Genomic DNA, 144179 nt, shown 5'->3' with positions numbered 1-144179 from the left:
TCAGCGCACTCTGGACTCCCCAAGCCCGACACAGAGAAACGGGCCGAGGCCGGCTGACATGGCCTGCCCCAGCCAGACCCGTGAGCCGGACCTGCGAGCCGGGCCTGCCCACATCTGGAGTTGGGGTTTCTGCCTCCAGCACGTGAGAGAAGAAACGCCGGATGCTTTAAGGCCCCTGGTGTGTGGCTTTGCTGCCTGATTGGGTTTCCCTTCAGGTGGGTGTACCCCAGACTTCGTCATGGGGATTGGGGGGGGGGAGCTTCTCTGTCCCCGTAGGGATCCACAAAACATGTCCAAGCAAGAAAAGCTCCAGAAAGTCCACCACCCGAGAGCAACTCAACACCGCCCAGCGCTATTGCCCGGCAGAACACAGCGTCCACCAAACACACGGGAGACCCCTCTCAGAGCACCTGCTCCCAGCTCAATGGAGAACACACGGGCATCTTAAATGTAAGCATTACTAATGGTTCAGCAGAACTTTGCTGTGCCCATGTCCCCGGAAGCCCAGGGTGGTGGGTGATTATGGCAGGAATTTAACTGGACGAGGTGAGGGAGGCCGGTGGGTAGGTGCATCCCAGTGGAGGGAAGGGGTGGCAGGAGTAGGGGCCTCGGAGGTGGGAGTCTGCAGGGATCGCCACTGCGGGAGTGGGGGGGCTTTCCTGCAGATTTGCTGGGCAGATGCTAGAGCCCAGAGCTGCGTTTGCTGTCAGGGCTGTGCTCAGAGAGGCCTGGGCGCTGCCCTGGAGACCAGCGTGAGGGCACCTGGAGGGCGGGGTGAGCAGGCCACGTGGGTCTGATGTCTGGAGTCCTGGGTGGCCGGGAGGACTTGGGGACCGTCTCTCATGAGCATGCTGGAGCAGGGGGCAGGGAGAAGCAGCAGTGACGTCGGGGCACGCAGTGAGCTGGCAAGTGCTGGGAAGGGGGCAGCTGTTCCACCAAGGGGTCCCTGCGCCCTGGGCTCTGACCCCAGCCGGGGCCTCTGCAGGGGGTGGGAGCAGGTCCAGCAAAGATGCGGAGGCCCGCACCGAGGTCAGGGTGCCCGCTGTCCCTGAGGCCCCAGGAGGCCAGCTTGGGTGCTGGACCCCTCACTCTACCTCAGGCCCCAGATTCACCACCTGCAAAGGGACATGTGGGTGCCCGTGAGGATGGACTGGAATGTGGATGACAAAATGCACGGGCCGTGCCCGTTCTGGTAGGCAGTTCATTCTGCCAAGAGCCTCAGGCTGCTCCGTTCCCCGGGCCCTGAATTAGGGAGGGGGCTATGCCTTAGCACACCTGAGGAAGGCCACCTGCGGGCACCGGCCCAGCGTGGCCGGCCAGCAGGGCCCAGGGGCTCCAGCCGAGACCAAGTCGCACTCAGCCCCATGGCCAAGGACCCTCATTTCCTCTCAGATGGAAAACAGAAGCGCCCAGAGTGAACTATTTATTCCTAATTTACTGCTTCTCTGTTGTTCTTTTCAAGCCCGTGCCTGAGTTTTTATAGCCTGTGTCTCTCGTTCAAAGGGTCACTTTGGAGCCACTAGGTGCCAAAGCTCCATCTCCGTGAGGACATGCCCGCTCCCCACGGTGTGCTGGGGACCGGCCAGCACTTCTGTTACTTTTCACAAGTTAGAAATTGGATTTTGCCTGACCTGAGCAGGGGGTGCCTTAAAGTCACAGCTGGGTTTTCGAGAGTGGAGGAGCTGGCGGTGATGCTGTCACACGAGAGTGGCAGGGCCTGTCACCCGGGCAGCCCAGGGCAGCATGACAGGAAGAGCGCACAGGCCCCATCTGGCTCCCGCCGTCTCCTGCGGACGTCCCCCTGCTGACTGCTAGCCATGTGTCCGGGCACTCAAGCCCGTGACACACACATTTCCTCTGAACACAGTTGGGCTCATGATTGAGAGTTGATCAAAACTCTCAGATCAGAAAGTATATTGTAAAAAATCGGATCTCCTCCTATATTTTCTTTTTTGTGGAATTTAAAAATTATCTTGTAATTTGGCATCATGGTAAGATATTAAGTTAAGGATAAAGGCACAATTGCCAAAGGGTGCAGTGAAGGCACCTCGTGTGTCTGGCTCCAGCCCCCTAGCACCTGTGAGCTATTTGAATCCTTACACCTTCACCTGCCTGATGAACTCTAAAACACCAGAGTGGCCTTTTTCTCTAAAATACTGAGAGGCTGGAGTAGAAAAAGGGTAAAGGAAGCAAAATGAAATGTAAAGGTTTTCAAGGGAGTAAAGGGTAAGAGGAGAAAATAAAGCTTCCTAAAAGTAAAGGTTAGAATTCCAAGGATATTAGGTGAGTAAACATAAACACACTGTTTGAAATTTGGGCTTGGTAGGAAAGAAGGGACATTTTGTGTGCTCAGAGTCAAAGGCAGTTTGCATGCAATTCCTTGAGCTCATTCATTCCACAGTACTTTTGATTATAATGAAATAAAAATGTTACATTTTATCTGTCTGACTTTTCATGAACTCTGACAAGCTTCCCTAATTAATGAAATTTTATTTTATTTTTTCACAACAGAGCATAAAGAAACTTCACTGTCAATGGGTGAATGATAAAAGTAATCATATACTTATTTCTAGATCGATGAAAGATTGTTCTCCAATGCAAATGATCAAACTCCAGGTTTCCAAAGGTTTCCCGCTTTGCCAAGGGGCTCAGTCTTTCAAGCAGAGAGTTTTAAGGAATTTGTTGCCCAGAGAGACATCTGATGACTTGCTCATTATTTTGGCATAAAGGTCAAGAATCAAAATAGATGTCCATTTGCATTACAAGTCTTACAGCCTGGGAAACATTTTTGAGAGAGAGAGAGGAGTCATTATTTTAAATGCAATGATGCAAAGAAGTGACAAAATCTCATTTTAAAAATGTAATTGAGGCTGTGCCACAGAGGCAGGGACCACGCCGTAATTGGAACACCCACTGAGGCATCCCTACACTCCCACGTGCTCCTCCTGGCCCAACCAAGTCAAAAGTGAACACACAGCAATGGTCCCATTTTACAGACATGGAAACGGAGCGACTGAGAGCCCCTGGCGGTGCCCTGCCTGAGCTGGGTGGGGCAGTTCCACACTTCCCCCAGGAGGCCCGTGGAGCAGAGAACCCACGCAGGGGCCTCTGTGGCGGGAAAACCCGGGTCCTGGCTCTCAGAGCCCCAGGCAGCTCCACCCATCGCACCCGGTGCTAAGCTAGGCGTGGCGAGGCTGAGTCCCAGTCTGTGAGCTGGACGGCAAATGCCAGAGATCAATCTGAGTCTCATCTGTATGCAGCATCGGTCTCTTGAACGTCTTTATGGGAACTGATTTTCCACTAACCCTCACATGCTAAGTGTTCCTACTTCTGCTAAGAGATCGCCCGTGACCTGCAGATGAGCTAGGCGAGGGCAGGGAGTTGGCATTCAGGACTGCTCCCCGATGCTAATAAAGATGCAATGCCTCGTGTTAGGCAGAGATTTACTCGTATTGATGCAGATTTACTGCTGGGGAGAAAAAAGAAGCCTTACTGTATGATCAAAGCTAACAAAAAATAGAAAACAAATGACACTGTAGCCTGAAAGAATGAACGTACTGTTTAATGAACACTTATTGACCAGCAACCTGCAACTAATGTCGCTATGGATTTTTACTTTGTCTATTCAAGGCTCTGTGAAGCTATCAGTGGGCTCTCCTCTGGCGGGAGGATGAGCTGATAGTTAACAAAGCTGCGTTTTATTTAGTGCTAAACAAAGCAGTCAATTTAAATGTGAGGTGCATGGGAAAACCATCTCTTGGGTTGATGTAAGCTGGAATCACTTGAGCATGGATGCTTGTGGATAGTTCCGTATGCGATACAGATGGTTTATTGTGTGAGGCAGCCTCCCATCCATTTACAAAAAGTGATGGGAGGATTAGTCAGTGTCCAACATCCCCAGGTGGGGATTGAAAACCAATATCCCTCTTGCGGAATGATTTTTAATGTAAAATCTGTCAAACTTTTGGTTGACTCTTCTATATGTAAACTTTACAGAGTTGTTTTTAACTTATTACACATAAAAGTACAATTAAACGAATGAATTATGTTGTTGAACGTTCAATTAAAAAAAAAACAAAACCCATACCGTCTGAATTAGATAACTGGAACTTCACAGCCACTGGAACAGCAATGACCAGAGTTTAAGGGGTGCCTTGGGGAAAATCTGCTCATCCCCCACCATGTCTCTGAAGGAAAGCGATCTGTTGGTGCTTTTCCAGTGAACATACAACCTCACTGGGGGTACCTTTGAGAAGACCTCCCTTTTTCGATGTCTTCTTCTTGGGTCCACCATCAGGTCTGCCTGCTCTAGCTCACCCCGGCTCTCCATGCAACCCCCCAGAGATGGCAGTTGCAGACTTTCTGAGCCTTCTCCTCACCATGTTACCTTCTGGTTTTCCTCCACCGTACTGTAGATGCTGTGTCTTCAGCCTGGCCCCACCAGGCAGGGATGACCTCATTTCATCATCTTAACCTCTGAGGCTATCCCGGGCTTTGATTTCTGCACACCCTGGAAGAAACTCAACCCCAGAGAAGTTACAGCATTGGCTCAGCCCCCCACAGTGAGGGGGCCAGTCTGGGATTGAAATCCAGGTACGTGACCACACCATGCCTGGGCTTGAAACATCTGGCACCTGTGTTCTTCCAGACAGATTTCGGCGTGTTTTCTAACTGGTCCATGTTCTCAGAGTCCACAGCCCAGAACCAACCAGGGAGATGACCAGCAAAGAGCAGTAAGACCATTTTCCTCCCTCAACGACACACCATGCTTTGCTGATACTCATGTTTTACTCTTTTACAGTGTTGGCTCACCTTGGGTGCTTCTCTGTTCACCATCTTGGAGGGCATAGGGAGGAAATGGCTTTTTAAATTGTTTTAGCATCTGCCACAGGATGGGGGCTGTGCTTGGCCCCTGTCTTGGTAAGTTGCTCCACAACCTTGCATTACAGAAGGGGAAACCGAGGCTTGGTGAGGCTGTCTGTCCTTGCAAGAAACAGCTCCAGATGTTTCCACTGTTCTGCTAGCATTTGCTCAGGTGGGGAGCAGAGAACGTGAGCAGCGGGTGACTTAGAAAACCTCGGTCCTGACCATGGCAACAGCACGGGCCACTAACTCTTTCTGCTCCACGGAAATAAAACAGACCCTGCCTTGTCCACCCACGGCTCCCTCTCCCTCACTGCGCAAAAGCTGGAGGAGCTTGTGTGAGGCAGAAAATAGCTTTTTCTTCAGTAATGTGCCCGCAGCGCAGACGACCTGGCAGGCTCCCGCTGTCATTTTGGTTCCCAGGCAGGCGCACGTCTGCTTGTGCAGTGCTGCCAACGCGCCATGAGCAGGAGCGACCTTCCTCAACCGGGCCCTGCGCGCCTCCTGGCAGTGCTGCGCGTCACAGTCAGGCAAGGTTTGCTCAAAGTCAACCGGCAGCAGCGTCCCCGGGTCTAGTTCTAACGCTCGCCGCGAGGTGCTCGGCCACACAGTCAGGGACGCCTGGAGACGAGCGACCAGGAGGGGTTATGTCATCGCCTGCTCATCGGGGACACCCCCCCCCCCCCCCGTGGTTCCAGAACTCGGGTCTTCCCTGCTGGGAAGACGCCAGAGTGACAGCGGGGGGAGCTGGGAAGAGAGAGCGAGGCTGTGGGAAGAGCAAAACCTCAACACCTGGGAACTAAAAATAAGCAAACTCGGGAGGAAAGCAAGATGTTAACTCTGGCGTAGGCTTGGGTCCCTGCAAACTGAGCTCTGAGCTCTGGCATTATTTTGAGAAAAAAACCAAACTGACTTTACGTGCTTTAAGGTATAAGTGATGGGTTTCAGGTGACCCTTTTCATTTTCTTTTAAAACTTCAAGCTAGAAAATGATCCTTTGTGTTTGCCACGATGGTTCAGAATTCCAACTCAGGAGCAGTCCTGCCTGGGTTTGGTGCCACCTGCAGCTTTTTAAGCGGAGAGCCCTGGGGTGCGTTAGTGACTCATCTCTCTTGGTGACCGCCTCAGGGGCCTGTCCACATTCGGCAGCACCAAGGCAGCAGCTTGAAATCAGCCTGAGCAAGAAAAGTTACACCACAGACATAGGCGAACATGATGAATCGGAGCATTTGCCTCGGGACAGCCGATGTTAAACACACAGCAGCGCGCGGCCAGCTCCAAGCTCCAGTTTGCTTCTCTGTGCTCTGTCACTGAGCAGCATGGCAGTCGGACAAGGCCACACACGTGAAGGGCTCGATGTGCCACAGGCCCGGCCGCACACAGGGTGCAGGTTGTTCATCCACGGTCTCCCGTGGGCTGAGCTCCTGGCTTTGCTCCCCCCGGTTAGCAGCCGAGAAAGCCGGGAGCAGGGCGGGGAAAGGGCCACAAGCAGCTCGACTGCGCTCAACGGCAGATGTCGCTTCCAAGAAAAACTTCACCTCGGTTCACGTTCAAGGTGAATTCTGTGTGACTTGCAGAGGAAAAAAAATGCAACCCAGCGAGAAGTGGCAGTGATTGAGCAGAGAAAACCAAAATGAGTCCCGGGCACTGTGGGCTGCAGGCTCCCGCCGACTTCTCCGGGAGACTCTGTGGAGCAGGTGTGGGCAAGGCCCCCTCCCCGCCGGCCTTCTGCAGCTCCCCAAGACCAGGCGTGGACACCTCCTAAGCATGTGTCCTTTCTGCTGGCACACAGCGGATGCGAACTGATGTGGACACGGCAGGGAAGCAAGGGGAGGCAAATGTCTAAACCTTATGGTGAACTCGAGTTTCCAAAAGGGTCGCATTCTTGTTCAACAAGCACATCAACTCCCCATTTGCTGGGGATTTATGGTGGGGCCGGGGGCGCGAGCACCTCCGCTCCCACCTGCTAGCAGCTTTCACTGGGCCGGCCCTGTGGCCGAGGATGTGTCATTTCTTCCCTGCCGCAGTGTCTGCAATTTGTAGTTTCCCCACAACTACAAAGTCTGTGGAATTTCTCAGTCTACTTTTGCAGTACTCGGCTTGTTTTTCTGATTCTGACTCTGTTTTAAGTAAATAGCCAAAACAGTTCAGTCCCAAAGCTCAGCCCTCCCCTCTCAGCATGGGAGGTGGTGAATCAAGTGTGTTTCTAGGCGCAGGAAAGTCAAAGGAGAACCCCCACCACCACCACAATCCTTCCTGATTCCCTAAGCCTTCTTTCAGCTTGTCTGAGGATTGCCTGGATTCACTCATCTCCCAACATGTGAGCTCTTTGTTTTCCTTCTCCGTGGTAAGAAGGCGGGGTCAGACTTATGTCTCACCTCCAGTCGAATGGGTCCCCTTGACCCAAAGCAGGTGATGGGGTGCTTTTTGCATTGCACCAGTCTGCTGTTACTTCCACCCGGTAAATGTCACATGTCAGCAAACCCACGAAAACCAAGTCACCCCAAGCTCCCATCCCAGCTATTTGCTCCACTGCTTTTAGGTCCCTCTGTTTGGGGTAATGCTAGAGAATGGCGTTTCCAGGAGGCCAGAAGCAGGGCCCTGGCCTCTGGGGCTTCCTGTGGTTGACCTTGAGGCTGAAAACACATGCCAGTGTCCAGAACAGAGAGGATAACTTAGCAGACCCATGAAGGTCTGCTGACACCCTGTCATGAAGCTCCATGTTGGTTAGCTCATGGCCTGGTACCAAGATGCATGGAAGGGAACTGCTAGGGCCCTGCAATATGACGTGGGCGAGGCTCAACCAGCAAGAAATGGAAGCACCACCCTTTGCTTGTCTGGAGTTGCCACTCCAATAAAAGCATTTGTGCACCAACAGAATCCAAATAGTGTTCCTGCCACACCATTGTCCGACTTTTCCCTGTTGGTGGCTCTCCGAGCCAACCAGCTCTCCATCTGCTCCCAGGCACACCTGTTGATGCCAAATGCTTCCCACCTAGGGCTGCTCCCAATGCCTCCTGCTCCGGAGCGGCAGTTTCTCCTTCGCCAAGAGTCAGCTGGGACTGTCTCTGGACCCATTTATCCCTGGTATTAAATTAAACAGTTCAATTAAATACTGAGTAAACAACTCCTATCACAGTAAGTATAAGACTATGCTAATATATGTAAGTGTGAAGAGACATTTCTTTCTATGAATACTAAGTTGAATGTTTTGGAAGGTCAACAGAGGTGCCATTTAAGCATTCTGCCAGACAATTCAAAAGGATTGAAAAAATTCAAAAAGGTTGCTGCTCTCAGAGGGCTTTGCAAATAGCTCAACGGCCGCAAGACTTTATGGAAACTAACTAACCAGAAATTGTAGATGGTGATTCCCTCTAATGTGGAAACTTTTCTAGTGAAAAGGTGTTGGTGATTGGATGAACACTCATATTTTTATAAGATTAAAGCGTATTTGCATCTTTCATAATTGATTTATTTTTACTAGTCATCCCAAGCGGGTGGAATGAGAGGCTGGTGTTGGACCTGGAGGACCTTCGTCGACAGGTTTCTTGATTTTACCCCCATGCAGAGCGTCTCCTAAGCGGCATCCACGCACTCCTGACCTATTACATCACTGTCATTTTCCTGCTAATTAAATTGCATTCTTCACCACGAAAGGTTAGAAGACATCAAGAGCCTCGTGGAGGCGTCGCCGACAGGGTCTGGTGGAGAAGCCCATGTATACACGAAACAGGCAAATCCCCGTGTTCTCAGGCAACACGAGGATGACAGGTGCAGAGAACAAATGTTAAAGGGAACTATTTTCCAATATTGTTTGAAAAGTACTTATCTAATTAGAGATGAATCTGGTTCAATTCAACATGAAACATAAGCTGATGAAAGAAAGAAAAAACTAGGTCAATTTGAGCGTTGTGTAAGTTTGATCTCTAATGGGACAATTGTTAAAAATAATTTCAATTATTCACGTTTGAGTGACTTTTATATAGAGCTTTTTAAACAACATAAAATCTGCTGCATAAAGCCAAAATTAAAGAATGGCCGATGTACTCTCTGACATATACGAGGTTGTACATTGTACGAAGAGCACCATGGAATGTTAAATTTCACATAAGATATTCTGATTTCCTCTGGTTTATCTCAAGCTATGGTGCCATTTATGATTACATTTTATGAGAAGATAATTACAAGCAGAACTGCCTTTCTGAGCTTACAAAAGGAAATCCAAACACTGAGGTGAATGCATTTTGGAACATTAAGAAAGTCAACATTCTCCTACTTGGCAGATTTGTACCTCTCAGCTGTGTGATGAGGGTGTGAAGTAGTTTTCCTGCACAGTGACCCATTGCAATCCACAGAATCCCCACCTGCTGGAGAGAGCGCTTAGCTTAGGTTCATTGTGGCATAAAATCCCATGCTCTGTAAGGAGTAGGAAGAACACATATTGGGCCATGTGAAGAATGAAGGGCTTTGCAACCCCTGCGTTTGTGAAAACTTGTATCCTGAACAGGCATTTATTTTTTTTTTTTTTTTTTTTTTTTTTTTTTTGCGTAGACAGGCACTGGGAATCGAACCTGAGTCTCCAGCATGGCAGGCGAGAACTCTACCACTGAGCCACCATGGCCCGCCCTCAAGGGGTATTTCTTTTGCTGTGATCACCAGTGCTGATCGAAGGTGCTGAGCCTTCCATTGGGTCCCCACATTCCACTAATCATTGCCCACAGTTTGCTCACTTCCCAATGTCAGTGGGCCCCCCCCCCCCGTGTGCACAAGATGTGGCAGGAGTTTTTGTGGACATGAGGGTGGGGTGTGCACCTCACAGTGTGGCTCTTGGAGATGACCAGATTCTACTCTTCCTGAATTCCAAGTTAACACAGGGATCTTTACCCATGAGAAAAATGGACAATGGTTATATCGTTCCAGATTGCAACAATGCCTCTATTAGGCAAGGTGATTACTAAGTTCATTTTCAACACTCATTCTCTCAACCATGACTACAAATAAAACCTAGTTGAATATTAGATAATTCTGGTCAATAATTTTCAAATGGCATAGGCTATTTATAAGAAGAAAAGGAATGGGAGAAAAGGGAGGCTGTCATTTGAATGTCAGTAATTCCTTGGAAGGAACTGAGTGCTTGCAGGTTGAGTCCCATATTGCAGACACAGTTACTTCTTGATCAGCTATACCCTTCAGACCTTGTTCTTTTACATTTTTTTCCTGGTTGTTTTTCCTTTTTTGTGCTTGTGTTTTATTGTGAAATATAATGTATATGCCAAAAAGCAATAAATTTCAAAGTGCATTGTGACAAGTAGTTTTAGAACAGATTTCAGACATTCCACACTCTATGGGTTACAGTTTCACAACTTTAGTCTTTCCTTCTAACTGCTCCAAGAAATATCAATATAATGATTCAGCAGTCATTCTCATCTGTTAAATCCTATCTTCTCCTTATAATTCCTCATTCCCCATTGATCCTTCTCCCAGTCTTCAGGGGGTATTTGGACAATGCCTATTCTAACTTTTTTATGTTGGAAAGGGGTGTTGATAATATGGGATAGGGGGATGGAGCTAGTTGATGTTCTAGAGAGGCTGGCTCCTCTGGGTTTCAGGACTTCTCTGGCCTAGGAGCCCATCTGGAGGTGGTTGGTTTCTAGAAATTAATCTTAGTGCATGGAATCTTTGTAGAATCTCAGATAGAGCCCTAGGTGTCTGTAGGGCTGGCAGGAAGGTGTTGGTTGGGGTTTGGCAAACCATGGTAAATGGGTGATACCATTAATGGTATAAAGCTTGTATAAAAATAACCTCCAGAATAGCCTCTTGACTCTATTTGAAGATAGCTTATTTTGTTACAATAAATTTCCCCCATTTGGTCTCGCAGGCATTATCAATCCCACAGTGCCAAGACCAAGTTCATCCCTCGATTCATATCCCATGCCACCAGGGAGACTTTCACCCCTGGACGTTCTGCCCCACGTTGTGGGGAGGGTAATGATTTCACTTGCAGAGCTGGGTTTACTGAGAGAGAGAGACAACACCCGAGCCACAAAAGAGGTCCTCTGGAAGCAACTCTTAGGCATAACTATAGGTAGACTTAGCTTTTCTGTGGCACAAAAATGCTTCACAAGAGCAAGCCTCGAGATCAAGGGCTTGGCCTACTGACTTGGGAAGCCCTAGTGTTTGAGACAGAGTCAAGGGTTTCCCTGGAGTTAAGCTTAATAATTTCGTATTTTTCTCCTGTTCCTCAGGGACTTTGCAATACTTTTTAATTATCTGCTAAACATACTCTGGGAGGTATCCAAGCATTGAATTAAGTTATATAGAATTACAAGCCCTCATTCCCATTCTGGGCTCTTTGTGTTGAAATGAGCTATTCAGACAGGTTGTGTTGGATTATGTGCTACAGAAAACTTAGGTTTTGCACAAAGTAAACCTTCCTTCCTTTGATCTCATTGGGTAGGTGAAGTTCTCAAATACAGACAATACCCTCGTTACTCCTGTATTCTGATTCACCTTAGTCCTGACAGGATCAACTTCATTCTTATCTCTAATTGAAGCCTGATCTCTTTTTCAGTTTCTTTAGCAGTTGCTGTATGTGGCAATGCTGACTTTCAGAGTTGCAGAACTCCTACTCTGAGTCTCAGGTGTTACACAGGCACTCAGAGTTCCAAGGAAATACCAATATATATATATATACACTATGCATGTATATATATATTATACACCTCTCAAAATCTAGAAATGACAATTACAGCCCCAGACTAAATGTGACTGCTATATGAGCCCATAATCCAGGCCCCAATTTCCTTATAATTATTTTCAAAGAGACCATACAATATTTTGTCTTTTCTTTTTGGCTTATTTTGCATCACCTAATGTCCCCCAGGTTCTTCCCATCTTTGTATGCCTCACTCCTTTGTTCCTTTCTGTAGCAGCAAAATATCTGACCATATGTGTACACCATAATTCGTCACTCTACTTCTCAGTCAGCGTATCCTGTAGCCACCTCCATTCATTGAGCATCATGGATAATCTCCAAAGTCAACAGTCCATGTCTCACATTATCCTCACTTAGTTGCACTGTCATCAAAATTCTCCATTTTGGACAATTTTTATTGTTTCCAAGAGAAAAATAACTCATAAACACACCCTCGTCAAATAGAAAATTCAAACCTCCCCTTAAGTCTTGCGCTGCCTCTCCCCAATTATTCACCCCTGGTGTTGCTATGGCCCCCCTGCTGATGCCTTCCCGTTAAACACAGGGAATAGCATGCAATAGTAGCTTCCCCCTATACAGATATTATTTTCTGTTTGTACCAGAATCATACCTTTCAAGTAGTTCATGCAAGGACTTACTTATATTTGTAGTGTCAATCAGTGGGAAACGTGGCTCTATACAACCCCTTTCAAACACGTTCACCTTCAATATGGCAATATTACTTACAACCCGCTAATGAGCTGTGTTCACTTCCATCCATTCCCTTACATTTCCTCTCAACTTTATAAGCTAACTGTCCACCCACATATAGCTTCATTGTATCTCTATGTCTCCTATATTCTATATTATAAACCTCTGAGTTTACCTTTACCAAGGTCATAAAAGTGAAAACACACAGTATCTATCCTTTTGGGTCTGGCTTATTTCACTCAGCATTAGGTCCTCAAGGTTCAACCATGTTGTCATGTGCTTCAGGATGTCATTTCTTCTTACTGCTACATAATATTCCATCGTATGTATATACCACATTTTGTTTATCCACAAGTCTGTTGATGTGCACTTGGATTGTTTCCATCTTTTGGTGACTGTGGATGATGCTGCATTGAACATGGTGTGCAAATATCTGTTTGTGTCACTGCCTTCAGTTCTTCTGAGTATATACCGAGTAGTGGTATTGCTGGGTCATAGGGCAAGTCGATAATTAATTTTCTGAGAAACTGCCAAACTGTCTTCCATAGTAGCTGCACCATTATACATTTCCACCAGCAGTGCTTAAGTGTCCCAATTTCTCCACATCTTCTCCAACATTTGTAGTTTCCTGTTTGTTTAACAGCAGCCATTCCTATAGGTGTACAGTAATATATTATAGTTTTGATTTGCATTTCCCTTATAGCTAATGAAAATGAACATCTCTTCATGTGCTTTTTAGCCATCTGTATTTACTCTTTGGAAAAATGTCTATTCATATCTTTAGCTCATTTTATAATTGGTTTGTTTATTCTTCTGTCATTGAATTGTATGATTTCTTTATGTATACAGGATATCAAACCTTTATCAGATATGTAATTTCCAAATATTTTCTCCCATTGAGTTGGCTGCCTCTTCACCATTTTGACTAAGTCTTTTGAGGCACAGAAGCACTTGATTTTGAGGAGTTCCCACATTTATTTTTTTCTTTCATTGCTTGTGCTTTGAGTGTAAAGTTTAAGAAGCTAACCTTATATTTCTAGGTCTTGGAGATGTTTCCCTATATTTTCTTCTAGGAGTTTTAAGGTACTGACTCTTATATTTAGGTCTTTGATCCACTTTGAGTTAATTTTTGCATAGGGTTTAATTAAGGGTCCTCTTTTATTCTTTTGGTTATTGATATCCAGTTCTCCCATGCCCATTTATTGAAAAGTTATTTTGTCCCAGCTCAGTATATTTGGGCACTTTATTGACGATCAGTTGAACGATATATTTGCTGGACTATTTCTGTATCTTGATTTGATTCCATTGGTCAATCCTTCTATTTTTGCATCAATTCCATGCTGTTTTGACCCCAGTGGCTTTAAAATAAGATTTAAAATCAGGAACTCTCAATCCTCCCACTTTGGTACTCCTTGTAAGGGTGTTTTTAGTTATTTGAGTTCTCTTTCCCTTTCAAATGAATTTGATAACTAGTTTTTCCAAGTATCCAAAGTGGGTTGTTGGAATTTTTATTGATATTGCAGTGAATCTATAGATCAGTTTAGTTAGAATTGACATCTTAACTACATTTAATCTTCTTTCTACCTATTCAGATCTTCTCTGATTTCTTTTAGTAATGTTATCAAGTTTTCTGTGTACACATCCCTGGTTAAGTTTATTCCTAGATACTTGATTCTTTTAGTTGCTATTTTGAATGGAATTTTTTCCTTAATTGTCTCCTCAGTTAGGTCACTGTCTATGCATAGAGACAATACTAATTTTTGCCTATTAATCTTATATCCCTCCACTTTTCTGAATTTATTTATTAGCTCAAGAATCTGTGTCATAGATTTCTCAGGATTTTCCGAGTATAGTATCACATCATCTGAAAATAATGAAAGTTTTCTTCATCCTTTCTGATTTGGGTGCCTTTTATTTCTTTGTCCTGCCTAAGTGCTCTAGCTAGGACTTCTAGCATAATGTTGAGTAACAGTGCTGACAGAGGGCATCCTTGTCTCATTCCCAATCTTAGGAGGAAGGTTTTCAGTCTCTCTTCATTGAATTCGATGTTGGCTATGGATTTTTCATATATGCCCTTTATCATATTAAGGCAATTTCCTTCGATTCCTATCTTTTGAAGTATTTTTTACCAGAAAAGGATGCTGAATTTTGTCAAATGCTTTTTCAGCATCAGTCAACATGTTCATGTGATTTTTCCCAGATTTGTTAATCTACTATATTACATTGATTGATTGTCTTGTGTTGAACCATCCTTGCATTCCTGGCATAAATCCCACTTTGTCACAGTGTGTAATTCTTTTAATGTGTCATTAGGTTTGATTTGCTAGTATTTTATTGATAATTTTGCATTTGTATTCATTAGGGAGATTTACCTGTAGTTTTCCTTTCTTATAATATCTTTACCCAGTTTTGATATTAGAGTGATACTAGCTTCATAAAATGAGTTAGGTTGTGTTCCTCTGTCTTGACTTTCTTGGAAGAGTTTGAGCAGGATTGGTGGGAATTCTTATTGGAATGTTTGATAAAATTCCACTGTGAAGCCATCTGGCCCTGGGCTTTTCTTTGGAGGAAGACTTTTGATGACTGATTGAATCTTTTTACCTGTGATTGATTTGTTGAGATCTTCTATTTCTTCTTAAATCATAGCTTATTTGTATATTTCTAGGAATTTATCCATTTCATCTAAGTTGCTTTGTTTGTTGGTGTATGGTTGCTCATAGTATCCTCTTACGATTGTTTTTTGTTTTCATATATTTTTTTCTTTTTGGTCTGGAAATCGAACCCGGGTCTCCTGCATGGAAGGCGAGCATTCTACCACTGAACCACTAGTGCACCCTTATGATTGTTTTTATTTCTTCAGGGTCCATAGTAACAACTCCCTCTCATTTCTGATTTTGTTTATCTGTATCCTCTCTTTTTCTTTGTTGGCTTAGCTGAGGTTCTATTGATTTTATTTTTATTTTTTCAAAGAGTCAACTTTTGGATTTATTGATTCTTCCCATTGTTCTCCCATTCATTTAACTCTGCTTTAATCTTTATTATTTCTCTTCTTTTATTTGCTTTGGAGTTAGTTTGTGGTTCTTTCTCTAGTTACTCCAGGTGAGCTGTTAAGTCTTCAATGTTTGCTCTTTCTTCTTTTATAACATAGGCATTTAGTGCAATATATTTCCCTCTCTGTACTGCCTTTGCTGCATCTTGTAAATTCTGATATGTGGTATTCTCATTTTCCTTCACTTTCAGATATTTACTGATTTCTCTAGAAATTTCTTCTTTGACCCATCTGCTTAAGAGTGCATTATTTAGTCTCCATATATTTGTGAATGCTCTGGTTCTTTGGTAGTCATTGATTTCCAGCTTCATTTCCTTGTGATCAAAGAAAATGTTTGGAATAATTTCAGTCTTTTAAATTTGTAAAGACCTGTTTCGTGCCCCAGCATATGAACTATCCTGGAGAATGTTCCATGAGCATCATAGAAGAATGTATATCCTGGTGTTTTGGGGTGTAAAGATCAATATATGTCTGTTATGTCTAATTCATTTATCAGATTGTTTAATTTATCTATTTCCTTGTAGATCTTCTGTCTGGTTGTTTGTCTTTAGAGGAGAATGGTATATTGAAGTCTCCTACTACTATTGTTGAAACATCTATTTCTCCCTTCAGTTTTGCCAATGTCTGTATCATACACTTTAGAGCTCCTTGATTGGGAGTATAAACATTAATGATTGTTATTTCTTCTTGATTACATTGTCCCTTTTATTAATATGTAGTGTCTTGCCTTGTGTCTTATGATGTCTTTATATTTAAAGTTTATTTTGTCAGATATTAGTATAGTTACTCCTGTTTTCTTTTGGTTCTAACTTGTATTGAACATCTTTTTCCATCCTTTCATTTTCAATCTATTTGTACTTTGTGTCTAAGATGAGTCTCTTGTAAGTATAATATAGATAGGTCATATTTCTTGATCCATTCTGTCAATTTGTGTCTTTTAATTAGTGAGTTTATTCTGTTAGCATTCAAAGTTATTACTGTAAAAGCAGTTTTTGACTCTACCTTCTTATCCTTCTGTTATTATTTGTCAGATCTTTATATTCTTTTCCTTCTTCCTCCTTTTATCTCTTAAGTTACCCTTACTGGTACTCTTCAAATTCCATGCCCTCTTCCAGATGTCCCTCTCATGTCTTTTTTTTTTTTCCAGCTGTCATAACTCCCTTCAGAATTTCTTTTTAGGGCCAATCTCAACAAATTCTCTCAGGCTTTGTCTGTCTGTGAAAATTTTAATCTCTCCCTCACATTTGAAGAACCATTTTTCTGGATAGAGAATTCTTGGCTGGAAGTCTTTCTCTTTCAGGATCTTAAATATATCATACCACTTCCTTCTTGTCTCCATGGTGCCTGTTGAGTAGTGAGAAATCAGCCTTATGTGATTTCCTTCATAGGTGATAAGGTGCTTTTCTCTTGATGCTTTCAGGATTTTCTACTTCTCTTCAACATTTGGCAAACTGCTTAGTATATGTCTTGGAGTCGTCCTATTTGGATGTATTCTCTTTAGGTTAATTTGGCTTCTTAAATTTGCATATTTATGTCTTTTATAAGGGTTGGGGAGTTTTCCCTGTTATCTCCTCCACTAATCTTCCTTGCTGTTTACTCTTTTCTTCTCCTCCTGGGGCAAGGATGACTCTTATATTTGTGAGCTTCATGTTGTTCGTGATTTCCCTGAGATCCAATTCCAATTTTTCCATCTTTTTGTCACTTGTTCTTTTGTGTGAATTCAATTGTCCTGTTGTCTAGTTCACTTGTTCTTTCGTCTGCCCCTTCAAATCTGCTGTTGTGTGTCTCTAGTAGATTTTTTATCTGGTCTACAGTATCTCATTATTTTTCTACTTTTTCTTTCAAACTCTTCTTTGTGCTTTTCTAGTGTCATTTTGATCTCCTTTATGTCATTAGTCAACCCATTGTATTTATTTAGTGGAGTTGTTTGAATATCTTTGATTAGTTGTTCCAAAGTCTTTGTTTCCTCTGGTGTTTCAATTTTGTCATTAGGCTGGGCTGTATCTGTCTGCATCTCCGTATGCTTTGTGATTTTTCTGATGACTTCAAGGCATCTAATTATCTTGGTAGGGTTTCTTTGGAACTGCCTTTCCCTCAGTCATTAATGTTCTGGATTTGTTGGAGAGGCGTGGGGCAGGATGCAGGGCTTGGGTAGGGCACAGTGGCACAGTGCCATGGTGCAGTGCAGGGTTAGGCATGGGTTGGGGTGCTATGTTGGTGTCTGGGGCATGGATTGTGGGGTGTGGAGTCAAGGGAGGAGATGTAGGTAGGGCAGGGGTGTGGTGCAACTTGGACAGGCTTCAAGTGCAGGAGACACAGAGGTAGGGCACAGTGAAAGACTGGGCATGTGGGCTGTGCAGGTTTGCTGGGCATGGGGCATTGGGGCTCAGATGTATGTGTGTACAAGGCTTGGCATGGTGGTGGCAGAGGGTGGGGCTCAGGAGCACATGTGCGTGAGGCGCTGGGGTGGTGGGCTGTAGGTTAGCGCATGCACGGGCCATGTGTGTCAGAGTGTGGGTTGTGGTTGGGGTGGCACATGTAGGCATCTGGGCGTTTGGAGGTTAAGGGGCGCAGCATGGCTTGCCTCCCCGTCTGTGCACTCCTAGGACTCAGGCCTCCCTTTGGAAAGGGGAGCTGCAGGCTCTGTGCACTAGCTGGGTGGGTCTCTATGAGCAGGGAAAGCAAGGTTACTGGCTTCTTGGAAAAGGCAGGTCAGGTTGCAGGGCTGAGGGGCAGATGTCCCAGCTCGCTGCAGGGCAGGCACTTTCCTGGGCACAGCTTCTTGTAACTGGTGGAGTCCCAAAGGGGCCCGTTCTCTGCACCCCAGTTTCTCAGCTTTTTCATCCGGGTCCTCCCTATGTGGTGTAGAAGACCCTCTCTGGTCACTTGCCCCTGGAACCGCTGCCTTGGTTGTCTTCTGTAACTTCTCTCATTGCTCCTTGGAGCAGGAGTGGACTCTGCCTATCCTATTCAGCCCTGTGCTTCTTTTTAAAAGTGATTTATCTCTATACATATTGTGTCTGCTGGCCTGTGCTGAGCTGCGTTTCACTCAGGGAATACTTTTGCTGCTGTTGTTTGCTGAAATCATTTAAACGTCTCCACCTGTCTTTAAGCTATTCTATTTCATTTCAGATCATCTACATAATTAATTAAAGCATTCCCATTCTTTAGTCCAAATCGCTGGTGAAAATCCTGAAGAGAATGGTCTGCAAGTTTTCCGCTGCGTTTTCCCAGTTGGTGGCATCGTGTTCAGACCTTTGTGATCAGAGAACTGCCCTTTTAGCTTACGGACAGCAGTGAGTGAGGGTCTTGCTTCGCGGTTTCTCAGGCAGAAGGGATGGTTGCTGGATGAGACCCTAGCCCTGTGCCTCTGTCCATCCCATGCAGTGCATCTGCTCCGATTGGGGTCCTGCGGGGCCCCCCATGGGCTCCTCGTCCTTCTCTAGGTCCTGGGGTTCAGGGGTGAGTTGAGATGCATGTGGCTGGGAATTGGAGGTGGTGACGCAATACTGGCAGTAATTAGATCGTCACACAAGTACCCGTAAAACTGCAGCCTCGCCAAAGGAAGGAAGGGAGTTCCCAGGATAAAAGCGTTGACCAAGTCGGGGGGCCAGGGGACGCTTTCCTGACCAAGTGAACTGAGCTGACGTTTAAAGGAGCTCTCTCTGCAGAGGGGAAATGGAGCCCCCCAGGCAGAAGGAGCAGCATGTACAAAGGTCCTGTGGAAAGAAGGGCCGCGGTGGGGATCGGGGGTGAGGGCACAGACAGAACGAGCGAGAGAGTGTGAGATGAGCCTGGAGAGGGCTGCAGGGATCGGGCGGAGAAAGCTATCCTGGTCATGGCACAAATCTTGCCTTCTCTCAAGCACTTTGGGAAACCGTCCAAGGTGAGGGAGGGAGGGGCTGTGCCGGAGGGGTGGACATGGGTTTCAAAGAGAGCGTCTCATGCAGCATGGAAGTTGGGCTCTCGGCAGAGGCGGAGTAGATGAGGGTGGAACAGTGAGGAGGCCAGGAGACTTCAGGGCAGTTTGAATGGGGTGGGGCGGGTGGGATATAGAGGAGAAGGCCCTGGCGGGTCTTGGCGAGAGGACCAAGGGGGGTGCTGCAGGGGGACGTGAGAGGATGGCATCTCCAGGGTTTCCAGCTGGCACAGCCGGGTGCACCCCAGTGCTGCTCAAGGGGTTGCAACTCTAGGGGAGCAGCAGTTCTGGGGAGGGGAATCACCAGCTGGGGCTTGGAATGTGGAGCTTGACATTTCTTTGAGTTACCAAGAAAGCCTGTGGGGTTGACAAGAGGATGGAGACAAGTCCAGGCAGCAGATAAAAATGTGCAAGCCATCAGTGAAGACAGAAAGCTTCTCTCCAGTTGGGATATAGGAGCATTTAGAAGGAGCTGAGGCGGGATGCCCAGAAAGGTGGAAGGAGATCATAAGGGCATCACCACAGCCCAAGAAGAGAGGATGAGTCAGGAAGAAAGAGAAAGTCAGCCACCTGGATACCAAGAGCTACTGAGAGGCCAGGTGAGGTGACGAAACCTCTTTTGTATCTTCGTCCATGTGGAAGCCACCAAGACCTCAGACCTTTGTGGAAGCCACTGCCTTGGGGACTGGTGGAGCCAGATGTGGGTTAGAGGGTGGGAGAGGAAGAATGGAGTCTGAAGAGAAGGCAATGAGCGTAGGTGAGTCTCGAGAGATTTAGCTCCAAAGGCTAAGAGAAAAGGAGGTAGAAAGAGTCTAGAGAGTTTTTGTTTTCTCCTTAAAGTAAGATCTGATGCTGTTCTAAGGTAGCAGAAGGGGGCAGTGTAGGAGGGGAAGGAAGGACATCTCTAGGGCAGGAGTCCCTGGAAGGTGAAAAGCAGTGGGAGGGTTGGCTTGGCCAGGAGCCCTACTCCCCTCCTGACTATGAACAAGGAGGCTGGGAGGCACGTGGCTTGGGCAGGTTTAAGTCTGGCACTGGGCGGAGGAAGGGGCACCTTTCCAGTGGCCTCTGTCTCCCCTGAGCAAGGGCAGGCAAGGTCACCTGGTAAATAGGATGGAGGCAGGAGAGAGGTTCGCAGAGGTGGGAGGTGATGGAGACCATCTCTGTGTGAGGGACAGTGTTTATTTGGGCAATGGAGGAGGCACAGGTGTGCTGGGGCACTGCTGGGTGGGACTGTCCAGTGGCTTATCCTTGCTTGGTTGCAGGAGGGCAGAAAGGACAGCCCCTTCCTGTGGCTGTTAGCTTGTCTTCTCTAGATCTCCAGGGGTTGCTAAAAGCTCACAAATTGTTCGAGATGATTTTCCAGTGATTACTGTTGAGTTGAGAAGGGCCAGTGAACACTTTACACCGCTGCCAAGCAGCCTGATGAAGACATTACAAGGAAAGGAAACACTTTTCCCTGGGACCAGCCAAGGTCAGCAAATCTGAGCCTGTCCACCAGCCTCACCTATTTCTTAGAAAGGATATGCAAGAATGGCTTTAGGCAGTGGAGTAGGGATGCTGAAAGCTCTGTCCAAAGGGCAGGAGAGCACTGTCCTCCAGGGAGCAGCTCACCATAGTGTGGAGAATGCAGCATTGTTCAACAGGGTCACCACACAAAGGCAGCTGCAGGAGGCATATGGCTTCTTCTAGGTGGCACAAGGTCCACCTGATGGGTTGTGGCCATCCCAGCCCACCCAAGGCTGTCTTGGAAGCAGGCTCCTTGTGGCTTCTAAGGATGCTAACGCCAAGAGTTCATGAGGTGCAGATGCGGGACAGTAAAAAAATGTCCATTCCTCCTCTGATGGCATTTTGGACATGTTCTAAGTAGGGGTCAGGTGGACGGCAGCCTCGATTAGCTTTTAGGCCCATGATTTGTGGTGGCATGTTCCCACCCCAACGTGGTATTCACCGTGGAGACAGCTTCCCCATCACGTCCTTGTGCTGGCTTCCATGGCCAGGGCGGTCAGCCTCGGCCAGGTGGTCAGGGGTCTGTGGGCTGCATCTTCCTGGAAAAGCACTGCCTGGGAGCCCATTATCAAATACAGAAAGCAGTGCATGCCACTCAGCTTCCTGAAGGAGAGATGCCCACACGCCGGAGGGCGGCCTTCCATGAAGTGCACATTTCTGAACCACTTAGAAGCTCAGTTGAAAAGCTACTCTCGGGTTCCATTCTTCACGGAAATGTGGTTCCCATGGTAACATGTACCAACAAAAAGAAGAGGATAACAGGAGCCCTGGGTAAGTTCAAGACAAATATTTTTCTGGAGCCCAGAATGCCAAGGCTCTTAGGGGAGGAAGAATAGGATTCATCTTGTGGGAGAAGACACTGCTCTCAAATGTTGGTGTCCCCCACATCTCTTCCTTTCTTGATGTTTCCTGTCTCAACTTAGCACCCTCCTCCTTACCTCCCAGCATGTACCACCAATCCTGCTTCCAAATGTTTTCCATATTTACCCATGGCTCCTCACTCCCATGGCTACCACCCAACTGTGGGCCTCACCTTTGCCCACTTAGTGGAAGGCATCACCCTCCCAGCTGGTCTTCTCCCTAGATTCCTCCTGGCACAGAGCTTCCTACCTCTTCACAGACAGATTTCCTGCCCCACCTTCCCAAAAGGCGCTTGAAGGTGACCAAGCAGCCCGGCCCCCTGTTGATGTGCTGGGACGGCCTTCTTCTGAAGAGTCTCACCCTCTTCTCTTTCCTTGACTCTCAAGCTCCTGATTGCAGGGTGCCCAGCACGGACTGGCATTGGTTACTGTGGAATTGCATGCCAGTTTCCTGCTGGGTCCTTGCTGGAGTGGGTGGGGCCACAGCAAACTTGGGGTCCTTTCCACGAAGAGGAGCTGCCTAAGGAGGGGGCTGAGCCTGCATGCAGATTTCGGAAGTAGCAGAAAGCACTTGGAAACAGCCCCAGACCCCTCCGCGTACTGCAAACCACGCCTGCTCTTGAGACATCTCTTCTTAGCCTGGGGTGTGGAGAGACACACCTGGGCCATCTAGGAAGGATGCAAGTGGTGGCACTTACATTTCCCTGTGAAGGATGTGGACATTTAGCTGGTGTCTTAGTGTCCTGTGACGGTGGTAATAAAGCACCCCACTTAAAGCGACAGAAATATGTTCTCTCACAGTTTTGGAGGCCCAAAGTCCAAAATCAAGGGGCTGGCAGGACATGCATGCTTTCAAGAGTCTGTTGAGGAGAATCTGTTCCACATCTTCTTGCTGGTGGCAGTGACTTTCTCTGCCTCGGTCATCCCATGACCTCCCCTCTGTCCATCTGTACACTGACCCCTGATTAAAAGAATCCCAGTCTTATTGGCTCAGGGCTACCCTACTCCAGTTTGGCTTCATTTTAACTAATAATATCTTTAAGATTTTACCTCCAAAAAAGCTCCTGTTCATGAGCTTAACTGGGGTTAAGACCTCAATGTGTCTTTTATTTTTGGGGGAGAGTCACAGTTCAACCTATAATAGGTGGGAAAGAAGCTAATGAGCTTGGCACCTGCCCACCCACTGGAGGGGAAGGAAAGATTCCAGAGTGCTTCTCATTTCTGGCTGGCTGCTGAGTGGGGACTCACGCCTTCAACTGAAATGGAAGCCCAGGGGGAAGGCACATTTCAAGGGAAGTCCATGCTTTGGTTTGGGGCACACTGAGTTTGAAGTGGCGAAGGCAAGGTCCCGGGTCTGTTCAGTGTGCACGCCTGAGCTTGAATGGGGGCAAGGCCACCAGTGTATATCTGGGGACGGGGGGAAGGAAGAGGGTGAGGCCCCCACGGCGTGTATACCACATGTGTGCGATCCACCTTCAGTCTAGACTTTATGCATCTCTGTCTTTAGGGGAAGTATTTACTTTGTTATGACAAGTATGGAATGTTAGATAAGTCGTGAAGTAAGAACACGATAAGAGGATCAGATAAGAAGTTCTGGTTTGCTAATTAATAATTGTGTCTCCAAGAAGCTATAATTGTCATGTATTCTGCCTACACAAAATGCAGTTAGATATCCCATTGACTGAAAAATAGAAAGGATTATGGAAATCAGCTACTTATTATCACTCTACATGGTGAGAAGTAAAGCCTGGCTGTTCTTATAAACTCATGGAGAAGAACTGGATGGGAAAACTCTTGTTCTTCTCTCCAAAAGCGACTTTCCAATGTTCTCTTGTTTGGTCCAGTCCATGTCTGAGCTCCTCAGAGAAGTCACGCGTTGGGTTTGAGCTGCTCACCTTGTCGCATGTGGGGTGAAGAGCCCAGCCTGACATCGGGCCATCCTCACTTGACCTGAGGGGAAGCTCTCCCTGTCCCTCGCTTTGCTGTTGCCAAGCTGAGGACCAGCTCCTGTAGCACTGGATCGTGCCCTTTATTCCATGAGTTTGCAGTTGCTTTTGGAGCTGAACTTTAGGTAGCCTGCACCTACGGCTTCTGACATACTTAAGATAGATTTATTTGGCCCCACTGCCTCAGGCTGCCCCTGTTAGAAGTGGTGTTTGCCTGTACAAGAGTCTGTGATCAATGGCCTCTCAGGTTTAAATAGCTTAATTTTCCAGTGTAGAGGGTTTCTCTTTTCTTAATTTCTTCCTTCCTCTGTCCCTCCCTCCCTTCCTTCCTTTCTTCCTTTCCTTCTTTCTTTCTTCCTTTCTCTCTCTCTCCCTCTCTCTCTTTTGCACACTCTCTTTATTAAATCTCAAGTATGTTAACAGTAGAGGCAAGGCATTGCTTGAGGTGCGGGGGTGGGGGAGCTTCGGCTCTGAGCCTCTACTCCGAGCCTCTACTCCTCATAAACCCCTGACTCTCCTGTGGGCAATTGGGCAATTGTTTTTTTTTTTTTTTCTCAGAACCATGCAAAGCGCTGGGCACCATGCAAGCCCCGCAGCCCTGGGCCTCCTCTAAGCATCCTGGACCCACTTATCCAGGAACTGCATTTCCTCCTTGACCACAGGTGACTCTGTTGAGAAAGCACTGGGTGTTGCACTTAAACATGTTAAGGATGTTCGAGAGCATTAAGAAATTTTTCAGTTTACTTTGTCATGTCGTTTCCTAAGGTAGTGCATCAAGCCTGTGGAAAGCAAGCTGTGTGTTTGGGTCAGGATGAGAACTATTTATTTTGAATTCCTCTGTCTCCCTGCGTGCCTGGTGGGGAGGGCTCCCAGACACATCCTGGGAGACGAGCACTCACACGTAGCAGTTATGCAGGGCGGTTCCTGGGGCGAGGGAAGGGGGACAGGCAAGGGGCAGAGGCCAGGCCAGCTAGTAGGCCGGACAGAGCCCCAGCCCCAGCTGTCCCACGGGTGCTCTGGCCTCCAGCTCAGGCTCCACGTGTGCCTCGACCCCGCAGACCAGCCTCCCTGCTGTACCCAGGCAGCCCTGCAGAAGGGCTCACGTGTCCGGGCACGGCCGGCCTTGCCCGGGGGAGGACGGGGCAGCTGGAGCAGAGCCTCAGAGGCTGGGGACGGCCCGTCCGGAAATGCACCTGGCAACGCCAATACCTAGTGACGCTGGTGGAATGAGCGGCTGGGCAAGTGGGCGGGGGGCCATTTGGAGCCTAATTGGTATTTCACTCAGCGTGAGTTCCGCAAATCTTCTGCAGCTTTAAGTTTATAAAACTCATTTCATTGATGACAAAGGTATCAATGCAGGAAAGCCATTAATTTATATTGCTGATAAATCTTGGTTGATAAATGGACATTCCTCCAGCTATAGAAAATGTTTTGTGATTCTGCTAAGAAGATGATAAATGTTTCTTTGAAACTTTTAAAAATGAGCTTGACTCTATCATACTCATAAATAAATATAATTTGTGCTTCTTTGAACATAAAATTGCATATGGAGAAGCACAATAGTGTTAAAAAAAACTGGTTAATATACTGCACTGGTTTTTTTAGTATATCCCAACTCAGTATAAATTTGAAACTGTATTGAAATAGCTGCCTCAGAATAAATGGTTTTAGCTTATACCAGTTGTTTTTAGAATCCAGGGGAGATTGTAGCAACAGAAATGATGGTGCCAATCACAAGGCAAGAATTGGCTCATAGAATGAACTATGGACCGCTGATTTCGAGACACTGCATGCTAGTGAGCTGGTCATACCACGAAGGTCTGGGGAAGAGGATGAGGAAATGTGGATTAGCCAGATGGAGACGTCCCAGAAAAGCCAGCTGATGAGATGGTATCTGCAGAAGACCCCTGCTTGACCTGTTCTTTGACTGATTTCTTTTAATACCTCTTCTTTCTTTCAGTCTCAGAAGAAATTAAAACTCATTCCAACATTTAAAAAGGAAAACAATTGCTTTAAAATCCCATAACTGTCTTAAATATTCTTTTGTCTTTCAACCTTTGTCCAGTGGAATACATGTTAGAAATACTCCTCCTGATGTTCCCTGAAATTATACTCATAACAGCAGATTTGGTCCCTCATGCTTCTAGAGGAAACTCTGATATTCAAATTTTAAATCCATTTTTTTTTATGAGACTGTAATTAGTTGCCTTAAATTCTTGTATGGAAAAAAAGTGAGGTCAAAATAAATGAACACACACGTGCGTGCGTAAATGAACACTTTGGGGCCGTTTGTTCTTAGAATCTGCATTTCTGGCACTTTGCGAGGGGCCCGGCGCCTGGCAGCCTTCGCCGCCTCTGCTCCTTCAACTTGGCTATCTCGGTGACGCCCCAGATTTAATCCTCATCATCTCAAGGCGGCAGATACGGCCTCACAAATCGTGCAGGTGCCAGCAGCAGGCTGGATGAGCGATTTCACAGAACACCTGTGCGGGGACACCAAGGCGCCAAGACCTGGCGTCCTGACAGCGTGTCTTCCAGCTGCCAATCGGCACAGGAGATGTTCTAAAATGCGGCCTCATTCACAGCCTCTTCTAGAGGTCCACGGTGGGGAAGGACGTTTCCAGGCATTGGAAACACTCAAAAGCCTGGGCAGTGTCCATTTGCAGGCTAAACCTGAGCTTAAAGCAGTAAAGTGGGGTAAGACACACACTTGTGGGCTGAGATTGGGGGATGCTTAAAGAGAGATCTCAGTGCAGCAAAAATGACTGGCCAGCGCCAGTGCTGGGGACCTCGATCTGAGAGCCAGGCAGCCAAGTCCCAAGCTTGGACAAGGCACTGAGCACTCTCTGCCTTGGTTTCCCCAGCGTCGTAGGGCTAGTGACGGGCCTTCCCTCACGGGACTGCTTCCAGGTCGTGTGTTGGTCGTGCTAGAAAGGGGCTGCTCTTTGGCAGATAGGTGGCTGCTGCCCATCAGCTGTGCTGAAACCCTAACGCAGAGAGATTTGACCTCATTTTAGTGTCATCAGCCAGTGCCCATCTAGGAGCCTCTTTGAATCTCTGCCCTGTCATGAGCCGCTTGAGGCTCAGAGCCTCACGCTTGCAGTTCTGTAAAATGGAGACAGTGATGAGGGTTTGAGGCTCCCAGTGAAGGTCAGAGGAGAGGACTCAACCACTCCCCACTTAGCCAGTGCTTAGAAAACAGCAGAATAAATCCTGACACACCTGCCATTTCATTATTGTGTGTGACAGGTATAAGAAAGAAAACAAAAAGAGAAGAAAAGAGGAACGGGTGATCAGAAATAATCCCCAGAGACAAATGTTCTAGTATTTCTTGAATCCATCCGAAATGAAACCGCTAGGAATGCAGGCCTGTGGCACTGGCCCCACACCGCAGCTGCCCGGCCTGGCTGGGCCTGTCCTGTCTGCATTGCACACTCGTGTGAGTGTGCACAGATGGATGGAACATGGGTGGAGGCAGCAAATGACACCCCACATCTCTTTAGCTGGATATGAAAGCTGCAAGGAGGTATGAGGGGAAGCTGTCAGCCTGAACAGACACGTCAAGCAAAATAGGGACCCAATCTGTCCATTGTTGTTTCAGAAAAACCAAGGATGAGCAGTCACAGGGAGATAAGTCTAACACAGCAGTTTAGAAAAGATCTCCTTTCTTTTCCACGCGCAGGGCTCCCCGACATGGGAGGTGCGATGCTCTGACGGAGATGTCCTGCCACATCATCCCCAAGGGGTTGCTGTGACACATCCAGTGCAACCCAGAGAAGCCCCTGTGTCAGGCCCAGTGGCCCCTTTCCTTTGGCTGCATCCACGAGGGTGCTTAGTGGGTCAGCTGTGGACTCTAGGCACCACGCGGCATGGTGACTCGAGCAGCACTGCACGAGGTCCTACAACAGGTCTTTGACATTGAACCCCGCTACTTTGGTCTGGATAATCCAAGCCATTTCCTGCTCTTTCAGGCCACAAGACCCGGGAGCCAGGGTCACGCGGCTGCCGTGTAATGAGCAGCTGTTTCACAACTTGTCTGATGACTTGCTTCACATGCACACAAGTAAACAAACACAGTAAACTTGGTGTACTTAGAAGTAGTTTATGCCAAAAATGTATAACAGGACTTGGCATTTGCGATGAGCCTGAACTGTAACAGTTCTTCTTTTGTTGTTAATGAAGATGGAAAAATTCATGCAAATTTACCCTTGCTTCTTAGTCGGTTGGACATCATGTAAATAATACATGAAAATACATGAAACGTAAAACATGTCATGGTATCCAATCTCAAGTATGGAAAGTGTTTATAATCTTTTCCGGTGCCTGTACTGTTTTGGCAATAGAATAAAATATTGGGTTCACAGAAGTAATGCTCTGGATGCTGCACTAAGGAGAACCACTGCTGACTTCTAATAAATATTCACCATGATGTTGGGTGAAATTCAGGCTAACTGAGATTAAATCATGGCATGGGTGCTGAGCGCCCTGCGACCTCGTCCTTCACATATTGGTTTTCTCGGCCGTGACCCCAAGCTCATGCTGCCACGTGAGAGCTCAGGTAAGTCACCTGCGACCATTCTCCACCTGCTCGCCCCTACCTGTTGACTCTTAGAGGTCATATCAAGAACTCAGACAAGCTATGTGTAAGGGCTCTTTGGAGTGGTTTCATCTCCTCCTCAAGTATTTTATCAAACTTCCACTCTGAGGCAGGCAGTGTTCTGGGTCGGTGGGGTCACACCCCTGGACAGAAGCACCTGCCCTGGCTGAGCTCCTGAAAGCTCAGCTGTCACCTCATCAGCCGCCTGATAGGCTAGGAAAATGCTTCTACTTACCCTGGTCAATTCTCAATGATAGCTGTCTTTTATTTTTAAGGTCCATCACTAGTTTCCAACGATGAGATAGAGGAACTGTGTTGGTTTGGATCTGTGGTGTACCCCAGAAAAACCATGTTCTTTTAATCCGTTCCTGTGGGTGCAGACCTGTTCTGGATGAGACCTTTTGATTAGGTTGTTTCCATAGAGATGGGGCCCAACCCATTCAAGGTGGGTCTTAATCTTTCCTGGCCTTTTTGCTGAGGTAAAAATCAGGTAAAGTGGGAGAGCATCGAGAGAAATACCCGGACATTTGGAGACAGTCACTGAGACTAGAACCAGGAGAGAAGACCAGCAGATATCACCATGTGCCTTCCCATATGACAGAGGAACCCCAGATGCCAGCAGCCCTTCCTTAGAGCAGGTATCTTCCTCTTGATGCCTGAATTTGGACATTTTCATGGCCTTAAAACTGTAAATCTGTAACCTAAAAAATCCACACTGAAAAAGCCAACCCAATTCTGGTGTGTTGTTCTGTGGCAGCTTTAGCAAACCAAAGCGACCATTTCTTAAAATTGTCAGTGTAGAGAGTACCTAGGATGAGAATGACTTGTTCCTGTTTTTTCACTCTCCCAACTCCTGGTTCTGGATATTGTATTTTAAAATCTGTTAATATTATTGAATTGTTGCATTTTTAACATTTTACGTACACTTGCGTATATTGCTTTTCTGGATTGCCTTTGGATGTTCATTGTCTTGATTATGTGTCAGAATTATTAGACCATAATGTCTCCCACCAGATTCGTTGCCAAGAGCCTATTCTTTTACAGACCCCCTCCTCTTTTTGGAGTTTCTGTCACCATTGGTTTTCTTTCCTGGATTTGAGGCCTCTCCCCAGAGTATACCTGGGGTGGCACCTGAGTGTCCTGCCATCTGACTCCTTGCACATCTGAGAGTGCGTTTTGTTTCCCAGCAACCTGAACTGTGTTTGGATAGGAATAGAGTCCGGGGACAATTGTGTGAGCCCCCAGGTTAGAAACTTTGCTACATTTTACTCTGGCATTCATGTTTCAAACAAGTAGTCTGAGGCTGAGGTCATTTTTGCCCTTCAGAACGGGACAGTGTGCAATTTTGTCCTGGCTGGAGAGAATGCAGCAGTTTCACTGTATGCTTAATATTTAAAAAAGGTCAGCAGGACATGGCCCGATGTGGGCCCTGTTCGCAGACTGCCTTGACCCTGGAATGTTCTCGTGGGCTGCAAACTCTGGTCTTCAGCCTAGAAAAGTTCTCTTTGATGGCTTCCTTGGCAGCTGTTTTTTCTGTCCATCCTCTTCTCTCTCCTCTGGTGGGTGCTGGTTGGGAATACGTGGCTGTAACTCACTGTAAGCGTGGCTGGAGCCAACAGGGCACACACAGAGGCTTTCTGGACTCCGGCTCCATGGGAGGAGAAGACACGGCTCGGAACCCTTCTCCTGGGGTCTTCCCCAGGAGTGAACAGCAGAGCCATGCACCCACACGTGGAACGACACATCCCTGCTCAGGAAGCTCTGAACCCCTTCCGTGGCAGATGCTGGCCTCTCCATAGGCCCTTCCCCTTGAGAGCTGGCCACACTGGTGTGTGCACCCATGAACCAAAGGGTCTCTGAAGGATGATGATCCCTGGAGGGGTGTCTTGGTCTCAGAAGTGCCGCCAGGACACTCAGACACGTGTGCAAGGCAGAGCTGGGGTGGGGAGAGAGGTGGTCTCTCCACCAAGTAAGGGTGGCAGGCGGTGGCCAGCTGCCACAGGCCCCGATGCGGGGTTCTGACCTTCACCCTGATCTTCCCTTAAGCTGCGAAAACCAGCAGGTCCGGGTGGAAGGATGGAACCATTTGTTTACCAGCTGCATTGTCTTGATGGAAAACTTCTACCTCCTTGGACACATGGCATGTGGGGCAGTGTGATCTAGGACAAGCTTGTGCCAGCTGGAGGGCTGACCACTGCCTTCTCAGGCACTTTGTGATCCAGCCATTGACCTTTTGAGCCTGTGATTGACCATGGCAGGAGTATGGATGCCCTGAAAGGGGGGAGGCACTGGAAATGTGGTTCTTGGGCCCATGCGAGAGCCTCTGCGGGCCCCTTGTTCCAGCTGCCTGTGCGAGGGCTTCTTCCTTCCTCTGTGCCATGGCACGGCCAGCTGCAACATCGTCCAGCTCCACACTCCCAACAGGAAGATGGAGTGAAGCAGAGGCCTGTCAACCTCAGCAAAGGTCCCCACGTCCCCCATTGACCCCAGTTCTGTGTCACTGGCTGGAACCACGTGGCATGGCTGCAGCGAACTCTAAAATCAAACCTTTGCCTTCAGCCTCCCTGGGGACAGGAGGTTAGGATTGTAGAGAAAGGGCTGACCCACAGGCTGTGTCAGCCAGAGTTCCTGCTGTTCAGACCTTCTGGGCCAGGCCTGGGTGCCCAAGCCGAGCTTGTCTGGGCTCCCGTAAAATGTGGCTCTGGACTGCCGGCCATCCCCAGGCACTGCACGTTGGGAGCTGTTGGAGAGGTAGAGGTAGAGCTCAGAGGTAGGCAAACAGAGGCAGCACCCAGGCTGAGCAGAGAGAAGGAACCCTGGCTCCGCAGGGGTGGCCAACAGCCCCACTACCTCAGTTTCCCCAGGTTCCCACTTCCTGCTTCTGGTTTTGTAGTTAAAATACCCACTTCATGCTGGATCGTGATAACCATTGCACTTTGTAGCTTAATATAGTTCAATTTGGTTTCTGCTACCAGCAAATTAAAATTATTTCAGTCAATTTTTTTTAATTTAGTTATGTCTTGGTTGTCCTTTTATAGTATACATTGACTCTTGCAAACACTTGGTATCCATTTAAACATTCTTATTGGATTAAAAATGATATTTGCTCTATGTAAAAAGAAAGAAGCATGAAAAAGAATAACCAAAATAACCCAAGATGTCTCCCAGTATCACAAAAGTAAAATGGGGATTTTCTACCTTAGAGGGAAAAAATCTATTCCCCAAAACTTTTAGGGGCATCTCAGAAATAGTTTCTGTTAGGAACATCAGTGTGCTGGAAATCTAGAGGAGAACTATACATTTTCCATATTTAAAACCAAGACTGGGGAGAAAATTGAGAGAACACCTTACCTGCCCCTGGGCAAGGCTGTCCTGGATTCTGAAATGTGCGGCTTGACAGTTATCATTAGCTCCGTGTTCCCCAGCCTCTCCTGCAGCTACAAGTCACAGCTTCCATATTTAGGAAAACGTACATCTTGTCTGGGTTTGCAGTGACTTATCCCTACTTAATTCCGTGACAGTTCAGCTGCCTGAAGTTCCCGTGGCACACACTCTTCAATCATTATAAACTGGAATTAGCGGGTGCCTTTTGGAGGGCCATTGGGCAGCTCTTCGGGCTCTGATGGGCTCTCTGTGGAGGTGGGGCCTGGCCCTTGGTTCTGCAGTGGGCTGAGCACAGCCTTGAAGGCGGGACACCTGGCCGTCACCCTGTCTGATTCTCCCTTCAGGTGTCAGAAGCGGGGGAGCCCGCCCGCCCCTCCCCCAGGCATGGAACAATCCTGCAGCATAAGACCTCAGCCCGGCCTGCAGCCTGGCTCTCACACAGCTAGGACTTCCCTCCTCCACCCTCCACCATCCCGAGGGGAGACTTGCATTGTTTAGGGGACAGTGAGTCATCACCCTCAGGCCCGGCACTCAGCGAGGCAGGAGGACAGAGGGGGAGGATTCTGATTGCCTGTGTCTGGGCCAAGTTCCCACAGGAAAGGACCCTATGATTTGGGTCTTGGGCCCCGGGGCTTAGTAATCTAAGAAATAAGATCCTCTTGGAAGGCAAAAAAGAGGAGAGAGCTTTGATTGGCGGTACAAACCTAATACGGGTGGACCATTGAATTAAGAAACTGTGTGAGTTGGCATATTTCTACAAGTCAATCTCTAGGGCAGGCACCCCCAAAGAATGCTGTGTTGGGGGGGCAGCAGATGGTCACGCCAGACTGTTGAGAATGCTATTGTGCTATCGAACGGTAGACAGGTAACGTGGATACAGGGAGATAACTACCCGCCAACGACATGGAAACAAATAGAGGAAAAATAAAATGAATGGAAGGGATCCCCAATAGTCTAATCAAAATTAATTTCTAAAAACACTGCTGCATTTCCTTAGGTGAGCAATTCCCTCTACCCCATTGTGAGACAAGCTTTTGTTTTTGGTCCAAGCTCAGAACTACTCCTAGCAGTTGCTTAACTACAAGCACAGATAGAGGAGGGGCTGGAGAGTGCCGGGTACCATGGTTTAATCCCACGTGGGATTTTGTGCTTCATTTCAGCTCAGCTGCAGAGATGTTGTTTCGTCTTGTTTATGAAACAAAGAGGGATAGATACGTGTGTGTCAGGGGTGGGTGGTGTTAAATTCACTGGGGTGGAAGTTTAGTGTGGGGGGAAGAACTTCCAGGGCAGCAGGCTTTCCGAAGAACGCCCATCAGCAGAGAGAGTGTAATGACATCATTGTGCAATCTCAGCACTGTGATTTTAGAGAGGAAACCAGGTGCGCAAAGCCTTTTTATGTGAAACAGTGTGTGATGAGGCAGAAGACAAATGTGTACATCACAGCATTGATGTTTGCAAACTATGCTTGCTCACTGGAGACGAATGCAAAGTAGGTGGATTGGCTTGGCCGGATTTCATAATTTGCTCCTCACTGCAGCGGCTCAGAGATGGCCGCGCCTCTCTGCCCTGTCACCCATTGAAAGGTGGGTCCAGTCTCCTTCACCCCTTGATAATGGCCTGGCCTTCATGACAGCTTTGACCAATAGAATGTGCCAAAGTTACCAGACCATGCTTTAAGAAACTGGCAGCTCCCCTTTCTGTCTTGGACAGTGCTCCCTGGCAGTCGTGGACCACCCGGGAAGGAGCCTGAATGTCCTGAGACAGGTGTACACCACACAGCTGAGGCTCAGCAGAGGCCGGCTTTCCAGCTTCCTTTTAAAATACAAAATAGGTAAAGGAAGCTGTCTTGGGCTCTCCAGGTCAGGGATTTGCCAGCTGAATATCAGCAAGTGACCTCAGTCAAGATCACATGAAACAAAATAAAAGCCTAGCTGAACCCCTGCCCAAATTCCCTACTGCCCTGATTGTGTGATTTAATAAATTGGTTGTTCTAAGCTGTTAAGTTTGGGGCAGTTTTTTATGCAGCAGTGGCTGACTGAGATACACAATAGCCTACTTTCAGGGTTATCATGGATTCTGTGGGTTTTGGGTGACATTTATTAGATTCTACTTTATAAATTTAAACATGATGAATCAGGATCCTTAGAACACAGAATTCACTGTCATTTAGATGATATGCAAAGTCAATCTAGAAATTACATAGCACGGCTTGTATGATGTGGCAGCAACTTTGAAATCTTCAGCAATACTTTTAAAGCCTTCTTTCTAGTGTATTCATCTGGAGGGATGATGTGGGACAATGTTTTACAAATGCTTGGCGTCTTACACAGTCAAATGCATTGGTAACAAAATATTATAGAAAGTGTATTCGGGGGGCTTGTTCTCTAATGTGAATGGTACTCTTACTTTTACCTTAATGCCCATAATATTTTAAGTTTAATAGTTTGGGTTTTTATATTACTTCCTTTCCTAGTGGCCATTTATATACTTTTCTAAAGGCTTTATGTTAAAATTAATATGGACTTTGAAATCAACTAGGACCACATAATAATGCATAGAGGAAAAATTTCTATTCCAAATTATTTGTTTCAAAATTCTTCGACTCAAGTATATTTGGCAATGAGAAACACGATTATCACGATGTGATCATTTAGAAGACTCTAGTATTATTGCTGCAATCTTAAAATCTTGAAAAACCTTATAAAGTTGTGAAAAAAATAAGTTCTGAATTTCATGTTTTGCAGTTTTCTTCCTTCATCTTCTTTGTTTTAAAAATACACATACAGAGCCTGGGTTCAAGCAAAATGTAACAGAAAGAAGGTTTGAGCTATAAGCAATGCAAGACATATTTAGTTTGAAATTGTTATTTTCACTGTGAGAGACTGGAGGCTCGGAAAGGCCGAATTGTGGGTCTTTCCAAGGGTGGAACCGTGAACCACACAAAATTTATAGAGGAGGAAGAAGAAGCAGTGAAGAAGATTTAAGAAGGAACTGTGGGAAAAAAGAAGAGAAAAGCTGTATCTGAAAGGCTGAGGAAGGGAGAATTTCTGGAAACAGCGATAGGCAACCGCGGCGGCCAAGGTAAAGGAAGATGAGGGAACGTGGCGTGTCTGCCGACCTGGCCAGAGGAGCAGAAGATGGCTGCCTTGGTGGGGAGAGCAGCTGGACAATGTCAGAGAGAAATGCACTCCAGGAAGTGGAGGCCAACGGTGGGTCTTTTCTCAATGTTGACAGAGAAGGGAAGGAGGGAAGTAGATGCCTTTACTCGGTTGAGAGCGGACTTGTCTTTTAAGATCAGAAAGGCTGTGATGTTTGACCCAGAGTAAAGGACCAGGGGGTATAGTGTGGGTGGAGGGGGGTGATGGAGAGCTTGGCCCCTTTGGGATAGGTGGAGATGAGATCCCGCCCAGGCAGAGGAGACGCTGGCCTTCCATCCCCAGCCTCATCCACATTGGAAGGAGAGAAGCACAATGGGTGGGAATGCAGATAAAATGGGAAACGAGGGGGGCGGGGATTCAAGGAAGGGTCCACCTTGTGTTTCAGGTCAGGGAGCCCCAGATGCAGGAGGGACGGTGAGGCGCACGGGCCAGCACGGCACAGCACCGATGGAGAGTACCAGGGCCTCCCGCGTGCATCTCTGTCCTGGCTCGTCTCCCAGCCGAGGTTTCCCCAGCAAGGCGGTGCCTGTCCGTTGACCTCAGGGTCCACTCCCTGGCCTCCCCCAAATCTTCCTCCTTGAGCAGGGATTTCAACCTCTCTCCCTGTTTGAAGAGAGTTACACAAATACGGTGGCTGTGAAGTGACTGGTGTGGCAGAAGCTGGCCCAATAGAAGCTCATCTTCCTCAAGATGCCACCTTCTCACCCCGTGAGACTGACCAAGCCCTTTAAGACAAGCAGGTGGCCGGGGGCTGGCTGACTCCATGCCTTTCATGGGAAGGAAAAGTTGGAAACAGGCGTGTGATGTCTCACCGATTTATTTCTTCTTTCTCCAGAGACCTGTGCTAAAAAGTGAAGTTCACATGAAGTGAGGAGGTGCCATGGTCCCTTTCCTCCATGATTTGTTCACTCTGGTGGGAAAAATGCACTTCTGTGTGTTTGGCGTTGGGCAGGAAACAGAGCGTGTGCCACTAAGGTCCGTGGAGAGGGAGCGAGGGCACGAGCTGGAGAATTTCGGAAGAAACTATTCTGGACTATTCTGGGGGTAAAACTAACCTGGACCAGGTGGGCTTGGGTGGTGGAACGGGAGGCAGTCCCTAGACTCATGTCAGGCACTGCAGTTCCGGGCCCTTCTCTGCCCGTCACTCGCCCCACATCCAGGGGCCACGGGGTGCCCCCGGCTCTTCTTTTTCCTCCCTGCAGAGCCACTTGCTGTCGCCATGACTGTTTCTGCTCGGGAATTCTGTAAAGCCCACTGACTTTGGTAGGCAATTAGTGATCGAGCTCCACACCCAAATCAACACTGCATCAGTTTCTACGGTTTGATTTTGGAGATTTTTAAATGCCCAAGCCACATGTTACTGGCACTGTCACTGGATGTCATCTGTCGTGGCCACACGCTTGGGGCGTTTTACATGCATTGGCTGACTTCACCCTGAAGACAAGTTCCGAAGGGAGGCCAGCTCCAGGATTTAGTGAGGACATGCCTAAATCACTGCCCAGGGCCACACAGCGTACCTGTGGGGCTGCACGCAGGAATCTCTATTGCTGAGCCCAGCAGGTTTCACTCCATGATTTTATCCTTTCTCAAAAATCCTGGAGTTGATTCTTAAACTGAAAAATACCTCTCATAATTATAGGCTAATTGAAATGCATCATCATTTTTTATTTTAGGCAGTTGCAGGTTAGTGATGCTAGAAAGTTCTCTTTCTGAGAACAACTTGAGAATTTACTATGGGGAATCTCTCTCTAACCATGCTTACAGACCAGCAGCATCTCCTGACATTTCTTCCCAAGTCAGAGTTCCCAGGAGGTGGCACATTCATGTCAGTTTTGGTTTTCAAATGCAGAGTTTTTATTTCTAAATTTGGAATGCTTGTAACGATCAGGCACAAGTCCAATTCTCTTAAAATTACCTTTTCTGAAAACAAGCACCCATAAAGACAGAATGGGAGGTTTTCCTTCCATCCTGACTGTCCATTCTGCATTTGGAAATGAACGGTGAGAAATTAAAGTTGTCTTAATTAGCAGCAGAGCTCAAGTGTGATGCTGAAGGCTCTTTGCTGTGCGGATGGCACCTCCCAACCTGGAACAGTTAGCTGCTGGCTTTCGTCACTCTGTCTCAGTGCAAATCATAATTGCTTTAGAGCCTTCAGATTCCAATTTTGGATTCAAGTTTCTAAAAAATAATCAGATTTCTTGGATACCTGCTGAGCTGGTTGCTATCCCTGCCTTGTGCTGTCTGCAAGCTGCAGTCCACACTGATACAAGCTATGCCTGGGGGGCGAGATGGACAGATGGGGGGGGTCCATCTGTATTAAGAGATCCATCTGCATTTTTGAAAGCCCCCTTTTTACAAATTTTTATTTTGATAAAAAAAAAAGCCAGAGTTATCACTTTCAAAGAAAAAGAGGTGGACTCTAGCCATGTGACCCTAGCCTCCCTTTGTCCCTGCCCGAGACCTGGGTACTGAGCGGAGCCCTCCCCAGAGCCTGAGAGCTCACCCAGGGCTCCGGGGGGCAGGGGCTGCGGGCGGCACTGCCCTGCTCGAATGGCCGCCAGGCAACTCTCGCTCAAGGAAAAGTCAAGGCGAAGAAGCGCCTCCAGCCGATGGGTGTGCCTTGCACGTGTGTGCTACCAAAACCCATGCCTTGAGCTCTATGGTCCCCAGGCAGGGCAAGGCAGGGCGAGGCAGGGCACGGGTGGCTGAGATGAGCAAGGGGCAGTCTCCACCTGCCCAGCTGGAAGTGCCCCCCCCCAGCGGGCATGGCCAAGGGTCAGGGGCAGAAGAGAGCCTTGAGGAGGGGCGTGTGGGCCTGGACGTGGCGCTGGGCCCTTCCCTCACTTTCTCACCCCCGCCACGCCCACTGCCTGGCCTACCCTCCGGCTAGCTGGCTGCCTCTGAGGAGGGGAGATAGGGGAAAGGCATGATCTGGAGAAGGAGGGGTCCACTTGTGAAGTCTGCACCCCAAAGAAGGTGGGGACATGGGAAAGACGATCCCGTATCCTCCTTCAGGAATTACATGGTCAAGAAACGCCAGATCCCCTGGCGGCCTTCCCCGCCACTGCTCGGGGCGCCTGCCCAGGGGCCTCAGTGTGACAGGGCTGCTGCTCGGCCTCAGGGACGGCCGCCTGCGCGCAGGAAGGGTCCGAGACGGGGCGCGGGCAGCAGCGTGTCGGGCTGTGGGCACTCCGTGGGACAGCAGCTCCTTAGTCTGAGGGATGAGGTTAGAAATGAGCCCTCCTGGGGCCGTGAGCGGGCTGGGATGCACAGAGTGGCTAAGACGTTTCAGAGGTGGCCCCTTTGCATCTGCAGCTTCCAGGGACCCAGCAGTCCTGGCTGGACTTGGGAAGGCCGCTGGGCCCTGGGTGCTGGGGAGTCTCGATTGCCCCTGCACTGGGGGCTCTGCTGGCCTTCTGGGGTGGCAACTTCCCGCTTGGTGCAGGATGGTCCTACTTTACATGCTGTCTTGCTGCCGTCGTTGTGCTTGCTTCACTCTGAGAGTGTCGGGACTTGGCGGACGCAGTCCTGTCCCACTCGGCTGGGGCGCCCGAACAGACCATACAGGCTGGACACCCTCCCCCAAGGGGGGCTACACGCGTGCCCACGCATCCCATCACTAGCCTAACTGATGCTGGCAGGTGCTTTCATTAGAAACACCTAACGAGGTTAGGGAGTGAGCTCGCCGGCGCCCTCCCCCGCCTGCAGCCCCTGCCTTAGTGCAGCTGCAAGGACGCATTTCATGCGGTCACTCCGAAATCAGCTTGGATTGCTTGTGATTTTCAGGACCTGAGAAGACTCAGCTCAGGATTTCTGCTATCTTTCCCCCATCGGGGAAGCCCGTGATGATTTGACTGTACAGTGCCCTGAACTGACCTCGCAGGATAAGCTGCAGCTTCCCAGTTGGCTGTGGGAAGGGCAAGTGGCTGGCAGTGGAGTGGCTGTGGGAGGATTTTCCTGTGGAAACCCTGGCTCTGCACCCATTTCTCTCCACTTCGGAGCCTCTGGTGGTGTGGCCTTGCCTAGACCGGTGTTTCCCAGCGTGGGGTCAGAAGCTCCCTGTGCCGATAAACAGGGCTTCCTAAAGTGCAGATCTGCTGAGTGAGGGTGGGGGGCTGCCTCCGGTGTGGCCCCACCGGCCCCATCTTCTGCTGGTTGTACTCTCTGGGACGCCCCGCCCCCTCCTTGTCCCGGGTCCGTCTGTGTGTCCAGTGCACAGTACAGACAGAATATTGCTTCCGTGACCAGGTCACAGGCGACGCTGTGGCTTCTGCATGGTTCTTTGGGTCACCCCCCTTGCGCAGCTGGCCGCTGTGTTGTGAGGACACTCGGAGGCCCCATGGAGGGGCCTGAGCCGTGAGGAACCGAGACGCCCAGCCTCCAGCTGTGGGAGTGGCCACCTGGAAGCAGCTCCTGGGCCCAGGTCAGAGGGTGGCCACGCTGAGGGGCCGCAGCTCCAGTGGACAGTGGGACCCCAGTTTTGTGAGGAACCCGGCTCAGAACTAAGTGGCTAAGCCATTCCTGAATTCCTAGAAACTATAAAATTCCGCATGCTTGTTATCCTAAGCTGGTAATTTGGGGTTAATCTGTCACACAGGAGTAGGGGACCCATGGTGGGGCAGAGGGAGACCTGTGTTTTTGTCAGCAGGTGAGTCTCATGTACCCTAGAAGCCGAGGCCCCTCACCTGCAACTGCACATCCCGGCCCTGAGGTGAATGGAGGGGACACCACCACACCTTCCACCTGGGCCACTCTCAGTGCCTCCTGACTGCCTCTGAGTCCACACGGCCCCTTTGGGGTCTGCTCGCCCCTTGTCATGCAGAGCGCGCTGTGAGCCAGTCCTGCCCCTCCGTGCCAGCAGCCTCCAGGGCTCCTGTCTCACTTGTGCCCATTTTGTGGCCCAATCCATGGCCGAACGGCCCTTCAGGGTCCAACCTGACCGTCTGACTCTGCTCCTCTCTCCCTGCTCCAGCTGCCCTGGGCCTGGGGACTTTGGTCCTGCTGCTTGTGCCCCTGTCCCTGCACCCCGACAGTTTCTAGGGCCCCATCCCATAACAGGTCCTCCATGCCCTTCACCCACCAGGGCCAGTTCCCTTCAGCCCCCTCCCTGGCCTGCCCCACTGGGAGGCCAGCACCATGAGGGCCGGGACCCGTCTACACTGCCCCCTGCCATCCTCCTGCTGCCTGACCCAGAGTCCCGTCTCCAGCAACATTTGTCAGACGAGTGGAGGGAAATTCATGCCTGGTGCACGCCTTTCAAAACCACCTGTGGGTCGTCACCACTCTTACCTGCGGTCACTGGGTTTCTCAGATGGTGCCATGTCAACAGGTCAATTAGCCAAAATAAAAAATGACAGCATGCATTGTATTTTAATTAAAATACTTAAATTAAAACTCAGCAGGGGCTCCCCTGGCCCTGGTGCCTTTGGTCTTCCCTCAGGGTCTGATCTTTCCCAGAGGGTTATCTCCCGGGACATGTCCACGCATCTCCCTTGCCGATCCTGCAGCCGGGGAGAGTTTTGTCTCCTGCACAGGCTCAGCTGGTGTCATTCACCAACCCTGTGTGGCCTGTGACCTGTTGTCGTGCACCTTCCACCTGTGTAGATGCACCTGCCCCCTGGGTAGATGCAACCACCCACTGTGTAGATGCACCCGCCACTTGTTGTAGATGCACCCACCCCCTGTGTAGAGGCACCCGCCCTCTGTGTAGATGCACCCGCCACTTGTTATAGATGCACCTGCCCCCTTTGTAGATGCACCTGCCCCCTATGTAGATGCACCCGCCACCTGTTGTAGATGCAACTGCCACCTGTGTAGATGCACCTGCCACCTGTGTAGATGCACCTGCCCCCTGTGTAGATGCACCCACCCCCTGTGTAGATGTACCTACCTTCTGTGTAGATGCACTTACCACCTGTTGTAGATGCACCTGCCCCCTGTGTAGATGCACCTGCCACCAATGTAGATGCACTTGCCCCCTGTGTAGATGTATCCACCACCTGTGTAGATGCACCTGCCCCCTGTGTAGATGCACCCACCCCCTGTGTAGATGCACCCGTCCCTGTGTAGATGCAACCACACCCTGTTGTAGATGCACCTGACCCTTGTTGTAGATGCAGTTTGTCAGAGCTTGCCTGCTTGTTAACCCTGCTTGCTAACCTATCATCTAGGCCTATTTTCAGGTGGCGGTGGCAGGTTTGAGTAGTTGCAACAGAGACAAAAAAGGCCACAAAACTGAAAATATTTGCTATCTGGCCCTTCACAGAAAAAGTTTGCCCACCTCTAATTCATCCCACAAGAGGCATTTAATGCCATTTGAGTCTGTAATGAGATAAACATGTAACTGGAGGAATGTCCTGATGAGAGAGAAACAGATGAATGGAAATTACTCAACCATTAACTGAATCCCACAGAAACAGATCTAATTAAAGTTACGTGACATAGAGGAATGATTCACATGGGGAGCCCGTTACTCCACAGCGTCCATTCCACAGGATCCGGGGCTGGACATCCAGCCCTTTCCACACGATAGAGTTGATGAGCATTGACTCCGTACCACAAAGCCCTAGAATTAGGGAGATTGATAAAAATTTAGGAAATGGCAAAAGAGCTATTACAATGAGTGGTGGGAAGTAGATTCCATGATTAATGGAACTTTTAAAAGATATCATTTTATCATCATCAAATTACTTTGATTTGCCTTTAAAATGAATGAATAACCTGAGAAATTTCCAATTAGTGGTGATTTCTATGTGGTACTGAGACTAATTGTATGCATTTAATATCTCATAGATGGAGTTAAATTTTCATGGATCTTAAGAGCAAAAATCATCAGTCTGTTGTGGATTTTTCTCCCCACTTAGCCAATATCATTATATATATATATACATGTGACAGAGTTAAGCCTGTGCAGAACACAGGACAAAAGGAGGCTTTTTCACTGTTAGGTGAGTAGCTAAGGCAGGGTGTAATCATTTACACAGAGTTGAAACTGGATTTATGTGAGGCACAGGAACAAGGGATTATCAAAGGCAAGTCCATTAAAATCCATTAAAAACTAAATGACGACCCGTTCCGTTCCCAGGACTTTTCAGGCTTGGGGCACGGAGGAGCTGCTGTGGGTGGTGCCGCCCCTACCAGGGCCCCCCCAGGAGCCCCCACCTGCCCGGGGCCTGCTGGGCCGCACTGCCCACCCAGATGTCACAAAAGCTGCTCAGCCAAGAGGGCAAAGGTTGGTGCCGGGAAGACTGTCACGCAGGGAAAGGGATGGGGGCACGTTGCCCTTGCTTTCCGTCTTCTCTGTAACATTTGCTCAGTCTAACTCGCAGAAGTTAAAAAAGTCCGTTTTGTTCTCAGACTTTTAGGGCTCACTCATCTAGAGAAGGTGAAGCTGCCTCTGCCGTTCCAGCTTCTCCTTTTTTTTCCAAACTCTCTTATGTTTCAACAAATGATTCATTGGTGTTAAGGAACTTCTTCATGTTATCTCAGGATTCATAATATTTGGGGGGTTCAGTCAGATTTGTGACAAGTCCAGTAACACAGCGAACAGTGACTCTCTGTATTTCCAGCATAAGCCCACCCACTGCTGTGATTGAAATTACAACCTTTCAATGCATTCTGAGTGAGCGTCTACAATGCGCCAGGCTCAGCACAGCAGGGCAGGGCCTGAGGACCTCCGTTCCAGTGGGAGGGAGAGGCAATAAAAAAGGCGGACGAGGGAAATGCACTATACTGGATACGAAGAAGAAGAAAAGAGGCCAGGAAGGGGCTGCGGCGTGGCAGGGGGCAGGGCCGGGAGGGTCCCTCTGAAAAGATGGCTTTGGAATAAAACCCAAGGAAGACGAGGGTGAGCCACACAGGTGCCTGGAAAGGAAGTGCCCAGGGCGAGTAGGGGGGGACAGCAGCCGCACAAACCCGAGCAGGTGCACATTCCTCATGCCCGGAAGAGTTGGGGGCCGGGGGCAGCCCCAGCACATGGCCACGAGTGCACAGGTCAGCACCCACCGGGCGCCTCCGGAGTCCCTGTGCCCTGCGTGCTGCCTGCTGCCACCAGAACCCATTCTTGGAGCATCCCACACTCCCGGCCCTGCCTCACCAGGTTTCCTTCTCCATCTGGAAGAGTCTGCACTTCATCGCAACCCAAGGCTTTTCTGAACTACGTGAAGTTCATTTTCACCCGGGAGAGTGGACACTCAGTGGGGCCTTCAGTGGATGAGGAGGGCGCCCATTACTTGCGCTTACAGCACATGAGGCACCTTTGGGAGATGAATGTCTCTATCTAGCCAGACAGGGCAGAGGGCAGGTCAGCCCAGTACGGCGGGAAGGAGAGGCCAGTGAGGAGGTGAGCGTGTCAGGCGCTAGGCCCCAGAAGGACCCTCAAAAGTGATGATGGAAACTTGTGGCTTCCTTATTGAGGGTTGGCAGGGGCCGGGCATGGAGTCACATCTACCTTGGGTTATGCTGAGATAGATGCAAACAGGGGACCCCTACCCAGTCCCAGAGGCTGCATGCCTCCCCCAGGGGCTCTGCCAGTACAAGAAGCACAAAGGACCCAACTGCAGCCTCTTCAAGCTTGCACTCCAGCAGGTATTGACAAAACCAGGTCCTCAGAAGGTGTCAGATGAGTGAATGGAAGAAAGAATGATGAATGAACACCTCTGGGTCTGGTGCTCGTGAAGAAAGCTGAATTCCATGCCATAATTTCTCCCTCCATTCCCATCAGGTACCAAGTTGGCCCAATGGAACACCTAACTTCATTTCTGGGGATCCTTTTAAGTCTTCCCCACCACACCCCAGTTTTTCCCTCTGGCTAAAAGTACATCCCTGCCGGCCGTGGGCCACTTTCCCTCTGTGCAAACTCTTCTTGTGTGAAAGCACTCAGTGAAGGGTGGTGCTGGTTCTAACCCTGGAATTCCCTTTGTGTGGACTATTCAAAACCTGTACCCTTGCCTCTTTTAATAAAAAGATTGAAAATATATATATACTGTTGAAATATTTCAAGGTTCATAAATGGTAAAGAGCACCAGTGGCTGGAATTCTGGGCCTGGCCGAGTCCTAGTTACCCTGATGTGTTTATTTAGACATGTTGTGACTCTGGAACATTCAAATTCCTGAAGGAAGGATTTTTGTTGTTGTTGTTAGAAATGTATATTGGGAGAGTTCTGAATTCCCTGAAATCATATTTTACACATTATGATGTATATAAAGGACTATTTTATGTTCAATTCCAGAAGACGCTGTTGATTGCAGCTGCTTTGCCTTGGTGGCTCCACCAGGCAAACTGTCCAGCTATAAATTGCCAAGAGGAAGCCAGGGCCAGGCATCTGTGGCCTCTGCAGGCAGCCACATTCTTCCCCAGAATGGAGAAGCCAGAAGAGCTGTGATGGTTGCAAAAAAATAGCAAATTCTTCCTGAGAATGACATAATACAAAAACGATGACTCAACAGGTCTAGAATTCCAGCCACTGGTGCTCCTCATCACTTATGAACCTTGAAATTTTTCAGCAATAGTTTTTCTTTTTTTGATCTCTTTATCAAAAGAGGCAAGGGTAGAGGTTTTGAATAGTCCACACATCAGGGAATCCCAGGCTCGGTACCAGCACCACCCTTCACTGAGCATTTTCATACAAGTGGACCAGCATCCAGCCAAGACGGTGTGTCAGATTCCCAGCTGTAGAAGGAGACGGTGGCAGTGAGAACAGGGGACAGGACACCTTATTGGAACCAAAGAACTTGGGCCCCACCCATAGGCCTGGCCACCAAGTTGAAAGAACAGGAGAGAGAGGGCTTCAGTGTGGGGAGGAGGGGTCAGCGAGGTTTGGAGCTAGGTATTCCAGAAAAAACATGCTGTCAAACCTCACCCATTCCTGTGGGTGTGAACTCACTGTACATAGGGCCTTTTGATGAGACCACTTCAGCTAATGTGTGGCCCAACCCTATCAGGGGGGTCTTAACCCTATAGCTGGAGTCCTTCACAGGCAGCATGACATTCAGCCCGAGGGAGAGAAAGCCACAGGAAGCAAGAAGCTGAACATCAGTAGAACCTGGAAGAGGACAGGGGCCAGGGGAGATCACCAAGTGCCCTGCAGAAGGTGACAGAAGGGCCCAGGGCTGCTGGCAGCCAGCCGAACTTCTGTCTTGATGGCATCTTGAGTTTTGACTTCTTCTAGCCTCAAAACCAAGAGCCTGTACATTCTCATTGTTTAGGCCAATCCATTGCATGGCATTTGCTTGAGAAAGGAGGAAACTAAAACAAGGCAGAAGTCCAATTGCCCAGCAAAGTATGTGTGTGTGTTTTAAAATGAATTATGCACGCACCAGTAATGATTACAAGCATGAAAAGGAAGCTCTGCTTGGTAATATTTATGTATTTCCATTAATAAGTTAGAAATTTGATACAGATTTGCATCAAAAAAAAATCTTTGGTTTGGATATTAGATTCATAAAACCCCCTGTTTGATGTGTAGGAAATAAGTCTCTTAAAAAAGCTGAACAATCTCTTTTGCCAGCGATGGCAATATAAGGCCAGATGTCCAACATCCCTCTCTTAAATGCTAACAGTGATAATCAAAGGAAGTTAAAAATAGATCCAGTGCTGGAATCCAGGAAAGGGTATCATCAGAATTCCAAAGGTTTAATGAATTTCTTCCATATAAAGTGCAGATGGGTCTAGATGAAAAGAAGTCATGAAGGCTTGCAGGTCCCTTTCCTGGGAAGACACCCTGCCTCTTGGCCCAACTCCCAAACACTCTCAGAAGTGAAGGTGATGTAACTGGAGGAAAATAAGACCCCTCTACCGGACCCCTCCCTTTTGGGAGGAGAACAATAGTATTCAGAAGTAGCTGTGCCAGAAGTTCCTAGGACAAGAGGGGTGAACCAAGCAGAAATCCCAGTACAGCTGGGCTCTTGACAACGAATTTTCCCCAAGCGGCCAAAGCCAGAGGGATTTCTTCTATGACTCCTTAGGGCTGCTCTCAAACATAGAGGTAGCAAGGCCATGGGGGAGTGGATTTAGCTGCACAGGAAACCTGCAGGGAACTGGCGAGAGAACATCAGGCCCTGGGACATCAGTTCCAGAAACATAGAAGGGAAAACAGCACAAGTGCAACAGGTTCCAAGCCAGTGCCCAGTCCCACCCCATCCTGCTTAGGGCACCTCTGAGTAGGGGTCCCGAGATTTCTGTCTCTAGCTCTCCAGCTTAGGAATGGAGATGATTCTAGAAGCATCCAAGGGACTGGAGTAGACAACCAGTGATAGTCACACATATGCAGACAGGATCTTTTTATGCAGGAAAATTCAGGGAAACCCATGTGGAACAAACAAAAAAATCATATTTCATTTTAAAAATGATAAGCATAGTGCTAAAGCAGAGGAAGAAACTATTTTGAAAGACTATCTTACCAAGGGGAATGAAGTTAATGTATTCAGAATCTTCATTCTTATTGAATGTAAAGGCAGGACTAAGGGAACAGAGGTGAGCGATGAGGCTGAGAAGGAAGGTCTGAGCACTTGGGGTCCGGGAGAGGAAGAAGCTTGGGTGCCTCGGGTGATTCAGAGGGCAGGAAGAGTGGGAAGGGTTAAACCGTGCACAACCCCGAGTCAGGCTTCTCAAAGAACTCCAAGGACATTTCCCCAAGCAGATCAATGGAATCAAAGAGAAAAGCCCAGGAAAATGGTGCTTCAACAAAGAAAAAAAATCACGTTCCTGAGTAAGAAACCATCTCAAGATGGTGCAAGTCTTCTCCCCCTCTCTCCCTTTTTGTTCTCTTAACATTTCCAGGTCCTTCATTTTTCCCTGAAGAGCTGAGTTGCTACCTAGTGTCATTTCCCTCCAGCTTGAGGAACTTTCTTAAGCATTTCTTGTAGTGCAGGTTCTAGAATATACTCTCTTATTTTTCTTTTATTTGTCTTCTTGACGATATTTTTGCAGAATGTAAAATTCCGGTTGACATTTTTGTTTTGTTTTGCTTTTTACTTCCAGCGTTTCACACAGTTTGTTTCCACTGTCTGCTGGCCTCCATTGTTTTATATTGGAGATCAGCAGATGTCTGAATCATCATTCCTCAGCATGCAATGTGCTATTTTCCTCAAACTGCTCTACAGAGTTTCTCTTTAACTTTGGCTTACAGTAAGTTGTCCATAACATGCCTTGGTGTGCTTCTCTTCGTATTTATCCTGATGGGGTTCACCGAGATTCTTGACTTTGTAAATTTGTGTTTCATCATGTTTGGGAAATTCGGGTCATTGTATCCTTATTTTCCATCCTCATTCTATCTCCTTCCTCTTTCCAGGACTCCAAAAAATGCATATCAGACCTTTTGACATTGTACACTCTTTCTGAATTTTTTTTCTCTTTGTTCTTCAGTTTGGATAATTTCTATTGATCTTTTTTAAAAAATATGAATTCAATGGATTTTCTGTCATCCTCATTCTACTGTTGAAGCATCCAGTGAATTTTTGTTAATTTTAAATACTGCACTTTTCAGTTTTATATTGTAATTTTCTTTTTTAGTTTATATTTAACTACTAATATTTACTATATTTATTATAAGCATATTTCTCTTTACATCCTTGAGCAGTTGTAGCAATTTTTATAAAATCCACTTATGATAATTAGTCTTCATTGATCATCTTTTTTTTTTTTTTAGAACAGGTCATGTTACCCTGTTTCTTCATCCTGAAAGTCATAAAAATTGTAGATTGCTTTATGCTTTTCAGAAGACTTTTGCTTGATTTTTTTAAGCAGGGGTTTAATTGACTGAACTCAAAGTGAAAATTCTATCTCCATTGAGGTAGGCAGCACCTAAATATCAGCTAAATTTCTTCTGCCTTAACTGGGCTGCTAGATTCGACCCTGACTATTCCTGGTTCTGCATCATCCAGAAATGAGACCAAAATGTATACACAGATTTTGGCTCTCTCCTTTTCCAACACAGTATTAGATGGTAATTTGTGTTTTATTTCTGACCAAGAGGAAAGCTTCTTGTTATAATCTTAAGAAATTACCAATGAATTCTTATTTTTTCGGTGCTTAAATATGAATTGGGAATGAATTAGCCCACAGAGACATGCAGTCCTCTTTATCATGTATTATATAGACTTTGTGAAATATCTTCACAAAATTTACACATTGTATATTCATAAATGAGGCTTTTCTGCAGATTTTTGTTATTGTTAATTCTGTCAAATTTCAGATCAGTACCATACATTATAAACTGAAACTGGAAACCTTCCTTCCTTTTCTATGACCTGAAATAGATGCAATTACATGATCTTTAAAGGTCTGGTAGCCTTCTGATAAAGCATATAAATCTCACACTCTTTAACTGTGGTCATCTCTGGTGATTACCATATTAGACTTTCTATGTCTACAGAGGTCAGTTTTGATAAGTAGTAGTTTTTAAATTCATTCCAGGTTTTACATTTTTGATAAATTTACGAAAAAAAAGTTTCTTGGGCATTAAAATGTGTATTAGGATATTACTTTTTCCATTTAATTTAATTTAATTTTATTATTTATTTATTTTTTTGCATGGACAGGCACCAGGAATCAAACCCGGGTCTCCAGCACAGCAGGTGAGAACTCTACCTGCTGAGCAACTGTGGCCCACCCCCCATTTAGTTTTAATTTTGTGTTTTCATAGATAGCAAATTTTTTGAATTTTTAAAATAAATTCAATTTAAAATATAGCAGTTCTGTTGTGCTTTTAAAATCTATAATCCAGGAATTTCTGCTTTCATTTTAATCCTTTTCTACTTTCTCTTTCAGTTTAATTTGGTATTTTTTTTCTCTTCCTTTTTGAATTGGATGTTCCACATATTAAAAAAAAATTGTTTTGGTATAATTATTTAATGATGTACACTTTACCCTGATAACTACTTTCAGTTTGTCACGTAGATTGTAATATGCTGGGTTTCACGAGATTTTGTACTTTAGTTTTGTATTACCATTTTGAATCAAGATTTGTTTAGTGACACATATTTGTAAAATATAAAAGTAGAACAGCCTATTCACTTTTTTTTACTTTAAAATATTTCATCTTATTTGTTTTGTATTATGATCAGATAATTTTGAGTTTATCATTTCTATTTTGTGAATGTATTGGATTTTTGTTTGTGGACTAAGGCAATCTTAAAATGTAATATGTGCTCTTGAAGAGAAGTTCATTCTCAATTATTGAGTATCAATAGCTCATTATATATCTTTAAGATTTTATTTATTGACTATATTATTTAGGTCTCTTATTATGTTTTATGCATTTCTCCACTTGATCTCTTTTGGATGGATAAAGTTTTACTAATCATTACTATTATTACCGCTTTTCTCTCTATTTCTCCTTGCATCTCCTATAGCTTTGGCTTTATGTGTTATTGCTGTGTTATTGAGGGATAAATATTAATCACTGTTATATCTTCATTATGACTTGTAGCCTTATGCATTTTAAAGTGTATTATTTTATTGTTTCAATTATTTCTGGTTGGATATAAAAGTTGCAACTGCCGTTTTCTTTTTTATTTGTGTTTAGCTGGCATATCCTTAGCTATCATTGTATTTTTAGGCTTTCTGAATCTCTGCTTTAGGTGTGCCTACTATAGAGTATAGTTCTGGATTTAACTTTGTTAGTTGATTTTTCCAGATGGAGATATAATCAATATATTTGGACTCAGTTGCTATATTGCTATATAACACATACATTAAATTGTTATAGACACACAAGCCTGTGCATAAATAGTTATTCATTATATTGCCTGTGCTTTTTGCACTATTTTTCTAAGTATATACATACATTTTCATTTGTTTGGTTCATACTTGTGCTCTGATTATCTTTATACTAATCTGCATAGTAATTCCTTTATGTTGCTTGTCATTCTATCTTTTATATTCTGACTTCTTCTATGGGAAACAATACTTAATTTATCTAGTAAAATTTTCTTCACCCTTCCCTTCTCTTTCTCTCTCTAGCAATTGATTTTGAAATAATATCTTTTTTTCCCCACTTATAACACAAGACAATTATGAAGCTTATTCTGTTTATATATAATCTCTGCATCCTCCCCTTCAATTTTTAAAGGCTGAGCATTGTCAGAGCATACAGTTATTGTACACTGTAGTCTAGCTGTTTTTTATCATCATTTATTCTTTGATATTCAGTTAAATATACCTTTAATGTTCACCACCAGTTTCTATACGAATGAACGTCCTTAGTGATATTGTTTGTCTGAAATTATTCTTTAATATCATCTTCACAAAGTGCCTGAGAGAACAATACATCTCTGCTGCTCAAGAGAACAATATTGTCATATGTAGTATATATAATTAAGACTCACACAAAATTCTTGCACAGTGATGGCCATTTGTTTATGCCTTTTATATTTATAGATTATCTAAGCTAGGGTCTCCTTTTTTTTTTTTGCATATTTAAAGTATGATCTACTATCTTCTGGCAAAGAAGTATTACTACCAAAAAGTCCTATGACAGTTTGAATTTTCTTCTTTTCTAGGAGACTTGATTTTTTTTTATTTCCAACGAATTTCGTTTTATTTAAAGTCCATTCATTCTGCCTTACAGCATTTCAGTGTTGGTCAGTGTGAGTGTGGTGGTTTGGAGCTGAGTGCATCCCAGAAAAACATGTTCTTAAACATAATGCATTCCTGTTGGTGTGAACACCTTGGAAGATGGACTCCTCATGAGGGTACTTCAGTTCAGGCGTGGCCCTCCTCCATCAAAATGGGTCCTGGTGTTCTGTTACTGGAGTCCTTTTAAAACGAAATGAAATACAGACAGATACAGAGAGAAAGCCAAAGCGCAAGAAGCTAAAGTTCAATGGATCCTGGAAGGGAACTGAGAGACCCGGTGGGGCTTTGCCACATAGCCGAGGAGCCCGGAGCAGAGATCACGCCAGCCTGTGGGATGAAAGCATCACCTTGGAGACACCTGGATGTGGACTTTTCCAGCCTCAAAACCATGAGCCAATAAATTCTCACTGTTTGCGCCAATCTATGCGTGGTGTTTGCTTGAGCAGCCACAAAATTCATCTTTTCAAAATGTAGTTTCAAGGCTTTTCATTTTTTTAATTTCACAAACATTTTCAGCAATTATAACACTTCATTTTGTTTCTGCTCCTTGTCTTGGCGACTTTCTCCATGGGGTTATTTTGTAAGTATGTTAGAGATTCTTGATCATCTTCTGGTACTCTCCTTCTCTCTAATTCATTCCACCTTTTCCTTAGTTTCTTTTTTTATTTAAAAATGTTTTCTTCCTTCCCCCTTCTATTTACTTTACACTATTACCGGTTATGTATATGAAAACTTTCTTTACTTCAAATTTAGTTTTCATTTTAGAAATGATTTATTTCATTTTTTCTTACTTTCCCAGATACTAGGCTTTTAAAATTCTGGTGTTAGCATATCTTTTCAGATATTCTGCAGTCCCTTAGGTACCTTTAGTTTTTTTTCTTAAACACATAACAGTTACTATCTTCTGAAATTACTATATAATGTTCAAAAGAAAACATAACCAACTGGGAAAAATAATTGCAGCTCACACAATTGATTTTTTAATTAATAGTCTGAATATGAATTAGAACAATTTTAAGAAATAAAGATAGTGAAAATCTGGATATATGTGATAATCAGGAAACTGGCCATTTTTTTTCAAATTGGCAAAATATCTAAAAAATAAAGTGTTAACAAAACAAACAATTGTATGAGAACTCTCAGAATGAGGGCAATTTTGCAGGAAATTTGTACTAATTTCTATTTTTTTCAGACTGCTGATGAAAGTAGGTATAGGTACAACTTTCTTAGAAAATGGGTTGTTAATAAATACCAAAAAAATGAAATAACTTTCAAAGTACCTTGCTTTATGATCTAGCAATTCTACTTCTAGGAATTTAATATAAGGAAATAATCAGATATGAAAAAAAGTTTTTTGATAAAGGTAATCTTAACTTTCATATTTAGTATAAATAATCATACTCCACCATAGGACATTTATTTAAAAAAATCTTGAGACATCCAAAAGATAGAGTAGCATAAAACATTAAAATAACGTTCTAGAAGCATGTTTAGTATCATGACGAAATGCTGCCATATATGGCCAAGTATAAGAAAAGATAGTTTAAAAATTGTACCTTTAACATATTCCCAACTAATGCCAAAAAAACTCCCAGAAATAAGACTGAAAGTATTTGTTCAAAATTATTGGAAGAATCGGATTATAGGAGATATTTTTCTCTTCTCATTTTTTATGTTCAATAAATTACTTGATATTCAAGTATATTTGACATATTACTTGAAATATACATCTAATGGAAATACATATATTTTAAAGAAAATCTCACCTAATATTGATGCTATCACTTCTTCCTTTCAGTTTCTTTTTTGCCATCTATTTCCATTGGAAGAAAACAAATACATAATAATCTAATTTTTAGAACAAGTGTTTAGATGTGAATCAGACGATCTTGATCTTCATTTGTTTGTGACCACGAACACTTATCTCATCAACATAGAAATATACTATGGTCATGCTACACTTTCAAATAATGAGCCACTTTGTTAGCAGTGTTGACTTTCAGTTAGTTAATTCATGCACCTTAATTAAGTGTGATGTCGTGTTGACCACTTCCTCTCTTGCTGTAAGGGCCATGACACTACAGTTAAGTACGAAACAATGGAGGCTTTTTTGGAGGTGACACCTAAGAGAGTCACAGCCGTGTGGCCTCTTGGGGTTAGATGAAGTTAGCACTTTCTTTTAGGCTTTGCTTTTGTTTTTAAATGAAAGTGTCTCTATTTTAAAATGGGTGTCCTGTTGCCCCCCCCAGCAGAGTGAACTCCAGGTCATGGAGCAGACCCGTTCCCTGCCCCACCCCAACCGCTGCAACAGTGCCGCCCTCCCACCCCCACCCCCCACCCCCAGGAGGAGGCTACCTGGCTACTCCAGGTCTTTTTTGGGCTGAAAGTTATGACAAAAGTTCAGACAAAAGGGATGCCACCTCCCGACAAACACCCAATGAACCTTTCCTCGCTCTAAAAGTACAGAAAGAAGAGTTTTACACTGGGACACTTGCATTTTGAATTCCTCCTCAATGGCTGCTCCCAGACCTAACTCCACCAGCCAAAGCGGAGGCCTTGGCTGACCTACATCTGCCTGGCTACTGTGACAGTTCACAGGTAACAGCTCCTACCAGCAAGGAAGACAATTAAATTTCTCATCCAGACATCACACACACACACACACACAGATGTAGGTTTCTTTGAGGCAAGTAGATTTTGAATGATTAAAGTTGTAATCTAGAGTCTATATAATTTTCTAGTTCCCCATAAATTAAAATCAATTAATGATTGAGTCAAAAGGTTTACACTTGTCTGTACATTAACAATTTCCACAACTCGCTGTCGTTAGAAATCTCCTACAAGATGTTTGTCTTTTGGCAATGCGGCTTGTTGGGCTTAATTAGGGCGTGAAGTGAATTAGAAGTGACATCATTATGGAGAAATGGATGAGTCTGCTGGGAGCCGGTCAGCGGCGTGTTTACAGGAGGAGCTGGAGAAAGGCCTGAGGCACAGGCATGCTCGTTCATTAAAGGTTTATGTGCTTCATGCAATTAAAAGAAATCTTCCTTGTTGGGCTCCTGCACCCTATCCGCAGCCCCTGTCTCTCCGGGGGTATGGGGAGCAGTCTATAAACAGCAGTTAATAACCAAGAGGTTCATAAGCCTGAAGTTCAATTGACCTCTTTTTATTTTTTCCCAGAATACTTGGAAGATAATTTGTACATGGTATTTACGTAGCTCATGTGTAATTCTCAAGCACGGAAATGGTTTTTTCTATTACTTTCTACTGCTTTCACTCCGTGCAAATCACATCATGAAGGGGCTCACCCAAGAACGGAATTGACTTGTTTCCCATTAGAAGACCCAAGCTCCGGCCTTAGAGGTCAACCCTGGGTGACCCTGGTCTAAGGGTCTTATCAGGCCCACGGCAGGTGGGAGCAGCTGGCCCTGTCCAGCCTGGGGACTGCGTGGGGGCTGACGGGCTGGGGATTTATTCTCTCGCGGTTCTGAAGGCCCCAAGTCGGAAGCCACAGGGCCGCGCGTCCCTCCAGGCGCTGAGAGCACCCAGCATTCCCTGGTGCGCCTCGGTTTGTGGCGGGGCCGCTCCAGCCTCTGGCTCTGTCCTACCTGAGCTTCGGCACCTCTGTCCGAATGTCCGTCTTGCTATCAGGACTGGTCACATGGGACAGGGCCCACCCCGCTCCAGCATGGCCTCATCTTAATCCACCCGCCTGCAAAGACCCCCTTTCCAGATGAAGTCCCAGCGGCAGGGCCGGGCGAGCCCCTGGACGCAGCTTGTGGGGACGCGTGTGTCAGCATCGCAGGGACCCGGAGGGGAGCCTGGGCCTTGGCCGCTGAGCCTCCGGTTTTAGAGCTGGGGGTGGACACTCCGGCCAGGCCCAGCAGCAGGGGTGGACGTCCCATCGCCAGCGTGTGGAGGGAGAGGGTGATGGCCGGAGCGGCACCCCGCCTGCTGGCCGACCCATCCTCCTGGATAGCTCTGCTGGAGGGGCCTGGGGGCTTCTTGCTACACCCCCAGAGAGAATGTCTGGCTACCTGGGCTAAATCAACTTCCTTCCTTCCTTTCCTCCCTTTTTCTCTTTCTTTCCCCTTTTCTTTATTTCTCTTTCTCTTTCTTTCTCGAATACTCATGGCACCTTCATTTGCAACGATCCGGAACTGAAAACACCGCGAAGTTCTGCCGCAGGCGACCAAAGGGGGGTGTGCCTACGCAATGGGGCCGGCACTCCGAGGCCGGGGAAGCGTGCTGTCCTGCGCAAGAATGTGGACAAATCACACTCGTGCCAGGCGTCAGGGAGCACATGGGATATTCAGACTCTACAGCAGGCGAGACTGTGATAACACAAACAGAAGGGTGGTCACCTCCCCCACAGACGGGCACCGGGGAGTTTCCTGGGGTGCTGAAAACTTCCCAAAGATCTTGATGGTATGTGCACAATCAAAATTTATTCATTATATCTCAACAATAAATACATGACCATGGAACAAAACAATGTTACCGATTTTATTTTAGTTTTAACTAAACTTAAAATTTTGAGATCATTTTAGATCCACACGCAGTCGTAAGAAATAATACAGAGAGATCCGTGTGCCCTTTACCCAGTTTTTCCCAATGATTGTCTCTTGCAAAACTAGAGTGCAATAATACAAGTAGGCTATTGGCATCGATGCAATCTATTGACTTTGTCCCGATTCCCCAGCTTTGCTTATCCTTACTACACGTGTGCGTGCGCACACATGTAGCCCCATGCAATTTTACCCTGAGTGCGTGTCCGTCTGCACGAGTGCACTCAAGGCACAGAGCAGAACCTTTACAAGGCCCTCTGGCCTTGCCTCCCTGGCCCTAAGCTCTGGCGCCCACTATTCTGCTCTCCAGAGTGTTATGTGAATGGACTCGTGCAGTGTGTAAACTTTTGGGACTGGCTCTTTCCCACGCAGCCTAATTCTCTGAAGGTTTTTCAAGTCTGTTATATGTACCCAGAATCTATTCCTCTCCATTGCTGAGTAATGTTAAACAGTCCTGATGCTTCGCTGTTTATCATTCACTGACACCTGGGGGCTTCCAGTCGGGGCTACCATGAGTGAACTTCTCTGAACATTCATTCCTGCAAGATTTCTGTGTGAACATTCATTTTTATTTCCCTGGGAGAATGCCCAAAAGTGCAACGGCAAGGTCATTTAGTAATTGTATGTTTATTATTTTTTAAACGCAATTTAGGTTTTTTTTTTTTTTTTTTTGCATGGACAGACACCGGGAATCGAACCTGGGTCTCTGGCATGGCAGGCGAGAACTCTGCCACTGAGCCACAGTCGCACCACTTTGCAATTTAGTTTTATATATTCGGAAGCTACCAAACTGTTTTCCAAAGTGGCTGAACCATTTTCCATGTTGCCAGCAAAGTAGGAGTGGTTCCAGTTTCTCCACAGCCTCCCCAGCCTTTGGAGCTATCACTGTTTTTATTTTGTTTCTGACCACATGCAGGGATAGCTCATTGTGGTTTCAGTTTGCATCTCTCTAAAGGCTAATGATGTTGAGCCTCCTTTCCTGTGATTATTTGCCATCTGTACATCCTGTTGGTGAAATTACAACTGGATTGTTCGTTTTTCACTTTTGAGTTTTGAGAACTCCTTATACATTCTCTATACTAGTCCTTTATCAAGTATTTTCTCCAAGTCTGTAGTTTGTTTTTTCAGCCTTTTCACATCGTCTTTCATTGAGTGAATGTTTTTAGTTTCGATGAGGTCAAATTGATTAGGCCAATTTTCCTTTTATGTTCATGGTTTTGATGTCAAGTCTAGGAACTCTTCGCTTAGCCCTAGAGCCCAAAGATTTTCTCCTATTTTTTAAAAACGTTCCATAGGTCTACATTTATCATTTAAATCTGTGATCCACGCTGAGCTTTTGAATGACATGTGGATATAAGTTGGTTTCATGCTTTTGTCTACGGATGTCCAGTCAGGCTACTCTTTAGCCATAATCAAATTGCATTCCCGGGGCCCGGATCCCAGGGCGGCTGTCGAGAGACGATAGGGAATGTGTACAGGGGGGCAGGGGGCTCAGCCTCGGCTCCAAGGCCAAAGGGCAGGAGTGCCCACACAGCTCGGGTCTCCAGGATCCTCCCCGTGGGGGAGAGGCACCTGCTGGGCCAGCCTGCCACAGGGGTGCAGCCTATGCCAGTTCCCAGCCTCAGGGTCGCGCAGGGAAGGTGCCAGGCTAGGGTTGATACAGACCTATTCTTCCTGGGAACAACAGCCAGGAAATGGGAAGTTTCCAGGGGAGTTTTCAAACTCCCAGCCCTTCTCTACCCCACCGCTTAAGCTGTTGTCCCCCCTTCCCTCCACGTGATAACCCCTTTGGAGGTGCATAAGGCAGGAACTGTACAGGTTTTCTCATCCCTTTCTTCCCTCCTTATCTCCCAACATCCAATTCATCAGCCAATCCACTAAGTTTTAGCCCAAAACCCATGTCAAACAGCCACACCCCTCACTGCCACCACTGACCCCAGCTGGCCTGTCCTCCTCGGATGCTGCGATGGCCTCTGGAGTCTCCTGTCTTTGTCCACTCTTGCTCCCTCTGGAGTAGACCATGCCGTGCTCCCTCAAATGGGCGAGGGTCTCCCACTGGTCCTCAATAATGCCCACCTCTTCGGCAAAGTCAGGGTCCTCGGCACTGAGTCCCCGTTCTGGACCCTGGTTTCCTTCCTGCCCCTGCTGGCTCGCCTGATGTTGCTGGACGATCTGCGCCGAGGCGTGGGGCTGCGCTTGCACTAAACGGACACTCTCTGGACCAAGACGGAAGCCCCAGCCCGCGGGCGCTTCCAGCAGGCAGCGAGCTCGAGCCCTGGGTGGGCAAAGGGTCCTGCTCTGTTGCCATGTCCAGATGTCCAGCTGGGAGCAGCCCTGCCTCTCACATCGGAGGGGAAATGGGGCGCGGCAGAGAGCTGTGGGTCCACCAGGTCCCGCTTCTCCTTTCCTCCACCTCACTCTGTTTTCCAGCTGTTGGTTTACACCCGATCCATGCAGTGGGAGGAGCCCTCTGTGACCCGCCTTCCTGTCCCACACCGCAGCACCCATCTCTGCGGCTGCCCCTGCACCTCTCCCTGTCCTGTGTGCCCGCCAGTGGTGTTCTGGGCTCATTTCTTCCATTTCTCCCCTTTGGGATGTATTTGGAGGAGCTTATGGTCCTGCCAAAAAGAGGAAGAATGGGGGAGCTCTGGCCAGGACCTATAAAGGCGGCTCCATCCCCGGCAAGTCGGAGAAGCTGGGACAGGCTGGCCTCCAGGGCCTCTACAACTCAGGGCAGAGACCTGGGCCCCAGCAGGTGCTTGGAGAAGAGTGTTTTGTGCTCATTCTGGAGGGGACAAGTGGGAACTGACACCTGTGGGCACCATGGATTCCTCATCAATCTTAGAACGGAGCCCGAGGTGTCAGGATTCCAACATGTCCCCAGGAACCCTTGCCCTTGCAAAGCCACCTCTCTTTTGAGTGTGAGTGTGGAAATTGGCAAAACATCACCATTATGATTGTGTTACATTATTGGAAAATGGGTCATCACCCTGGGTGGGCCTGACCTAATCAGGCGACCCCTTAAATGCAGACTTTTCCCCATCAGGGGCAGAAAAGGAAGCCATAAAAGCATGCTCTGGCTGCCCCCCCCCCAAAAAAAAAGTGGACCCATGTCATGAACTGCCAATGGGGCCACATGGCAGGGACTCAAGGGTGGCCTCTTGGACCTGAAAGGGGTGCCCAATGACAGCCAGCAAGGAAACAGAGCCTCAGTCCTATAGCTGCAGGGAAACAAGTTCTGCCAACCACCAGCAAGCTTGAAACAGGAACTCATGCTCCAGCAGAGAACTGCAACCCAGCAAGACACCCCACTTTAAGCTCAGTGAGAGCCTGAGCAGGGAATCCAGCCCTGCCCTGCCCAAACTTCTACAGAAAATGTGAGATAATAGATGTATGTGTTTTTAAAGAATACACAACTTCATTATTTCCCATTTATTCTGTTACAACATACACACAGTTGCACAAAGTCTGGGTTATTTGTTATTTATGTTAGTTCAATCTGTTAAAAATGAGAGGGATATTTCACCTGGCCTGGCTTTTCAGTCTATGAAAATCAGCATCAACCAGCCATCAATTTTAACAGCTTTATTGAGATTTATTCCCCATACCATACAATTCACCCGTTTAAAGTATACAATCCAGTGGTTTTTAGAGTATTCACAGAGTTGCACAACTAAATTTACATTGCCTTAACCTACTAAATTGTGGTGATTTGTTACACAGCGATAGGTAACTAATACACATCTACAGCTCTGGCTGTAGTCAGAATTCTAGAGATACCTCAATGAACCTGATTTTTTTCAAACATGCAGATAAGACATAGTGACTCTCAGTGACAGTTTCTAACTTGAGGGTTGCCTTCAAGGCAGCTTCTTATCCACATTGTTTGTGAGTTTTGTACAGTCTGAGGAAAACCTCTCCGTGACAGAATGAGATGGACCTCCGGATCCCAGGCACCTGAAAGAATCAAGAGAAAGTTGAATTTTTTTTGGTGACTTATTTTTAAACTTAAGGAAAATTCTCAAAGGATCAATGAGTTTCAATTTGTTTCGTGTTTTGACATATTCGGTAAGAAGGATCAGCTATTATGAAAATGAGCTTATGCCCTGATTGCACGTATGGCTATAATGACATGTTCTAAGTCATTTGACTTAGCGTATGAAATTCTATTAGAGCATGTTACAATGGAGTTATCTAAGTACCTTTACAGTTGCAATCTGATGAAGCAGAAAGACACTGCTTTCTAGAGGCTTCCCTGATTGCTCTGGTGGACAAGCTGTCCTGGGCTATAGCATTCGGTGCTTCTCATTTCCTTTCCCATCTCACAAGAGAAGTTAAGAAAGTGTCCATCGAGAGAAAAGTGATCCCTTTGATTTTTATGTATCATGTCTCATACAAGCTTTCCCTTTTGGTGCCCAAAAGGAAACATTCACAGCCCTTTTGTGAGAATGTTCTCCACTAGCTCCGCTTTCGGGTTGGGCTCTGGGCGCAGTCATGATGTCAGCAGCACCAGCCCAGAAGCTTCCGGGAGTGCCTGCAGCAGTGCTTCCTGGGAAGTGGAGGAAATTTCTCCCCAAGAAGAAGTCCACACACAGCGGTACCCTCAGCCATATTGCTGACATAGCCGTCAAAAGAAAATCCACACGCCACTTGGTGTGAAGAGGACAGGAGAAACACAAGGTAGCTTGTTCGTGTAGGTGTAAAAAGAAGACAAGATTCAAGGTTCCTAATTAGATGGGGCCTGGAAAGGGGCTAAGTCTCTATGGAAAGCGTGGAGTCAGCTGTCCGTGCCCCCTGTGTGGGTGGTATGAATGCATGTGTCTCCGTGTTTGTATCTGGGTGGGGGTGTCATTTAATGTGTTTAATATAGCTTAATCTAGTCCCCTTGATTTGCTGCCAGCATTCCTTTCATTTTCCTTTCCTGAGCTCATGCTCACAGGAGGCTTACCTAAGTATTTTATTAAGCAGCTTCTTAGAGTTTTTACTATACAGAAAATGTTCAGTGCTTCCAACTTTTAATGCCTTCTCTCTTCGTCTGTCTTTGAAATTCACATTCTGTTCTGAACATAGAGTGCCATCCTCTTTTTCCTGTTGTCCTTGGATGTGCATTTCTGAATAAGACCAGCCCTTCCAAACTTACATTTTAGGGATGTACATAATCGCTCTATCTCTGTGGCAATCAAACAAGGTTTCCACATCGAGTATGACTTCAAGTTCTTCCTGTTTATTAATTAGACTTCAATTTGTTTCCAGTGCCAAATTTTCCAACCTCCTACACCCTTTACCCACCCTGTTTTTTTTCCCTTTCCATCACTCATCTAGTCCCCAGATTTAATTAAATGCTTTTATAGTGTGCAGAACATTGTGTGAAGTGTTAAGACCTACAGGTGAGGAAGAGGGAGGAGGGTTGGAGAGAGAGAATGCCAGGTTAGGGCAGCGGGAATACCACGAGTACGAGAACTAAACAACAACAACAAACGCAGCCTATTATTCAGAGAAAAGTAACCCGGCACATCCTGATTATAATTTAAGTAAATTAACAATTACACAATGTGATGCCAGAAATCCATGAACAGTAACTTTCTGAGAGGCACATCTAAAAGTCTGAAAACTTCCCAAACAGTAGGAAGAAGCTGCAAAGAAATCTCTCGCATCAGGCTGCAGGGCAAACTCAGAAAAGTGATCTCTCCTTTTAATCGGTTGATGTGAGCCAAATTATGAAGAAAGGATTTCACAACCTCTGCAGTAAAGGCGGCAAGGCTAGCTGGCTCGGGGGTGGGGGGGCTGCTCCCCCGGGACTCGCCGGCGCACGTCCTGCCTGCCCCCTGCACTTCACGCCCCGGCACCCCGCAGGGAGCGTTGCGCAATGGAGATGGGAGATAACGCTACCTCCTCAGGCTTCCCTGAAAACTGCGGCCTGGCGCCGTGGGAAAGGCATAGGGGCTTACAGATTGCTGCTTTATTTTCTCAACTGCTTACTGAGACTTCCTTTTTGGAAGACTGGCACCCACTTCAAAATGGTAAGACAGCGCAAGCACGGGTTTGCAATAAAAGGTGGGAAAGTCCGGCATTAGTGGGTTTAAGAATAAATGTACCCAGCCCAGCAATTTACTCAAATTTTCAGCAAGAATCAGTTGTCTATCTACTCATCATGAATTAAAACTAGGGATTTTTCTGAGTAAGAAACCATAATTTCAGACATCAGGTGAAAATTGAAGAGCTGTCTTATGACTCACTTTAATTATAAAAATGGCCTGCATAACAGTAACAGCTTGTTTCTCTGCCATTTTCCTCTCTTTTTTCTGGACCTCCCCACCCCTGACACACACACACTCACCCACACATGCACACACTCCTCAGGGTGGACCTCACGATGTCCTGCTCAGAGTACCGTGCACAGATGGGTGCAGGTATCTCATGACGCTCCCGGTCTTTCCGGGACTGGGAATCTGAGCTGGAGACCTCAGTTCTGCCTCGTGCTCGCCTGACCACAGTGGCTGTGAGCCTGGGCTCCTTTTCCTCCTGGGAGCCCCAGAAGTTGGAACAGCTGACCGGGAGCAAACAGGCCTGGAGGCTGCCGGCCCCCAGTCCCAGGACACCCTGGAGCAGCCCCCCGGATTCAGAGGCACATGCACGTGTCCGATAACCTCTCCTGCTGCCATACGCAAGTCCAGTTCGCTGTCTCTCGTCGTACCCGAAGGAACTCTCCCCAGACTCAAGGGAAGGAGCCCAGCAGACCGAGCATGGTACTTCCGCCTAGTGAGACTGGTGTGGGTCTAGCTTTTCCCATTTCCGTGGTAGGAGGGCCTACCGAAGTTTAAGTTGTCTTCTTCTTGTAGTTTTAGGAGACTTTAAGAAGAATTTAATCAGGAAAACCTCACCATTTTTCCTTAAAAATAAAAAAAGTAAATAGAGATTTCAAAGCTATTGAATTAATTGGCTACCTAGTTTATATTTTATGACACTGATTATCTTTATCATAATAAGTTTCTATCAAGTCACCAGGTAAAACAATTAATACTCCGCAGAACAGATAGCATTTACCAGGGAGAGAGATAACTGAATAATTTCTTAAGTGTGTGCTCAGCCTGAGTCAGAATGGGACGACATAAGAGACACAAGTCAGCCGATGTGTGATGGGGCAGATGCTTTGTGTCCAAGCAACGTGGAAGAACATTCCGGAAGGCATCCTGCTGGAAGAACCATCACATAGCTAGAACCACCTCCAGTATCCTCAGTGCTTTTGTGCATTTTCCAGATGTTGGTTAGTGAAGGGCTTAGTGGGGAGAGTCCTTCCAGGGGATTGCAAAGAACTTGCAGCTTCCTCCATGGAAAGTCGCCCTTCTGGAATTCCTTTCAGAACAACTGAAAATGCAGCTGGGCTGTCTTCCTTCTGCAGGGAATCCCCTTGTGTCTGCAGACTCAGAGGTAAGAGTGCCACCTACTGAAGCTGAGACATCATTTCCAGCCATGGCCCATCCTGGACACCTTCCACCCAGGACCCTGCCTGGCTCTGCGGAAAGAAGCTGGTACAAGAGGGGGCGGGGCACAGCACACAGGGGGTGGGGCACAGTGCATGGGGGCGGGGCACAGAACATGGGGGGAGGGGCACAGTGCACAGGAAGTGGGGCACAGTGCATGGGGGGAGCACAGCACACATGGGGTGAGGTACAGAGTTCAGGGGGTGGGGCACAGAGCTCAGGGAGTGGGGCACAGGGCATAGGGTCGGGGACCAGCCAGGGCAAGGAGCAATAGGAGGGAAGCAGGCTTAGGTGGTGGGAGCGACTCCCACTCATGGCCACTATCTGCTAGTCCAGAGGTGACCACAGCAGCCCACTCGGGAGGACATGCAGCTGCTGAATGACTGGTGTGAGAACAAGGCAGCAGGGCCCCCTGTGGCCTTGGCATGTCACAGACCATGGAGGGGCAACCCTTGGAAGGAAGTAGAGGAGGAGGAAGAAGGAAAGGAAGATGGCATCTGTAAAGACGTGGGCCCCTGGCACAGCTGGTGGACCCTGCCAGGACCAGGCAGGATCCTCTGTGGCTTAGCTGCCTGCATGTGGGACACCGCTCCTAGGGTCCTGGGCCATGGATGACCCTCCCATGTCCTGGGTCACAGACGACCCTCCTGGGGTCCTGGGCCATGGACAACCCTCCTGGGGTCCTGGATCACGGATGACCTTCCTAGGGTCCTGGGTCATGGGTGATGTTTCTGTGGTCTGGGTCTTAAGACACCTGCTTCCCTTGGTTGGTCCATGAGGACACGGTGAGTGGTACTACGTGCCCTCCCCACCTCTCAGGGCTGTGGTCGTGGTTAATTTGCTGAAGTTTTAAAGGACTTTGAAGGTGCTCAGTGTTATTTTGATAATTGCTACATTATCAAAAGTTCCTGAAAGAGCATATAGCCAGTTTGAAGGCAATTTGTTTCTCTTTAATTTACATTTCGAATTATTTATCTGTCATAATTTGCACAGAAATATGAGAAAACTTAAACTAATAATGTCCCACAGTGATATTACACTCTGTGTGCTGCGCGGCGACTACAGCACTTTTCGATCAGATGTTTGGACTTTGGACTGCTTCTGAGTGTCAGGTGTTCTTTACAGCTAAAGCTCTCTAGACCGTGTGAAGGCTGCATGTTCTTGCAAAGCCCCTTGATTTGGGAGGTGTCAGGGTTGATTTAATAGGTGAGAGAAAAGTTGGAATCATATTGGAAGTGTAATATTTGGATAAATGGCCTCAAATATCAAGGGAGCCGTCTCCCCTGCTTGGTGTGTGTAGAAGAGATGGGCACTGACTGCCCCCATGCCTGGTGTGCTGGTTTGAAAGGATGCATGTACCCTTGAAAAGCCATGTTTTAATCCTAATCCCATTTTGTAAAGGCAGCCATTTCTTGTGTGATTTAATCAAGAGTGGTTGTTAAACTGGATTAGGTGTAGATGTGTCTCCACCCATTTGGATGGGTCTTGACTGGTTTACTGGAGTCCTATAAAAGAGGAAACATTTTTGGAGAATGAGAGATTCAGAGAGAGCAGAGAATGGTGTGCCCATGAGAAGCAGAGAGAGCACACGCCAGCAACTTTTGGAGATGAAGAAGGAAAACACCTTCCAGGAAGCTTCATGAAACAGGAAGCCAGGAGAGGAAGCTAGCAGATGATGCGGCGTTCACCGTGTGCCTTTCCAGCCAATAGAGAAGCCTTGACTGTGTTCGCCATGTGCTTTCTCACTTGAGAGAGAGAAACCCTGAATGTCATCGGCCTTCTTGAACCAAGGTATCTTTCCCTGGATTGGACATTTCTGTGGACTTGTTTAAATTGGGATGTTTTCTTGGCCTTAGAACTGTAATCTAGCAATTTATTAAATTCCCTTTTTTAAAAGCCATTCCGTTTCTGGTATATTACATCCCTGCAGCTAGCAAACTAGAACACTGAGTTAGGAGACACTGGCACCCAGGCTCTATTCTATGCTTCCAGATTCTTGTTACTTCCTTCTCTGTGGGCTGTTGGGAGACACGGGCTTCCCTGGTGTTCTCCTAGTGGTCAGGAGCTAGCTTGATCTTCAGAGTATGGGAACCACGGAGCTGGCCCAGGGTGTCCTCTGGTCACCCCCACTCTCCAGTTCCCTGGGATCTCACTGCAAGGGCAACTCACATATGTGGCACCAGGGCCAGGCTGTGTGTCCCAGACCCCTGTCCACTGCTCTGGCTCTACAGCCATGGACCCCAGGGCCACCCATTGCTCACAGGGCCCCCCTAGAGGACTGTGGAATTTAAATCAGATAAATGGATGGATGGAAGACAAAGTTACAGAGAGAGGGAGGGAGAGAGAGGAGGGAAGAAGAGAAAGGGAGAGGACAGAGAGAAGAAACAGGGAAGAAAAAGAGTGGGAGAGGGAAAAGGCAAGGAGAGACAATGGGGGCAGAAGAGGGGGAGAGAGGGAAAGGGAGAGAGGGAAAGGGGCAGAGACTGGTAGACAGAAAAGCACCTGGAACATTTCTAGACATGTCTTGGGCCTCAGCCTTTGTAGCATTTACTAACTAATTTATATTAAATTAATCTAGATATAATATCTGGGCTAAAGATAAGCTTTTAAAAATGATACTGTTAAAATGTTTTGTAAAAAAGTCCTCACTGGTTTACTTTTGTACCCAAAGTCTGCACAAATAACTTATTTCTCTGCATTCTTGCCAGTACTTGTCATTATGCAACATTAAAAACATGTCATTCTAAAGAGTGGAAAAGTATTTATGTCCAGGCAGTTGATTCTCATTATGTTCCATGAAGTCACCATGGATGATTAATTAGAAAATACTGAGTCATTGTTTCTAGGGGAAAAAATGGGGTTGGAATCTGGTGAACCTCTGGTCATGACATTTCCACCAACCAATTGATGCATAGACCTCTCTTATTAGTGTTTCTGTTTAAAGACACACTATTCAATAGACCTCGTTGGCTTATTGACACCGAACTCATAGGCACAGCACAGAACCTGGTTCCCTGACGCCTGGGTCTTCTCCGGGAGCCTGCTGCCACCTTGCATTTGGTAATGCTGGATAGCACTTTGACACTGCACTCGGTGTCATTTAAACGGTGAAATCAGCAACAAGAATCTAAACAAGTGAAGAACACTAAATATATGTTGAGAAGGACCCTAGTTCACTGTCTGAGAATTAAATAGGAGGCAACGTGTGTCAGAGACTCACAAGTGTGCCCTCTCCACGTGTCTGGGAAGGTTCGTGAAAACATCCCAAGTGTGGGTTTGGGATTATGAATACATCCTAGTGAGCAGGTGAATTTGCAGATGGAGAATCTGTGAATGATGAGGACTGCCTGTGTGTGTGTGGCATCTGTGACATTTAACATAGACACACACATTTTCAAATTCTCTTTTCCTGGCCCCTACTGTTAGTTTGTCCATTTTTTAAATTCCCGCATCTGTGAATTTCTTTGTTCCTAACTTTACTCATTTTGTACTGGATCATTTGCCTTTTCTGATGGATTTGGACAGATTCTCCTTGTGTCGTGGTTATTAAATCCCATCTGTTAACGGTGCTGTCTGCCACAAGATCCCCTGCGTTTCAGCTGCATTGGTGGCACTTCGGTCCTTTGGAAGTCTGACTTTTGTTTTTGAAAATCTCAAAGTATCAAGTGCATCCATCTTCTACTCCTTGACATCTGATGTTTGCATTTTTCTCAGGTGGACTTTCTGTATTAAAAATTATTTAAAAACACTGTAGTTTCTTCGCCCGCATTTTCCATGCCTTTGTATCTCTTTATAATCCAGAGTTCAATCCACGGAGAAGAGAAGGAGACAATTTTGTCATTTCTATTATGTTAGTATTGTGCAATAGCAGCTGTGTTTTCAGCAGCCTGACCTTCCAAGGATGATCGCAGTGCTGCCGCAGATTTGGTCCCAGGGAGGAGGCCACGGGTGCCTGCGGGCTCAGGTGGGGACACGTGGTGGGACACGGGCTTCTCCACTCCCTCCGAAGGCATCTGCACGGCCTGGTTCCCTGCACTGCCCTCCCTGCATCCCCCAGTCCAGCGCCACCATCTTCTCCCCCAGGAGCAGTGGGGGGCCCTGCCAGGCAGTGGGAGGCAGCCGGGGGTCAGGGCGGCCCCCCTCAGCACAGGCCGTGGGCAGGGAAGGTCCTGCACTGTCCAGGTGGACAGCAAGCTTGTAGAGGATCATGGGAGGGGGCTCAAAAAACTCTCAAAGTGCTTCGAGACGGCTCCACATCCAAAGAGTTCGAGGATTGTTGTCAAGCTATAGGGAGCACGCTCACTGCCCTGAGGGTGCTGGGCACTCAGGAAGGAGGGGAGCAGGGTCCAGGCGACAGGAGGCGGCAGGCTTGGAGGGAGCCAGGTCTGCCAGCACCCTTGGCACAAGCCCTGACGGTCCAGGGGAGCACCTGCAGGCACAGGGGAGGACAGCTGCCAAGGGAGGGGGAACTCAGTTGTCCTGCTCTTGAGACCTGGGGTCCTTGGCCAAATCCAAGCCACCTTCAGGAATGTCCAGTTCCTCTGTGGGCACGAGGTTCCGTGACCCCTCTGTGTCCCCTCTGTGTCCCCCCGTGTCCTTCCTGTGTCCCCCCTGTGTCCCCTCTGTGTCCCCTGGCCTTCTGGCCCCATGCTCCCCGCTCCCTCTCCATGCTTGAGTTGCAGCAGCCTCGGTGCACGGGAGAAAAGACCGCCAAGTAAAGCGAGACAGCTGTAGTTTTATTATCCCATTAACAGCAGAATATGACAGGGATTCTAAGTTATTCCTCAGGTAAAGATCCTAAATAAGAAACAGATAATTTTTTGCATCACCAAGCTCTCATTGCATTTTCTTTGATGTTTTATTGCTAAATTCTTTTTTGCATGGTGGTGGGCTGATTTAAAGAAGAGGGACGAAATACACTGTTGTAGAGAGTGTATTCAAGCTGCTATAGATTTGGCTCGTATTTTCTTTGCACATTATTTTGGCTATAATTGATGCCCATACTTTATAGCCCACTGAATCTTCAGGCACAGGAAAGCTCATAAGGAAATGTGGTGCTGAAATGGTTGAAATGGTCAAACCTTCATCTTCGATAAAATATTATGATCATTTCCAACTTTCCCGAAGCAAATGCGTGCTTCAAATCTAGTACCTTCGATTCAGTGACTCGATAGCCTATAAAAATATGCAAATCAGTTATGAGCTAAAACTATTAAAACATCTTTCCCCCCATAATCTACAGACTATTTTGAAGAAGTTAATCACAGAAGCAAAATCAATGCTTACTGTTGCAAAAAGGTATAAAAATCATTGAGACATGTGCACACAGCTATATTGGAAAACGTCTAAAGTACTGAAGATTAAATAGATGAAAGGCAAATATTGGGAACAGCATGCATTCTCATGTCAAGAAATCCAACTGGATGGCTGAGTGCTACTCTTCATACGTTCTTTAGAGGATCCCTTAATTAGTGTAATTAACTTGCCTCTTGGACCTCCTGGCCAATGAGCGTGTGCATGCAACGCCTGTGCCACGGCTGAAGTGAGCCCTCACCTGGGGGAAAGGGATGTTGAACAATTTGAAAATTCAGTGAGTCCAATTTTCTTTTCTCTGAAAAAGGGAGGTCTGCCAGCAGAATTGTTCAGACAGAGACTTGCACAGATGGACCCCTGGCCTCTCCAGGTGGGTGGGACGGAACTTTCCACCAGGTAGGGATGGAGCTGAGAAGGGCAGAGGCTTGGCGCAGGTGGACTTCGTCTGCCTGGGTGCCCTGGGTTCCCACCAGATCGTTTTCAGGGTGGGCAAACTGCACCATGAAAAAGCGACTTATCTTCTCTTAGAGGGGAAAACAGGGTGACATTAGGGACATTTTGAAGCATTTTCATTTGATATGCAACATGTACAGCTACAAATTGTTTCCAACATGTAACATGTTCCTATCAAACATTCTGATTGTTACTGGATTTTCCTGTGGTGCATTATTTCTCAAAGGGAAGAAAGACTTTGAGCTTTACATCACCTCATTCATCCCCCCTGCTCTCCCACTGAGCGCTGCCCCCATATTTGCCCTGTGTGTTAGTCAGGGGTCTCTAGAGAAGCAGAGCGAACAGGAGAGATCTGTAAATAGGAGATTTTAAAGGTGTTTCACCCAACCGTGAGAATGGGAGAGTCCAAAATCCATAGGCCAGGCTGTGAAGCTGGCAGCTCTGATGAAGGGTCTGGACAAATTCTACCAGGAGGGGCTCGCTGGCTGAAGAAGCAGTGCAAGTGTCTCTCTTCTTCCTTAAAAGCCTTCAACTCTTTGATCTATCTCGTTGGGGGAGACATGCCTTAGTTGATCACACATGTAATCAGCCATAGATACAATCAACTGACTGATGATTTAATACACCAGCCTTCCGGTTTGTCAACCAGCCACGAAATATCCTTGCAGCAAAGGTCAGGCCAGTGCTTGCCTGACCAGGCAATTGGGCATCACCACTTGGCCAAGCTGACACCAGAACCCACCATCACACCCTGGAATTACCAGAATCACCCCCTCTGGGCTCTCTGTGTGCTCTGCAGAGGCTCTCTAGCTCTTTGTCTACACAACTGCCAGAGATATTTTTTTTTAATCATTTTTATGAAAGTATGGTTTAAATACACTAAAACTCACCCATTTTAAGTGTATAGCTGAATGAATTTTAACAAATGTATATGGTCATGTAATACCCACTACAGTAAAGATTTAGGGCGTTTCCATTCTCTCCAAAATTGACCTGGGGTCCCTTTTCAGTCAATCTATTCCCCACTCCCTGGCTCTGCTGATGCATTTCTATCACATTTCTTTTGGAGAATTTCACACAAATGCAGTCATACAGAATGCAGGGTTGGCACCTTTCAGTTAGCATGATGCTTTCAGGATTCAGCCATGGTGTAACATTTAGCAGTAGTTTACTCATTCTTTATTGCTGAGCAGTATTCCAGTTAGCGGATGTACCACAATTTGTTTATCCTTCACCAGACGATGGGCGTTTGGGTTACTTCCAGTTTTTACCTATTAAGAAGAAAGCTCTATGAATAATTCATGTACAAGTCTTTGTTGCCCCTGTTTTCATTTCCACTAAGGAGTGGGTTCCTCCCACTCCTTAGTGGACATGTGGTAAGTTTAAGTCTATAAAAAATGATCAAATTGTTTTCCAAAGTAGCTGAACCATTTTGCATTCCCACCAGCAATATGGGAAAGCTCCAGTTATGTCACAATTTCACCAACACTTGGTTTTGCCACATTTTGAAATGTTTGCCTTTTCTAAAACTGATTTTTAAAGCAGTTTTATTGAGATATGTTCACAGACCATACAATCTATCCAAAATATACAATTAATGGCTCACAGCAGAATCATATAATTGTACATTCATCATCACGATCAATGCTAGAACATCTGAAAGTGATTTTAATTTACATTTCCCTGATAACTAACGATGAGCATTTTTTCATTGTGTTTGTTGACCATACGTGTCTTCTTTTTAGTGTTTCCTCAGTATCTGCCCATTTTGATTTTCACTGGATTGTTGTATCATTGAATTGAAAGAATTCTTTATCATTCTGGAGATGAGATTTTTTAAAAAAACAAGATTTATGATTTGTAAATATTTTCTCCCAATGTGAAGCTTGTTTTCTAATTTTCCTAAAAGTGTCTTTCAAAGACTGAAAGTTTTACCTTAATGAAGACCGATTTATAGGTTTTTACTTTTATGGTTTAGAATTTTACTGTCCTATGAACACAGACTAACCAAAGGTCACAAAGTTGGTCTTCTAAAATGTATTACAGAAATTGTACAGTTTTATTACTTATTTTAGGTTCATAACCCTCTTCAGCTGAGTTTTTTTGTTTGCTTGTTTTTCTTGCGGGGGGGGGGGGGGCTACATGATCTGGGAATCGAACCTGGGTCTCCCACATGAAAGGTGAGCATTCTGCCACTGAAGTACCTGTGCACCCCCTCAGTTAAGTTTTGAATATGGGGTAAGGAAAGGATTGCAGTCTGTGGTGGGTTTTGTTTGTTTATTTGTTTGCTTGTTTGATTTGGCCCATGCAATTGTTTGAGCACAATGTGTTGTAAAGACTGTCTATTTTCCTACTGAATTACTTTAGTATCTGTTGAAACCAATGACTATGTATGTGAGGTTCTACTTCTGGATTCTCTAATATTCATTGACATTATTTACCACACATCTACCTTTATGTTAACACCACCACTTCTTGATTATTGTAACTTTTCCACTGTTATTCTTCTTCCTCAAAATTGAGTTGGATATTGTAAGTCCTGAACATTTCTGTATATGGTCTGGCAATATATTTTGTTAAATTTAGCCATGGTTATTTCATGCTATTAATTAATGATACTATAAATGGCATTTTTAAAAATTTCAATTTCCAATTAATTGTAGCCTGCAGATAAAAATGTAATTGATTTCTGCATATGTCATCCATCCAATGATCTTATCGTTAATTTTTGTAGCTTTCGTTGACAATTGCTTCCCATTTTCTACATATATGATCAAGTAATTAATAAAAGTTATGTTGTTACCTTTTTCTTTTCCATTCTTTATGCTTCTTTGTTTCTTGTTTACTGCCCTGGCTAGAACAATACATTGTTATCACAAGATTTGAGAGGAGACATCTTTGCCTTTTTCTTTAAAGTAGAGAGGAAACATTAAGTATGGTGTTAGATGTAGTTTCTGTCAGGGGTTCTTTATCAAGATGACCAGTTACACTCTCCTCTTAGTTTCTGAGAGATTTTATCATAAATGGTTATTAGATTTTGTGAAATGGTTTTTCCTGCCTCATTGATATGATCAGATGATTTTTTCCATTGTTTTGTCTTCTAATATGATTAAAACATTGGTCAATTTGCAAATGTTAAACCAGTTTTGCATTCCTGAGATGTATCCCACTTGGTCAGTAAATATTATCTTTTTATGTATTGCTGGATTTGATTTACTTATATTTGTATAAGAAATCTCATAACTACAATATATAATCTGTAGTTCTTGTGAAATATTTGCCTAGTTTTGGAGTCAGTGTACTGCTGGCCTCATAAATGAGGTGTAAATAATCTTTCCTTTTCAATTTTCTTCAAGAGTTTCTCTAGAGTTGTTATTATAACTTCCTTATATGTTTGATAAAATTGACTGGGCTTCATCAAGGCATTTTTGTGAGAAGGTTTTTGAAGTATAAAGTCAGAGTCTTTAATAGATACAAGACAATTCAGGTCACGTATTTCTTCCAAAGTGAAAGTTTTTAGTTTGTGACTTGAGGGTCTTGCATGTTGTTGAATTTACTGGAATGAAGTTGTTCATTATATGCCCTCACTTTCCCGCAACAGCTGTCGAGTCTGTAGTGATGTCTCACTCTCATTTCCGACAGAGGGGCAGGGACCCTGAGAAAGCCAGGACAGATGTGCTTGGGGTTAGAAACTTTCCTCATCTCCTTTTTAAAATGAGTGGGCTCTTAGGGCCGAAGAGGTAAAATGGCGGTGCATCACATCCACCCTCGAAAACACTCCCAACAAGTGTGTCTTTGGGAACAGAATTCCTACCCCTGAGTTTTCCTTTCCAATTCTGAGTGTCTCCACCTTGCAAACAGTCCTTCCTTTAACCTGTCTTTGAATTTAAGGAAACTTTGGCCAGTGTCCCTTATGCTTTCCTTTGTGTATGTGTGTTTCCAAATGAAGCATTTAATTGGATATGAACTTCACAAGTAAATGCATGTTAAATTCAAGTAAAGAGCAAGTCTGTGTGGGTTGGTCAGTTCTCCTGTGCAGTCTCCAGCTTTGAGCTTAGCAGCTGAAGCTGCTAAGTGCTTCGTAAATATTCTTCATACATATTCTTCGTATTTATGCGGTTGTAGGTTGCTCATAGTAAAGAAAGTCTGCATCCAGTCCTAAAAAGAACCTCATTCAAAGGGTTCAAGCAAAATCACCAGACAAATGCAAGCAATGCATCAATACTAAAAACAGAACATAACAAACCACAAAAAAAATCTTTTTTCCCCTCCATGACCTTCTTTTATATCTCTGTAAAATGATTATTAGATAAAAATGTCTTCCTCTAATAAAGGAGGAACCACATGGGATTTACTGACTAATATCTGAATTGTTCATAATGAACATTGGTGTAAAATCAGTTTCAATTACAGAGCATCTGGATAGTAGATTTATTTTAGAAAACTTGCTTTAATAAACCATAATAGCACCTCCCATGAAAGTAATAGCTGTGTTGGGTCCTTTCAACACGTCAGACAATATGCTGAATATTCCATATTGTTATCTCTTTGTATACCCAAATCAACCCTATGTGGTAGGTACAATTTTTATCCCCTATATACAAAAAATAAAACAGAAGCCAGACTTAGAGAAAGCATGGAGCTGTCACCAATGTCACAGTGATCATTGGGAACTGGGATGGAAGCTGAATTTGCTTGATTCCAAAAGCCTGCACTCAACACCTCGTGCTATTGTCTTAGAATAGTAGGAATGGTTTGTTATTACAATCGATTTTTAAATTATAAGTGTCTGTTTTGAAATTATGTCTCTACAATGTACATTTCAGTGTGGATGTGATGATTGTAAAATGAGGGTGAGCTGTTATTGCCCAAGGCCAGTTCCCTCGTAGGTCACTTTGTTCAGACCCAATGCTGCCTGGAGACAGTGGAGGGTTAGCTGGGGGAACAGGCAGTGGTGGGAGCTGCGCACATACCTCCATGTGGATGGAGCAGTCTTAACATCTGGGTTACACGTTACCAATGCATCCGTGAATGAAGAACCCGTGGTTAATCCTAGAGCTAAGCTATTCATTTGTCTGTTTTGCTTTCTAGAATAAAACACCAGTGATGGGGAGTAAATTTAAATGTGTTTAGGCTTCCCAGGGTGTTTTAATTTCTCACACGTTGTTTTTTGCCAGCAGGGGTTTGGGCTCTGTTATGGTTCGTGGACTCAGGCAGCAGCATCTGCGGTAGCTCCAGCTTCTGCTCAGCGCCTGAGAGTGAGGATGCAAGAACAGAGCTAAACCAAGCATCCAACAGACAAGACGGATCTACCCAGGCAGGCGCAGGAGGTCACATGCTGCATGGCCTGGAGCTGGGCTGAGTTTGTCTCCCTGGTTTCAGTTTGAAGGACAGATGTACCTTCATGCTTGGGCATCATTCTCTGAGCAGGGGAGACCCTGGCTGTAGGTTTTGGGTGGCGAAGAACATGTTCTTGGAGGGCCCTCTGAAGGCTCAAGGGAGGATACATGGGGGAGAGGGTTGGGTGGGGGACAGCAGAAGGGGCTCGTGGCCTCTCGCAAGGTCAGCTGTGAAGATGAGGACAGACAGACAGGTAAGAGGAGCCATGGATGCGGATTCTGTGGTCCGCGTCGCCCTTGGGTGAGCCGATGGCGGCGGCGAAGGGAGTGGACTCCCAGGTTTCTCTGAGCCACTGAGATTTGATGGTTCTTCCTTGAAAAAACAGCGGAGAGAGCACGGAACCCTAACACAAGTGCCCGGAGGAGGCTTTCGGTCACGGGGGTGGTGATGGTGGAACAACACTGCGAAGGTGTAACAGCAGTGCACTGCACACTTGGGCGTGGAAGAGAGGGCAATTTTAGGCTGCATAAATGCTACTAAAATAAGATAATTAAAAACAACAACAATTATAGGATGGCATAGCACAGTGAGCCCTATTGTAAAGCATGGACTGCGGATGAGTGCAGGTCATAGCAGTTTTCTGTCATGCGTTGTAACAAAGAACCACCCTGACGCCAGTGTTAACAACAGGGGGTGTGCGCAACTGCATTTTATGCATGACTTTCTGTGAACCTACAATTTCTGTAATTAAAATTAATTATCAATACCAGAGAAGGAGCTGGCCAGAGAGAGAAGAAGGAATCACAGCTTGGCGGACCTGTGGCATCCTGGAGGTGTCCAGCACAGGAGGTCCAGGGCTCTGACCCTCGGGGATGGGGGCTACGTAATCCATAAGAGGCATCTGGGGGACCTGAGACCACCTGTGCAGGTGTGCCAGGCTCTGGGCACAGCCCTTGAAGGGAGGCCCCTTCCCCCAACTGTGGGTGCTGCCGGGGTGGCCGGGCAGCCCAGCCACGGGCACGTGAATTTTGCAAGGTGACCGCGCATCCTGCCTTTGAAAGCGTTTGCCCTCAAAGCTGACCCCTGTCCCTTCCTGCTCCACCCTGCTTCCCTGCCGCTGCATCCGCACCGCCTCTTTTGAGGCATTTCTCAGATTTCTGATCATGGGAGGTCTGGGGTGCAGTCTCAGCTTCCAGTGCCTCATCTTCTCGTCCAGATCCTGTCATCTCAGCTGCCCCTCTACCCCAGGTGCTGACTCCTTTGGTACATCTGGTCGACTGTTTTCCTGTGTGAGGGGCTAAAGTGGGGTCGACGCTAACGCATGGACGGTGGCCTCTCGGTCTTTCCTGATGGCTGCTGTGACCTGACCTCTGTCCTGGCACTGTCACAGGGCGCACAGGAGGGGCTGAGGGCAGCTCCTGAGCACATCCCAGCTGACTACCCCGCAGCACGAATCACCTTGCAAATGCAGCAGCTTCTCTCTTGCTTTGAGACCAAACTTTTAACTCTGCTTGAAGGTATCTGTTGATCTGCCTGTTTCTGGAGAGGCAGGCTGCAGGCTTTAACCTTGACTGTGGATTTCCAGACTCTTCTCACGTCTCTGTCAATTTCTTACGTATTTTGAGGGTTTGTAGACAAGGGGTGCACAGATCCTGGGTTTTGTGCAACTGGTGACACCAGACCCATCTCTTTTCATGGTGAAATGATTCCCTTGAATCGTAATATGTTTGCCCTAGTGTCCATTAACCAACACTCATATTTAATACTGCGACACAGTTTTGGCTTTGGGGGCTGGCGTGTCAGATTTTGCGTTCATCCCCCCAGCGCCATGCTCTTCCTTTCTACGTCCAACCTCTGGGGGCCCCTTCAGTGGTGCCCCTGCTGGTTTCTGGTTGGGTCTGGATGGTGGGGAGCCCCACAGACACCACAGGACAGAGGTCAAGGACCCATACGCAGTGTCCTACTGCCCCTGTGTCTTCGCCCTCTCCCCCAGGGAGGCTGACCCCGGAGGACCCTCACTCTCCAGGTCCTAGGAAATGCCCCAGCTCGTCATTTCCCAGCGAGCCGTGGAATCAGCCTGGTGCTTACCCAGACCCCACCACCGTTGGGCAGCCCCCAGACCCATTTCCTAGGTGCACTGCCTGAAGCTCTTCCCTGCTATTTGCAAGGGTTCCACCAGCTTAGTTCTGGGATTGGGATGGACACAGTCAACATAACTTTTTTTCCATTTCTTTCATTTTGATCTGTCTGTGTCACTATGTTTTGTCAATATACCACATATGTAGATTTTTTAAAACACCCACTCTTAGACTCTCTTTATTTTGAACAAGTGAGTTATAATTAGTTTTGTGGTTAAATTTATTTCTACCTTATTTAGTGTTTACAACTTTCTATGCTATTTCTTTGTTCTTTTTAGTTATCTTTTTAAGTCTTGTATCATATTGATTGAATTTTCTTTATTACTTTTCTCTGTTAGTTTAGAAGTTAGGTAGTCAATTATATTCTTTTGGTGGTTAATGAGCATATTTGACCTACAAAGTCTAATGTAAACCAATATCTCTACCCTTTACCCCAGTTTTCAACTTCTATGCTATTCTTTCTGATATTTTGACATCCTTTTATATCCCTGAATTATTCAGTTTGAGTATTAGTGTTCATTCAATCACGGCTTATTTAGATTTAACAGTATTTTGGTTTTATTTTTAATACTTTCTTTGTAAATTACTGCTTCTTATATCCAGTTCTACATTACAATTTAGCTTTTTACTTACTCAGGTGCATCCTTTGGTGATTTTTTCAATGAAGATTTATTTGTTAGTATGTCTCTTTATTGTACCCTCCTTTTTTTTTTGGGTATGGCGGGATCAAATTTCATTAATTTCCCATGAGTGGAATTGCAGCACCATTTGTTTGAATTTTTGCTGTTTGCTTTGTTTATTTAGTTCTTTTTGGTTTTGGTGGGGGCAAAGTGCATGGATTGGGAATCGAACCCAGGTCTCCTGCATGGCAGGCAATACCCACAATTCTTAAAAAATATTTTTTTATTGTGATTAGAAAATATAAACAAAGGGGCAATAGATGTCAAAGTTACATTGTAACAAGTAGTTATGGAACAGATTTCAGAGTTTGGTGTGGGTTATACTTCCATATTTTTAGGTTTTTCCTTCTAGCCGCTCCGAGACACTGGAGACTAAAAGAAATATCAATATAATGATTCAGTGGCCGTACTCATTGATTAGATCCTACCTTCTCTGTTTTAACTCCTCTCTCTCCTTTAATCTTCTTTCCAGTCTTTATGGGTATTTGGGCTTTGCCTAGTCTAACATTTTCACGTTAGGAATGAGTGTCAACAACATGGGATGGGGGATGGAACTAGTTGACGTTCTTGGAGAAGCTGGACCCCCTGGGGTTCAGAACTTAGCAGGCCGAAGGACCACCTGGATGTTGTAGGTTTGTGGACGTAATCGTAATGCGTGAAGAGCGCGTGGGATCTCAGAGAGTGCCCTAGGGGTTCTTTAGTAGTTATGGAACAGACTTCAGAGTTTGGTGTGTGTTACAGTTCCATATTTTTAGGTTTTTCCTTCTTTCCTTTAGGGATGTTTTGGTTGGGGTGTTGGCAATTAGCAATATCTTGCTGAAGGTTACTTAAGAGTAGTCTCCAGAAGAGCCTCTTGACTGCATTTGAAGTCTTGTAGCCACAAATGCCTTATTTTGTTACATTTCTTTAACCCCTTTTGGTCAAGAAGGCATTATCAATGTCATGGTGCGGTATTTCACCCTTGGTTTTTAACACCAGTTTAGCTGGTGCAGAATTCTCGGTGGGCAGCTGTTTTCCCTCGGCATTTGGACAATTGCATTGCTGCACGTTCTTGCTCCTATTGGTGCTGAGGAGGTGAATGATTTTGGTATAAAACCATCACTTTTTTCATTAACAGCTTTTTCTCTCTGGATGCATTTAAGACTGTCTTTGGGATTCTGCAATTCAACCAGAATATCTCAGTGGGGACTTTTTATTTATCTTATCAACTTTTAGCAGGCTTTCTCAGGGAGGCTTCATCTCTTTCATTAATTCTTGGGCATTATCATCCATCATATTTTCAGTGCTTCCCTTCTGGAACTCCTATGGAAATTCCTTTGCTTGACTCCTTCTAAATGCCGTGTGCCTTCCCACCTCTGAGTCCCTTCATGTCATATTTCATGTAATTTACGCCTACTTTGTTGATCACTTACTCTCACTTCCCATGTGCTCATTTTGCTAAAAAATCCATCTGCTAAGCTTTAATTTGAATGGTTAGAGTTGTTTTCAATTTTAGAAATCATATTTTGTTCTATTTTAAATCTATCTGTTCTACTTAAATTTGTTTCCTAGTTCTTTTATAGCTTTAAATTATTACATCTCATTTATACTATAGTCTTTTTCATATTGCTTTATTATTTCTCCCATGTATGGGCCAATTCTTTCATTTATTTTGTCTTCTGACTTGCCTCAAATGATTCATCATCACAGTTTGTTTTGTGGGCTTCTGTGAGAAAACTCTGAACCATGGATGGCCCTATTGAGCATTTTTATTGTGCTTCCTTCCAGGACCCAGATATTTTCCTGGTTCTAGAATATCTTGTATGTTTATTTATCAGTTAAAATTTCTGTTGCCCCTGCACATGGCATGAGAACTGTTCATCCAGGTCGTCTAAGAAGCAGACAGCAGGGTGGGATTAAAAAGATCAGCTTCTTATCAGGGAGAGAAAAGTAAGGAAGGATCTTAGAAAGGCTGGAGAGTCAACACTGGAGGCAAGACAGACGGAGGAAGGTGAGAGGGATGGTGGGGGGTGGAAGGTTCTAAGGGGGATTTGGGGGCTGCTGGAGAGCCCCCCAGCCAGTGTGGGTATGAGTCGTCCATGTGCCTCGAGCCCGGGTGGCCCCCTGGGAAGCGCAGCCTCCACACAGGTGACGCTGAGATTCTCAGAGTATAGCAGGAGACCCTTGCCCACCATGGCCCCAGTGGGGTTGACGCAGCCACCACAGGGATTGACCCACAGGAATTGACCAGCTCCGCAAGGCCCTGGACCCAAATCCTTGGAACCCAAATCCCCGAAGCTCAAACCTCTGGAGCCCAAGGCCAAGGGCCTGTGTCCCACCCGATGGCCTCTGAGCCTCTGTGGTGTCCCTCATAGCTTCCTGTTCCAACTCTGAGTTTCCTTCATTTTCCAGTAGTGGAGAGCTTCCTTTTCTTCCTGCCCAGCTGTATACACATATATGTATTCATTTACTTACTTTATTTCACATTTTTAATGTAAGGAAATGCTTTCTGCCTGAGCTCAGACCAATGCATTGACAAAAGAAATAATTTTATTAACAATTTTACAAAAATGTATATATATTTTTATATGTAACACAAAATTTCATAGAATGTATTGTCTCATTCTTTGTAAACACTTACTTTTGGCATGCTGCATTTACTCAACTCCAGAAGAAGATCACAAGCAATCTCCTGCCCTCTCTGCTGCATTCACTGGTGTGCGTTGACCACTTGTGCTCAAATGCTTCAGGGTGAAGCTTCGCTACAAAGAATGAAACTTGGTCTAATGCATTAGTTCTCTGTGGGTCTTTCTGGGTGAATGAGCCTTCTAAGAAACTTAAATCTTCTCCTTTACATTTGTGAATGTTGTAAAAATCTGTTTTCTTTCCCTTTATTTCTTTTTTTATTACAGAAGTTGTAGGTTAACAGAAAAATCATCCCAAAAGTACAGTTCCCATTGCCCTCTGTTTTAGTTTCTAGGCCTCTTAATGCAAATACCATGAAATGGGTTGGGTTACACAATGGGGATTTATTAGTTTATGGTTCTGAGGCCGTGAAAATGTCCAAATCAAGGCATCATCAAGCTGATGCTTTCTTCTCAAAGACCAGCTGCTGGCGCCCCTTGGCTCCTGTCTCGTGGCCAGCCACGTGGCAGCAGCTGCTGCTCCCTCCTTCCTCCTGGGTTCCATTGCTTTCAGCTTCTTCCTCCTGTGCCTTTCCCTCTTTCTGTTATTCATTCTATCCATAAAGGACCCCAGTAATAGGATAAAGATCCAACCTGAATGAGGTGAGCCATCTTAACTGAAGTAGCCTCTTCAAAATTGTCCTACTTAGAATGGGTCCACACCCACAGGAATGGACTAAGTTTAAGAACATATTTTCTGGAGTACATACCATACAGCTTCAAGTCACCACCCTCCCTATTATTATCAGCACAATGCATTAATGTGGTACATGTGTTACAACTGATGAAATATGTTTATAATTGTGCTTGTAACTAGTTCATGGTTAGGGCTCACTCTTTGCATCGTACAGCTCTAAGTATTTAAAAGGTTTATTCTAGTAACATATATACATCCCAAAATCTGTCTTAACAGATAATCTTTAAAAAAAATAGTATAAAGTTGGAAATTTGTACCTAAATATTTAGCTTTCCGTGAATACCTGCAATTCCTGCTCATATACTGGCAGTTGGTGAATCACTCCTCCCTTGGCGCTTCCTCCGATGGTCACTAGTGCCATCCAGCTCTGGACAGAGGTGATGGCAAAGCTCCCAATTCGTGCTCCCAGTTGATCGCTCTGCCTAGGAACTGGCACCTGACCCTGTTGGATACAGGCCTTTGCTTGGACAACCAGGAACTCTCTTTTCTGAATGATTCCATATGCAACTCCTCCTCACGAAGGAGGGAAAAATGATGGCCTGGAGTGGTTGGCAGGGATCCTGTGCCTCCAGGAGCAGCCGAGCGTGGGATCGAGGGTTGGGCACGGCCGAGGAAGGCATAGTGGAGCTGGGAAAGGTGGGGGAAGGGTGGTCGGAGAGCTTCTTTTTCCCAGAATGAGTCCTGAAGGTTGCCTTACATCTGCATCTCCCCATGTTGGGCCAATGTGTTCGGTTTGAGACTGCTGCCACTGGAAATTGAATGCCCTGCAGCATTAGTTATCATGCTTCCCCCCACTTCCATTCCCCAGGACTTAATTTTCTCATGATAAATATTTGTTGAACTGAACTCTTTGGAAGCAGAATTATTTGAAGGTGACTTGATGACTTCAACTTCATCATTATGAGCCATAATTATATTTTGTTACATTGAAGACATGTTCTCAGGGGCTAGTTAGCTGTCTGAATGACTGCATAGCTCTTGCTTTCTGGCCATGCTCCTTTCAGTTTTATTCCTCGGGGCCAGATCTTCTTTGCTGCTGTGGCCCTGACACTGTCCAGTAAGCATCCTCCCCAGAGCTCATAACCTGACGTCCCCCAAGATTGGTGGGCATCTCTCCAACACCCGTGGACATCCAGCCTGTAAAAATGGTGAAGTCCACTCCACTCTTAGTGCTGAGTCCGTAGCTGTGTGCTGAGGGAGTGCTGGTTACCGTTTAATAGGGAAATATGTGAGCTTTCTCACAGCAGCTCTCTGGAGGCTCTGGCGTTTTCCTGGCCCTCTCCCAGACCCGTTTCTGGACACTGGAATGTTCTACTTGCCAGAAGCCTGACCCTTGGGCATGCTGGGAATTACAGTAGTTACTTATTAAAAACTGATGTGATGAATGATTCATCCAAGTTAGTAGAAGAGCTTGGAAACCAAACAACCTGGACTCCTATCATTTTCTGGAAAAGGTGGCAGGGTTGCAGGGCACCCACCAGACTCCAGCAATGGTCAGTGCCGAACTCAGCAACTTACTGCTTACCCAGTGATGTTACAAATTAGGGACCTGCAGACTCCACCCGTAACTGAACCTGAGCTGGTCCCGGTGTGTCTGACCACCCCCTGCTTTGCTCTGAGCTGCTCCCCCAGGCTTCTTTAGCCCACTGCCCACTAGCTCTATGTCATGGTCAAGTTCATGTGTCAACTTGGCCACGTGGTGGTGCCTGTTTGTCTGGATGAGCAAGTGCTGGCCTGTCTGTGCTAGGAGGACATTTCATAGAATTAAATCATGATCACACAGGCTGCATCCACAGCTGATTCCATTTGTAATCAGCCAAGGGGAGTGTCTTCTGCAATGAGTGATGTTTAATCTAATTACTGGAAGCCTTTAAGGAGGATTCAGAAGAGACAGGTTCTATTCCTGCTTCGGCCGGCGAGCCTCTCCTGTCGTCGGCTTCACAGCCTGCCTGGCGGATTTTGGACTCTGCGTTCCCACAGTCACGTGAGACACTTTTATAAATCTTATATTTATGAATGTTTCCTGTTGATTCTTTTACTCTAGAGAACCCTAGCTAATACATTCTGGCCACACAAGGCTGAGGCTGACAGGAGATTGGAGTGTGGGAGCAAAGGGGGAGGCAGGAGTCAGTACTTCTCATCTTTCTCTGCTCTTGGTAACGTTTCTGTCAGCACCCACCTCTCCTCTGGGCTTCCAGTCCTGTCAGGCAGCCCCCTTTTGAGGCCCAAGTTCCAGCTTCCAGCAGCCTCCAGGGGTGCTGGGGGCAGCCACTGCCCCTGTGCGCACACACCACCTGGTTCCTTTCACCTGGGCATAGTTAACAGATTTTGGTTGTTACAAATTCTAGGTGGCTTTATCATTTGACTTTTCAGTCTTTCCAAAGCTCATCTCCCCTGCCCCCAACCCCCACGGTCTTCCCAGGCTCAGGTTCTGTTTCCTTGAGTGGCCTGAGACAGATGCAAGACTTTTGGGAAATCTACTCAAATTAAAGTCTACAATTTGGTTCCATAATGATTAAATGTTCACATGGAGATTAGTTAAAGCTGGAGGAAAGGGAAATGCCAGTTGCTGTTGACAGCTTTTAGCTGTTGCTTTTATAATCTCTCCATAAATGCACGTATCACAGAAGTCCATTCCTTGTAAAGAGGCTTAAAATCCACCTGTTGAGAAGGCTCAGTGGGGCTTGTTCTGGCGTGAATGGGAAGGTGTAAACATTTCCCATGCTATTACCTGAGACTTGGTTTTCATGCGTGCTTGAGAGAAAGAAGGCTGGCGTCCACTGACGGACGTGGCAAAGGCTGTGACATGGTTTCTCTGCGAAAGACAAAGACATTGGCTAATGAAGCAGCTGTGGGACCAAGGCCCCAGGACCCCTCCCACACCCCAGCAGATATGGGGTGTCGCACGCCTGCAAGCATATCGGGGAGAAGCGTTGGCTATAGAAATCTGTACATTCGCATTTGACACTGGGAATAGAGCATGGACTCTCACCTGGAAGGTTCCAACTAGAGTCTTCACAAGTAAGAAATTTGCACTCAATTGTTTGCTTTTCACCGGAATTGCCATGTCTTTTCTGTACTGAAGCAGGTGTTTTGACTTTTCAGGCAGATGAGGAAGTAAAATAAATATTTCCATGGCATAGTTATTTAATTACGAAATTCTACCTTTCCTTATCAGTGAAAATAGAGTTAATAAAAAAATTAACAATGGAAAGAAAGTTATGTGGGGCATTTGTAAGCCTTTGAGAAATGTTTTCCTGTTACAGACATTGTAAGTAAATCACTGCAGGATAAGTAAATTGCTGGTGCAGTGGGATTGGGCAGTGTTTTATGTTGTCCGCACATGTTGACAATGGAAAGGTGGGTGGTTAAAGCAAATGCCCGACACTGTTGTCCTTTTCTGTCAGAGTGAATATGACCATTCATATAGCAAACAACTACGTCTCCTAGGAGTGAATGCAGCTGTGGCTAAGACCAATTAAACATCAGCTGATGTAATGTGCTAATGTCAGAGCAGCGATGTCAGTGTTTCTACCTCCTGTAAAATATCAGAATGTTTTACATCTCTGTGTGAGAGCAGATGCTTTCTGGAACACCCTGAATGAGAAAACACGCAATGATGTACCTTCATGGACTTGGAGTGCGTGTGAAGTATGAACTGTGTCTGCACACACCACGCTCCGTGCACTCCTGCACACTGTGCTTTGTGTGCCAGCTTTCCTGACAGTTGCACCGGCTTTACCTCTTCCCTCCCTCTCAGAAGGGACAACACCTATTAGGGGCAACAAGTAAAGACAAACATCCCCTAGGAACGAATTGACTTCTTTTTCTCATGTGATGGTTTTCTGTTTTGTTTCCCAGCTCTTACTCTCATCTTACAGGTGAAAGAAACTTTTAATGGATGGCCCAGCACCTTATCCACCCTCCTTCCCTCTTCCCTGTTTTATTAGAATCCGTAGGAGGAACCCTGTTTTTCTCAGCTCTGAAACGTGCTGGGTTAGACTCCCTCCATCGCACTCTGAAGCTGGCAGGTGTTCTGAGTGAGCCCCTCATCTCGGGGTGAGGGGGAAGGGGAGGTGCTGCTCAGGGCTTCCTGGAGCAGGGAGGGGGCCCCCATGAAGATCACATGCATTTGAGAGCCTTGGGCATCGCTACCTCTCCTTGGGCCTTTCCTCGGGCGGCCCTCACTCATTTAACTTCCTGGGTGCCCTACAGCCCCAGGAGAACTCACTGTCTTGGCTTCTGCCTGCAGAGGCCACGTGAGAGCTCCACATCAATTGGATTAGTCTCCCCAGGCAGCACTACGGCCAGGCCACATTTCTTAATCAGAAATAGTGAATTGTGCCCCAAGCGTGGCCTTCCTGCTGAAATTTTATTCCACCCAACACATATCTATACCACTTGCTGCTGGTACTTCATGCTGACATACACAAGAAGATGGACAGAAGGGTCCTTCATGAGGGGCAGTCAGAAGGGGAAGTCCTGGGGGTAAGGGCACATCCAGGTGGGCTGGTTCCCTGCCTCGCTGGGGGAGGAGCAGTGGCATGTTCCCACAGGCTCCGGGACTGGGCCCTGGGCCCAGGCCGGTGTCCAAAGTGGTGAGAAGAGTCCCTCTGTCTGCCACATCCACTGGCTCCCTGCCCAGGCTGCCCCAGCGAGAGTGGGTGGCTGTCCCCTCCGCATGACCATGGGGGAGGCATATGGCACCAGAGCAGGGAAACGGGGGAGGGAAGAGCTCTGAGCTTCCCGTGGTTGTCAGCATCAGGGAGGGCATGGGGAGCTGAGCTCCGTCACACTCACAAATGTGCCCACTTTCCAGCCAGTCAGGACATCGCAGAAAGAACATACTCAGGCCCACCCAGCACCCAACGTAGCATAAGAAAAGGAAAAAAGCATTTTTCTTACAGAGTAATTGATCCTACAGTTCCTGAGGGGTGTTCTAACCTGGCCTGACCTACTATCTGCATTGACTTCAATTCAGAGTCAATAAAACTTGAGCACACTTGCCTTGGACATCTACCATTTGACAAGAATTACACACCTGAACCACTTGAAGTTACAAGGCCGTAGAGCCCTGGCACGGGGAGAGAGCTAAAAACTAGGCACGATGTTAAAACCAACAGTGAACTCCTTTTCATGCACCTTTTCCAAAGTGGTTATTGTAAAATGCTCTCTCCTGAATCCATTACTCTCCAACTTTGTTGACGACCCCATCTCTTTTTAACAGGCAGTCTCGCCCCTTGAACAGGGAGCAGCTGGCCCATTGGAGTATCTGGTGAGTTTGGTGTGGAATGACAGTCTTTCAGAGCCCAACTTGAGGTGTCCCCCTACTGAAGGAATCGAATAAATGCTTGCGCCAGGGCTAACGGTGATGGGCCAAAGGCGTGTTGGTTTGTAATTTCAGTACGTCGCAAGGAGATCTCACCACCAGGTTGGGGTCCCCGCGACCCCATTCTCAGCTCCTGCATGCATGCACCAGCCTGGCAACCCAGTGCTCCATCCTGGCGCTTCTCACGGGGCATGCACAGCCATTTGCACAACTCCAGTGAGGACACTGCAGTGGCATCTCCTGTTTACATGGAGATGCTGTTTCACACGGCTCAGGTTATGGGGTTTAAATTAGCATGTCCGATAAGACGGGCCACGTCGTCTCTCATCAGCTGGACAGCCTGGCGGGCTGAGGCCAGGCCGGTGACCTGTAGCTGGAAGTAAGGGGAGTCGTCGCTGGAAATTATTTATCACCCCAGCGGTCATTCCATTTCAGCCTCAAGGCCCCGTGCATCTCATTGACTCAGCAATGACGGCCCCTGAACTTCTGATCCAATCAATTGTTAATGAGAGGCTGGACTAGCAAATAAAGGGCCTATTAGGTTAGCTGGTCATATTTCTTTCATAAAAGCAGAGGTTCACATTCTGCAAGGAAAAAAATGAAAGTTCTGCTTGTAGGTAGCTCTTTTAAATAAGCTATGTGTTCTTTGACGATAAGAAAAGTTAAATGAGGGCGGGCCACAGTGGCTCAGTAGGTAAGAATGCTTGCCTGTCAAGCTAGAGGACCCGGGTTTGATTCCTGGTGCCTGCCCATGTAAAAAAAAAAAAAAATAGAAAAGTTAAATGACAAGATGCTCACCCCCCTTGGAACTCATGTGTAAACATGCAGACCTGCTTTTATTATTATTATTTGAATGTGCTCATGGATGCCTTTTGAATTAACAATGCATTCCTATGTCCTTTATGAATTATGTCCTGCATGTCTGTAATCCATAATTCTGCAGACCCAACACAAACTGCAGAGAAAATCCTATGCAACTTATGAAATTGATGTCTTTATGTTTCTCTAAATGAAACTGAATTTGCACTTTTCAGATTTTGAAAGCAATATGTGTGCAAATCCAGATATCAAGTGTTTATATTTAGAAGGCATAACTCTCCCAGAGGTGTGAAGAGGAGCCACTCCTGGTTCCTGCACTGGGGCTGTCACCTGCCAGCTCCGTGCCACCTGCGAAGGCGGCTGCAGGTGTGCGCTCTGTGGACGGCGCTCTCCAGGTACGCTGACGCGGGGTCACTCCCCTGGCAGCTCTGGGGCACTGAGGCCACCCGCGCCAGCAGGCCAGATGCCTCTCTGTACATATTCCAGTGCATTTGTAACTCAAAATGCCATGGTGTGATTTTGAATCCTTGGTTTGCAATGGAGTGAGTTTTTTACCAGCTTCCCCCAAGAGGTATCTTCACTGGATTCTGAAACCTCCACAGAGAACATGAAGTCTTAAAAGCTCAGCGCTTGCATCTTTGATTTGCACCAAAGAATATTTTCTCTAATAGCTGCATGCTCCGTGGAGGCCTGGGGACGGCCGGCAGGGTCTGGCTGATGCCCGCACTGGCCTGCCAGAGGCTGGTGGGCAGGAGGGTGAGCTCGCCTGCCAGGGGTCTCTCTCAGCTCTCCATGTCACTCGTTCTGTGACACAACTGAGGCACCAGAAGAAGCTGCTGCTGAAATTTCACCTGTAGTGCTTTGCATAAGTGATGGGAATTTGTTTTGGAGAATGACTGCACCAGCTCGTCACTCAGCGGGCTCCACTGCCCACCACTCTCGGCTCCTGACTCCTACAAGGGTGACCTTTACCCGGAGTTCAGCCTACCCATGGAGGGCGGTGTCAGCAGGGACAATATAAGCTGCCCTGCAGTCCTGGAGTACAGAAGGATCCCAGGGAAGACTGGCCGCTGGGCATGGTGTCGTCAGGTTTAGCACTCTTCTAGATCATGGAAGATGGACGTTCACAGATTTGCAGATTTTGTTCAAAGGACCGAAGTCCCAAGTGACAGGCCATGTCAGTGGTCACAATGGCAGGGAGTTGGCTCCCCAGGGGCTCCCGGCCAGGGCAGTCCGGGCAGCTGATTGGTGGCCCAAAGACAAGGCATTTAGTCAAACTCTCACATTTAGCCAGGCGTGTGCTTACATCAGGGTGAGCTGTTCGGCAGTGTGTTTTCTTCATTAGTCATCCTTAATTCCACATTGCCCACAGAAACTGGGCAGTCTTGTCCAACTCAGACATCTGCAATGGTGAGAAGAGACCTCTGCATTTTCAGGCTGAGCCCAGGAAGGGAGGGCACCTGGCAGTATGGAATCCCTCCAGAGAAGAAGTGGAGTGGGATGTGTGGGACAACCAGAAGAGGCAGAAAAAGATGGGGTGGGGGGCAGGAAGAGCCACAGGGCAGGGCGGACACCTGATGTGGACTCAGGGGCAGGTGCAGACCTCTAAGATAACCAGGCAGGTGGCTCAGCACAAGGGGCTCTGGGTCAGTCATGGCAGCGGGTGGGTCTGGAGAAAAGCTGCTAGGTGCTGGTGATGCTGGACGAGCAGCTGGTGGCTCCATGTGTGGGTGTGAGGTGCTGAGAGAGTGGGGCTGGGCTGCCACACCGGGGGCTGCAGAGGACAGGACTTTGAGAGCAGGATGCCATTGGTGGAGAAAGGCTCTGGTGTCATGTCTCAATGGCCAAGTGGCACCATTGTTATCTTAAGTGTCACCGTCTGCTCTCTAGGAGGGCACCCAGCACAAAGACCAGCATGGCATGCAGGCTCCTCAGCCCACCTCCAAGGCCACTTAGGCCACCTTACCCCACCTCTCATGGCCAAGGGTCATGTGGGACCAGAGGAGGGTGAGGGAGTGTTCTAGTTTGCTAGCTGCCAGAATGCAACACACCAGAGACGGATTGGCTTTTAATAAAAGGGGATTTATTTTGTTGGTTCTTCAGAGGAAAGGCAGCTTACTTTCCACTGAGGTTCTTTCTTACGTGGAAGGCACAAGATGGTCTCTGCTGGTCTTCTCTCCAGGCCCCTGGGTTCCAACAACTTTCCCCGGGGTAACTTCTTTCTGCAGCTCCAAAGGCCTGGGCTGAGCTGCTGGTGCTGAGATGAGGAATGCCGAGCTGCTAGGCTGTGCTACGTTGCGATCTCTCATTTAAGCACCAGCCAATTAAGTCAAACGTCACTCATTGCAGCAGACACGCCTCCTAGCCGACTGCAGATGTAATTGGCAACAGATGAGGTTCACGTACCGTTCGTTGGCTTATGTCCGCAGCAACAAGATTAGGTATGCTCACCTGGCCAAGTTGACAATTGAATCTAACTAACACATGGAGGAACCCCGAAAGAAGGCCGACCCACTTCAAAGTCACCCACACCCAAAAGGACCACCACAGGAGTCCCAATGGAGAGTCAACTTGGATTGAGTAAATAATAAAAAGTTGCTTAACCCAATATTAAGGTACTTTCATTTGGAAAGTGTAGGATTTAAAGCTACCTAACACGTTGGGGACCAATGAAGGCATCAGATTATTTACTGGAAATAGAGATGACATTCTTTTAGTCATGGTTGAATGACAATGAGCATTAAATCTTCAACCCCCTACATGATCAATTTTATTTAAACTCCCTAGTAACATAGAGGGAGTGTTTTAGTTTGCTAATGCTGCTAGGAATGCAATATACCAGAAATGGATTGGCTTTTATAAACAGAATTTATTAAACTACAATTTTACAGTTCTAAGGCCATAAAAATGTTCAAATCAAGGCATCCAGAAAAGATATCTTCACTCATGAAAGGCCGATGGGTCCAGAGCACCTCTGTCAGCTGGGCGGGTACAAGGCTGCCCCTGCTGTCCTTTGGCTTCTGGTTTCAAACAGCTTCCCTGGCATGTTTTCTTTCTGCATCTCTACGCCCACAAAGGATTGGATCAGGAAGGACATGACTTTTCCAGGGTACATAACAGATTCAAACTGGCACAGGGAGTTATTACTTTTCCCTCTTTTTTAGGAATTAAGATGTTTTAGAGAGATGCACAGGGAAACCATGTAAATTGGCAAGGACTTGCGACCATTGAGCGTGATGTTAGGGTTTAGGGCCACAGCTGAGCCTCGAAGGTGCCCTCTGAACCACTGCACTTTCCAGGGAAAGAAGCTCTCCATGCCACAGGGGGAATGAGTATTTCTCACTAATGAAGAACAGTGAAAAGTTAAAGAAAATCAAATATGAAAATATTTGAATTTTCAAAAGAGACCCACGCTCTGAGACACAGGATAGCAGCATGCGGAAGGAAGGTTGCCCAGCTCTACAGCCCTTTGTGTGACTGGGCAACGCTTCCCCACACCCTCAGGGTTGAGAGCCCCTCAGCAGGGGTCTCCTTATCTTCCTGGAAGACCATGGCAACTGCGTTCCAACCTACACAGAGGCTGATGAACTTGGCCCTTCTCTTCACAGCACTAGGCAGTTCTCTAAAACACCTTCTGCTAGAGACAATCCCAAGCTCTGCAGTTTCCTGTTTCTGAAAAGTGAGGGAAAAATTCTCAACAGGAGACAAACTCTCAAACCATTGCCAACCCTGCCCATAAGTTCTGGCCTTAAACATCCCATTTTCCATTTTTACCACTACTTCCTGTTTACTAGGTTCCATCTTCTCTAGCCCTTTCTTTACTCTCCTCCCTCTGCTTGGAGTGAACCTTCTGTACTTTGAGAGTCTTCCCTTTTTCCCCAGGTCTCATTCCTACCTCCCTGTGAAGTACATCCCCTCCTCCTTCAGCACACACACTGTTGCACTCCCTTTCCAGTTTGTACAAAATTCGGTTTTTGTCCCAGACACTTTCGATTTTTCTCTGCCATTTCATCCTATCTTATGGTTGTCTCCTCTTGTGCTATATATTTCCAGAGGGAAAGGATCAGAGTTTATACTTAGCCTATTACTTGTCACCAACGCATTAGCTGAAGGAGTGAATCATTGAATAAGTGAATATTAGTTGTCAGCCATGTTTCTCCAACACCAAGGCAGGTGACTAATTGATAACTTCCGTTGTTCTCAAGCATTTTGAAACTTCTGAATGTAAACAACTGTGCTAGTTTGAAAAGATGTATGTCCCCTAGAAAAGCCATGTTTTAATCAAAATCCCGTTTCAGAAAGGTAGAATACTCCCTATTCAATACTGTATGCTTGAAACTGTAATCAGATCATCTCCCTGGAGATGTGATTTAATCAGATTGGTTGTTAAGCTGAATTAGGTGACGACATGTCTCCACCCATTTGGGTGGGTCTTGATAGGTTTCTGGAGTCCTATTAAAACGGAAACATTTTGGAGAATGAAGGAGATTCAGAGAGAGCAGAGAATGCTGCAGCACCACAAAGCAGAGAGTCCACAAGCAGCAACCTTTGGAGATGAAAAAGAAAAATGCTTGCCAGGAAGCTTCATGAAACAGGAAGCGAGGAGAGAAAGCTAGCAGATGAGGCCATGTTCACCATGTGCCCTTCCACTTGAGAGAGAAACCCTGAACTTCATTGGCCTTCTTGAACCAAGGTATTCTTCCCTGGATGCCTTAGATTGGACATTTCTATTGACTTGCTCTAATTGGGGTATTTTCTCAGCTTTAGAACTGTAAACTAGCAACTTCTTAAATTCTCCTTTTTAAAAGTCATTCCATTTCTGGTATATTACATTCCGGCAGCTAGCAAACTAGAACAACAACATTTTGTTCTTTATTTACACTATTTTATTACATAAAATTATTACATAATCTATTTACATTAAAATGAAACAAAATTAAGAAGAATGAGACTGAACTGGGTAATTGGTGTGCTGAAATGTCACTATTTCCTTTCTTATTAAAAGCTGCAATTTTAACTAAAAGCACTTACAGTGTACTATCGACTCTCTGTGGGAGTCATTAGGTTAAGAGTTCTATACTTGCCACGCCCTCCACAGGGAATTATTTTGTAAATCCTGCAGCACAACAAAGAACAACAATTTTATCTTAAATCTTGAAAAAGTAAATACAGTAGCAATTATGTGTGATATAAATTATGATTTCATGTGGACAAATAGAGTCTCTTAGAGCAAGGGAAATAATTTGCCTAATGGCCTATATGAACATGGGGCTGATAACAAATTAATGAAAGTAATGGAAAAATGATGTTGAAACTGTAATTATTTCCTCATATGAAGACTATCTCTCAAACTATGTCTATATGATAGTAGGTAAAGTGATTCAGTAAAAATCTTGTGCTTTAATCAAGAAGAGTCAAGTTGATTACTTTGAGGTAGACAATATAACTCTGAAAGCATAGTAACTGGAATCAGTTATCCATGTGGAATAAATTGATCAACTAATTGCTATATTTTTAATTCATTTTCTTTTATTGCAGCTTTAGATTAAACAATGCTAACATGTTACTTCCTGAAACACAAAAACATCTCTCTTTATCCCAAATACTAATTTGTCATTATAAAATAATTAGGCCAGGCTATTGTGTCCAACTATAATGGAATAGCTGATACGGGACCATCCATTTCCCCATGAGCAACAATAAATTGGACAGAAAATATGCCCATGTGCCAGTAGGGCAAGAAGGCAAACTCGAGATGACCCCTCTGATGCCCGGCTGACACAGTGGGCAGTCCCCGGCTACAGCCTGGAGAGCTGCTTTTGCAGAACAAGACAATCCCACTGATTTGAGGAGGCAGAGGTCAGAATTTGGAGCTCGTAGAGCAGTGGAACCATAGGTGTGGAGGCAAGACAGCTGTGCAGAGAAAGAGCCCCAGAAGTCCACGTGGGACCCCGCTGCATGTCCACAGCGGATGGGGGGGCTCTCCATGGGCAGGACGAGAACTTCTCAGGATTGGTAGGTAGCAGCTGTGATGGAGTTGAGAAGAGAGCAGAGATCCTAGAGGCTACGCGGTGATAGGAGTTGCAAATCAGGGATATTTTGGAGTTCCAGTCCTGCAGGGTAGCAAGACTTGCTGGACCTGTTTACACCGGTGACGTTTAGCAGACACACGGCAAAGCTGAAGCAGGAAGGACCACACCCCAGGGTAAGGTCTGCTCTGCAGACCAAGTCTACACAAATTAAATGAGATTATAGCTGGGATTTAATGACTGCAAAAACCAGAGTCTCAACCTTTCAGAGAAAGAAGATGAAATCCAGAGTTTCTATAACACTATCCAGTTTTATATCAGAAATTGTTAAAAATACAAAGAAACAGGAAAATGTGGCCAGTAGTCAAGAAGAAAGCAGCCAATATAAATTGAACTTTTAGAAAGCCGAGCTTTAGCAGACCAAGAATTTAAAGTAGTTATTATAAATATGTTCAATGGATTGAAGAAAAATGTAACCAAATGAGTAAAGAAATATAGTCCCATAATGAGATTGATGGAATCTCAGCAGAGAAATGGAAGCAATAGAAAAGAGCCAAAAGAAAATTCTGGAGCTGAAAAGAAAACTGAAATAAAAATCCAGTGGTGGGTCTTGATAGCAAATTGAAGATGTCAAGGTAGAAAAAGTTAATAAACTTAAAGGCAGAAGAAAATAAATGATCTAATGTGAAGACCAAAAGGGAAATAGATTGAAGGAAATTAAACTGAGCCTCAGGGACTAGTGTGAAATTATCACATAGTTTCACATTCAGTAAATTGAAATTACAGAAGGAATAGAAAGTGAGACTTGAGTAGAAATAAATGTTTTTAAAAAAATTTCAAATTTCTAAAATTTTCTGAATTTGAGTTTGATTCGTAAGGCATATACTAAAAGATCTAAGAGTTTCAGTGAGTCACGGGCAGTGTGGATGTGGTGTGGGGGGCAGTTATGGAGGTGGGGGAAGAGAATGACTCATACCCAGGTACCTCAGATTAAAAAAAAAGTAGAGATAAGGAATATCTTGTAAGATGCCAATAAACAAACAGAACTAAACAAAAAAGCACATCAGGTACAGGGAACAAAGGTGAGAAGATTACTGATTTCTCATCAGAAACAGTGGAGACAAAAATACAATAAAACAGTTTCCACGGGAAGAAATAAAAAAGAAAAGAAAGAGAAATTCTACATTCAGTGACAATATCCTTTTAAAATGAAGGTGAAATAAAGACATTTTAAAGTTTTTTTTTCTTTTTTTCACATGGGCAGGCACCAGGAATCGAACCTGGGTCTCCGGCATGACAGGCAAGAATTCTACCTCTAAGCCACCGTCACACTGCCCAAGACATTTTTAAATGATGATATCTGGGAATTTTTGTTGCCAGCAGATCTTAACTACAAGAAATATTAAGGATACAGTTTAAATTGAATGGAAATTATAACAGATGGAGACTTGAATCTACAGAAAGAAAAGAAAATACAAGAAATAGAAAATGAGTGGGTAAATATAAAATACTTTTTCTTCTCTTAATTTAATTAAAAGGAAACCCACTTTTTCTAAAGAAAAAAAATAATACCACTGTAGGATGAGGGTTTTATCTCTGGAAAAGGAAGAAAAATATCACAAAAACTCCCTGAAGAATGAGAGCTATGTAAATACAATTATAATCAGTAAGTTATTACATTTGTGAAGTGGGAAGAGAGAAATACCAGGCACGAAGTGAGAAGTCTGAAATGTGCAGAGGTACAGTATTGAATCTAAATAAGATGCAAACAATTAGGCTTAGAGCAACTATGAAGAACTAAAAAAAAAAAAGTTGTAGGTAAAAAGCTAACGGATGAAACAAAAAAGAATATTTAATTAATCCAAACAAATCAAGAATGCAAAAACAGGCGAATAAAACAGAAATGATAAATGATAAATTGAAACTAAAATGTTAGACTTAACTAACAATTATAATAATTACATTAATTGGAATTAGACTAAACATGAAAATTACAAAGTGGAAATTTTAAGCTGGAAGCCAGGCCCAACTAAATTCTGCTTCAAGAAATATATTTTAAATACAACAGCAAAATAATGAAAGTAAAAGGATGAAATGAATACATCTTTCAAAAACTAACATGCAAAAGTGGTGTAGCTATGTTGATATCAGGAAAAATGAACTTCTTCAACCTTAAAATGTTATTTTCTTCAAAAGACAATGTTAAGAACATAAAAAATCATCCATAGATTGGCCGAAACCTCAATGCATATATGTGACAAAGAACTTGTTTCCAGAATATTTCAATAACAACAACTTTAAAAATGGAGAAAAATCTTTGTACAGACGCTTTACAAGAGAAGGCACACCAATGACCTATTAACATATGAGAGATGTTCAACAACATTTGTTATCAGGTATATGCAAATTAATTTCATAAGATACCAAATCCTCCCTGCTAGAACTGGACTAAAATTTAAAAGACCAACGGTGGCAAATGAGAGGTTGGGGGCAATTGGCACCCTCACAGCCTGCTGCTCAGAGTGTTAATGGGTGAACATTTTGGAAAGGAATCATGAAGTTAAACACACCCCACTCCTAAGCATTTACCACCGATAAGTGAAAAGTTCTGTCCACAAAAATTTCCTCCTGCAAAATATTCAAGGCTATTTTATTCAAAATATCCAAAAACTGAAAACAACGCACGTTATCAATAGATCAAGGACTAGACACCTTGCAGTATATCCATACAATGGCACACTAATTAGCAATAAAAACAAATGAATCAGTGATACCCACCCCACAGACAAGCCTCAGAGGAAAAACATTGAGTGAAAAGCATATACGAATAAATACTGATTCCATAGATATTAAATCCTCTAACAGGAAAAAAAAACAAGCACATTGATATGAATTAGATTAAAACTTGCCTGGGAGGGGCCCACTGGTTGGGGAAAGGCACAAGAGAACTGGTTGGAGAGAGGAAACCATTTCCCAGGAATGTGTTTCTATCAAAACCCATCACACTGTACACTTAAAATGTGTGAATTTTATTTTATGTGAATTACACCTCAATGAGGTTGATTACAAATAATTAGGCAAATTGATAGTCCCCCAAACCACCTGGGTTTCTATTTGCGCAGCCGTTTGAGCTGTCCTGCGTGGATGTTTCATCACGGGAGTGCTTGGCATGAGGCAGAGCACAAGGGACAGGCTCACCTACCGTTTATTAAAGATGTATATATAAAGTCCACCTAAACCCTCATGGCCCCTCGTCCCAGGAACCAGGCAATCAAGGGCTAATCAGATTCTAACAGGCATCAGCTTCCGTTCAGGCGCTTCCCTCCGGTGACCTGCTGAGTGCATGAAGACTGGATTCATTGTTTAGAAATCAGACAGGTAAAATGCTTCCTCCCAAGGCTGACTCATCCATGGCCATTTTACTGAATTACAATGTTTTAAAATAACGTGAACCTTCACTCAAGGTCACAGACTGGTGCTAAGGACTCCTTACTTTGAAATGTCTCTGTTTTCCTCAGGGATGTAAGTTTTTAGAGTTCACCCACCCATCAGTTATTAATGCTATCTGAAATTTTACCCCATTACACTCTGGTTTCCTATGTTAGGCACTTTGCACCACCTCGAATACATCTGTCAGCCCCACAGCCTGTGCTGTCTGTAGTTTACCAGCTTTGCGTTGGAGGGGGAGCTAATTTTGCTTCTTCATTTCCTTCTGAAAGCCGCAGAGTCTAATGTTTTCTACCTTGCTTAGATTATTGTTTTGTCATTAAAATTGCTTTGGCTCCTTCCCAGCTCCTCCATCAGGATGTTATAATCTCACAATTAAAATGTCTAATTTATTTCCTCGTGTCCCCGACGTTATTGAAATTGGCTCGCACTCTCTGGAAAGGGTGCCAAAGACTTAATAGGCACCAAGGTAACAAAACATTCTGTCTCCATTTATTTTTCTATTTTCATTATATTAACACAATAAAATATGTAACCTACAACTAAACCACCCTATTATCTATTTATTATTGGTTTTTTTTAACAGGGAGAGAGAGAGAGAGATCACTCTGCTTTGAATAAAGTGGCTTTTGTGATTTTTTTCCATTCAGGAAATATCATTATAAAATGGAATGTTAAGTTGTAAGTTTTAATAAAAATCATCCTTAAAGACAGCTCACAGCTACAGGTAGTGTATCTTCATTGTCTTTTTAGGCCTGTAAGTCTATAAAACGCTAATGTGATAACAGAATGACTATATTAAAATCTTAAAAGTGAAGCGGGAACCTGAATCACATTAGCTGCCTGTCGAGATTTCCCTCTTTGACTTTGCATTCATTCCTGATGTAAATTTTAAAAAGTCCATTGAATACGTGCTAAATTCACCCAACAGGAGCCAGGACTAAACGGGCTGGACAGGCGGAGCCGGCAGCTGGGCTGTATGGTGTGCGGCAGGGTGGCCCTGCTGGGGTTTCCTGGGGCCTCCGTGCCATCGTGCCATCGCTTACGGTAGTGGAGGGAGGCACCCCTGGTCACCTTGAGGGCACCTCCGAGGGCACCGCCGGGCACCACCGAGGCTCAGAGCCAGGCCTTCCCACGCTCGCTGACTGCACGAGTGTTCCTGGAGCTCCACACTGGCTGGAAACGAGTGTGTGAGGCCAGGCACAGGTGGCCGAGGAGGCAGTGGGGTCGGCGGCTGGGTGGGCTGGGGCAGGTTCATGCTCTATCCCCATGGCCGCTGTCGCCACCTCACAGCTACCCCAACACTGAAGGCCTGATACGCCCGTGGTCCCATGGGTGGGCAGGGCTCCGGCAGGCGGCTGGCAGCTGAGCCCCTCGCTCTGTTGCAGCCCACATCCCCATGGCCATGGTGACCAGTGCCCAGGAGGGTGCACTTGCGCACCCGGGGAGGCTGGCTGATCTGGGTGCCGGGCCAGGGGTAGTCAGCTGGAGTCCACAGGGTGGCCACTGCCCTTGGCCCTTCCCATACCCATGGCTGGTTTTGCAGACTCCCCCCCACCCCCCCGAGCACCCAGGTGTCCAGTGGCCACTAAGGGTGGGGCAGGGTGGTGTCCGCAGAGACAAGGAGCAGTGGATGCCCTCAGCAGGGACGTGGGCTGGAAAGGCTGCCCTGTGGGACCAGTTGGAGGATGTGGGAGGAGAGACCCGGTGGCCTGAGGCTTCTGTCCTGAAAACCGTGTCCGAGGTGCCATCTCTGGGATGGAGACACTGCAGAAGGGCTGAGGACTGGGTGGGAGAGAAAAGCAAGCGCTCGTTGGTCTTTCTTGCACTCACCACTGCAAGTCCTTGTTGCAGGTAGGAAGTATCAGTCAGCACGTCCACAAGAGACTGGACTGTGGATCTTTGGTTTATGTGCTCAGACCTGCCTCTGCAGGGGTGGTTCTCCCAAATCTTGGAGAATGATCAAAACTCGATCCTGTCTTGGCTTGGGGAGGGGACAGAATTCCAGCTGATGTGGAGGTGTGAGCTGAGAGTCTTTGAGCACCACCATCTGGCTCCATCACAGGTCTTGGCCAATGAGGAGCAGATCTCAGGGATGGGCTGCAGATCTCAGGTGGGGGTGGAGGAAGAGAAAGGGGGGTGAGCTGGAGTGGGGCGAGGGTGAGCTGGGGACATTGGCAGTCTGAAAAGCAGGCCTGGGTAGAATTCTAACGTGTCCACATTGAGAACCTGGTGTCTTTCTGCAATTAAAAACAAACAAAGCACCCCCATGCCAGCCCCATGAGAATGGGCAACACTGGGGTCCCCGTGGGCAGGTGTGTGCCTTGGCTGAGGTGAGGGTCACCTGGCCTGCTGCAGTAGTTCTGAAAGGCCTGTCCCTGTCTCCTAACAGACACAGGGGCACCGCATCCTCTGAAACCACGTGCTCCAGAGGGCCCTGTCAGTAGAGCCACACAGTGTCTTGGGCTCCAGGCTCTTGGAGGAAAGCATGTACCATAATTCCAATCAGAGCTATAGATGGCCATGTTCTCTTTAAAGGTGGCTTTGGGTGCAGCATCAAGGTAGCACTTCCAGTTTGCAAACAGGTCAGATGTTTTCATGACATTGACTTCCCTTCAGCTTTCGATGGTCTGAGACAGTTCCTTACTGGTATTTATTCTCCTCTAAATTAGCTATTTGCTTATTGACCCAAAATAGTTACCATCTCAGCTGGAAATATATTGGAACTCTGGTTGCCAAACAAATATTCAGCAAAAGAGGAATAAAAGCATATGGGGAGGAACCCCTCCGAGCTCAGCCCGCTGGTGTTCTGGAAGGTTCTCTGGCAGAGGGCCGGCAGCCTGCTGACGGCCATCGGGGCTGACAGTGATGGATCTAGCAGCGGGGCCGTTCCCGGCGTCATTTGCATCTCCATTCATCATCTCTGCGCTTCCCGGGACACGGAGGACGCCAGAGCTAATTAAAGTCTGGACTAAGGGGCTGCTGGGCAGGCTGGTGGCCACGGAGGCCGTGGCCAGCCTGGGAAAGCTTCCAGCAGGAGGACACCCACCTCAAACCAAATCCAATTGCCTCGATTCACTGCGAAGCCATTGGCGGCGCTGTCATCAGAGCAGAGGGAAGGATGGGCGTGCACTTCATCCTCTACGCATGAAAGACGGGGTCCGGGGCACCTCCCGGCCGCCCAGCCCCTCACCCCCTTTCCCCTCAGCAGCACCCGCGCCCCGTCTCTGACATCCTTACAGTTCACAAAAGCTTAGACAGAGAACCCTTGCCCTTCTTGTTTGCTTGATGCTTTGCGCTGCTCTATTGCTCTTTCAAAATTAATTTCTCTGGGATTTTCTAGACGTTTAAGTTGGAGATAAATTCTGGACCATTTAAACCCTCTTTCAACGCAAATCATTCACACGGTAGTCAGATGAGGACAGTCCCCACAGAAGTCAGTTCTTGCAGAAATGTTCCGTAGGTTACTCCATCTTCACCAAGTTCAGAACTTCCCGAGGCTTCCTCCCCAGCGTGGCTTCTCCGGCATCCGTGGCGATAACACGCGTTACCCGGGGACAGGACTCCACCTTCCGGGACGAGTCCAGGGAGTGGCTGGGTGCCGCCGCCTCCACAGGGCTCCTCCAGGCACTTCTCGGGACACCCGCCCCGTCCTCCTGGGGTCACTTGGGAACACTGAAGCCACTCTGGAGAAGAGCTACCCGCGGGTTTGTGGGGGGAATCCATCTCCACCCCCAGCGGCATCTTGGGGCCTCTCTGTGAGCCCTCACACTCCCCTTCCGAGTGGAGAAGGGGGGCCCACCAGGGCCGTCACTGACCAAGTGGCCAGAGGAGGAGGGGGGGTGTCCAGGGGCCATGTGGCCTGACGTGGGGCCCAAAGCAAGGGGTGGCCTCGCCCTGAGGACTGGGGGGACTCATGTCTCAGAAGAAGCTGGGGGGGGGGAGTGGGTGGGAAGCAGACGTGCTCTCCGTGTGTGGCCCCCTCCCGGGTCTCTGACTCGGTGCGTCGCTGGGCTGTCAGCCACCCCACCCGCACCGGCGTCCAGCCAGGGGCACCAGGGAAGGCGTCCCGGGAGCAGCTTTCCCAGCTGTCAGAAGGCAGTGAGGCTGTGGTGTGGTGCGGGACGCGTGGACTCCAGAGCTCATGCCCAGCCTCCCTCCTCCACTGCGCGGCTGGGGTGGGAGTGACAGGCGCGCCGAGGCTGAGGGGGTTCACGCCAGGGTGGGGGAACCATGGAGAGCCGCGCCTAGCGCGCAGGACGGGGTCTGAGGGTTGGCACTCATCGTTCTTATATCCTCCCTGTGTCAGCTCCCGAAAGCGCTGGCTGAGGCAGAGGAGAGGATGAGAAGCAATGAAGGCAGAAGTACCAATTTAAAGAATACCCATCTGCTTCCTCCCGGCATACTCTAAGCTGGCAGTGAAATCAAGGTAAATTACTGCCTCTCTCTGAATGTCAGGCCCTGCGGTTCTCAGCAGGTGGGGCCTGGAAGCGTCTCAGGGGTCCTGGGTCTCTGCCTCTGGAAGGGAGACGGGTGCACCTCCAGGCCCCTGACGCTGGGGCGCTGAGCAGTTGTTCATGGAGTGGGTGGATGGATGAGCGAGGGACGTATGTGGAGCCTTCGCCCAGCCTCTGGCTGGCGTGCCCAGCCTGCCTGGCTACCCGAGCATGGCAGCACCTGAGCTCCTCCCCGGGCCCTGCTGAGTCCTCACCTGTTTACAGGTCCAAGTCTTCCGGGTAAGGAGCGTCCCCTGCCTGTGGGCAACTGCCCCGGGTTCTGCAGACGTTGGGACAGTCTAGTCCCGCCCACACTGCTCGCTTCTCCCTCTTTCCTGGACTTCACGGTGAGCGCCCAGCTGAGCCGTCCACCCACGTCTTCTGCAGCGTCACCGCTCTCGGTGACCAGTGTCGCGTTGAGGGCTGTGTGGCCAATGGGCAGAGAGAGACATTTCACAAAGAATGATACAGAAGTTTAACACTGGTACAACTAAGCTCTCTTTTTATTGCCAACCTAACCTTAACCTAAAGGCTGGTCTCCCATACTGAACATTGATTTTCTGTCTTAATTTAACTCACAGATTAACAAAATTATTCTGAGTTTACAACTCGGAGCGCATAGCTGGGATTGAAATGTTCGGGGAGGAATTAGACGCTTCTGTGCAGAGGCGGATGCCGAGCTTGAGGAATGCAGCCTTCGTCAAACACACCATCAATTATCCTACCCTTCATTAAGCCACTAACCTTGTGGTTCAAAAAAGATATAAAGAAACTGATTTCCCATTTTGTAATTTCATCCCAGGGAGCCCAGTCCTCAAACTGTGTAAACTTCTCCCAGGAGGGAGCTGAGCACCGTTATCAGGAATAAGGTCGTTATTAGCCTCAAAAGACATTTATTAAGCACTTAATTGTGCAGAGCACTGAGTTACTGGTGTACAGAGAATTGGGTAAAACGAATTTCTTGCCTTCTATGAACTTATTGGACAGGGATGAGAGTGAATTAAACGACAGGCCAAGACAAGAAAGAGAAAATTAAACAAACTGTAGTGTGAGACTTTTTTCTGTAGGACGTAGGGCAGGGGGCCCTCACCACGGCGCAGGGCCTGGTGAGTTTTTCTCTCTCGGGTGAGCAGAGGCGGGCGGAGCTCTGGACGCCTTCCAGAAGCACCGGGAAGCCTCTGCCTCCTGAGACCTCAGGGCTGCTGAGAAACTGCCCCACGAGGCACGGGCGATGGCCTTCCACTCCCCCATTCGGAAGCTCGGCCCGCTCCCCACCACCCCGGGGTAATTGGTGTGGCTGAGTCGGGGTGAGCAGCCTCCCTAGAGCAAAGGCTCGGAAGAGCCCCCCCTCTTGGAGTTCATCAAGCAGAAGCTATGCACGACGGAGGCGCAGAGAGGTGGCATGTGCCCGTGGGACCTGGTCGGCAGACACCCTCCAGGCGCGGCTCCTCCTCTTAGGTTCACAAGGCCACGGCCACATGGTGAGCTTGCGTGGACCCCCCTCCCGTTGCCTCCACGGCCCCTCCTAGCCAGGGGCCCCACATTCTTGGCCGAGGTTCGCTGGCGGCAGTGGAAGCATCAGGCCCAGGGAGCGCCAGGGGTTCTCGCTCGTTTTGCTGTCATGTCTCCTCTCCACCAAATGTGGTCTTGACTCAGTCCCCGATGCATATGGGTGCCTTTCTGCCTCCAGAATCCCAGCTGGAAATGCAGGGGCTGTCTGATGGGGTCAGCTATGGCCAGGTGCCCACAGTGCTGTGGGTCCTGCAGCCAAGAAGCAGAACTGCCCAGGCGGCCGGCTGGGTGGGCAGTGACCAGGGGATGGATGGCTGTGGTGTCCCCAAGCCTTGCGCTGCAGAAGCTATCAGGACCGTCAGGGGACGGAAGCAATAAGCTGTGTGGGCAGTTTCTTGTCCTGTCAACTGTCACAGCTGCAGCGTCCCAACCAGGAGGCGGCACACAGCCAGCCTCGCCTACAAGGCTATTTTTCAGTTTTATTTAGTTTCACTTTACTCTTTTTAGTCGTGCTAAATTACTTTGTGTTTATCTTTATTGAGGTATTGATGCGCAATAAAACCCTCTCCTTTTAACCGCACTTGGGTAAATATGCAGCTACGGCCACAGTCAGACAACATTCCCGCCTCCGCGGCCGTCCCTCTCCCCGGCCCTGGCCTGGCCGCCCTGCTCTGCTTTTGGTCCGCATGCTTGGCCTCTGCTAGGTTTTCACATAGACGGAATGACTCGGTACAAGTAATTTTGCGTCTGGCTCTTTTAGTGAAGTGCTTTTGGGACTCGTGCATGTTCCTGGGTGTGCCGGCAGTTCATTCTCTCCTCTGCTGAGTAATCACAGAGCCTGGGCGGGCCACTGTGGGTCCTGCCCTCTCGCCAGCCTATGGGCTCGGCCGCACACTGCCGCTGTGGACACTCCTGTCGGCGTGTCTGCGTGGGAGGCGCTCTCACTTCTCTCAGGGCAGCGACCCAGGAGTGCGGTTGCTGGATGGGGTTTAATGTTGTAACAGCGCCATGCGTTCTGTCCAGCAAAGGGTGAAAGCGCCGACTAATCCTTTCAATGGTTTGGCCTTCCCATCAGCTGGTGCACAGTGGGGCCAAAGAGGCCTTAGCTGACAATCCTTTGAATAAGTGCATTCTTGGGTTTTCAGGAGGCTGTTTTTAAATTTCTGGGTGAACACCCTGGCTGGACTCGCCGGTGAAGCGGCTCAACCGCTGACCGTGCGGCAGCTGGCGCAAAAGCACACGTGGGAACCACAGAGCCTCCCGGGACCGTGGTGCACGGTGGCACTGGAGGATGAGAGCCAAGAGCCCAGGTGCCACGGCCCTGGCGAGGCCGAGCCTCATCGCCCCCTTGCCTTCGCCTGCCTCCCACCGTCAACCACGAGGTTCTCCCCCAGCAGCTTGACTGTCGCTTCAGGGACTGTCTCCCTCTCTCTTTGCGGTTCCTTCGGAGCCTAGGACCCCTTTTGCACTTTCCCAGGCCAACGGGAGGGGCCCCGAGATGTGACCCTCATTAGAGACCAGCCCTTGGCTCAGCAAGGACAATTGTGCACTTTGCAGCTGCGCTTCACCCTCGGTGCCTGAACCTGCCCTGAGCGACATGGCCACGCAAACCAGGGTGTTGGCTGCCCCACCGTACGTCCCAAAAGGAGAATCCCACAGACAAGCCCCTCTCTCTGCTGTCTTGGAAAAATAAGCAGCATTAAAGATTAGGAAGTAGATGAGTGGTTGCCATTCGCTGGGGGAGCGGAGGGGTGACTGCTAACGAGCACGGCTCTACGGCTCTATTTGGGGCGATGAAAATATTCTCAAGTTAGAACAAGGGTGACTTTTACGGCATGTGGATTCTGTCTCAATAAACTTATCAATAGGCAGCAGTGCTATCCAGAATACTCCTAGTTTTGCTAAAGCACCGACTCATTGATTAACCTTTTGATTTTTGTGCCTGAGCACTGGGAGATGTTTTGATGAACGCTGGCTGGATTTCCCAAGCCCTTTGCCCTTTGGATGGAACTGGGGGGATTTTGAAAACACACCTGGATTGCTGATGACAGCTATTAAAAATTTTAGTAAAACAATAATTTGGATATACAGGAATATTTGGATACACAGGAACCTCTGTTTCTAATAGTTATTTTATAATAGATAGCAAATAAAGACATCCTCTATTCACTATCTTGTATTCAGAATATTCTAAAGAGTGGTGTAGGAAATGATAAGCTAAGTTTGAAAATGTTTTAGGTTTCTAATTGAACTTTCTGATACCATTGGTTATGTATTCAGCTTTTATTTGTCAGTCTCTCAAAATTCTTCAGTTAAACATTGGTATAGGATTATTAAATGCACTTAGGGCAAATTAATTCCCCCATGCATAACAGCTGCTTCTGGAAAACTTAGGTATACACGGCTGGCCTGCGAAATTGCCAGTGAGTGCCTGTGAAGCGGTCCCGGGACCTGAAGCCTCCTTGGCCTCATCAGGCCCAGCTTTGGGGCAGGGGCTCTGAGAGATGTGCCTGATGGGGCAAATGGGGATGCAGGGAAGGCAGGCAAGATGAGTTTTCTCCAAACAGACCTGAGTTGCCCTTTGGAGCTTTCACTCTGCCAGTCCCTGATTGACCACGTCCAGAGAAAGTGGTGTGCCCGGGGTTTGATGCTGTAGATGGCAGGCGGAAACCCCGTCAGCTCCCGCCTGGTTTTACGTTCAGTCTTTGTGAGCTGTTCACCTCCAGAGCAAGTTCCTTCCTTCTAGGTCATAGCTGTTCACCGGAGTATAGCTTAAACAATACACATCATCTCAAATGCCTTCCATCCAGTTCTAAAAGGAGCAAATAGAAGCTGATGACAATGTTCTAAAAAGGTCAGTATATCCAAAACAGTGCCATTTCAATGAGTAATCTATAAAATTTATTAATGAGACACTTCACATTCTTTTTTGCAGCTTTAGACTAAGTCTTCAGAATTTGTTATGTATCTTACTTTTACATTGCATTTCAAACTGGGCATCAGATTTTCAATGATTCAAATGAAATGTATTTCAAGCAAAAAAAAAAAAGTTGCATTTCATGGGAAAATATTTTATCCTGTTTCTGTTTTTAAATCTAAATCTAAATGAATTCTCATTAAAATTAAACCTCCTGACCCTCCATCACGCTGAGCACAGGGCACGCTCCCATGGTCTGTGTGGCCGGAGCTGCAGCATCAGACAGCATGGCTCTCACTCACTGCCAGGGCAGAGAAGGGTGACCTGGCCACGTCCCCACAGTCTCCCCTTCACAGCTTGGAATGGGCACTGGGTGGCCACATGGCCTGGTGGGGACAGTGGTGATGTGGAGAAGGACTTGGAGTAAGAAGGGCTGGAACTTGCCTTGCTTCTCTCTGGGCTCCACAGCTCATTTGAAGCCCAGGAAGTACCTTATAAATACTTGTCTCTGCTCTGAAAATGTGTCTCTAAGGCTGACACTGAGAGTCCCACAGCAGCTTTTCTGCTGTCCTGAACTCCTTATAGGAAGAGCTGGGCCAAGAGGCCCAAACCAGTCATTTCAGATTGGGCTGAGAGAAGCCATTTGGTTCCACTCCGTCAGAGCGTCATAGAAAACTCCCTTCAGGTGTCCGAAGACCCCAGCTATGACCCCCTCCGGGCCAGGGCCACAAGTCCAGCCCCACTGGTCCTGGAAAAACATCCTGAATTTGTTTGCTCCGAAGCTGCAGCGGAGCCAGAGCTCAGGCTTGGGCAGTCACAGGGGCTAGAAACAGGTCTCTTCCCTTGTGCACAAGGGGCGGTTTGCTCGGGCAGCAGGTGACTGGCGGATCCTGCACACACAAGCTCGCACAGCGACACACGTGCTTGCACAGTCACACACAAGCTCGCACAGTGACACATGTGTTTGCACGGTCACACACAAGCTTGCACAGCGACACACGTGCTTGCACAGTCACACACACACAAGGGGTTAGGGCGGCGGGCCCAGGTGTTCTAACAAAGTAAGAGGAAATGCAGAGTTTCTGCAAAAGAAAATAATACGTGCATCCACCAGTCACCACTGCAGGCCTGTGTCTGTGCAGGGTTCAGGGGGAAGGTCAGCCCTGGTTTTGGGCAAAGGGGTGATTTCCTAGAGTGTGGCCCTACGAGCGACCGCGTATAGTGCCGTTCCCACGGCCACACACACCCCGGATCCGGAGGTCACAGCAGGATGCGGTGGCAAGCTGGGACCGGAAGGTACTGGGAAGGCGACCCCTGTGCTGGACATTGCAGTGGTGGTCAGGACAGCGACGAAGGGCTTTGCGACAGCGCAGCTTCGGGGGGCCGACGAGAGGAGGGTATTTGGGCAACAGTAGGAATTTCGGTTGGATGTCGTGTGAGCTTGTTCTAGAGGCACATCCGAAAGGAAAGCACCGTCTGCCCTTCCTGGGAATTCTTAGACTCGTAAGCATTATCCCATCAGCCAGTCACCCTCTCCCGAGGTGGGCTGGGTTAGAAAGCAGGCGGGCCATTGTCCTGATGAGAAGAGATCAGCAACCTGAAGCATCTTCTCAGAATCGAGCAAATCCTGCCACTGCTGCTGAAGGGGGGACGGGAGACACCAGGAGAATCCGGAGTCCACCCGGGGATGGAGGGAGAAGTTGCCAAGGCTCAGGGCTGAGTTTTACTGGGTAACTGGGATCGTTCATATACCAATAGGAAAATGGCCTTGGCCAGTGCAAAAAACAGACTAGGTGCTCGGAGAGGTTTGGGGGCCCCTGTGAGCCCCAGCCCCCCAGGCGGGGTGCAGGTTCTTGCTGGACTGAAAGGTGCTTCCAGCCTGAAATCGGAGGGATTCTGGATTTCTAGTGGAGTCACAGCCGCCCCTTCCCATCACTAGATTAGTTCTTGGGTTTAGCCCTGTCTCCTGGGGACACTGGGACAATGACCACAGCCACCAGGCTTCCTTTGGATGTGCTTGGTCCATTCTAAGATGACCACCCCGTCTCAGTGTGTACAGGAATCCTGGACGGTGGCCTCGGGGTCACAGCCTGCGCACTGGAGAGACGCCCCTGCCTGGGAAGGGAAGCGTGCATGCTTTTCTGTCTCACAAAGGGAGGTGTCGATGTGCACGCCTCATCTCGGGGGGCCCAGGGCTCCCAGGAAGCAGGCCCCCTCCTGAGTCGTCTGAAGACCCCACGCCACGTGCCAGAGGCCACATCCTGGCCACCTCGTACCCCTGTCCTCAGGTCTCTCCTTTGGGGCTCCTGGGAGCGCAGGGTGGCCTGAGGGAGCTTATGAGTCCATTTATGGAAGCAGCTGTGCTCCAGATTGGGGTGTGGTGGCAGGGGCCGGTTTCAGCATGGCCAGCTGATGTGCCCAGTTGTCTGGTGGGGCAAGCACTGGCCTGACCATTGCTGTAAGGGTATTTCATGGCTGGCTGATAAACTGGAGGACTGGGGTATTAACCATCAGTCAGCTGATTGCGTCTGTGGCTGATTACATCTGCGGTCAAGTAAGGCGTGTCTCCCACAATGAGAGAATGCAATGAGTTGAAGGCTCTTAAGAAAGAGGAGAGACACTTCCACGGCGTCTTCAGCCAGCAAGGCTCTCCTGTGGAGTTTGTCCAGACCCCTCACCGGAGCTGCCAGCGTCACAGCCTGCCCTGCGGACTCTGGACTCTTCCATCCCCACGGCTGCGTGAGATACCTGTATACATCTCACATGCACACATCTCTCCTCTGGTTCTGTTTCCCTGAGAACCCCGACTTCCCCAAGGCAGAACCACTGGAAACGTTGAAGGGGGACCTGCAGGCCTCCGGGCCCCTCCTGACCCCGGCGGGGGCCCGAGATGGGTCTGCTGCCTTGGAGGTCTCTGGGGGTCTCCCAGCTGCTGGCCTTCCCGGGTGGTTGGCTGTGCCTGGGACGCTGGCATCCTCGCACCCCACATGCCAAGTGGCCAGCAGGGGAGGGTCTTGCCTGGGCCCGCCCCACTCCACTGGGGCCGGGCAGGGGGCGTGGGCGGGGCGGCCAGCGCATGTGGCAAGGGGTTCCTCGTCTGGACGCCAAAACAGCTGCGGGTGGCGTGGTCAGCAGCAGCACCTCCCACGGAGCGCCAGGCAGGCGAGGGGCCAGGGCACAGGTGCCTGGTTTCATCCTCAAGTCCGTCCCTTTGGTTATTGGGTTTCTCCTCGCAGCTCCTTTGCTCTCGATGCCACTCTAATTTGGCTTCATCCTCACTTAAATTTTGAAAGCCATGTCAGGTTCCCTGTTCATTTTATTCCACTAAAAAAAATAAAGAAATCCTTCTCCTCACCCAATTGCATCCCTGCCCTGCTCCCAGTCCCCATAACATGAAACTCTTCCCTCTCTCCCTCCTCTCTGGTCCTTCCTGCTGTTATTTTTTTTGCATTCCCTGAGTTACTGAGGCGCTCCTGGTGGCTGCGGTGCACTGGGCGGGTGACAACGGGCAGCTCCAGCCTCCACGGAAGGGCCACCCAGGGGCACCTGCTCGCCTGGGGAGGGAAGAAGGCTGTGGGGCTGGTAGGAGGCCACAGAGCAGCCCCTCGGGCATCCCATGTGTGTCTGTCAGGGACTGCAGGGGCCTCCAGAGCCTTTTGGGGGAGAAGGCCTCCCCAGAACTAGTGCCGAGGGTTCCCAGACAGGCGCCCCCCACCACGTGGGGGCCAGGTGTCCTGGCAGCTTCTCTGTAAATGTTGCCTCCCCTCAGCTGCACGGCCACGGGCAGGGTGTTTGACATTCACTGTCCTCTAAGACGTTAAACAGAAAATGATCCTCTCCAATAAGAATGATCTAAAACAAAGCTGCAGGATACTTTGTAAGATGTTTGTTATTTTTAACATCACCGACTCATTGAAAGGACAAATGCACACATAAAGAACAGGTTTGAGACAGACTGAGAGCAAAAACGAGCAGGAGCAAACCCTAAAACCAGCTTAGGGTTTCAAATTCGTCCTATGCAGGAGTCCACTGGCCAGTGGGGCCGCTCCAATCCACTTTGCGGGGGGAGGTCTGTGCAGGAGACATGGGTGCCCCCAGCCAGACCCCACGTGCGACAGGCACAAAAATATCTTAGATCATTTTTATCAGAGAGGAACCCCAGAACCAAACAGAAAGATGCCACTGGGCTTTCAGGTGCAGGGTTTTACCCGAGCAGGAAAAAAACAAAAAACAAAGCCAAAAAGAAGGGGCGCAACCTGCTCCCTGGTTCCTGGCTGTCACCGAGCTCACACGTGAGTGGAATCCACACAACCCAAGTGCAGAGTCAGCCTCGTGGATGAAAAGAGGGGCAAGGAGAAGAGACAACTTCACACAAGTTGTGTCTGCGCCACGCTTTGTGGCACGGGGCGGCTCTCCTGCTCGCTGTTAGCTGCTGCCATATGCTGCAGGAAGCCGGGCCCCTTCAAGGAGGAGAGGCTCCTGAATTATTGATCAATGATTAGCAAATGCAATCGAAATTGTAGACTTGATGTTGTGCAGCGATTCATAATTTATGAGTGGACAAAATAGGAGGTAGCGGGGGTAGCAGTAGGTGATTTCAGTCCCCATATTGATTACTTAAAACAACAGGAGGTAAGTGTAGTGTGACAGATGGAACAAAAACTGACAGCTTGCTGGCTGTCCATCACCGCAGCCCAGAGCTGGGGGAATAGGGCCTGCTGCAGCAGCAAATGCGTGGCTATTGTGTCCTTTTGATCATTACGCTGTTCGGCGACCAGAGGACATATTTGTTTATAATTTATGCATTCTCGTACTATGAAAGATTGATGCCATCCATTTAGGTTCTCCGGTACCCAAATATCCAAATCGCTTGTGCTGGTGCCCGCTGGGGACCAGCGGTGGGGGGACGGTGTCATGACACCGTGCAGGCCGTCCACACGCAGAGGGCACGTCCAGGCCGAAGCCAGGCAGGGGCAGCCCGGCCCTGTCCGTGCGGCTGAACCCCACAACCCCAATCCACGCCCACAGGCCCCCGGGTCAGAGCCTGCCTGCCACCCTGGGTTGGAGCTGACCTGGTTTTCCCCGCCACAAAGGGCTCTGCTGTCAGAGCAGTGTTTTCTCTCTCTGGGGAAGTCAACTTGGGGGTGGCTGTGCGCCCCCAGGGTCACTTGGCAATTGTTGGGACATTTTGGTGTCCCATGGGGAGGGTGGTCCCCTTGACCAGAGCCCAGGATGCTGGCGACCCCTCCCAGGCTCAGGGCGGCCCCACGCAGAGAACGCTCCCCACACGCCAGCAGTGCCAGGGCTGGGGAGCCCTCAGATGGGGGGCCTCCCTCTTTTGGGGGGACCCGGGATGCCCCAGCAGGAGGCGGTAGCGCAGGCCCTGGGCCGGCTCTGCTGCGCTTAGCCTGGGCCTGTCTCAGCTGTGCCTTGAGCCTGCCGCGCCCACTGCGGGACCCCTAGCCTTGGCCTCCCAGCGTCTCCCCTGTAAGGGCGGAGAGCCACCTCTACTCTGCAGTGCACAGCACAGGGCAGCGCCTCCTTGCCATGAAGACCTGGGGCCGGGGGAGGGGGATTCATCACTCCATCGATTAGGATGGATTAGGACGATTGTTTCACTGAACACAAGCCCCAAAGCCTGCCCCTAAGAGCTCCGTGCTGGGAGGGCTCAAACCGTTACCTTCCATCGCACTCCCCATCCATCGTCTCTCCCTCTCTCTCCTGTCTGTCTGTCTGTCTAAATATCATCTGTCTATCTACCTACCTAAACTTCCATCCATCCACCATCACCTATTTCTAATCACCTCTCTGTCCTCTAAGTATTTATCGGCCTATTTATCATCTAACTGCCTATTAGCATCTACCAGTAGAGACGAATTCAAACAAAAACTTTCCTCTTCTCGAGCCAAAGCAAAAACAAACCAACCATAAAACATGGTAAGAATTGGGAATAAGGTGTATACTTCTAAATAACTTCACTATTAAGATCTACAAAATCCTGCAAAATATGGCTTTGTAATATAAACAACCATGGAATAAACACTGCAGAATGTGATTTGGATGGTTCCTGCAAAATGTGTGACTGATAGGAAAACTTTCCTACTTCCTAGTTTAGTGGGAAAATATGCAAGGAGACTTTTGAAATCAGTTTGAAACTTCTGCCCTCTATTGTTTTAAAAATGTAAAACAAAACAAAATGGAATTTGTTCATGAGCGCTTCCACAGTGTCTGGTCGTCTGTTTGTAGAAAGTTGACACATTCCTGTTTTCCAATTACTTTATGGCTAAGGCCAAGGCTGTCACCACCCACCACATAGGCAACAGTTCTTAGCCTTCTGGGGTTCTTGGTTGTGTTAAAAATGGAGATAAGCTACTTGTCCACCACACACAGGCTCATGCACAGAATTTCAAGGGCTCAGGGGTGTCTGAGGCCCCAATCTGAGCTCCTGGCTTGGTGCACTGGCTGTAACCCAGGGACACTGGGTCAGTACGTTACTACATGTTCTGTCCCCTGCAGAGGTCCACTCAGCTTAGGGAGATGTGTGGCCCAGACACGCCGGCTGCTAAGCTCATGGGATGTCAACGACAAGGTTATCAGTTCAGAAAGTCTCTTCTAGCCACTGAAAATCATTTAAGCTCATATACTACAAATCAGCAATGGAAAACTCAGAATTAAATATCGAGCAAGGCAGTCTTGGGGCCAGGAAAGGCTGTGGGGTACCTGTCAATTGCAGTCATTGGAAATCTGATTTTCATAGGAAGCTCTGCTCTCCTGATGCATGGACGGCCAGCTGTGGCTGTTTTAACATACATCTGCGAAGTATTTGATGCATCTCCCTCAGAAAGTAGAGGTCCGGGTGTGCCCAACCTCACTGTTGAATCTGGGTGGGCTGTGGCTGCTTCCCCTCAGGGTAGGGGATAGGATTGATGTTTTGTGGCTTCTGAGCCCAAATTGCCAAGGCCATCAGCTTCTTCCCCCTTGCTGGGAACATGGGCCCCCACAGCCCCACCAGCATGCCCGAGAGGCCTTGCATCCGCCCAGGCAGCAGACATGGGGATGAGGTGTCCTGAGCCCCCAGCCCTGCCACCCCTCAACCCAGCACCCCCGAGGCGCCTCCAACACCTCATGAGACAGGAGACCCACCCAGCTGAGCCCTGCCTAGTTCCTGACCCACAATACTCTGAGATTGAATAACATGGTGGTTTTAAGTCACTAAGCTTTGGGGTGGTTCATGTTAGAGCAAAAGAAAATGGGAATAAATACCAAGTGATGGGGAGAATTTAGAATATGACTTGCTTCAACGGTGGCCTATTATTTCCGTGGGTAACAGATTCTGGGTTACCCCCTGTAGGTAGAAACACGTCACACATCGTGAACTAACTAGCACACAAACACACACGTAACACATGTTGTGACATACGTGGCATACGGTGGCATAAACCTTCCCGCCTGCAATACCATCTAATTTCTATTCTCTTCTGTTTTATTTCCCTGCAACAATGCTGGCATGGCCCAAGCTTGCTTTCACCCGGCACAGCCTCTTGCAGTTATTGATTCCGTCGTTATTTACTTTGTTATTTTGTTTGGAAAGGAAATACCTTATTTCTCTGATATCTGCTTGGCAATCTAATTTCTCTTAAAGAATTATTTTGCTTTATCTGTTTCTGGAAGTGTTGATAATTGTGAGGATTCTGAAGTATCTTAAAACTCTGGCCCTTTAACATTTCTCAGACCCCATGTGAGAGGAGGCTGGAAGAGAGGTGATTTCATGGAACAGCAGCACGCAGGAATGCCTGCCGCGGCCAGGGCGCGCTCTGCACTGCCGAAAATTGGCTTAGTGCTTGCTCACTTCTGCTTCTGCTTAATGGCAAAAAAATAAAAGATGGCCTTGTTTGTATTTGCAGGTAAACTTGGTCAAATGCAGTTGGTTCTCTGCCAAACCTCAGTCTCCCCTGCTCCCCGTTTTCCTCAAAGCTGTATCTGCATCCCACCCTGTGGGAGTGTCGGGCTGCGGGTGGGGGACTTTGGGGACGACGTGTCTCCCTGCCCCCGCTTCTGCAGGCTTTTGGTCCTCCAGCTCTGGACCTCCAGCCTGCGCTGTCCTGGCCCCGCTGGCAGGCTGCTGGTGGGAGCTCCTGCATGGCGTGGACACTCCCCAGGACTCGGCTTTGTGCGCCCGGGCACCCAGGGACCTCCCCGGCTGCCAGCAGGGCCCCCCATGGCGGGCTGGGCTGCCCCTCTCCGGGTGCCTCTGGAGGCCGGGCACCCCCACGGGGTCAGTTCTTCCTCTGCCCACGTCTACTGAGCAGGGAGGCTGGGGAGACCCCACTTTCCTCGTGTGCCTCGTTTTCTCCCGCCCCAGGGGTACCCTGTCCTCAGAGCCAGAGGGTGGGCTGCCCTGTCCTAAAAACTTTCACGGAAAATCCTGGCTCTTCAGAACCCAAAGGACCTTGTCTCTCAAGATTACTGAACTACACATTTCCAAACAAAACAAGGCAGACAAGCCTTCATGACTGCCCAAAGGACAAGCACGTCTGGCTTTGGGGATACAGCTGACTCCTCCCTCCTCTTTGGGTTCTGTCCCCTCTTGGGGCACATGTAGCTCTTGTGCCTGTGCCGGGGGCTCTGGGAGGGTGGGGGTCCACGACAAAGCAATCCAGCCAGCCAGAACACAGACATTCATGAAATACAGCCCTCTTTTACCTCAAAATAGAGGGAGAGTTGGAGGAAAAAACCCACCATTTCTTTCTGTCATGGAGATGAAGGGGTGAAATTAAAGAGTAGAACTATAATGAAAGCCCACTGCATAAAAAAATACAAACCTGACTCAAACTCACTTGCAACAAAATCAGACTTTACGTTGCATGTTGTCACAGGCTCTGGGGATTTGTAGGGGTTGGGCCGGGTGTGGGAGCTGCCCAGGTTGCAAAGCCCCGGGGGTTCGAGTGTCCGGCTATGGGATTCTCCACCGGCCACGGCCCAGAGTAGACGGGCGCCCTGCGCTCCCTCCAGCCCCAGCGCTTCCCCTCCACGGCCATCTCTGAGCATGTCCCCCATTTCCAAGTCACTCTGTATTTGCCTGCGGGCTCTCACCCGAGAGGGCTGAGCTTTCCCCAGCCCCAGGCTGGGTGTTTGCTGCTACCACATCTCTCCTGCCTGGGACTGACCTGTAGGCAGGTACACCTGGCTCCTTCCACTGGATCAAAATTGAGGAATTAGTTTTGGGGGTGGAGTGGGCAGAAGAAAATGTTCTGAGACGATGAACTTAATGTAGAGCACCCTCGTAGAAGGGTTTCTCCTCTGTTGGCTCTTTAATGATTCAAAGGGGTCCCCGCTGGGCACGCCCACCCTGCTCCCCAGCTGCTGTGGCCATCTGCTGCCTGGGCTGGGGTGGGCGTCCAGGACCGCCCCGGGGGAGCTGCGCACACGGCCACCGACAGTGCGCTGGGAGCCTCTGGGGAGGACTGACTGTCACGTGCACAGAAATAAACTTACGGTGTATTTTAGAGGAGCCTGATCACGCCATGAAGACGAGGAAGGCGTGCGCTCTTCCTCACGGGGATTTGCTTTGTGCTTTCTCTGGAGTCCACGCCCGGCAGGAGGCTGCTTGCAGGCCCACCTACTCGGGGTTGAGATGTCCGTAAGGGCCTGGGGTGGGGTTCCACACGCACACATTCCACAGCAGACTCTGTTTCTTAGCAAACGATGTTGCAGCCGTCCCTATTCCACCGCCTCTCAAGCTTGCATAAGGTCTGCATGCCTAATAGTGATTGTTCATTCATTCATTCATTCATTCATTCACTCACTCAGAACTGGCCTCCTGGGGTCAGGACCCGGGTGTGATGGCGAATGAGACGCAGGGTCCCGAAGCTCCGCAGACTGCTTCCCAACCACCGTTCAGGTTCTCACATCTCGTGGTCCAGCTCGCAATGAGACGAATTCAGAGACGAGAGAAACTCCTAGCGCTGTTACGGAGTTGTTTTATGTTCTAAATTTAATAATAAAAGATAAGGGCTTGTGCTGTATGTATGTCTTCAATTTTGTCCAAATAACCATTCTGAAAATTGAATTTTATTTCATTTTAGAAAAGCATTGGCCTGCGCTGGCTCAGTAAGAAATCCCTTACTGCACAGGGGCTGGGAAATTGGGGTCTCGCAGTCCTGTGGAACCCCAATTCCCCTCTGTCCTCTGGCTGGGGGCCCAGGAGAGCCCGTGGGCACCTGAGTGAGCCTGTGGCTGGACGGTGGGGCAGCATGGGGTCTGTGGGGGGCACAGAGCTTGTGGGGGGCCCGGGGTCTCGGGGTATAGCTGCGGCTGCCTCGCTTTGGGCAACACGAGTGTGGGTGGAGCAGGGAGGCAGGCGGGTTGCACCTCTCATCATGCTGACGGGGGACCCTGGGTGCTCTAGAGGCCAGAGGTGCCTGAGCCCCATGGATTGAGACCAGGGCTGCCCCTGGCAGAGGAACCGGCCCTGCGCCGAGGGTGGAACCCCCTGCGGGAACAACAAGGACTGGGTAGAACGGGACCCTTCGCACTCGACCTTGTGTTTCAGGGCTCCTGCGAGCCACTGGGGTTTAGGAGGGTCCCTAACATAGCAGCTCCTAGCTTGGGCTCCCAGAAGGCTTTGCAGTTCATCTGGCCTGTTCTCGTGGAAGGGTTGTAGGGGCAAACCAGTCCATGGTGCCTGCTTTTGGGACAGGAGAGTGCGCCAAGGCCAGGGCATGTGCCGCTTTCTTGAAGGGGCAGAGCAGGGTCAGGCTGGATGTGGGTGTGTGCCCACGGCCAGGCTCCCAGCCCCTCCTGTGGCATTTGAGGAGACGCACTGGATGACATCGCATGTGGCCAGCTTCTGTGACCGCTCCCCCACTTTCCTCAGAAGATCAGATCTCCTCCATTTTGGGGTGCAGGGTGCTACTGTCATAGCTCAGATGTAGTCATGAGGCTCAGGTTTCCTCTGCCTCAGCCGACGAGCCTGCAGAGCTGATGTTCTGCACAAGTGTCAGCCTCCCCCTGCTTGGTGGACACGACCTCTTGGCTTCCCAAATCCTAACCATTCGTGCTTAATGTATTTTGGGATTATTTGGTAGTGTGCACAGTTACACAAATATTAGTCTCAGCTTCAGGGCAGGGTTCAGCTGAGGTTGATTCTCCTGCTGTGACTATTCAGAGAGGAGGAGAGGCACATCCCTTAGAGAGAAGAGTTCGGGGCAGCTGTTGTGCCCAGGACTGAAAATGGGGCTCCAGCGTTGCAAGGCCAAAACACGGCGTTCGCTGGGAGATGGAGGCTGAGAGACCGTGCATGCTGGGTAGGAAAGCGAGACCTAATGGCTGGGGCAGCTGCTGCAGCACATTTCTAAAGGTTGTCAGGAGACAGCGAGGTCCCAGTGTGGACTTTTTCTCCTGGCAAATATGGAAAGTTAAATACCATGGTCAACCTCTTGCTGGGCTATAAGCCGTGGCTGAATTTAAGTTCACAGGTCACAGATGCCAGAGGCCAGACGGTGACACAGTGGTGTCCCTGCCATAGCCTCTGCAGGCGCTGAGATCTGGGTTCTGGAAGTTTCTAGCAATAACTGCTCAAAGCAGAGGGTTCTGCAGCAGTGGGGTCGGTGACCTGAGGCTTTTGGGTGTCTCAGTGGCTTCCCAGAAACTGAGGTGCGAGGGATGCTTGACTTGGTCTGAAACAATTCCTGAGGCTGGCAGGGACTGCATCATTTCAGGCAGCTGCCGGGAGGCCCCACATCTATCCCCTCACTCGGGCCACCACTCCAGCTGAGCCTGAGCAGAGGGACGATTTGGAGAGAATGAATTTAGTATTTAGGGTACAGACTGAAGTACTTCTCAAGGAATTTTATAATTCATTTCCACATTTTATCATTAGAGAACATTTATATGTCATTGGATCTCTTTGTGGACTCTCTGATAGTTGTACAATGAGACAACATAAGTGAGATGGAAAAGAGAATGGGGGAGTGAACAATGGAATTACCATCTGTTTTAGTTTGTTAATGCTTCCAGAATGGAATATACCAAAAATGGAATGGCTTTTAAAAAGGGATTTATTAAGTTTCAGGTTTACAGTTCTAAAGACATAAAAATATCCAAATTAAGGCACCCGGAGAAAGATACCTTGACTCAAGAAAGGCTGATGTCTGTCACATGGAAAGGCACATGGCTGGCATCTGCTGGTCCTTGTTCCCAGTTCTGTTGCTTCCAACATTTGCTTCCAGTGGTTTCCTTTCTAAGCATCTACGGCCCTCACTTAGCTCCTCCAGGACACAGCTCTGGGTTCTGGCTTACTCAGCATCTCATGGGAAGGTACATGGCAACGTTTGCTGGGCCCTGCATCTCTGCCAGCATTGTAGCAACTGTTCTCCAGGCATCTCTGTTGGTTCAGAAGCAACTGTGTTTTCTCCAAAATGTTTCCCCTTTTAAAGGACTCCAGTAACCTAATCAAGCCCCACCTTGAATGGTCAGTCACATCTTCATCTAATCAAAAGGTCACACGCAGAGGTGCGAGGGTGGTTCAGTGGTAGAATTCTCGCCTGCCATGTGGGAGACCTGGGTTCGATTTCCAGCCCATGTACTTCCCAAAACAAACAAGCAAAAGAAACCAACAAAAGCAAACAAACAACAAAAAATTTCAACAAATGGTGCTGCAATAACAGGATACTCACATGGAAAAAGAATGAAATGGGACCCCGCCGTACAGCATACAACAAAAAGGTCACACCCCCAACTGGTAGTGTCATATCTCCATAGGAACTATCCAATCAAAGTTTCCACCCTAAACAATAGGTTCACCCCCACAAGATTGGATTAGGAAAGAAAATATGGCTTTTGGGGGTATATAACAGCTTCAAACCAGTAAACCATCATCAAACTTGCTTGGTTGACATAAAGCCCTTTAGCTCAGAATCTGGAATAATGATTATTTTTGCTCTTGGAGAAACAGAGAGCAGTAAAGATTTCTGTCTCCATCCTCCATGGTCATCTGAGGTGATGGAAGTTCTGTTCTTGTCAGTGCTGTACCTTTCCCACAAGGAGCCTCCAGGCTGAGCAGAGAGATTCAGGGGAGTGGCCTCACAGCATGGAAGTGAGATGGCTTATGACAGCCCTTCACCTGGTCGACCAGCAGCCTTGTTGTTAAGACCGCTCAATAAAGAGAAGGATAAAAGCTGGCCGATGTTGCAGGGCTTTATCTCCTTCTCTGTGGCTGGTTTGGTGAGGTTATGTGCGCACGTGTGTGTAATTAAACTAATTACCATAAAGATATTTCTTTGTAACTCTAAGGTAAGTTCACACTCATTTCCAGAAATAGCCATGGGTGAAATGTGGAGACTGGTTGCATCATTTGAGGTGACGCAGCACCATAAATGAGTAGAATTCAATACTTATCTGTGCTTGGCTCTGTGTGGTGGAAAACAGTTCTCCTAACATAGCACTGCCCTTGGCTTTGGTGGACCAAGTCCAGGCATGACCTCAGAGGGGTAATTGTGGGGTCCAGAGACAACCCTTGGGTCTTATTTGCCCTCCTCCAACTGTGATCTCTGTTGGGAAAAAGAACAGTAAGGGAAGAGTCTCGGACCCATGGCTGTCTCCACCGGCCTTTCCTACCTGAGAAGGGTGCAGCCTGGAACTGTTCTGGAGACTCAGCTGCAGAGCTCGGGCCAGGGGTGACTTTCACAAAAACAGTTCTTCTCCCACGAGTTTGGAAAGGAGGATTTGGGTAGCGCTCACATTGATTGAAATTCACCAGAGAAGACTGAGAAGCTCCTTACTAGAAACTGGAAGGAAGGTGAAGGGAGAGCTGGAATAACAACCATAGAAGGCTGGGACTTCCCTTCACTTCTTATTAGGACCAGCAGTCACAACCTGAGTATCCTTTGAAAAAATGGTCCATTGGATGAACTAGAACATAATGTAGATCTCTTCCCCCTCCCTTTCCCATTCTCTCTCTTCCTTTCAGCACACACACACACACACACACACACACACACACACACACACACACACACACACACATACCCTGCTCTGCTTTAAAGACAGACCTTCCCCATTTCTCTGGGCAGGCCGTGTGTGTTGACTCCCAGGCCAGCTCCGACAGCAGATTTCTTGAACAAAGCTATCAACATCACACAGTAATTTTCTGTAAAGCCTCTTGGCTCATCTCCAGAACCAGCCTCATAGTTTTCCCTTTATATTTTAAGAAGTGGAATGAGATTAATTCCAGCATCCTCTATATGGTATTATCAATTCAATGTAAAACTCATTCATTCATTCAGTCAGTGAGCCCATGAGAAATCAATGAAGGCTGATCGACGCCAGTCCCTGGACTGGTTGTCGGGAGGGGTGCGGAGATGCCGGTGGAAGAGAAGAGTAAGTGGGCTTGTGTTTGTCCTTAGGTAGCTTTCCTTTCCTTCTCTCTTTCCATCCACCCTCCTTCCCTCGCTTTCTCCTTCCCTTCTCATGTTCCTTCACCATTTCCTGGGGGTCTGAGGATATGACTGGAGATGAGATGAGTAAGAAGCACTTACGGTCTTCAAGCGCGTGGAGACGGGTGCAGCATCTCTAAACTGCGTCCAGTATGCCCTCAGGGCTTCATGAAATTACGTGTCTCAGGAAACTCAGCCTGCGGAGTTCACCAGCCCTCCAGGATGGTCTTACACCTGAGCACAGGGAAGCTGGGGCCAATAAGGTAACCTAGTGTTCCCAAGCCTAGCTGAGCAGCCATCCCTTGGACCCCATGAGAACCCCGCAAGGCCCCCGTCCACCAGCACAGGTAGGGGAGGGCACAGGGGGCAGAAGTGACTCCAATGGGCCTGGGTCCATGGGGAGCAATTCTGCTGCCGAGATTTTTCCCCATGCAAGTCATCCCTTTCATCACTTCACATTCAGTCCTTCTCCGCTCTATTCCCTTTTCTTTGTCGGGTGCACATTTGAAGGCCCCTGAGAGTTCCGCAGACTGTTGTCCATAGACAGACCATGCCTGTAACGCCTGCAGACAGGTGCCATCTCACGCATCATGAAGACAACATCGGGGAAGCAGGGGCGGTCCTTCGGGCCCCACTTCAGTCTAAGGGTGTCTTTTAGGCATGGTGAAGCCTCTGTTTATACTTTTAGGTCTTGCTCCAAGCTACGCATGGGAATCTGAGAAACACATCTCGGCTGATTAATGAATGACAAGATCTGTGTCTGCCACCTGCAAAGTTGTATGTGATGCAACCTATCCTGATTTGCAGATGACACTGTGACTCACCAGCACGTTGAGAATTCGCCTTGTGTTCCTGAGAAGAAAAGCGCTTGTTTCTATCCACCTCCTGTTCCCCAGGTTCTTCATTGGAAGTTCAGGAGTTATTTTCTAAAGAAATCTCCATCAAGTATCCTTGAGGAAATTGATTTTACTATTTCAAAAATTAAAGCTATGTTTTCATGTTGGGAATAGGTGTGCATAAGTAAAATTAATTTATTTCATACTGATTCATTTAAAAATTTTAAGATATCAAATTTGAAGATTCTTTTTTGTTAATTAAAGAAAAAAAAATTAACACAACATTTAGAAATCATTCCATTCTACATATGCAATCAGTAATACTTAACATCATCACATAGATGCATGATCATCATTTCTTAGTACATTTGCATCGATTTAGGAAAAGAACTAGCAAAACAACAGAAAAAGATATAGAATGTTAATATAGAGAAAATAAATGAAAGTAATGATAATAGTAAAAAACAAAACAAAACAAAACAAAAACCTCTAGCTCAGACGCAGCTTCATTCAGTGTTTTAACATGATTACTTTACAATTAGGTATTATTGTGCTGTCCATTTTTGAGTTTTTGTATCTACTCCCGTTGCACAGTCTGTATCCCTTCAGCTCCAATTACCCATTATCTTACCCTGTTTCTAACTCCTGCTGGACTCTGTTACCAGTGACATATTCCAAGTTTATTCTCGAATGTCGATTCACATCAGTGGGACCATACAGTATTTGTCTTTTAGTTTTTGGCTGGAATCACTCAGCATAATGTTCTGTAGGTCCATCCATGTTATTACATGCTTCATAAGTTTATCCTGTCTTAAAGCTGCATAATATTCCATCGTATGTATATACAACAGATTGTTTAGCCACTCGTCTGTTGATGGACACTTTGGCTGTTTCCATCTCTTTGCAATTGTAAATAACGCTGCTATAAACATTGGTGTGCAAATGTCCATTTGTGTCTTTGCCCTTAAGTCCTTTGAATAGATTCCCAGCAATGGTATTGCTGGGTCGTATGGCAATTCTATATTCAGCTTTTTGGGGAACCGCCAAACTGCCTTTCACAGTGGTTGCACCATTTGACATTCCCACCAACAGTGGATAAGTGTGCCTCTTTCTCTGCATCCTCTCCAGCACTTGTCATTTTCTGTTTTGTTGATAATGGCCATTCTGGTGGGTGTGAGATGATATCTCATTGTGGTTTTGATTTGCATTTCTCTAATGGCCAGGGACATTGAGCATCTCTTCATGTGCCTTTTGGCCATTTGTATTTCCTCTTCTGAGAGGTGTCTGTTCAAGTCTTTTTCCCATTTTGTAATTGGGTTGGCTGTCTTTTTGTTGTTGAGTTGAATAATCTCTTTATAAATTCTGGATACTAGACCTTTATCTGATATGTCGTTTCCAAATATTGTCTCCCATTGTGTAGGCTGTCTTTCTACTTTCTTGATGAAGTTCTTTGATGCACAAAAGTGTTTAATTTTGAGGAGCTCCCATTTATTTATTTCCTTCTTCAGTGCTCTTGCTTTAGGTTTAAGGTCCATAAAACCGCCTCCAATTGTAAGTTTCATAAGATATCTCCCTACATTTTCCTCTAAATGTTTTATGGTCTTAGACCTAATGTTTAGATCTTTGATCCATTTTGAGTTAACTTTTGTGTAGGGTGTGAGATATGGGTCTTCTTTCATTCTTTTGCATATGGATATCCAGTTCTCTAGGCACCATTTATTGAAGAGACTGTTCTGTCCCAGGTGAGTTGGCTTGACTGCCTTATCAAAGATCAAATGTCCATAGATGAGAGGGTCTATATCTGAGCACTCTATTCGATTCCATTGGTCGATATATCTATCTTTATGCCAATACCATGCTGTTTTGACCACTGTGGCTTCATAATATGCCTTAAAGTCAGGCATCGCGAGACCTCCAGCTTCGTTTTTTTTCCTCAAGATGTTTTTAGCAATTCGGGGCACCCTGCCCTTCTAGATAAATTTGCTTTTTTGTTTTTCTATTTCTGAAAAATAAGTTGTTGGTATTTTGATTGGTATTGCATTGAATCTGTAAATCAATTTAGGTAGGATTGACATCTTAACTATATTTAGTCTTCCAATCCATGAACACGGTATGCCCTTCCATCTATTTAGGTCTTCTGTGATTTCTTTTAGCAGTTTTTTGTAGTTTTCTTTATAAAGGTTTTTTTGTCTCTTTAGTTAAATTCATTCCTAGGTATTTTATTCTTTTAGTTGCAGTTGTAAATGGGATTCATTTCTTGATTTCCCCCTCAGCTTGTTCATTACTAGTGTATAGAAATGCTACAGATTTTTGAATGTTGATCTTGTAACCTGCTACTTTGCTGTACTCATTTATTAGCTCTAGTAGTTTTGTTGTGGATTTTTCCGGGTTTTCAATGTATAGTATCATATCGTCTGCAAACAGTGATACTTTTACTTCTTCCTTTCCAATTTTGATGCCTTGTATTTCTTTTTCTTGTCTAATTGCTCTGGCTAGAACCTCCAACACAATGTTGAATAATAGTGGTGATAGTGGACTTCCTTGTCTTGTTCCTGATCTTAGGGGGAAAGTTTTCAATTTTTCCCCATTGAGGATGATATTAGCTGTGGGTTTTTCATATATTCCCTCTATCATTTTAAGGAAGTTCCTTAGTATTCCTATCTTTTGAAGTGTTTTCAACAGGAAAGGATGTTGAATCTTGTCAAATGCCTTCTCTGCATTAATTGAGATGATCATGTGATTTTTCTGCTTTGATTTGTTGATATGGTGTATTACGTTAATTGATTTTCTTATGTTGAACCATCCTTGCATACCTGGGATGAATCCTACTTGGTCATGATGTATAATTCTTTTAATGTGTTGTTGGATACGATTTGCTAGAATTTTATTGAGGATTTTTGAATCTATATTCATTAGAGAGATTGGTCTGTAGTTTTCTTTTTTTGTAATATCTTTGCCTGGTTTTGGTATGAGGGTGATGTTGGCTTCATAGAATGAATTAGGTAATTTTCCCTCCACTTCGATTTTTTTGAAGAGTTTGAGGAGAGTTGGTACTAATTCTTTCTGGAATGTTTGATAGAATTCACATGTGAAGCCGTCTGGTCCTGGACTTTTCTTTTTAGGAAGCTTTTGAATGACTAATTCAATTTCTTTACTTGTGATTGGTTTGTTGAAGTCATCTATGTCTTCTTCAGTCAAAGTTGGTTGTTCATGTCTTTCCAGGAACCCATCCATTTCATCTAAATTGTTGTATTTATTAGCGTAAAGTTGTTCATACTATCCCGTTATTACCTCCTTTATTTCTGTGAGGTCAGTAGTTATGTCTTCTCTTCCATTTCTGATCTTATTTATTTGCATCCTCTCTCTTCTTCTTTTTGTCAATCTTGCTAAGGGCCCATCAATCTTATTGATTTTCTCACAGAACCAACTTCTGATCTTTGATTTTCTCTATTGTTTTCATGTTTTCAATTTCATTTATTTCTGCTCTAATCTTTGTTATTTCTTTCCTTTTGCTTGCTTTGGGATTAGTTTGCTGTTCTTTCTCCAGTTCTTCCAAGTGGACAGTTAATTCCTGCATTTTTGCTTTTTCTTCTGTTCTGATACAGGCATTTAGGGCAATAAATTTCCTTCTTAGCACTGCCTTTGCTGCATCCCATAAGTTTTGATATGTTGTGTTTTCATTTTCATTCACCGTGAGGTATTTACTACTTTCTCTTGCAATTTCTTCTTTGACCCACTTGTTGTTTAAGAGTGTGCTGTTGAGCCTCCACCTATTTGTGAATTTTCTGGCACTCGGCCTATTATTGATTTCCAACTTCATTCCTTTATGATCCGAGAAAGTGTTGTGTCTGATTTCAATCTTTTTAAATTTGTTAAGACTTGCTTTGTAACCCAGCATATGGTCTATCTTTGAGAATGATCCATGAGCACTTGAGAAAAAGGTGTATCCTGCTGTTGTGGGATGTAATGTCCTATAAATGTCTGTTAAGTTAAGCTCATTTATAGTAATATTCAGATTCTCTATTTCTTTATTGATCCTCTGTCTAGATGTTCTGTCCATTGATGAGAGTGATGAATTGAAGTCTCCAACTATTATGGTATATGTGTCTATTTCCCTTTTCAGTGTTTGCAGTGTATTCCTCACGTATTTTGGGGCATTCTGGTTCGGTGCATAAATATTTATGATTGTTATGTCTTCTTGTTTAATTATTCCTTTTATTAGTAGATAGTGTCCTTCTTTGTCTCTTTTAACTGTTTTACATTTGAAGTCTAATTTGTTGGATATTAGTATAGCCACTCCTGCTCTTTTCTGGTTGTTATTTGCATGAAATATCTTTTCCCAACCTTTCACTTTCAACCTATGTTTATCTTTGGGTCTAAGATGTGTTTCCTGTAGACAGCATATAGAAGGATCCTGTTTTTTAATCCATTCTGCCAGTCTATGTCTTTTGATTGGGGAATTCAGTCCATTAACATTTAGTGTTATTACTGTTTGGATAATATTTTCCTCTACCATTTTGCCTTTTGCATTATATATATCATATCTGATTTTCCTTCTTTCTACACTCTTCTCCATACCTCTCTCTTCTGTCTTTTCGTATCTGACTCTAGTGCTCCCTTTAGTATTTCTTGCAGAGCTGGTCTCTTGGTCACAAATTCTCTCAGTGACTTTTTGTCTATAAATGTTTTAATTTCTCCCTCATTTTTGAAGGACAATTTTGCTGGATATAGAAGTCTTGGTTGGCAGTTTTTCTCTTTTAGTAATTTAAATATATCATCCCACTGTCTTCTAGCTTCCATGGTTTCTGCTGAGAAATCTACACATAGTCTTATTGGGTTTCCCTTGTATGTGACAGATTGTTTTTCTCTTGCTGCTTTCAAGATCCTCTCTTTCTCTTTGACCTCTGACATTCTAACTAGTAAGTGTCTTGGAGAATGCCTATTTGGGTCTATTCTCTTTGGGGTGCACTGCACTTCTTGGATCTGTAATTTTAGGTCTTTCATAAGAGTTGGGAAATTTTCAGTGATAATTTCTTCCATTAGTTTTTCTCCTCCTTTTCCCTTCTATTCTCCTTCTGGGACATCCACAACACGTATATTTGTGAGGTTCATATTGTCATTCAGTTCCCTGATCCCCTGTTCAAAATTTTCCATTCTTTTCCCTATAGTTTCTGTTTCTTTTTGGAATTCAGATGTTCCATCCTCCAATTCACTAATTCTAGCTTCTGTCTCTTTAAATCTACCATTGTAGGTATCCATTGTTTTTTCCAGCTTTTCTACTTAGTCCTTCACTCCCATAAGTTCTGTGATTTGTTTTTTCAGTTTTTCTATTTCTTCTTTTTGTTCAGCCCATGTCTTCTTCATGTCCTCCCTCAATTTATTGATTTGGTTTTTGAAGAGGTTTTCCATTTCTGTTCGTATATTCAGCATTCAAATGTATCTCATTTGAACTATTGGTTTGTTCCTTTGACTGGGCCATATTTTCAATTTTCTGAGCATGATCCATTATTTTCTGCTGGCGTCTGGGCATTTAATCAGATTTCCCTGGGTGTAAGACCCCACAGGTTGAAAGATTTTTCTGTGAAATCTCTGTGCTCTGTTTTTCTTATCCTGCCCAGTAGGTGGCGCTCGTGGCGGTCATCTGTCTGTGGGTCCCACCAATAGAAGATGCTGTGGCTGCTTTAACTTTGGAAAACTCTTGCTGTGGGGGGCGGTCACCAGCCGAAGCGGCTTGGGGGAGTGCCAACCGGAATCTCCCAGCCGGCCCGGGGATCCGCACATGGGGAGGGTCGCCGGCCTCCACGGCTTGGGGATCGCCTGTCCAAATTTCCCAACTGGCCCGGGGCGCCAAGCGTTGTGGGGGGGCGCCAGCCGCTGTGGCTTGGGGGAGTGTCTATCTACCGTTCCCAGCCAGACGGGGAAGCCACATGTTTGGAAGGGACCCCAGTCGCCATTCTCCGTGGCTTGGGGATCTCCAATCCAATTCTCCCAGCTGGTCCGGGGGGGCCACGCGTGGGGGGGGGGGCGCCAGCCTCCGCAGCTTGAGGGGACCGCCTGTCCAATTCTCCCAGCCAGCCCAGGAAGGAGGGAGGGAGGGCCTCCGGCCGCCTGCCGCCCTGGCCCGGGGAAACTCGCTCCCCTCGGCGATCTCACCAGAGCAGGTTCTCCCAGCCAGCCAGCCATTCCAGAATGGGGTACGCTGTCTTCTTGGTCTCTGTCGTGGCTCTGGGAGCTGTTCTGTATCGTTTCTACTTCTCTAGTAGCTGTTCTGGAGGAGGAACTAAGACCTGTGCGTCTTACTAAGCCGCCATCTTCTCCGGAAGTCCTGAAGATATTTTGACATCTAAAATACCCGGGCAACCATAGATTGTAACAATTGTTATTATCACCTAAGTCAAATTAGTAGACATTTCAAGTGCAAAGGTGTCCTAGAGATTATTAATTCAGCACTTCCTGAACTCTGTGGAGCCAGGTGGATTTTTTTACGGTGCTCTGTGAAGACGTTTCTAGCGTGAAGGCATTCACCTCAAAGTGTCATCAGCTCTGAGGGTTATATAACATGCCACCACAAGCGAACTTCTCATACTGTTGAATGTCAGTTTTCCAAACGCATTTGAGCATGGCAATATCTCCATATTTTCTTTTTCCGTCATTAGCCATCCATCCATCCATCATCTATCATATATTTCTCTCATCTGTCTATACTTTATCTCTAGTCCCCAGTTTGGGAAACCCTGACCTAATAACAGAATTTCATTTTAACAAACAGGAACTATGGTCCAAATGGACTGACTTCCTCCACAGAGTTCCCAGGCTGGCTAGTGGGAATGCTGGGCTGCATTTCTGCCTTGGCATTCCTTGAACTGTGGTAATGATTATGTTAGAAATTCAACAAATTAGTTGGAATTGTGAATACCCAAATTCTGCTGGACATTATTTTTACAATTAAATACTCAGCTTTGTGATTATGTTACACAACACGTGTCTTGTGAGCATAGACATGTTTTGTTTACAGTTTACAATAAACAACACAAATCCTCATTAAATTCTTTAAAGCTATGCATTGAGTATCATCCCACATGCATTGATGGTTTTTGCTGTGACTATAAGTAGATCTGCATTTAAAAACTAAAACTAAATTTGACATGGGGGGACACAAAAGTGGGAGCGTGGAGGAGGGAAGTAAAGGCAGGCAGTGGCACAGAGCAGAACTCCACAGCACCTGGTATCTACCCAGCCAACATCAATGGTGCCTGATTCTCAAGTTAGAATGGCCATGAAGTGTTTGGTGGACCAGATGTGCATGTGAGATGCACTCCACAGATCAAGTATGTGTGTAAGGGAACCAGGTGTAATTTGAGTTCCATAGACCAGGTGTGCATGCAAATGTGCTCCGTGGACCAGGTGTGTGTGTGAGGTGCACTCCATGGACCAGGTAGGCGTTCAAGGTGCGCTCCATGATCAAGTGTGTGTGTAAGGTGTCCTCTGTGGACCAGGTGTGCATGCGAGGTGTGTATGTAGACTAGATGTGCATGCAATGTGTGCTCCATGGACCAGGTGTGCATGCAAAGTATGCACTATGGATCAAGTGTGCATGTGAGGTATGCCTGTGGAGCAGATATATGTGCAAGGTACATTCTTCAGTTCAGGTGTGTGTGTGTGGTGCAAGCACAGACCAGGTATGTGCGCGAGGTGTGCGCCACAGATCAGGTGTGTGTGTAAGGTGTCCTCTGTGGACAAGGTGTGCATGCGAGGTGTGCATATGGACCAGATGTGCATGCAATGTGTGCTCTGTGGACCAGGTGTGTGTGCAAGGTGTGTTCTGTGGACAAGGTGTGCATGTTGAGGTGTGCTTGTAGACTAGGTGTGCATGCAAAGTGTGCCCATGGACCAGGCGTGCATGTGATCAGGATCAGGAATGTTCTATGGATCAGGAATGTGTGAGATGTGTGCCCCTTGGACCAGGTGTCCATGCAGCCCGGTATCTCTGGTGACCTGTTCCTGGGAGATGGTCACGGTGATGTCATCCCCTTCCGAAGCCAGGCATCGAATGTGAACCCTAGGGTGGCCTTAACTGCCCCCTCTGGGGAACGTGCCCAATCACTTGGCTCTCCGGTCTTTCAGGCAGGCCTGGTCCCCTGGCAATGAGTATTCCAAACCCAATGGCAGCCCTTTCCCCGAGGACAGCATCCACACAGCGACGGCCCCTGGCTGCTTTCATCTGGTGACCGTGGAAGGGCAGGATGGTGTTAGCGGGCCTTTTTGGAAGATAGATTGAACTTTAATAAAATTTGATCAATGCATTTAAGTCAAATTGAATTATATGTAAGTGGATAGGGTTGACATATGTTTCAATATCTGTGAGTGATACATTATTCTCCAGTGAGCATAAAATTTAATGAAATATAAATACCCATTAATCCTCATGTTTCGGCCAATCAGTCACTGTGGCTGCTGCCTGCTGTGAGTAGAACCCGGTCCAGAAAGTCATCTGTTTCATCCAAGCAGGAGCTGCAACCTGGAAAGACATCAGACGGCGTGGAGGGATGCAGGGCTGCGGCAGCTGCCAGCACTTTGTGAGGCTGTGTCACGCAGGAAACAGATCCACGTGCCCTTGGCACTCTCTCAGCAGGAGTCTGGGAACGAGGGTGCTTGGCACCTTTGAAATTGTCAAGGAAAAGGAAGTACAAGAGGAGAACCGTGACTCCTTTGCACCCAAACAGAGCCTTTCCTTCCTGTTTCCTGGCTGGGTTGTTGTGAAACATGCTAAAAGCTGGGACCCCCTGCTACAGATGGCGCCCTGAAGTCAGGAAGCATGCAGCTGACCTGGGCCAGGGCGCAGACCCTCCCGCAATCATAGAAAGGGCGAAACGGTCACAGTCAACTCAACCTACTCCAAACATCTGCTTGAGTCCGAGCACACACAGGCAGGAAGACTCAGCATGGGCTCCAAGAGGCTCCAAGAGGCTCCAAGAAGGGTACACGGCTAAGAGCTGGGCCTCTGAATCTCACCTCTGGGAATTGAGTCTCACCTGTGGACTCTGAGTCTTACCTGCGGGCTCTGGGTCTCACCTGGTAGTGCAGAATCTCACCTGCTAGTTCTTAGTCTCACCTGAGGCCTCTGAGTATCACCTGTGGGCTCTGAGTCTCACCTGCGGGCTCTGATGCTCCCTTCCCAGCCCCGGCCAGCACTGCCCCTGGAGAGGAGGTGCTGCTCCTGCCCCACGCCCCAGGCCACAAGCAAAGGCCTCATGTTGCTCAAGGGTCTGCTGAGACCCCAGACCCCACCAGGGCACTGCCTTCCCCAGCTTCACCCCTGCCGGATTTATCCCTGCTCAGTTTTCAGGCAAAGGAAGTTTACCTGACTATGCCAGGGAGAAGTCACATTTCTTGAGGGAAGATTTTCCTCTGTTCTTTGACCTCTTCATTAAAAGGTTCTGGTGAAAACCTGCAAACCACGTGGCTGGGGCAGGACCCCCACATTTTTGGAAATCACGTCACGCAATGGTATGTCACCTGTGCCCACTGAGCCCAAATGGTCTAGTGCGGGTCATGCACGTACGGTCGAGCCGGGGTCGTGTGTCAGGACAGGAGGTGCAGAACGTGTCGCCGGAGACGGCCTTACCTGGCTGAGCAAGGACACACTGAAGCCAACAGGGCCAGGTGCCTTCTTTCCGGGGCACTGGCTCTACGATCTGTTCTCTGTTCTTAGGGTTTCCTCCACCAAGAAGAGCTTTTGTTTTTAATTAGAGAAGCTGTGGATTTACATAAGAATCATGCATAAAATACAGGGCTCCCGTACAGCAGCCTTTTCTTAACGCCTCACGTGGTGTGGAAGGCTTGTACAACTGAGGAGAGCACTATGAAGTGTGGTCCCTGGTTTAACTTTGGGTTCACCGTGTAATGTAGTTCCATGGGTTTTTTACAATGTTTATTCTGTCACTATGTTTATAATCGAACATTTCTCCTTTTACCACATGCGGATGCATATTTCAGAGTCATGCTACTGTCCTTGCTGTGCATTAGCAAAATATTTCTCTCATTCCATGTAGAACCCTGAACATTTTAAGCCTAAACTTCTCAGGAAGAGCTTTCCAAGAGTCATCCTCTTACTAGCAGGTTTATCTTGGGGTCTGCACGTGTCTTCCTGGGAGAACAGGCCAGGAGCGCCCAGGAACATTCCCCACAGCCAGGGGCAGGACGGGGCCGAGGCTGGGGTCCAAGCTCAGGCCAGCATCATCCCTCCTGCCACCCGGCTCCTCCTGCGCCCTTCCACGCCGTGGTCCTCCCGAGACGGCAGGGCTGGGGGCAAGGAGCTGCACCTCGGCAGACATCGAGCAGAAATTTTCCACTTCTCTGTCTTCTGGTTTCCACATCTCCAAAGTGGGGAAATACCCGGCTAATTCTCCTCTTCTCTCAAATGAGATGATAAACTGCAAGAGAACTTGGCCAGAGGGAGAGAGAAGAGAGGAGAACTTTACCTCTTCGTTACACAGTGGGCTGGAGGCCACACTGAGTGATTCTGTGAGACGCGGACTCGGCTGCGAGGCATTTAGACCTAATGAAACATCCTGGGAACAAAAGGCATACCGGGGGCAAAGACAACTCTGCTGCACACACTCCACGTCTGGTCACAGCGTTAGCCAGGGGCTGCAGTGACCCACCGCACGGGCCAGTGGCAGAGAGGGGACGAGTCTAAGGAAATTGGTCGTGTGTTTTAGTCTGCTTGTTTCAGCAGAGCACAACATCATTTTCAATCTGCTTAGGGCCAGCGATTGATTTGTGGGGGAAATTATATAGCAAGTCCTAGCCACATGTCAGTTCCCCTTTTCCTTAAATCTCCAGGACTATTGATGGGCAGGGCGTTTATGTGAGTATAATGAACTGCTGCCCGTCACAGCATCCCAAACTGACCTGTCCTTCATGGCATCTCCCCCCAGAGACAGACATAGATGTGAAAGAATCTTCATTTAAGTCAAGCACATGCACAGGGCTTCTGGAGCATTTTCTGAGACCATGCATTGTGCCACTGCTTCTCAAAGGAGGGGAAGCATGAGACTGTGTGAATATTACTAAAACCAAAGCATATTTATGTTATGTTTTTCATTTTTAAACATCTACATTTTTAGATAACCTCTCTCTCTCTCTCCATTTCACAGAGGTAAAATTCTGCTTCCTGTCCCGTGTAGCCTCTTATATCATGTATTAAGTTATCTCTCAAGCAGATAACGGTCATCTGCTCTTTTCAGAACCTGTTGCATCTACTCCTTTAAAGACGAAAACACTGGTCAGGTGTCACCCCAAGGGTCTGAGGCCCAGATCTGCAGAGCCACCTCCAGCTACCAGGTCCTCCCTGCTGCCCTATGCAGTTTCCACGTTTCTGTAGAGTCATGGTTCCCATGTCCCTTTTCACTTCTTCAGGATCTGTTTACCCAATTTCCTATATTAAATTATTTCTGTTAACACAATGTGCATGGTTTCTGATTTACAGGCTGGACCTTTATTGATGACCCACAAATCCAAAACACAGGATTAAAGCTAGAAAGTAAGAAAAAATATTCTGAGCAACCAAACTCGGTGTCACTATGGGTCCATAGCATTTGAATCAAGGAGGGACTGATGTGCTTTTCTATTCAAGGTGTGTTGGAAGCAGCAGGGACCTCAGAGCCAGATCCATCCTGACCCCGTAAGAGCCATATCTACACCAGACAACCGAAGGCACAGTGGGTGGTCATGAAAGGAGGATATACTGATAAAGAGCTTCAAGGTCATCTGATGGGCATTCAGAGAGCAGCCACCACTTCCAACATGGCTGGTTTCATAGAGCAGGTGAGAGTTGAGTTAGATATTGAAAAATAAGGAGTTTGGCCTACAGAGCTGAGGATAAGATACTCTACAGTGAGAAAAAAGTGTGAAGCAAAGTGCACTCTGCATGGAAGGAATCTTCAGACTCAGGCAATAGAAACAAGATTAGAAGGAAAAGATTAGAAGGAGGTACAAGAACACAGTGGAGACCCTGGAGAGGTCCCTGGAGAGGAGTGAGATCAGACCTCTGCCAGCCAAGGAGACGACACAGGTGAAGTCCTAGTGAAAATAGCACAGGGGGAATCTGGGAAGATGGCCCAATAGGATAAGCTGAGCTCCTCCTTGCTCCAAGAACAGCTAGAGAAGTGACAGAAAAATGACCAGGACAGCAATTCCAGGGGTGAGTGATTGAGAGGGTCTTCTGCACCACAAAGGGAGGTCCTGGATGAAAACGCTGAGGAACTTGGACACAGAGAGCAGGATGAGTGGGCTCCTTTGGTACTCCACTGGGGACCAGTGGTCATGCCCAGCAAAGTGCCTGCACCCACAGCTAGCCTGGGGGGCAACCCCTCAGCTCTGTAGCCCAAACCTTCCTTGGGGAACCCAGAAGTCAGCAAAGAAGCATCCCCTGCTCACAGACAGCATCCAGCGAATGCAGAAAGCCTACCGTTCCCCTTTCCGTATGGTGTCCTGGAGACCTAAGAGTGCATGGAAGGGGAGGCAGGGACCAAGAAACAAGCCGAACTGCACCCCCTGCCCTGTGCCCCTGTACACTGTGCTCCCACAACCCCATACTGAGACTTGCACCCTGCCTCATGCCTCCAGCCTTGGATTCTGCCCCCATGTAACTATTCACCTCATGTCCCACCCCATGCTCCAACCCCCTCACTCCACAGACTCGTGCCACAACCTGTCCCCATGCCAATGCACTATACCACGCCCCACACCCCTGCCTCATGCCCTGTGCCCACACCTGTGCTCCTGTACACTATGCCCCATGCCACACTTCTGCTCACCCCAACCTGCTCTTGGCTCCATGCTGTGCACTCCATGTCCTATGCCACAACTAGCCGGCAGGAACTTCCAGGTTAGCTGTGGACAGGGCAGCTGACAACCCAGTCCTCAGCCCAAGGTCATTCCCAGTGGGAGCCTGGGGGCCACAAGTCCCATTGGGTCCACAAACTGAATCTCCACTGAGGGGCCCACTGCCCAATCCTGAGCTCTGAGGTTGGTGGCTTTCAGTGTGCACTGGGACCAGAGAGCATGGCTGGAACTGACGTGGTCTCCATCTAGCTCCCCTGCTACTGCAGTTGGGGAGAGGTGACCAGAGGGAAAGAAGAGTCCCAGGAGCACCATCTTCTAGGAAGAAATGGAAAGTGCAGTCTGGCAAACTGCCTATCTGTCTAGCTTCAAACACACCCTCAAGTAGAGTTGCATCCCTGCATGAGGTCCCAGCTGTGGCTCGACAGGGAATTACTGATGAGCCAAGCACAGAGGAGACCTTCAATGCAAGTCAAAGCAAACACAAAACCTTAAACACTTTAGGGAAACCAACTCCCAAAATAATCTTATCAAGATAACCAAATACCTTGAAGCCAATAGAAAATCACTAAGCATATGAAGATGCAGGAAGCTATAGCTCAGCCAAATCACCAAATTAAAACACCAGAGGAAACACGGATTCTGGAGTAACCAATCAAAGAGCTTCATACAACACTTCTAAATACATTCAGTTGGTTGGCTAATGACATAAAGGATATCAAGAAGACACTAGAAGAGCATAAAGAAAAATTTGAAAGAATAAGTAGAAAAATAGCAGATATCACAGAGATGAAGATACTGTAGACCATATTAAAAATATACCAGAGGCACATAATAGCAGATTTTAAAAGGCAGAAGAAAGAATAAACAAACTAGAGGACAGGGCAATTGAATTTGAATGTACAAAAGAGCAAATGGTAAAAAAGATGGAAAATTGGAATTGGATCTCAGGGAAATGATGGACAACATGGAATGCACAAACATGAGAATCATCAGTGTCCAAGAAGAAGAAAATAAGCATAAAGGGTTAGGAAGATTAGTTGAGGAGATAATGGGGGAAAACTTCTCAACCCTTATAAAATAAATAAATATGCAGATCAAAAAATCCCAATGAGCTGCAAATAGAATAAATCCAAATAGGTTTACTCCAAGACACATACCAATCAGTCTGTCAAATCCTGAAGAGAAGCAGAAAGTCCTGAAAGCAGCAAGAGAAAAGAGACAAGCCACATACAAGGGAAACAACATAAGACTGAGTTCGGACCACTCAATGGGCACCATGGAGCCAAGAAAGGAGTGGTTTGATATATTTAAGAACTTGAAAGAGAAAGACTTCCAGCCAACAATTCCATATTCAACCAAATTATCCTTCAAAAGTGAGGGAGAGCCTTTCCAATATAAAAAATTTAGAATTGCCATAGACCAAACAACCCCAATGAGAGGTATGGAAAGATTGAAGGTGATGGTGGAATTATACATAGAAGATAAGACTTAAATGAATATGAATGCTGAATCATTAAATTGATATCTCTTTTAGTCTTCAGTACTTTAGAGTAGCTAGAAGTAAAAACCTAAAATTGTGAAATTGTAACCCATGTTTAAGTCTGAAATATGTTCTACAAGTAATCATGGTGCTGTGCTTGGAAATTTATAACTTTTTTGTGTATATGTTTGTGTTCACAAAAAAAGAAGGAAATAAAGTTGATTGTGATGATAAAAAGTATTTAAGCCTTCTAGCCTCCTATATTCTGGAGTAGCTAGAAGGAAAAATATTAGAGGATCATATGGCAGTTCATGACAAACTCTGGGATCTGTCCTGTAATCACTTTTTGAAGAGTGCTTTGAAACCTATTGTTTTTTTATTTCTTTGCTTTGTATAAATGTTATATGTTATACTATACAATAAAAAAGTGGGAGGAGATTAAAATGTTCAGACTGGCAAAGCTTGAGAGACTTTATCAACAAGAAACTGGCCCTACAAGAAACGCTAAAGGGAGTCCTGTCAGCTGAAATAAAAGACAGGAGAGGGAGGTTTGGAGGAGGGCAACAGAAGTGAAGAGTACCAGTAAGGGTAACCTAAAGTATAAAAAGAGAAAGAGGGAAGATAAGATATAGACTTGACAAATAAAAACCAAAGGATAAGATGGTAGATTCAAGAAATGCCTTTATAATAATAACTTTAGTTGTTAACAGACTAAACTCACCAATTAAAAAATACAGATTAGCAGAATGGATTAAGAAATATGATATATCCATATGCTGCTTGCAGGAGACTCATCTTAGACCCAAGGATGCAAATAGATTGAAAGTGAAAGGATGGAAATAGTGTTCCATGCAAGCTGTAACCAGAAGAAAGTAGGAGTAACTCTACTAATATAAAACAAAACAAAATTTAAATGGAAAGACATCATAAGAGACAAGGAAAGACACTGCATATTAATAAAAGAGATAATTCACCAGGGAGAAATAACAATCATAAATGTTTAGGCACATAAACAAGGAGCTCCAAAGTATATAAGTCAAATATTAGCAAAACTGAAGGGAACAATAGATGTTTCAACAGAAATAGTTAGAGACTTCAGGACACCATTTTCCTTTATAGATAGAACAGCCAAACAGAGGATCAACAAGGAAATAGAGAACTTAATGTGATAAATGAATTAGACCAAACAGACATATATGGATTATTACACCTCTGAAACACCAGGATATACATTCTTCACTAGTGCACATGGACTGCTCTCTAGGATATTTTGCTGGTTTGAAAAGATGTATGCCCCCTTGAAAAGTTACGTTTTAATCTAAATCCCATTTCATAAAGGCAGAATAATCCCTATTTGATACTGTATGTTTGAAACTGTAATCAGATCATCTCCCTGAAGATGTGATTTCATCATGAGTGGTTGTTAAGCTGGTTTAGGTGACAACATGTCTCCACCCATTTGGGTGGGTCTTGAAAAGCTTCTGGAGTCCTATAAAAGAGGAAACATTTTGAAGAATGAAAGAGATTCAGAGAGAGCAGGGCAGGAAGATATAGCCATGAGAAGCAGAGTCCACCAGCCAGCAACCTTTGGAGCTGAAGAAGGAAAATGCCTCCCAGGGAGCTTCATGAAACAGGAAGCCAAGAGAAGAAGCTAGCAGATGATGCCATGCTCGCCATGTGCCCTTCCAGGTGAGAGAGAAACTCTGACTGTGTTCACCATGTGCTTTCTCACTTGAGAGAGAAACCCTGAACATCATCAGCCTTCTTGAACCAAGTTATCTTTCCCTGGATGCCTTTGATTGGACATTTCTATAGATTTGTTTTAATGAGACATTTTCTTGGCTTTAGAGCTGTAAACTTATTAAATTTCCCTTTATAAAAGCCATTCCATTTCTAGTATATTGCATTCTGGCAGCTAGCAAACTAGAACAGGTATATCATATATTGGGGAACAAAACAGGTCTTTATAAGTTAAAAAAGATTGAAATTATAAAAAGCACTTTCTCTGATCAGAAAGGAATGAAGCTGGAAATCAGTAACCACCAAAACACCAGAACTTTCACACATATATGGAGAATAAATAACACATATTTGAACATTCAGTTAGTCAAAGAAGACAAAGGTAAATATCTGGAGATGAATGAAAATGAGATTATGACATATCAGAACATATGAGATGTGTCAAAGGTAGTGCTGAGAGGGAAATTTATTACCCTAAACACCTATATTAAAAAAATATGGATGAGTAAAAATTAAAAACTAAACTTTCACCTCAATTAACTAGAGAAAGAACAGCAAACTAACCACAAAGCAAATAGGAGAAATGAAATAACTATTAAGGCAGATATAAATGAATTGGAGAACAAAATCAACAGAAAGAGTCAATAAGACCAAAAGTTGGTTCATTGAGAAAAATCAGTAAAATTGATGGACCTTAGCTAGGCTGGCAAAGAGAAAAAGAGAGAGGAAGCAAATAAACAAAGTCAGAAATGAGAGAGGGGTCATTATCATAGACCCAGAGGAAGTAAAAAGTCATAAAAAGATTCTATGAACAATTATACACCAACAAATGGTGTATAATGGACAAGTTCCTAGAAATGGACAAATTCTTAGAAGCACACAAACAACCTATAGAGACTTGAGAAGAAACAGAAGATATCAATAAACCAGTCACAAGTAAAGAACTTCAATCAGTCATCAAAAATCTTCCTACAAAGAAAAGCTCAGGGCCAGATGGCTATACAAGGGAATTTTATCAAACGTTCTAAGAATAACACCAATCTTGCTCAAACTCTTCCATAAAATTGAGGAAAAAAAAGACACTAACTTATGAAGCTAACATCACTTTAATACCCAAACCAGTAAAAGATGTTACAAGAAAGGAAAACTACAGGCAATCTCCCTAATGAATATAGATGGTAAAATTCTTAAAAAAATACTTCCAAATCGAATCCAGTAACATGTTAAAAGAATTATACACCACAAATGTGTTAGTCAGGGTTCTCTAGAGAAACATGATCAGCAGGAGATATCTGTAAACGTAAAATTTATAAAAGTGTCTCGTACAACTTTGGGGATGTAAGAGTCCAAGGTCTGTAGGGCAGGCCATGAGCTGACAGTTCCAATGAAGATCCTCAATGAATTCTCAGGAGAGGGTGGTTAGCTGAAGCAGGAAGAGAGCCTGTCTCTTCTGAATCCTCCTTAAAAGCCTTCCAGTGATTAGATTAAGCATCACTCATTGCAAAAGACACTCCCTTTAGGTGTGGATACAGCCAGTATGGTCATGATTTAAGTCCATGAAATGTTCTTATGACAACAGACAGACCAGCACTTGCCCAACCAGACAACTGGCCACCACCATCTGGCAAAGTTGACACATGAACCTGACCATCACAACAACTGATTAGGGTTTGTACCAGGAATGCAAAAGTGGTTTAACACAAGATAATCAATCAATGTAATGTAACACATTAACAAATCATAAGAGAAAAATTGCATAATCATCTTGATTGATGCTGAAAAACATATGACAAAATTAAGTCTCTTTCTTTGTTAAGAACACTTCAAAAGATAGGAATTGAAGGAAATTCCTTCAATATGATAAAGGACATATATGAAAAACCCATAGCCAGCATCAAACTCAATGGTGAGAGACTGAAAGCCTTTCCCCTAGGACTGGGAATGAGACATGGATGCTGTCTGTCACCACTATTATTCAATGTTGTACTAGAAGTTCTAGCTAGAGCAATCAGGCAGGACAAAGAAATAAAAGGCATCCAAATCAGAACGGAAGAAGCAAAATTTTCATTATTTCCAGATGACATGATACTATACCTGAAAAATCACGAGAAATCTAAGACAAGGCTTTTTGAGCTAATAAATTCAGTAACGTGGCAGGATGCAAGATTAATGTGCAAAAATCAGTGATGTTTCTATACACAAGCAATAACCTAATTGAGGAGACAATTAAGAAAAAATCCATTCAAAATAGCAACTAAAAGAATCAAATATCTACGAATAAACTTAACCAGGGATGTAAATGATTTGTACACAGAAAACTACCACACATTGCTAAAAGGAATCAAAGAATATCTAAATAGGTAGAAAGAATTCTCTGCTCATAAATAGGAAGGTTAAATGTAGTTAAGATGTAAATTCTACACAAATTGATCTATAGATTCAACACAATACCAATCAAAATTCCAACAACATATTTTGAAGACTTGGAAAAGCTAGTTATTAAGTTCATTTGGAAGGAAAAGACACTTTGAATAGCTAAAATTATCCTAAAAATAAAGAATCAAGTTGAAAGACTAACACTTCCTGATTTCAAAGCTCATTATAAAGCCACAGTGATCAAAACAACAAGGAACTGGCATGAAGATAGAAGCGTTGACCAAAAGAATTGAATCAAGAGTGCTGAGGTAGACTACCACATCTATGGTGAGTTGATCTTCAACAAGATCCCCAAATCCACTAAACTCGGATAGAATAGTCTTTTCAATAAATGTACATGGGAGAACTGGATATCAATAGCAAAAAGAATGAAAGAGGGCCCTTACCTTGTACCCTATACAAAAATTAACTCCAAGTGGATTAAATACCTAAATATGAGAGCCAATACCATAAAACTCCTAGAAGAAAACATAGGGAAACATCTTGAAGACCTAGTAATAAGAGGTAGCTTCTTAAACTTTATACCCATAGCACACGCAACAAAATAAAAAATAGATAAAAAAGAACTTCTCTAAATCAAATGCTTCTGTGCCTCAAAGAAGTTTGTCAAAAAGGTGAAGACATATCCAACTCAAAGGGAAAAAATATTTGGAAATCACATATTGGATAAAGGTTTGCTATCCTGTATACATAAAGAGACCATATGATTCAACAACAAAAGAACAAAGAACCCAATTATAAAATGGGCTAAATATATGAATAGATGCCTTTCTGAAGAGTATATTCAGATGGCTGAAAACCACATGAAGAGATGCTCATTTTCATTAGCTATAAGGGAAATGCAGATCAAGACAAAATGCAGTATCATCGCACACCTATAACGGCTGCTATTAAACAAACAGGAAACTACAAGTTTTGGAGAGGATGTAGAGAAATTGGAACACTTATTTACTGTTGGTGGTAATGTTTAGTGGTACAGCCACTGTGGAGGACAGTTTAGCAGTATTGTGTTGCCCTTTATGACCCCACAATATCACTACTTGGTATATACACAGAAGAGGTAAAAGCAGTGAGGCAAATCAATATTTGCCCACCGATAATCATTATCATGATGGCAGCATTATTCATGATTGCCAAAAGATGGAAACCATCAGAGCACCCATCAACGGAAGAGTGGATAAACAAAATGTGGTCCAAACATATGCTGGATTATTATGCAGCAGTAAAATGAAATGAGGTCCTGAAACATTTGACAAGTTGGATGAACCTTGAGGACACAACGCTGAGTGAATAAGCCATACACAGAAAAAGAGATACTGCATGACTTCACTAATACGACCTTGGTAAAGGCAAACTCAGAGGCCTATAATACAGAACACAGGGGACCTAGAGATACATGAAAGCTAGGGATGGGTGGACAGTCCGCTAATGAGATTGAACTTAAATGTAAGGAAACGGATAGAAGTGAAGGCAGCTCATTGGTGGGTTATAAGTGATATTGCTATATTGAAGGTGAAGGTGATTGAAAGGGGTTGTATAGAGACATATATCCTACTGATTAACACTACAAATATAAATAAGTTCTTGGATGAAAGATTCAAAGGTATGAATCTTACACTAAGAGTCAATAATAGAGGGGAGTAGGGGGGAAATTACTATCGCATACTGTGGCCTATATTTAACGGGAGACATCAACAGTACCACTGAACTACCAAGGGTAAATAATTGAGGGGAAAGACAAGAGTTGAGGAGAGGTTTGGATTTTCTATTTGGTGAGGGTGTGTTTATCTGATATTTTTCTTTTTGGAGCAGTGAAAATTGTCTAAAGTTCAGAGTTTTGAGGGTTACACAACTGAAGATAATGTGAGACATGGACTGTTGACTTTGGGCATTATCCATGATGCCCAGTGGATGGAGGTAGCTGAAGGACACACTGACTGAGAAGTAGGATGACAAACTATCATGTATACATACGATGGAATATTGTGTGTCTACAGAAAGGAACAAAGTCGTGATGCATGCAGTGAAATGAATGAAACTTGGGAGCATTGTCTGGCACAAAATAAGCCAGAAACAAAGAAACAAATACTGTATGGCTTCTTTTAGAACATATTTTTAAGAAAATTGGGGCCTAGATTATAAATTCTTATAGCAGTCACATTTAGTCCAGAGCTGTAAATATTATTTCTAGATTTTGAGATAACTTGGTATTTCCCTGAAACTTCTGGTAACTGTGTGACACCTAAGACTCAGAGTTGGACTTCTCAGCTCTGAAAGTCAGCATTGCTACATGCAACAACTGTTAAGGAAATAAGAAAAGAGATCAGTCTTCAATTAGAGATAAGGTTGAAGCCAATCTGGTCAGGACTAAGGTAAATCAGAATATAGGGTAATGGATGCCATTGTCTGTATTTTAGAACTTCATCTACTCTATGAGACCAAGGAAGAGAGGTCTATTTTGGCCAAAGCCTAAATTTTCCTTAGCACACAATCTAACCCAACCTGTCTGGATAGATCATTTAAACAACCCAAACACATGGAGCCCAGAAAGGGAATGAGGGTATGGGTTCTGCATAGCTCAGTGCAGTGCCCAGATGCATCCAGGAGTATGTTAGTCAGATAACTAAAAAATATTGGCAAAGTCCCTTGAGAGAATGGGAGAAAAAATATGGGACCATTAAGCTTTACCACTGGAGAAACCCTTGAAACTGTCCCAAACGCTGGGGACTCCCAAGTCTTAGGCCAAGCCCTTGACCTTGAGGCTTGCTCTTGGGAAACTTATTTCTGTAGTGGAGAGGCTCATGTTGCCTATAGTTATGCCTACGAGTTACTTCTGGAGGACTTCTTTTGTTGCTCAGATGTGGCCTCAGTCTCTCTAAGCCCAACTCTGCAAGTGAAATCATTGCCCTTCCCCTCTATATGGGACATGACACCCAGGAGAAAGTCACCGTGGCAACGTGGGGCGTTACTCCCAGGGACAAGCCTGGCCCTGGTACCATGGGATCAATAATGCCTTCCTTACCAAAAGGGGGAAAATGAATGTAACAAAGCAAGGTATCAGTGGCTGAGAGTACAAATAGGGTAGAGAAGCTATTCTGGGGGCTGCACTTGTGCAAGCTTCAGCTAGATATGGCTAATTACCATGGTTTTTCAAACCCCAACCAACATCATTCCTTTTAACCCTAAAGAGGACTTAGGGCTCTATCTGAGACTCTAAAAAAGTTTCTTGCACTAAGATTACTTTCCAGAAACCTGCAACCTCCAGATGGTTCCTAGGCATAATAAGTCCTGAAACCCAGAGGGGCCAACCTCTCCAAGAACGTCAAATAATTTCACCTGCCTATCCCATATTGTCAACACCTTTTCTATCATGAAAATGCTAGAATGGGCAAAGTCCAAATACCCCTAAAGATTGGGAGGATTAAATGAAAAGGAGTTAAAACAGAGAAGGTAGGATCTAACCAGTGAGTACGACTGCTGAATCATTATATTGATATTTCTTTTCTGTCTCCAGTATCTTGCAGCAGCTAGAAGGAAAAACCTATAATTGTGAAACTGTAACCCATACCAAACTCTGAAATCTGTTTTATAACTACTTGCTACAATGTACTTTGAAATTTATTGCTTTTTTGTGTGTATGTTATATTTCACAATTTAAAAAAGTTAAAAAAGAAAACATAGCTCAGGGCCCCCGCATCTAAATATGTCATTAGCTCTGGGGGACTCCCATACAGTACAGAATATGAGTGCAAATGACCGTGGGATTGTCCGGAGTTGGTCAAGTTCTACAGGTAGGTGCTGAGAAGGATGGTTGTGTGTGATGATTTCACGCAAAGACCTGCATGAAAGACCGTGTAAGCAGACGCACAAAGACGTTTGAGTGCCCAACGGGTTGCATCCGGCCCTCTGGGAGACCAGCTCAGCCTCCTCCCTTGGTGTTCAGGAGAAGGAGAATCAGCCGTGGGCTTGCAGACCCTCGTGCACATGTCTGGAAAATGTATCCTCATGGTTGCGTGTTGAGCGCACTGAGAAAAACGCCCTTGGAAGGCTTCGTCCTGCCTCAAGGCATGTGCTGCCACTGCTGGAGCGGGGCATGGTTGCCGGGGATCCTCTGTGTCCCCCAGAGACATGCTCAGGTCCTGTCCCCAGGACCTAGGGACGTGAACTATGTGGATTCGGAAGGACGGTCCATGCAGCTGGACTCAGAGAAGTTAAGATGCAGCCGTGCTAGAGCAGACTGGGCCTCTCATCCCACGTGTCTGGGGTCCTTCACGGAAGTGGACGGGTGCAGAACAACCAGGAGAGCAGAGACAACACCGTGCTCCGAGTGGGGCAGAGACGCCATGATGGCCGGGCGGTCCCAGAGGCCAGGCCAGGGGCGTGGGGCAGGTTGTGCCCCGCAGACTTCAGGGAGCAGAGTCCTGATGGTTTCTTGATTTCGGATTTCTGGCTCCAGAACTGGGGGATGGTACATTTCTGCTGTTCCAGGAAACAAACCCAATGGTTACCTGCAGCTCCGGGGCAGGACGGCAGAGCCTTTGCCATGCCCGAAACAAAGCATGTGCGCCACGATGCCGGGACGTGTGGCTGAGTCAGGGTTGAAAAGTAAAGCCCGCCCGGTTTTGCCTTTGCTCATTCAACGTCGGCTTTCCTTCCTCTGCTGCTTTTCACGTAAAGCCCCCAGCCCGTCCCTGTGGGCTCAGACTCAGGCCCTCCCAGTCCCCGGGCAGCCCCGGCCCCTGCCCCCCACGCAGCCCCGGCTCAGCGCCTGGCTCTGTGGCCTCTGTGACTCGGCACATTGTCGTCTTTACACTGCATCAAATGCTGTTTTCCGTCTTCTTGAATTCCTTCCTGCAAAGATGTCTATGCTGCCACAGCGTCTCATCTGGGACTCTTCCAATTAACCTCACGGATGATTCCAGGGCCCATTGCATGACGTGCCAGAAGAGCGTTTCCTGAGGACGGGAATGTCCCAAGGTCACGCAGTGCTCCGGTTTTAAGGACCCTGTGTGACCCTGCAGGCCACGGAGTGGAGGGAAAGTGGGAACTCTGAGAGAGAGCGGGTCGGGTGGAGTTGCCTGTAAAGGGAGGAGCAGGACCTGGTCAGCTCAGGGCCATGCCAGGAGACCACGGCCCAATGGGGCGGACGGGCACCAACGAGGCCCCACTTCAGGGGGAGCTCACAGACCCTCCATGGCTGCTGGGGGCCTCGATGACCAGTGTGCCTGGCTCAACTTACCTTCCACAAGAAGGATACCAGGAATCCAGGATGTGGTGAGAGTCATCAGTTAATCAAGCAACCGCCACCACCAAACAAAACGCATATGCCCAGGCCACAGGGGGTCTTAGTTATGCAATTCAGAGTTTCTGGTCAAGAACTTTTAACAAAGAGCTACTCGTGCCGTTAATGGCTCAATATGAATTTCCCCATTTACCCCTTTCCCAGCCTCCTGAACCTGCCAGGGTAGGTGCTTTAGTCAGGCTCCAACATGAGCAAAACCGTGAGTGGGTTCCCATCACGGGTGTCCTGCTCCTCCAGAGGCCTCGGCCTCGGCCCCCCTTCTGCTGCACACCTGCTCAGCACCAGCCTTGGGCCGAGCACTTCAGGTCCGTGACTTTCCTGAAAACCCACATGAGGAAGTGCCGAACCGTGGTGAAAGCTGACCTGGCTTTCAATGAGCTCTTTGCAGGGGAGGTGGGGGGGCCACAGGTCAGGGCCAGGAGGGCAAGGATTTTGAAAGCACTGCTGGGGCAGGGGGAGGTAAGTGATCACGTCACTAGGATGATTTTGATTTTGAAGCATTCGTGTCTTAAATCTTACTAAGAAGGTCGGCAGTAAAGATCCCCATTTCCTACCTGGAAGAACCGAGAGAGGCTAAGAGGGAGGCTTTCTAAGAAAGGTGAACTCTGACCAAGACCTTGCTTTGTTTAGGCAGAGACATTTTTTTTTTAATTTCCATTAAGAATTTTATTATTGTCTCTAACATCCCCAAAATTTCAATATGGCAGATGAGGGCCACATTTTGCAAGCTGTTTTCCTTTATTTGGTCTACCTAAATTAATAGAAAATTTGGATTATGGCTATATTCTCGTATTTTGGAAAATCCAAAATTCTTAGGTAAAGCAGAGCCAACTATACAAACAAAAATTAAACCATCAGCATTTTGCTTTCTCAGATGCTAAAACAAGTATTACACAGGGGGTTGGCTTTACCATAGGTTATTGGCTCACAGTTTCAGAGCCTAGAAGGCTCACTTC

The sequence above is a fragment of the Tamandua tetradactyla genome, chromosome 9 (assembly GCF_023851605.1).
Source record: "Tamandua tetradactyla isolate mTamTet1 chromosome 9, mTamTet1.pri, whole genome shotgun sequence".
Lineage (NCBI taxonomy): Eukaryota > Metazoa > Chordata > Mammalia > Pilosa > Myrmecophagidae > Tamandua > Tamandua tetradactyla.
Note: the sequence above shows the minus strand (reverse complement) of the source record.